At 37.7% G+C, this 144,179-nt stretch overlaps 9 protein-coding genes across 12 annotated transcripts in view; 7 read left to right on the plus strand and 2 right to left on the minus strand.

The window, feature by feature from the left end:
* Positions 1-10,682: 10,682 nt before the first annotated feature.
* Positions 10,683-44,325, plus strand: gse1a (Gse1 coiled-coil protein a). Of its 3 annotated transcripts, none has more exons than XM_057329791.1 (17): positions 10,683-10,885; positions 18,999-19,196; positions 24,863-25,044; positions 26,823-26,986; positions 27,075-27,272; positions 28,589-28,756; positions 30,206-30,528; positions 33,721-34,036; positions 34,129-34,643; positions 35,859-35,971; positions 36,626-36,899; positions 37,478-37,528; positions 37,634-37,735; positions 38,907-39,212; positions 41,943-42,206; positions 42,407-42,510; positions 42,723-44,325. In XM_057329791.1, exons 2-17 carry the CDS (start codon positions 19,001-19,003, stop codon positions 42,858-42,860), a joined length of 3,414 nt encoding a protein of 1,137 aa, XP_057185774.1. In that variant the 5' UTR covers positions 10,683-10,885; positions 18,999-19,000; the 3' UTR covers positions 42,861-44,325. The 3 variants fall into 3 exon arrangements, with proteins under 3 accessions (XP_057185774.1, XP_057185773.1, XP_057185775.1); XM_057329790.1 differs by having other exon boundaries at positions 10,684-10,885; positions 41,940-42,206; positions 42,723-44,315; XM_057329792.1 differs by lacking the exon at positions 37,478-37,528 and having other exon boundaries at positions 10,684-10,885; positions 41,940-42,206; positions 42,723-44,315.
* A 4,384-nt stretch (positions 44,326-48,709) lies between these two features.
* Positions 48,710-55,120, plus strand: sigirr (single immunoglobulin and toll-interleukin 1 receptor (TIR) domain). Its single transcript, XM_057329827.1, has 9 exons — positions 48,710-49,020; positions 50,973-51,177; positions 52,102-52,229; positions 52,839-52,979; positions 53,081-53,224; positions 53,663-53,765; positions 54,191-54,341; positions 54,420-54,597; positions 54,725-55,120. The coding sequence occupies exons 1-9, from the start codon at positions 48,963-48,965 to the stop codon at positions 54,895-54,897; spliced, it is 1,281 nt and encodes a 426-aa protein (XP_057185810.1). The 5' UTR covers positions 48,710-48,962; the 3' UTR covers positions 54,898-55,120.
* A 1,671-nt stretch (positions 55,121-56,791) lies between these two features.
* Positions 56,792-72,469, minus strand: pkp3a (plakophilin 3a). Of its 2 annotated transcripts, none has more exons than XM_057329646.1 (13): positions 72,354-72,469; positions 67,670-67,770; positions 66,157-67,013; positions 63,609-63,732; positions 63,298-63,502; positions 61,610-61,784; positions 60,902-61,019; positions 60,623-60,787; positions 60,331-60,513; positions 59,571-59,724; positions 59,292-59,487; positions 59,109-59,196; positions 56,792-58,124 (listed from the first exon to the last, which is right to left on the minus strand). In XM_057329646.1, exons 2-13 carry the CDS (start codon positions 67,748-67,750, stop codon positions 58,083-58,085), a joined length of 2,388 nt encoding a protein of 795 aa, XP_057185629.1. In that variant the 5' UTR covers positions 67,751-67,770; positions 72,354-72,469; the 3' UTR covers positions 56,792-58,082. The 2 variants fall into 2 exon arrangements, with proteins under 2 accessions (XP_057185629.1, XP_057185628.1); XM_057329645.1 differs by lacking the exon at positions 72,354-72,469 and adding an exon at positions 70,527-70,906.
* Positions 72,470-76,482: 4,013 nt separating this feature from the next.
* hexa (hexosaminidase A (alpha polypeptide)) lies at positions 76,483-87,779 on the plus strand. The gene is made up of 14 exons (XM_057330416.1): positions 76,483-76,845; positions 79,661-79,768; positions 80,072-80,137; positions 80,270-80,316; positions 80,421-80,531; positions 80,627-80,728; positions 81,531-81,663; positions 84,294-84,474; positions 84,551-84,637; positions 84,752-84,824; positions 86,587-86,767; positions 87,128-87,218; positions 87,300-87,407; positions 87,547-87,779. The coding sequence occupies exons 1-14, from the start codon at positions 76,593-76,595 to the stop codon at positions 87,608-87,610; spliced, it is 1,605 nt and encodes a 534-aa protein (XP_057186399.1). The 5' UTR covers positions 76,483-76,592; the 3' UTR covers positions 87,611-87,779.
* Positions 87,780-100,701: 12,922 nt separating this feature from the next.
* nr2e3 (nuclear receptor subfamily 2, group E, member 3) lies at positions 100,702-105,845 on the plus strand. Its single transcript, XM_057329653.1, has 8 exons — positions 100,702-101,196; positions 101,675-101,825; positions 101,917-102,020; positions 102,098-102,370; positions 103,004-103,185; positions 104,197-104,437; positions 104,558-104,663; positions 104,763-105,845. Exons 1-8 carry the CDS (start codon positions 101,115-101,117, stop codon positions 104,893-104,895), a joined length of 1,272 nt encoding a protein of 423 aa, XP_057185636.1. The 5' UTR covers positions 100,702-101,114; the 3' UTR covers positions 104,896-105,845.
* A 718-nt stretch (positions 105,846-106,563) lies between these two features.
* On the plus strand, positions 106,564-110,173 carry stoml1 (stomatin (EPB72)-like 1). Its single transcript, XM_057329654.1, has 7 exons — positions 106,564-106,826; positions 107,392-107,498; positions 107,581-107,730; positions 107,847-108,050; positions 108,313-108,523; positions 108,855-109,049; positions 109,619-110,173. The coding sequence occupies exons 1-7, from the start codon at positions 106,655-106,657 to the stop codon at positions 109,816-109,818; spliced, it is 1,239 nt and encodes a 412-aa protein (XP_057185637.1). The 5' UTR covers positions 106,564-106,654; the 3' UTR covers positions 109,819-110,173.
* Positions 110,174-110,545: 372 nt separating this feature from the next.
* On the plus strand, positions 110,546-113,734 carry LOC130552087 (cholesterol side-chain cleavage enzyme, mitochondrial-like). Its single transcript, XM_057330179.1, has 9 exons — positions 110,546-110,953; positions 111,275-111,430; positions 111,505-111,704; positions 111,988-112,191; positions 112,322-112,482; positions 112,569-112,735; positions 112,811-112,889; positions 112,993-113,184; positions 113,612-113,734. Exons 1-9 carry the CDS (start codon positions 110,682-110,684, stop codon positions 113,732-113,734), a joined length of 1,554 nt encoding a protein of 517 aa, XP_057186162.1. The 5' UTR covers positions 110,546-110,681.
* A 12,715-nt stretch (positions 113,735-126,449) lies between these two features.
* On the plus strand, positions 126,450-129,595 carry LOC130552089 (cholesterol side-chain cleavage enzyme, mitochondrial-like). Its single transcript, XM_057330181.1, has 9 exons — positions 126,450-126,746; positions 127,052-127,207; positions 127,282-127,481; positions 127,828-128,031; positions 128,162-128,322; positions 128,409-128,575; positions 128,651-128,729; positions 128,833-129,024; positions 129,452-129,595. The coding sequence occupies exons 1-9, from the start codon at positions 126,475-126,477 to the stop codon at positions 129,572-129,574; spliced, it is 1,554 nt and encodes a 517-aa protein (XP_057186164.1). The 5' UTR covers positions 126,450-126,474; the 3' UTR covers positions 129,575-129,595.
* A 442-nt stretch (positions 129,596-130,037) lies between these two features.
* ccdc33 (coiled-coil domain containing 33) overlaps positions 130,038-144,179 on the minus strand; it is a 15,203-nt gene continuing 1,061 nt past the window's right edge. Inside the window, exons 2-11 of the mRNA XM_057330180.1 lie at positions 144,135-144,179; positions 143,972-144,035; positions 140,274-140,469; positions 139,428-139,516; positions 136,791-136,922; positions 136,437-136,518; positions 130,944-131,065; positions 130,757-130,846; positions 130,257-130,373; positions 130,038-130,135 (exon numbers count right to left, since the gene is read on the minus strand). The exon at positions 144,135-144,179 is cut by the window's right edge and continues 125 nt beyond it. Of these exons, the coding sequence (XP_057186163.1) occupies positions 130,073-130,135; positions 130,257-130,373; positions 130,757-130,846; positions 130,944-131,065; positions 136,437-136,518; positions 136,791-136,922; positions 139,428-139,516; positions 140,274-140,469; positions 143,972-144,035; positions 144,135-144,179 (1,000 nt within the window). The 3' untranslated portion in view covers positions 130,038-130,072. The remainder of the gene's footprint in view (positions 130,136-130,256; positions 130,374-130,756; positions 130,847-130,943; positions 131,066-136,436; positions 136,519-136,790; positions 136,923-139,427; positions 139,517-140,273; positions 140,470-143,971; positions 144,036-144,134) is intronic.

Genomic DNA, 144,179 nt, shown 5'->3' on the forward strand with positions numbered 1-144,179 from the left:
GCTATTCGGCTAACAAGCTAGGGATCTTCAGGACTGGTGGTGGATAGCACAGAAACCAAATCAAAATAAAGCTCCTTCAACAAAATAGTCAGAAATCCAATTCTGGAACGTATTCCTGTAAATTCAATAGATGCTTTTTGATCTCTGTTGGTTTTTATGTCAGCAATTTGTCAGTTTCTCCATCATATATTTAATGTTTAAGGCCGGCGTCCATGCACTGCCCGTTTCAAAGCCTTTCTACTGAATCGATTTCTCAGCTTTGACTTGATCACAATGAAGTGCTTGGCTAATCTCTGAGACATTCTCTTGAGACATTCTCTCAAGGTTTTTGGGCTTTATAGTTTTTGCAAGGTCATGGACAGTTTAGCTTTGGGTTTTTAACAGATGTAATATATTCCCCTGCTCGGTGGTACTTTGCAGAACTTCCACCATCACCATCAAAATAGGCTTGAGATGGCTTTCTTTTCTTTTGACTTTTTTCAGTAAGTATCTGATATAGTGCCAAAACAAGACCTTCCGCTTGTCTGTCCAGAGGGCATCGCTCTGAGATCAAGACATTGTTCTGACCTTAACTTGTTTATTTGGAGTTAAGGCTTCACTTTGTGCATCCATGCATGTCAAAGTTGACCTCAAAAAAACTTTCAATACTTGTTTCAAACATAAAAACTTGTTTTTCTTGTGACTGTAAAGAATTTCTAAAGTATTTGCTGGTCAGCTTTTGGGCTAAACTATAGCTGCTTATCTACCATCTGACCATTGCAATGGTTACCATTATATTTTTACTTGAGCCAGGTTCGGCATGGCACGTTTACAATTTCTCTCTAGCTAACCAAACGTGCTATTTGAGAGAACTATATGAATGTCCTCCAAAATTCAAATGCTATTTACATGTCAATCCATCTTTAACCTCCTGCGGCAATCACTGACGCATTTGTATTACATTGTTAACAAGCCTAACAGTGGAAAATGAAACCATATCCATACCGGCTGGGCCGTATCGTCACGGAATGGAACGATTATACAGTGGTAGAAAAGCGTCTTTAATGTATTGTGTGCACTTGCATTCGTTTCAATTTTTTACATTATACAATCTGAATAACGGTAAAATACTGTACATTGATGCTAAAGTAGATCGTTGGCCCCTAAAAAATACTATAGTGCCCTAATGTACATACAGTTATAGACTGTTTTAACATAATGTCCAAACTCATGATTTAAAGAACGCTGAGAAAGACTGAATTTAAAGGGGCAATGAATTAAGACCTCAATTTTAACCCAAGCTTTTGTTATATAAGAGGGAATCGTATTCAAGCGAACATACTGTAAGCGTCAGAACTGAAAACACCCTTGTTACTGAAATTACAACTGTTACTGATACGAACGCCAGGTCCTGGAATGCACCTATCATAGATAGGCTGAAACCGCCTCCACAGAAGAATATCAACGACTACTTCTCTAGCCCCGCCCACTGGTTCACGAATGACTTTAGCCACACATAGTACACACTCCCGCATTTGTGATGATTGACAAACTGGTAACCATAGCGACATATTTTTTGGCTAAAGATTTGTTTTGTACGTCAGTTTAAACTAAACTGCTGATATGCATCCATCACACAGCGCTCTTTTGCTGTGTTGCCATGTTTGTTATTAATAAGCTTTTATGCTTTTTGTTTGATCTTAGATCAAAAAGCCTCGGCACTTAGGTCTTAATAAATGGCCTGTTGCAGATTTTAATATTTTTGGTCTTGTGTATAACAATGTATAAACAATTTGCATTTTAAGGTTTGTTTTTGTCTTGTATTTATTTGCCTATTTTTTCTGTGAAGATCTGGCAACCCTGTCACTTTAGCGAAGGGCTCTCGAGAGCGGCTAGCCCGTGTCATATGTGCAAAAGTGAGGACTTGTTTCACTGTTATTTTTATTTAGAGCAAACAAGCAACAAACATACAACATTGTGCAGCGCCTGAACACAATGTTGAACACAGTCGCTTACCTCGGATTCTGATATTAGGAATGCGTGGTTGAAGTTTATTTTTAAGTACGTTCCTGCTCACGTGGGTGAAACATTGAGCATTTTTTCGCGTCATTTCACCGTGGATTCCTTTGTGAACAAGGCGCTGGATTTGCGGAGAGACTAAAATTAAAAAGCAGTGCTGTGCAGTTAATATTGGATCCGACAGGAATGGCGCAGCAGTAAAACATATTTGTACTATGCGTCACTATTGCTTTGTTAGAAATCGCTTGATATGTCCTGATAATGTGTAACCTAACATTACGAGTCTAACCAAATTCACAGAAGGCTCCATCTAAGTTTACTATGCAAACTGCTATCCCTATCCAATCATACCAGTGGGCGTTTACTTCCAAGTCTTCAATGCGGCACGAAAATTAAAACCGAGCGTTTCTCCAGCCGGCCTCAAAACCAGGGTAGAAAATAGCCTATTACTTATTGATTTGGATGTTTTCGAATGTAAAAACCACGCGAACGTCATAAGTAGACCTCAGACAACAGTATGAAATAATAAAAACGGCCAGTTCAGCACACATTTAAAGGGGTCATACGACACGGCTAAAACAAATATTATCATTTGTTTTAGATGTAATGCAATGTGTATACACGATTTAAGGTTCAAAAACACTGTATTTTCCCACATACTGTGCATGTTTGTATCTCCTCTTTGCCCGCCTCTCTGAAAGCTCATCGCTCTGAAAAGCGAGGTGTGCTATGATTGGCCACTTAACTGGTCGAATACTGCAAGCGTGTTACTGAAATGTAACGCCACTTACCATATTTGGAACATCAGGTTACAACGCAAATGATATGGACACTGTGTTATTTGTAAGGTTAAGGCCCAGTGCTGCTCTGTAATAGGATGTGACAGTAAAGGAAGTGTGAGGTTACTTTCACTCATCACACATTTCACGCCTCAACAAACCCATTAAACAGTAAGGCAGCCAAAGAGAGACATAGCAGCTCTGTTCCAAAACCTGAGGTTCCCCTACCTAGACAGCATTTTAGAGCATCGTACGTGTGTTTCCAACATAAAACGTGTTTCATAAGGCTGGTGGCTTAAGTTTAAGCCATCACAGTCTTTCCCAGATACTTAGATAGGTCTACTAGTCCATCCAAACAGCCTTTTTTAGCCCATGTTTGTGTGTTAAGCATTGAATGTGCTTATTAGCATAGCATGTTAGCATAGCAACTTATGCTAACGTTAAAATTTGGGTAAATTGTTCTCATTTTTGTTGCTCAAGTTATTGCCTTTGTAAGCTATTTCAAATCAATTCAATTGTAATGTGCCTTAAAATACAGATGCCTATGTGTAAGAAGTACGCAGCAAGGTTGACTTTAGAACTGATCTAGTATGCACTGTACCTTTCTACAGGGGTCTTCAAACCGGGGTCCGGGGATTTTTTTGCAGAAAGTCCAGAGAAAACTGTTATTAATAAATATGCCTAAATAAATAACAAATAAACTATATAAAATGTTTTTTGTTATATTTTACAGAATTTTCACATGTTTTTGAAATTTGACAAAAAAATGTAATTACATAAATTTTACAGGTTTGGTGTAAAATATCATGACAAACATATAATTTTACTTTACAAAAAATGTAAGTTATTTTTCTGGTGTCCAAGCTGCCGGATTATTACTGTTTTTATGGGCATTTTTACATTAAAATACTAAATGTGGTCAAACTAACAACAAAGTTGTTAATTATTGTTTTAATATATTATTTATATTATTATTTATATATATGTATGTGTACATTATATTACGTATATTACAGTTAATTATTATTTTATTATTTATAGTCCCATTATTAGATCACTACCAGCCTGATTTTGCTTGGTGGCTAATATAATTCATATGAATTTGTACAAAGTGAATGATACAAAACCATATGATTATTAGAAAAATTGAGCAATAACCATCACTAGTGCAAAAGCAGATTGTACTAAAACAGACAAATGAGATGTAATGAATGAAATGATCCACCGCATAAAAAAGTTACAGTTTGCCATGGGATTGTTGTCTGCTGTCAAATAAAAGAAAATTGTATTTCGTGGTTGCTATGCAGTTTGTGATCATGCGTATCCCATGTTCATTTATCCATTTACATTGTATTTAACAATATATGAAAGCCTTCCATTTAGACACTGACCTTGTCTTTAAGAGTTACACATATCTCAGTCTTTAGTGTCACAGAGAGGTTTTTTAACCTCAGGTTATTTAGACAAACTCCTCTTGTGACTTTGTGTGTGTGTGTGTCCATGCATGTTTGTGTGTGCGTGTGTGTTTGTATGTGTATGTGTGTGTACAGACAGCCTCTCTTTATCCAGACAGTTGCCTCGGAGCAGTTTGAGGTTAAAGGCCACTTGCTTGATGGCACAATTTTGACATGTCAGTTGTAAGTCTTCAGTCATCCTTTGTTTTTTTGTGTCGGTGGCCCACAAGACCCCACCATACACATAATACACCCCTATTACTGTTGCTTATAGCTTTATCAAACACACACGTTCGTCCATTTCATCGTTTTCTTCCTGACAACGGTTTAATTCGGACTGTGAAATATTCCTGCAGTTTCACAGCAGCTATTAAATAATACATCGCTTTAAATTATTTAAGATGTAGCACTTTGCTGTAGTTACCTTTAGATGTTCCCAATGGATTACATTTTTGGAGAATATGTACATGCATTACTGGATTTTGAAGTCTGCAGCTTTCACAGTTAAAGGCAGAATATGTGATCCTGTCCAGAAACATTTTTTGTCATACTGGTTGGAAATCTCTTTACATCCTGATAGCAATCAATATGTATAGTGGTCAAATAATATTTTTATAATTATATATCGTCTGTGAAAGGAGTAGAACCAAAAAAATGTAGGGAGAATGGCGGACAATCAGCAACAACCAAACTTTCCTGCGGAACCGACAACAAGTAAATACAAAATGAAAGTCAGTGAAAAAGCAGTGACGGAAAAACATCTGGACCATGAAAGAGGAAAAACTCGAATTAACATCGGTTCAGCTTTTACACGATGGAGAGCTCCAGCAGGCAAAGGGTGTGAAAGACGATACCATGATTGCTTTCTTTCTTTTGGACAGGTATGTACATGCTTCGAGAAGAATTTAATGGATTTAGTTTGTAATTCGTTACGTGGATTTACGAAATACATTCATGTGTTTGGAGGAGGTGTGGCTTTGGACGGCGAATCGCATAGAGGGTGGGATTATAATTTCAGTGCTAGCAGGCTAAAATTAGCACCTTTCCAAATCAACCACCCCACCTTTAAACCACATTGTGTTTTGGACTATTCTGCCAAAATCTATTTATTAATCAGTATCTTTATATTTCTTTGTATAATATAGACAGAATATACCTAAGGTGCAAAAGTTCACATATTTATATTTGTTTAGTATTTGTTTTGGATGTTTTTAAAAGGAGTCATATGGCGCGAATATGTGTCTTTGGTGTGTTATAAGTTGCCCATGCATGTATTAGACACGTAAAATTGCAAAAATGAAAGTGTGGGAACAAAAGATGCATTCTATCTAAAAGCGAATGCTCACCCAGACATGCCTGAAACGCCTCGTGTAACCACACCCCCACAAATCTACGTCAGTTGGTGGTATGATTTGACTTAGAACTCCCAAATGTATACGCAAGTAAGGTGGGCGTACCTGTCAGTACAAATGCTTTGGAACCTGATGTTCCCAATATGGTAAGAGGCGTTATTTCCGTCACACACTTGCAATATTCGACCAATCACTACGCACTGGTTAACTGGCCAATCATAGCACACCTCGCTTTTCAGAGCGATGAGCTTTGTTAAAAATCTGCGCGTTTCAGAGAGGCGGGGCAAAGAGGAGATACAACCATGCACGGTATGTGGAAAATACAGCGTTTTTGAACCTTAAATAGTGTATACACATTGCATTACATCTAAAACAAACGCTAAAATTAATTTTAGCCGTGTCATATGACCCCTTTAACATAACACTAAAAGCTATAGCCTACTTCTTATGTTCTACCAATATAATATAAGCAATAGAATGACGTCACAGCTCTGCTTTTTGAATCAAGATCCATTTGTTTCATTCTTAAAACAAGATACTGTACATCTAGATGATTAGCAAAATGTCATTAGGTGTCTCTGTTTTCAGAAGAATAGAAGAAGAGTTTTTATGCCTTTAAACAATAAAGAATGTGAGTTAATCATAAATAATAAAAAAGTGTGTTGTCTCTGCTTGTGTTTTTGTTTGCATATGTGTACGTGTGTGTGTTTGTGTGCGTGAGAGACTGAGAAATACTGTGTGTGTGTGTGTGTGTGTGTGTGTGTGTGTGTGTCAGATCTTCTCTCAGGGCGCAGCAGATATCCTGCTGTTATCTCTATAACCCCCCCTCATTCACACAGTGAATGGGCTCATGACCGGGTTCCTGACCGCCGTTGCCACAGCGACCGTGTCAGACACATGCTATTTTCTCAATAATTACTCAACAAGGGAGAGGAGGAGATTGGAGGACTGGAAAAGGAGAGGAAAGCCGCTGCTGTTTCACTACGTGCTCCATTTCCCCAGGATTAATGGAACCGTGTGCTGAGGGATCAGCGATGATGCTTAAATGAAGAGATGATTTATTATAGAGAAATGAATGAAGGCAAATTACTTCATACTGCATTATTTTGAAAAGTGGCTTGCGTGTTGATGATTTCTTCCTTTTTGAATGATGTGTGTGTGGAATTTTAAAGGAATAGATCACCCAGAAAAATTAAAATGATGTACTTTAAACTGGCATCCTGACTTGTCAAGCTCCAAACATAAAAAAGCATAAAAGCAATGATTGATTGATTGATTGTTTGTTTGTTTGTTTGTTTATTTATTGATTTATTTGTTTGTTTGATTTTTATATTACTATTTTTTTCAAAATGTATGTAAATAATTTAGATGTTCACAGTAACATTGTACAATACTTACTGCAGTAAGAGAGTTTTATTGTGCTTGTAAACTACTTAGTCAATTTTCAAACAACTAACCTGAATATTACAGTTTTTTTCGTTTGTTTGTTTGTTTGCTTGTTTTAACCTATTGTTGGGTCAAGTATAGACACTTTTTGGGTTATTTCAACCCAACAGCTGGGTTTGTCCCATTTTGACCCATCACTGGGTTGAAAATAACCCAGCCATTTGTAGAAACCAAAGTTGAATGATCCTATTATTAATTTGGAACACATTGTACAATAGCTTTCACAAAAGGTTTCACATGTTATACAGTGTTTTTTTTGTGCACATTTTTGATAAACATACAGATTTGATGCAAGTGTGAATATCCATATCAGTTGACGGATTTACCTATTAGTATTGACATGCAAAACAAATGCATGCATATTAGCAGATGTTGTGGACAGAATGTTCATGTCAACAAGTCTGATCATGTCACGGCTTACAGTGAAGAGAAATGCCGCAGGGCAGCTTAGCTTTGAGCAACAAACGTATTGTGAGGAAAAAAACAATGTGGCCATTGGCAAAATCCCTGTTTAAATGGGGTGCATCCAAAAAACACATTGTCAGAAATGGAGATGATTGTCGAGGGTGCTTTCAAAATCATCCGTATTCTTGACCCCGGTGGTTTGAGCGCACCGATTGGCAATGTGAGCGTTCAGCTGCCACATAAAGAACAGCAGAGGACATTGTCATTAAACTAGATGATCTTGTTAAACTGGATGATTTAAGCGCTGAGGTTATTGTTCGTCTGGATTAATGACATTTTTTAAAGGGACCAGGAACAGCTGTTGAGTGTTAACAGAAATATGTTATTACACCGCAAAAACCTATGGGATGACCATCAGGGACTCACAACACTTACAGTAAAGTGTTGAAAACCTTAAACGACACAGCTGTGATACCAACTGATGTACAAGACTGCTAACACCGGAACATCATCATAGACTTCCACTGAGGGTCTGTTCACATTGATGGACAGATGATACAAAATGTACAATTCCAGTGTTATGGATGCCACAATTTTCACTCAAAACCTAAAAATATAAATTCTCAGAGAATGTATTTATTACCAGTATATTGAATCATCTGTTTATATTTGACTAAACCCATGTTGATATAGTACAGACATCAGAAGAATATCAGTCTATGCACAAGTTTTCTGTTTAAAGAGAGGAAAAATTAATATTTTATGGATGTGACAAGAAATATGTTTTTCAAAGAAGTGTTTAGGAGACAACATACTTCAAATGTGCAAATTAGAAGCAATAATACCAACAAATGGAGAAGGGATAGCTCTTTATAGAACATAAAATAGTTATTTTATTTTAATTTTCATGTGCCCTTTTATAAGGAATATGGACCATTATGGATCTGACAATTCACTTACTATGGAAAACCATGCGTTAAAAACACAAAAAAACTGCTTTAAAAACTTTAAGAGAGACTTCACACGGGTATCCACCAAATATTGACATCTGATCTGTCCATATGGTAAACATTTCTCATTTCCATGGAATTGCCCAAATAGGAAAACCATCAGATTTACACAAAAAAGCCATTGGTTTTTATAATCAAAGATGAAATATCTTTAATATCTTAATTATTTATCCTAGACATCGATGAGATTAAATGGAGAGCAAATGGAAACTTTAGCTTTTTTGGGGGGAGAAAAGCCCCAGTAATCTCAAAATGTGCACAAGCGGACCAGCTTCCATTTCCCAAATGATGCTTATTTAAAAATGTAAAAATGCAAAAAAAGGATTAGGTTTAGAATGAAGGTCAGGGAAACCGTATTATGTCAGTAAAAACAATAGATGTCTATAGCAAGTCTCCACGAGGATAACAAAACAAACATGTGTATACTGTATTTGTGTGTCTCTCTGTGTGTGTGTGTGTGTGTGTGTGTGTGTGTGTGTGTGAGAGAGAGAGAGAGTATGTGTGTGATCTGAGCTTTTTAGTGAGCAGCAAGGTCAAAGCAGTGAGGTGCATAAATGCATTGTGGGATGCTGTGAGATTGCGTTCCCGCTGAGTGGAGATAAATCATGTCAGTTCCACAAGTACACGAACGCACACACACACCTACAGGTCCACACACAGTCGTACAAACACCAGGAGCACGTGTGCTGCCCAACCACCATAGTCTCTCTTTGTCTTCCCCCATTGAATCTGTGTGTGTGTGTGTGTGTGTGTGTGTGTGTGTGCGTGCGTGCGTGCGTGCGTGCGTGCGTGCGTGTGTGTGTGTGTGCGTGTGTGTCTCACAGCTGCAGGTGCCTCTGTAATCAGTTAACTGTCACACATACGCACACACGGAGAACCAAAAACACACGCAGATAAAGTGCAAGTATCATTTATACAGCAGGCATAAACACATCCTCCTCTTTTTGACTATTAGCACTGTGGTCTGTCATTTGATCACTCAATAGACAGACACACAAACATTCGTGCTCACTCAAGGATGCCCTGCAGCTATGTAGTGTGTGTGTGTGTGTGCGTGTGTGTGTGCATGTGTGTGTGTGTGTGCGTGTGTGTGTGCGTGTGTGTGTGTGTGTGTGTGCGTGTATGTGCAGTAAGTGAGAATCAATTGGAGATGGACGCTTAAAGGCTGAAATGGAAGGTTTTAAACTCCTAGTCTCTTCTTTCTGAGAGAGGGAGTGAGAGGGGATGTGGTAAACTCAGATTTACATCATGGTTTTTATGTCTGAACTCCTTCATTTATTTTGCATAAATAACTCTGCATTATTTAGAGTGTGCTTGGTTTATAGAGGTGATCTCATTGTTCAAGAGGCATGAATCTCAAACCTTAGAATATTTTCTTTTTGCTTTAGGTTCAATGCAGATTTATTGTTTAGTAAAAGCATTTTGGTCATATTAGAATTTGGATGAGTTTTCTGTGATAATATTTATAGCGAATGTTGTGGAAATACGTCTTAATAGCTTAGCCTAACAGACACATTATTTATTTCACGTGCTTCATTTACATAAAGTACTTTGGCATCGTATGGTCCAAAAAATCATTCTGGTTGCTTTCCTTGCTTAACGTTGTCTTCTTAACATTAAAATATGATTTCATATCAGTTGAAGTTGCTTAGCTATTGTATTGATTAATCCATGTTTGTTTCATGAATGTCTATATGCATATTTATTCAGTTTTTTGTGTTGTGTATTTCAATTGATTCAGTTCTACAACCTGGACATTTTTGCAAACGCTTTTAAACATTACACACGGTTAATGTCTACAATTGAATTGACATTGTTCTATTGTATCTGGTTTGTTTGGTGGGTGTGGCCAATTTGTTAATCTTATTATATGAACATTGATATCATTTGTTAGGTCATATATTTAGTTATTTATTTTAACATTAAACGTTAACATTGTTATAAGTTACAAATCGGATACATTTATGATAAGTAATAAAATATGGAATGCCTTTTGATCACTAAGTCAGTTTAACGAAAGCTTGACTATAGTGAGTCTACATCATTTTAATTTGATCATTTCAATATTTTCATGTATTTGTATTATTTTTGCTATGTTTTTTTTTAAAGGAAATCTAAATGTGAGAGCCCGTCGATATCACACACACATCTCCATAACGCATCCCTTTAACACACACACACACGCACACAGTCAAATGTTCAGAGTGTGACCTGACCTCCATCCTCTCGGACCTCAGTGTGAGGGAGGTCCGTCACCCTTGACTGTGGCTCTGCCTCCGGGGGCGGATCAGTGGAGCAGGTGCAAGCGCCGCCTTCACTCCCTCGCTCACACTCACTGCGGCGCGCTGCGCGCACTCCACCGCCGCGCCGCCGCCAGAGAGACGCGATGGATTTATTCCTGCACTAGATACATGGGAAATACGCTTTTACTCCGTTTTAAGGTAAGTTCTCATACGTATGTTGCGGTAAAAAGATTTCGACCAAAGCGCGCTCTGTTTGCTTTCATTGCTCGAGCTTTTGTTACGGGGCATCATCGCGTGCCGGGGAAACTGCGCGGTCGTGCGCTTTGTTTTCATTGATAGTCGTTACGGTCCATCCCGTAAAATATTATTCAGCATTTTCTCTGAATACTCTTGATGCGAAGAGGCACGAAGGTCTTTCGTGTCTGCTATTGATTTTTTTTTATCGCACATTTGAACCTAAATGTCATTTTGGACGCATTTGCGAGCTTTTCGCGTTTTATTTGACTCATCAAATACCCCAAATTGTTTTTCTGAGTAAAACCTTTGGTTTTCTGTCTGTGGGAGAGAGATCAGAGAGTCGTGGTTGAGTTATATGACCTTCGGCTTTTCTGTAACCTCAAGGTTAATTTTCCATTTATCTCCCCCTTGCTTCTCGTCTAATTCATTACACTTATAAACATCGATCTGGCTTTGCCTCTGGTTGTGAGTCCAAACACAACAGTATCTTAATGTATAAACATAATGCAAGAAAACAGACTGTCATGCTTTTAATGTTTCATTTATTCGTTGATTTTATTGTTTATTCATAATATTAATATTGATTTGATGTTTATTCATCCTATTAAATGTAATATGTTTGACTGACTGGTCGGTACAGTACAGCCTCCTGTCTGCGTGTTTACACTCAAGTTTCAGTTTCTAAACGCTCCCATTAAATGAATGCATTGTGTAAAACACATTTAAACCCGCAGCCCGTCCGTGTGCACCTGGCAGCACCTGAGTTTGCATTAGTCCCTCTGACTTTCTAGATAACGGAGGTTTTGTTTGGCACTTGCTGGGTGTGAAAATGAGAGTTGTAGTTTGTCTTTGTTGAACAGGATAGACTGGATCTGTAGGATCGAAAAGGAGGAGCTGTTTAATAAGAAGTTACTGTAATTATTGAGTAGGCTACATCCACACAAAGTCAAAGATTAAATCTGTAACACATACAGGTTTTGATCAGGGTACACTGAACAATGCGTGGGGTGTGCGTTGAAGTATGCGTGTGGCTAGTCTTGCAGGGCAGGTATAGTGTTTGATGAGAATTAGTGGCTGTACATTTGGCGTGTTTGCCTATGATCACGGTAAAGGTTCAAGTTCAAGAAGAAAAAACAACTGGTATCTCCACATGACAATATACAAACACTAAAGCGCAGTGCAAATGTAATGGGACAATAAATATGTCGCTCGACCTGTACCAGCGCACACACTGCACTGATAGAATGATTTATGTGAAGAGTGTTAGTGTATCTCGGAAGGAAATTGAGATGAGGGGTGAGTAAGATCTGTCGTTCACCATATGACTCCACTAGACTAGCGACCAGTTTGATATCAATTATCTGTGTTTTTCAGTGGTTTGTTGTTATTTTTAAGCAGCCAAAATGCCCCCTAATGCCTTTTTAAATGTTTTTCAGGAAATGTTGGTTTTGTACATAAACGGGTATATCTACATTAAATGGTGTACTCTTATGCTTTCTATCAGAATATTGCATGTATTTTAATGGTAAAAAATCAATTATTGTAAAATGATTCAGTTATGGAATCGATAAAATGCATGTAATTTATCATCTAAATGTATTGGAAATAGGACTGTCACGATATCCGCTATTCGCGTCAATGTTATCGTGGACAGAAATTGTGTAACGATACCATCACGGTATCTATTTTTAAGGAAACAAGTAATGCTAGAATTCATCTTTAATTTAGTTTGTTTTGTGTTTTCTCCTTTGATTGCCCGACACATCTTTCTTAAGTCAACATTTAAAACGGATGCTGAATTACAATATTAGTAGTTGTAGATTTAACTAGGACGAAAATCATAATCACGATCATTTGGGCCAATACTGAAATCACGGTCATGTAACACGATTACTCACACTTTTGAAACTACATAGAACCAAAAAAAACCCTCGTCTTTTAAACTGAATTCAACTGAAGAAGAAGATGGAATGCAGCGCAATAATCGTTTTACCACCATTATTTTGATTTTGTAATTGTTAAAGGCCAAAATTAACGTTTATGATTAATTTTCGATTAATTGCACAGCCCTATAGATTTAGCATTATATTGATCATAAAACAGTTTAATATCACGTTTTTTGTCAATACCGGTATATAGTAACACCCCTAATTGAAAACATAACAATCTGTGTTTTATTCTGAGACATAGGTCTAGATATGTGTATTAAATAGAGTGGTTTTGTGTTTAAAATATGTTTTTTCATCATCTCTGGTTTCCCGATTGATTAATAAGTTGTTGAGGAAAGATTAATGTAAAATGAACAACCTTGGTCCGTCTGTGTGTTCAGTAGTGTCAAACCCTCAGAGACAGACTGTATTGGGATTAGCTCAGATTTCGGCTTCGATTATAACAGACCTGCTATGTGTATGTATACACACCGGGTGTTTGCACTACTGTGGCCTCTGTTCGGGGTCATCTGTTTGGGTGAAGTGACTGGAGAAGGTTAATACATCATGAAAGGTTAATACATCATGATATTTTAGCCTCTGAAGTGCTAAAACTGATCCCATGTGACCGGCCACAATCTGTTCATTTCCTTTGTGCATAACCAATGGGATAAATGAGCACAAATATACAGTACTACTACAACAAGACGGTAGCATTTAGCTTAACAAAAAGCAGAAAGGGCACCCAAGCCACTGTCATCTTTTATCCTACCCCTGACCACGTGACCTACTCAAATCAGCCGACCGCAGGTTTGCGCAGGCATACGTTCTTCTCATCTTTAAACACATCACCCAGCGTGCTTTTGATGTCTGTCAGCAACTCTGGAGGCCTATGACGTTTCTTTTAGACGGAACGGCTTTTTTCACTTTTTTTGTGAGGCGCACACAGAGCTGTCAGATGAGCTGATAAGAGTGTTTATGTTGTCGGCTTTTACACGGTGACAGGGAACATATGCTACCATATGCCGAGCAAAGAAACGGTGAGTAAACCTACAGTAGATGTGAAGTCCTTCTGTGGAAGATGACAGCATCTAATGCGACAAACATCAAGCTGGGAGCATTGTTGCGTAGTATTATTCCAAGCGCGTTGGTTGACAAGAATTTGGGTTTTGTTTTATTAATGCTTTGGCTATGAAAACTCTCATTTACTGCATCCTTCTGTCATTTTTGGGTGAATTATCACATTAAAGGATGTGTGTTTTGTGCACATGGGACAGCTGGAAGTCTAAATTCATGTAACGACTGAAGCGCTTTGTCTGTAGTTCGGTGAGGTATCGGATAATCTGCTTTGCGGTTATTTGCATATCTAATGTGGTTTTGTGAACGAAGATGTGTGGTAAAAAAATGCTAAAGACCGCGTACGATGCCCTTTGCTTACCTTTTCTTTTTAACACAAGGGTAAGACATGCAATGGGGTTGTGCATCATTTATGCACAAACCTTTGTACCAAAATGACTAACAAGAAATGACGTGTGTGATGTGAGTAACAGTTACCACCAGAACGGATGGCGTGAGAATATGGGTTAGATGTAAAGATTGAACTGGCTTTCATTATCAAGAGCTACAAATGCTGCTGTAAGTGTACAGTGTACATAGATAAGATGGCAATATACGAGTCATCTTGTGTCCTCATGAGTTCACAAATACAGTTGCTGTGTTAAAAGATCATAGTGTGTATTATGCAAGAATGCTTAAAATATCTTGGATGTGAGCTTAAGAGGTCACAAAAGAAGATATTTTGAGAAATGTCATTTTCTGTCCATACAATGGAAGTCAGTGGGGTCCGTAGTTGTTTGGTTACCAACATTCTTCAGAAGATCTTCTTTTGTGTTCTGTTGAAGAAATGGCATGAGGGTGAGTAAATGATGAACTCATTTTCATTATTCGGTGAACTATCCCTTTAAGGGCCAAGGTTGGGGGGTCAGGCATATGCAGTGCGAGGTGACCGCTGAGGCTCCTGACCCCACCGCACATACATCACAAGAGGAACCCCTGGGAATCTTGGTGCACAAGATATTAGTACAGTGTGAGCTGAACACTACGGCCCCCAGGCCCCTCTGCACGCACAGTACTTAACAAGCTTAACACCAGGGTCACCGGCGTGCCTCTATGGACATGTGCCCAGGGGTCTCATGGGATAATGATTCTGAAAGAGTGTCTTGAATTTTATTCAAGGAGCTACTGAGAGCCAGTGTAAAAACTTGAGACGAGGCTTCACGTGAGAGAATTTCCAGAGGTCAAATGCAAGTCAAGCAGTGTTGCTTTAGATGTGCGGCACAAGTATTAGTCAGAGAATGACTAGTGTATGAATTGTTGACTGAGTAAGGGTCGAAGAAGGGTCTTTTTTATAAGCAGCTTGAGATATCAATACTGACAGAGCTGGTTATCTGAAATGCTCTGTGGGGTTTTTCGCCACGTGTTGAGGGAAGTCTGAGTCATCACCTGAGGTGAGGAGAAAAAATGTGGGAAGGTTTTGTTGAAGTTGAGTTTAAGGTGAAGTCTTGACTGCTCGGTCAAAGACGTTCAAACAAGCTCAAAATTTTGAAAATTGCAGATTTATGAAAAAAATTGAATGAAGTTTAGACGTAGAAGTTTAGGGGACTTATTACCGAACCTTGCGGTATGGGTTTGAGGTGAACACTGCAAGCCCTTCCAAGTCACTTGGGAAGACCTGATATCCCAGGAAACTACAAAGCCGAAATCACCCTGCTGTCTTTGAGGTCAACAGTTTGTTGGTGACCGTGTCAGTTTCCACAGACGCCCCCAGAAGAATCAATGCGAAGTTAATCAAGGACACTCAATGCTAATGGAAGTGCTTCTCTTATGGAGAGTAGAGTGGTTTCGACACGTCATTCTGAGATCTTCAACCTTTCGGTCGTTCGCTTCCTGTCAAACTTTCTCCCCGGTTATCAATCCCAACAGTAGTGAAAACCAATTAGCTCATCTCAATGTGAAAGTGTTAGCAGCGTCCTAATCCGCATCCATCTTTAATGTTGTCAGTGAAACACACACACGTACACTGGGGTTAATGAGCAGAAGGCAGGTGTGTGTGAGGTGCTTTATCTAGTCTTAATGAATGCCGTGGGTAGCAGATCCCCACAGTCGGCCATGCATCATGGCATGTCTGTCACCATTATGGACATGTGTGCACGTATGTGTGTGTGTATGAGACTGTTCATTTGTGCCCAACAAAGCACTTTGACACATCATCCATCACCCAGTCTTTTATCCTCGCTGCTTCTCGCATTGAATTTACATGAGGTGGTCATGTCGACAAGGGCTGGGTCAATTTGCATTGGCAGCACTGTCTAATGAACAAGCTTATTAGAGAGCCAGTGGGGAGCAGAGGATTCTGGGACTGTTTTTTGCTGACTCGAACCACAACTAAAGCCTCTGGGAAAAACAGCACGGCATAATTTCGTCTTGGAGAGAGGAGATCATCACGCAGGAAGCTGTAAAAGGGCCGCTTTAAAGATTTGGAAACCAAAGATTTTCGTACCGCATGCGTTTTTGGTTAAATATGTGTGACTGGATTCAAAAGTATTAGGTCAATGAGAAACATGCCGGAATCCTGTTAGATCAGGGCTTACAGTGTTGTTTCTCTGCATTGGTTTGTCAATGTAGGTGTGTCCGTGTGGATGCGCACTGGTGAATATTTTCTTAAGCATTCTATATGTGTATAGAACAGCAATAACAATTATATGGTTGGTATGTCATACTTAAACGTTTTCAGGGCAGTTAAATATTTTAAATGTTCATCTCTTAATCTCTCTAAGATCACTATACAGTAACTGTAAGCACCATAGAGGGATGTCTAAGACGGCATAAACTCAAAATTGAAATCTATTTTTTACGGAATATTGAAGTGTTTTTTAAAAGTGACTTATCTGTGCACGTCATTATTTTTTATTCATGTTTATTTTAGATTTACTGTATGTGCCCTGCCCTCATAATCTTTTATCAAAAATGTGAAGCCCCCTTCGAAATGACTTCTCATCACTTCCTGTCATGAGAAATGGTGAGAGGGCGGAGCTTTCTTCAAGGGAGGGTGACAATGGTGAGTCCTCCACGATTGACTGCAGACTAGCATTCAAATCTGCCTCCATTTTGTTAGCAACACCAACGATCCAATCGGTTCTCGATATGGGAGACCAAGTCCCGCCTACATTTTCTCTCATTTCAGAAGCCGTTTCGCTCGGATATACGTCACGGTACGGAAAAAAACATGACCGTTACCTTCGTTTCATGCCGTCTTTAATAAGTCGATGATAAAACAAAACTGATGGAAGTATAAAATGGCTCACGAAAAATGAAAATCATATACTCGCTCTTATGTAGTTTGTTTGGTTTTGTGGAACGAAAACTGGGATTTTTATGAGAAGTTCCATTCAAATGTCGTATTTTGAAAGGTGTTGCTCCAGGACTGGCGTGCTGTGATGTCACATGTCAATGACGTCATTGGCTCTCGCTTGTCATGTGACTGACTGGATGTAATAGGGGCAAATGAGAATGAAGGCAAAATGGAAGATTTTTAGTGAATCTACTAAATTGTGGTGTTCACACAACACTCCAGACGACTAGTATGGACAACTTATGTTGTCTTCGTTGTTTTTGTAGCTTGCTAGCTGTATATGGTGGTTAGGATGACACGCATGTAAATAACAGAATGCTTATTTGGGTGAAATGTGCCTTTAAGGCATCAAAGAGGAAATAAATGCGATGTCTGTTCCATTACTCAGCGCTCACAGTTACAGATCTCTCTCTGTCCTCTTGTGCATTAGGCAGGGGTCGTTACTTCCTGAATGACTGTTGCAGGTTGGGTAGATACCTGTGGCTTTTCTCATTTCCACATCGACCGGCGACTCTTGTTATTTCTGATTATTATCCAAGAGAAAAAGTGCGAGGGGAAGATAAGAGAGGAACGGGGAGGTGCAGGTGTGGCTTCATAGCAGATTCGTTGGTAGTGTAAATAGTCCAAATAAGGCAGAGAATAAGATATAGGCCGACGTGTTTTTGAGGCAAAGTGTGTGGGAAAAGAGAGATATCTCTCTCAGGAGCACCTGATACGGGGGTTTCTTTGATAAACCGGTTTATCCAAGACTGATGGAGTTTATGTCTCGATGATATAATGTCATAATTTATGCATCCTCATGTCAGGACTCTTTCTTCTGTGGAACACAAGAGAAGATATTTTGAGAAATGTCACAGTGGTTTTGTGTCCATACAATGAAAGTCAACGGGGGGTCAATGTTGTTCAAAATATCTTCTTTTGTGTTCTGCAGAAGGTTAAGTACAGTACAGGTTAAGAGTCAAAATTGTTTGGCCAAATGGACATTTTGGTGACATATGTACTGTACATGCATCTCGTGAGTATTTTATGTGTGCATTATGGTGAACACGTTTCAATGTTTAATCCCTTTTATCTGTTTATCAGCACAACAACAACCATTTAGATGACATGTTCTCCGCCTATAAGTGTTTGGGTGCGTCAGGCTCCATTAAGTTGTAATGAAGTTGTGGCTGAAGGCAGAGGATTTCACTCCCAGCTCAAACTGCACTAAGTTCATTATTAATTGTTTTGTTTGGTTCAGCGGGAGGGCAGGGGTGAAGCAGAGTTTATCATGATAAAGTGAGCTTTTGTTTGTTTCTTGCCGAGTGTGATAGCTGAAGGTGCGAGAGAGCGATACATTAAGGAAGGAAGTGAGAGGTTTTTGTTGCTTTAACTTTTGTTTTGTGCGTTTTCTGGCCAACGGTCATGTTAGAGGAACGAGGCTCTTTATATCAGCAGAAAACACATTGACTATCCCAACCAGTTTGGATTTGCCTATTAAAGAAAGAATGATTACAATTAATATACCGTTTTAATCTGAAACACACTTTTATCTTTAGGTTGGTAAAATCATGTAAGAATTCACTGCCTTCATTTCATTCACTTTAATAGTAGCGGTTGAATGAATTCGGGTCACAGGGTCATTTAGGGTTCTCGATGCCTGGGTTCGAGCTTCAACCCAATGAACCATCAGTTTCCTTTATGAATGACTTAAAATTTGGCATAACAGAGCTACAATTCTGTCTTTCTCTTGCAGGTATGAGCCATGAGCCAAAGTCTCCATCATTAGGAATGATCTCCGCAGCACCATGCACCATGGCCACTGTAAGCCCCCTGACCCCTTCCCCCATCAGCGGGGCGATGGTAGGCAACGGAAGCCCGGCATCCCAGTCGGCACACTCCGGATTCGCTGCCGCTCTCCGCAAACTAGCTAAACAGGCCGAAGATCCAAGAGGTGAGCGTGCCCTTTGTTCGTCTTTACCCATGACCCTTTGCTCTCGTCACTTTATCATCTCATTCCTGTTACCTTGCCCCAAACGCAATACATTGCTGTTGTCGGCACAACAATATCATTGCAACATTATAATTCATGTTATTCTCTCTTGTTCAAAGTATGAATGCTTGTTTGAATTGAAAAACGACAGCCCTGTAGAAAACACTAATATTGGAGAATATGTCTGTGGTCATTGATATATTATGCGTTGTAGCACTATAACCATCAGTTGCAGCTGACGCCGGATGTAAAGCGGGTTGGCCATATGCACGCTTTTTATATGGACAGCCGTGCTTTGCTCGGCGTGTGTGTATGAGTGTGGGTGGCGGTTTCTGTCAACAAATTGTGAATAGATTTGAATAATATTTGCATATGGGTTTGCTGCATTTCAGATGGCTGGCACAACATTTAGCCACCCATCTGTCTGTATAATTGTTATAGTCTGCGCCAAAAACACACACTCGCACGCACGCGGCTTGTTCTGATAATGCGCGTTACATACAAACGTAAGTTCTTAGATCATGTTTTATGTGTTCGTAAGCTGCCGTCTTGCACAATTTAGCACAGATCAACAAAATTTAGGGAGGCTATGTAGGAAATAAAAAGGTCTGTCTTAAATTCTGCTTAAAGGACTATTTCTCCTAAAAAGATAAAATGGATATTTTTTAACCACCCTCACGGATGTCTAAACCTGACTTTCTTCAGTGAAACACAAAAGGAAATTTTGAGAATAGTAGTAGTCGCTGTGCAAAACCTCATAAAATCGGTCTTAAAGGGGCAGTTCACCCAAAAATGAAAATCATTTTATCATTAACTCACCCTCAGGTCATTCCAAAGCTGTTTGACTCGATTTCTTCTGCAGAACACAAAAGAAGATATTTTGAAGAATGTTGGTAACCAAACAAATTGACTTCCATTGTATGAACACAAAAACACATTTCTCAAAATATCTTCTTGTCTTCCAGAGAATAAAGAGTCATATACAGATTTTGAACAACATGAGGGTGAATAAATAATGACTGAAGTTTTATTTTTGGGTGAACTGTCCCCTTCAGGGTGTTTGGAAACCATACCATAGCTTTGGGTGAGGAACAGATTATAACAGAAATCTTGTGGGTTTGTGCATAAATGATGACTAGTGGTCATTTTTGTAACTGTATCTTTAAACAAAGGCTCTGAAGGCTCGTGAACAGCTATGAACAACGGTTTCACCATGTGTGTATTAACATTATTGTATTCTTCTTTCTAAAGCATGCGGCAGAGATAAGCAGGCCGAAAGAAAGTGATATATTGATTGGTTAAGTGCTTGTATGCCAGTAAATTCTATAAGCCTTCAATAAATCTCCTTCTCACTGACGTCTCACATCGTGCATACCGCCCCGTCTTTCTATGACACTTTGTGTTCATAGACTCCGTGACTACAGTAGTTCAATAACTGTCATGGTTGTTCTGTCTCAGATTGCTAAACCTGTTTGTAAATGCCATTTTTTGTTTAAGCTTTGGCGGCCTTGTGTGTGTACAGACGTCTTTGTGAATGTGTTCCCCATTGATGTTTGAAATAGTACATAACTGACATCTCACATACACACGCTCATGCTTTTTCTAATCTCTGTGACACGAGAGTTGTGTCAACAAAGCTTTATTAGCACCACTGTAAACAATTCGAATATTGCACAAGCTTTGAAGGCGCAGATAAAGCATGTATATAAAAAGAAAAAAGTAAAACTATATTTGGCCGTTTTCTGAAGAAACTTTTCTGGGTAAGAGTTGCTGTCACTATGCAGGATGCAAACTAGCTTAAAAGTCGTCACACTCGGCGGCCATATTTGCAAAGCCTCCAGGCAGCAGTCCTGCAAGACCAAGACAGATATATCTAAAATGCCCTGCTAAGGTCACAATAAAACAACATATTTGCCACCAACAATTAAACCAAATATCAATACCATACATTTGATTTCTTAAAGGGGTCATATGACACGGCTAAAACGAATATTATTGTTTGTTTTAGATGTAATGCAATGTGTTTACACGATTTAAGGTTCAAAAACGTACCGTGCATGTTTGTATCTCCTCTTTGCCCCGCCTCTCTGAAACGAGCAGATTTTTAACAAAGCTCATGGCTCTGAAAAGCTAGGTGTGCTATGATTGGCCAGTTAACCAGTGCGTAGTGATTGGTCGAATACTGCAAGCGTGTGACGGAAATGTAACGCCTCTTACCATATTTGGAACATCAGGTTCCAAAGCAATTGTACTGACAGGTACACCCACCTTACTTGCGTATACATTTGGGAGTTCTAAGTCAAATCATACCACCAACTGACGTAGATTTGTGGGGGTGTGGTTACACGAGGTGTTTCAGGCAGGTCTGGGTGAGCATTCGCTTTTAGATAGAATGCATCTTTTGTTCCAACACTTTCATTTTTGCAATTTTATGTGTCTAATACATGCATGGGCAACTTATAACACACCAAAGACACAGAAAAACACGTGATTTCAGATTTTTCAGATTGCTCTAGCTACTGCGAAATGACATACGTATAATACAACTTCATTGTCTTTTGTAAAAGTGTCCCTTGTAGTTGCAACTGAAAAAAGGTACAAAAGCTGTCATTGGGACAGTACCCTTTAAAAAGGTCCTAATATGTACCATTTAGGTATAGATATGTATGCATTACAATAAGTACAAATTTGCACATTTGAGGTAGTAATATGGTACACCATATTGCAAAGTACAGGTGCAAAGGTTTTGTGTTTTTCTCTGATGGTGTTTCACATATTCACATATTTGTAGCTAATTTTGTCACGTTTGGATGTAAACAAGATGATCACTGTTTTCACTCAAAATGGCCGCACACAGTCTCAACGAATCTCATTGGTTGTCGTGTGTCTTGTGACCATGAGAACCAATGAGATTCAACACAGACCAAAAAAACATTATAAATAGAAATCCTGTCCCCACTGGATGAGGCACGACGTGACAAATGCCTTTTTTATAATGGTTTATATTGTCTTTTGTTGCATCGCATCTTACCGCTCATTTGTGGTATAGTGACAAAGTATTGACAAAAGAACAGCATTTTTCTCAGCTTTTTGTTCAACATATTGTATTTTTAAAGAAACTTACATTCAAGAGTTTTTTAAAGCAGAAAACAAAGAAGTGGCTTTGTTCTTTCATTTGATATTGTATGTTCACCATTGACTACCACAGTAGGAAAAATCGCTTCAGGCCATGACACTTGACGTCTTTTTTTGACAAGAAAAAGTTGACAAGAGCGCTTTCTTAGTAAAAAAGCGTTTGTGCGTGAAGGCAGCTCAGCACACGGGATTCATATAGGCAGAGTAACGGAAGTCTATTTGAATTATAAACAGAGACCATCTTTGCAAAAACCAATCACATATTTTAAAACTACAGTACTAATTTCTCACTAGAAATGCAATCGAAAGTTATTAAAAGTGAAAGATAAACTTAAATTCATATAAAAATATGTTCGAAGCAGCGCTTCGGCCGCCATTTTATTTTTTAGAGAAGGATCCTGCTCGACCAATCACCTTCCTCGCATGTTGTTATGGAAACTACAGGTCTCGCTACTCGCTTGTCATTGGTTAGCTGTGAAAAGGAGCTTGACGTATAGGGCGTTTTTTTTCAGAAAAGTTGAACTTTTTTCAACCTAAAAAGACGCCCTGAGCTGCAGAATATGACGCCGGCGCTGGCGTTTAAGAAAACATGGTTTACTCCATAAGATTATAATGTAAAACAGACACTAGCAGCTTCGAAAAAGAAGTCAGGTCTGAACACGGCCTTATAAATGTTTTTGTTCTGTTAAACACAAAAGAAGATATTTGGAAGAATGTAGGAAAGCAAACCGTTCTGGGGCACTTTAGACTACCATTGTCATTTTTCCTACTATGGTAGTCGATGGAGGCCAAGAACTGTTTGGTTACAAGCATTATTCCAGATATCTTTCTCTGTGTTCATCAGAACAAGAACATTTATACAGATTTGAAACAACTCAAGGGTGAGTAATTTTGGGGTGAACTGTCCCTTTAAGAATAAAATCTATGAAAAGTTATTTACGAGGCCCCAGGCCCGTCATTCAGTCTAAGTCGGTGAGATTTGTATTGTCCATTGTCCAAAAGTGTACATCGATCAGTAGAGAAATAGCACTTAACAATCGTCACAATTTGAGCTATCATTCACAACCACAGTAAAAACGGGGTGGTGTAACAAACTAACTTTGGTGACCAAAATAATTTCCAAACATTTTTAGGTACACAGCGTATAGATATACAATGCTTAAAGGATTTCAATCCAGAATGAGTAAACTAGTACAAAAGGCCGAGCATTGAGACTTCTGTAATTCTTATCACCTCTCCAGCAGGCACAATTGCGCTGAGGAGAGCTTGACCTACTTTACTCTTTGTGTTGTGCGTCTTATAGATACTGCTTTTAGCAGCAATGAGATTTTTCTGCGTGTGTGGTTTTGCGTTGTGCTCGATTCAGTCTAAATAGGGAAACAGTCATTTCTCACAAGCTCTGACTGCTTTCAAAACCACAACAAATGCGTTCGGTCATAAAGGTCTGGATTAATGCATAATTCATAACGCTGTCCCTTGTAATCTCGTAAGAAATGTTCTCTCCTCGTACGTCGTATGAAGACACATAAAAGCTTTTGTTTTGTGGTTTTGGAGTGGTGTCTGGAGTATGCCCTGAGGTGAGATGGTCTACGCAGACACGCACGCACACAATCCAGTTGCGTTTGATCACGGTGAAGTGCCGAGTTACCGCAGTAGGGGTTCGAGAGGAATACTGGAGCGTTGTGCGCATGTGGCTTTTCCGCAGGGAGATGGCACTGTTTGTTTTTTATCTTTTTAAACTGGCATCTGATCTGACAGCCCAAAGGGGGCTTTGATAGCGGCTGAGTTTGGCAGTCTGAGACAGGGTGATGTCTGTGCAGTCATCTGACAATTCGTTGGTTTTGTTTGGCACGTACACATACAAATACATCTCCACATCTCATTTGCTAGTTTCACTTGTATGTGTTTGTTATTGATCTTTTTCTGTTGTTATTGTTTGTTTTTCTCGAATCATAAAACGTCTTGACGTGGTTTAGACCTTGGTGCTTAAATGGGATTTGTTCAAGTGTCTTTCTTCTTTATAGTAAATCAAAAATAAAGTGTGAAATGTAAAGGTGAAATCTGCACAAATAGGCAAAATTTAGATTAGAAGTAAAATACTTTACACAGTTATTACCACAGTATTATTGTTATTGTGTTAAAGTGTTATTGTTACTTTATAAAAGTATAAAATACAATTAAATAGAAAATTATATAAAATAGAAACATAATATAAGATAAAAAATGATAGAAAATAAAATGATAAAATAAAACAAAACAAAATAAAATATAGAATTAAATATAAATTAAAATATAAAACATTATAAGATAAAATAAGCAATAAAATATGCAATAAAATAAAAAATTATATTAGATAAAATATAGAATAAAGTATAGAATAAAAGAATAATAAAAAAAAAAAATTAGCTGTTGGGTTTTAATAAATATTAGCTTCAGCGTGAAACCATAACCAAAAAACATAAAGTAACTCCCAACTTATTTTTTTCTTTCAGGTTCCATTAGTAGCGAGTCATCGCATGTTTCCTCCCCCGTGACCAATCACATTTCTCCGGTCGGTACGCCGAAACGGGTTGCCATGGGTACAAGCTTGGGCCCTCCCACTAGTACGCCGCCTGTGGTCACCATCGCTCCGACTAAAACAGTCAACGGCTTCTGGAGGTCTGAAGGCCGTCAGGTATGAAACATTTTATTGAATCAATTTTTAATTGGTTCTCAATGATGTCATCACAACATCAATGGTTCTCGCTTTTTAAAGCTACAACAGATGCATGACAATTTAAATATCACTGGGTTTTGTAAACAAAACGGAGAAAAAGTGCACAAGCACTCTCGGGATGTTGAACCCATGACCTTGCCGTCACTAGCGCCGTGCTCTCTAGTTGAGCTAAATGACGGAGAAAGCTTCATTCACTGCAGAGATGATGTTTGTGGGGTCGGGAAGGCCAGACTGTTGGTTTTCTGCTCAGAAGGAGGGGGGGGCTTGAGGTCCTGATGGGGTCAGGGGGTTTACGTTAGGCTAGATTAGTGCAAGTGGGCCAGTTTGTGGGTGTCCTGCGTGTCCGTTGTTTCAGTGACTCTGAAGCGTGACCGCAAGATCGTGCTAAAGTGTGTGTGCTTATGCAGATGGATGGTGTGTTCGGCTCTTGGTCTCCGTGTAGCTTTGTGAGTTTATTTAACACAGCAGTCATGGGACATCAGGCTAGACAATAGACGCTGATCAAACTACCCTCTCTGTTTACACAAAGAGTCTTCTGTAGCTCTGCCCAGAGAGAGAGAGAGAGAGAGAGAGAGAGAGAAAGAGAGAGAGAACCTCTGTGTAAACTATGTAGTCATCTCGTAACCACAGTGTCTCTTTTCCCAGCTCTTACTTCGACCACACACATTTGCATCCAGTCTTTATTTCCATTAAGATGTTTATAGCTTACAATGCAAACACGCGCAGATCTATCGTACATTTATTCTTTTTTCGGCCCTCATTATATAACGCCTAGGAGGTACATTAAATCATTATGGCTATAGCATATGGGACGTCTGTTCAATATTTATAGAATATTTGCATTGACTGATTCTTACTATGAATTAAGTTTCCGCAAAGGCGAAGGAGTCGGATTACTTTCTCTTTTAAAGTACATATAAATGTACACACGCCGAATAATCAGCCCTCGATTTGCAACCGTTCACTGTTGTGAGCACACATTTGTACAAGAACTTTGCATACAAAATGTAAAACTTGCTTTGAATGTACGAACATTTGCAAAACAATTTACATGCATTAATGGCGCTTGGGATATTTTTCATTATGCAGTTTATTTTGTCATTTGAATTTCTTTTTGCGGACTATAATTTGACTTCATTAACTTCAAATTAAATCGAATTTGAAATTGAAGAAGATGCAGCGATATAACCAAGATGGCTACTGTGCAGAAGCTAAAATATACAATGGGATTTAATCAAATATAATGCATTTTGACTTGTTTGTTTTTTAACTTAACTTGATTTTTATTGAGATTTTTCCATTTTTCCAACATAAAAAAAAACAAGTAGAGTAGAGTAGGGGGGTATACATACTGTTTTTACATGTATAGTTGTACTAAATATATAAACATATATTCACACATAGATCATTCATTGTTTACATCGTAGTATTCAATCCATTTCTCACAGTATTTTAGGAATAAATCCTTTTTTTCCTCTCAAAAGTCAATTTTTCCATATTATATTATTTCTTTAACAATTTTTATCGATTCATTCATCAAGTAAAGGGGTGTCCTGCTTATACCAGTTCCTGGTAATACTCTTTCTGGTCAGTTTCTTGGTAAATTCTTACATTTAATTTGTCTTGTTTTATGCAAATATAGATTTGTTGTTTTTGCTAAATCGTGAACAACAGCAATAATAAAAAAATTGACCGTTCAGTTTCCCACGATGCCCTAACAAATCTGTGTCTGTTAGGCTGAAGCAGGATTGAGAGGGTCAGGTCAAGAGCGTTTGCCCTCAGACCGGCCTCTGCCAGCCCAGGAGAAGACCTCCCTCTCTCTCCCTCCATACCTGGCGGGCACCCATCCTTTCAGCATGACCTCGAGCGCTCTCATGCAAGACCCTCGCCTTCAGACTCAGTCAGTATATCGCCCTCCCTCGCCATGCACCCGTCTTTGCTGTTGTCATCTTCGGTGAGTTTCTCATCCTTTTCTCATTTTCTTTCAGCCTGCCACGCCAGGTTCCTCACATGCTGCTAGCAGGAACTCAGGAGGAGTATCTTCGCGACGGGTTCCGTCCGTACGCCTCGGCAGAAGAGCTGCGTATGCCTGTGCTTCCTCTAGGGCTCGGCCCGGGGGCTGCTGCCGATGCTCTTGCATACTTTCACTCAGGATATTTACCGCATCCCTCTCTCGCCTCATACAGGTGTGGACATATTAGGCTACACACTACTGCGTATCTCTGCATACAGCCGCGGAAGAAATTAAGAGACCATCCTTAACGTTCATTTAATCATTTCGAGATGTATTTTAACAGGTTCCGGTCAAGTGTCTGTTGAATTTCAACAAAATCAAACCTCATTAGTCCAACAGCAACGTGAAAGACTGACAGCATGACAAGACATTTGAAAACTGTGTTATCGCATCAAAAATAACTTTTTCTGAATACATGTAGAGATATGACTGTTGTATCGCTCAAAAGTCAATAGGAACTTGTTTTCTTTGAAGTATTTGAGGTTTGAAAAAATACAGAGCATCTTTTATGTATTTTGAACTGTCTCCAGTTTTCATTTTCTTCAAATGAATGCAAATTGAAAAAAATATATATTTCAAATTTCGTAGAATTATTGTTAGTAGTTCACAAAAACAAAAACAAAAAGTATCATTTTTCCTAAACACCTATTAATACCTATTAATAGTAAATTTAGAAACACTGAAATTAGTTTTGAAATGGTCTCTTAATTGAATTTTTACGGCGGCTGTATGTTCCGTAAAACAATCTCAAAACACAAATAACATTTATTTTGCTAACACAATCTTTTTTTCATCTTTCTGAAGCTAAACTTCTGTTGTTGCCGCTGGTCCTTTAAGACTTTTATATGCAAATGATCATTGTTATGATTGGCTAAACCCTTTACATGTAAAAAACTATTACTGTTATTAAAACTAGATGTTTCTTTTTCTTTTATTATGATTTTAAATCATTACTTTCAAGCTCTTTGACGCGTTTTTGAATGACTTTTGTTTGAAATGTGCTAGAGTTGAATGTTTTTAGAACATTTAAAACAACATTTTGAATGTTTTGCTAACATTCCCATTAAGTAATGAAAACGTTATAGTGTTGATAAAACGCTCTTTTAACGTTACTGCAAGAACATTTTTAATAACTAAGATCAAGACGGCTCTGAGAATGTTCCCTGATCCAAAATTTTGCTTACATTATACTTGCGCTTTTTAATATGCGTTTACGGGATGCGACTTTAATCCATCGTCACAAACCTATATTCCAAACAGCCATTCTCTTGGTTTAATTATACATCTCTCCGTCGTCATTTGTTCCCTCATTCTGAGTAAATAACACACTCAGCACGTCTCTTTGTTGGAGTCAGCGGAGGTGAGACAGCAGTAGCAGAAATAGCTTGTAATGTTCATTTCAGAAGGCCAGAGGTTAATGAAGGAGTGAGTTATTTATAGAGACACTAATGAACTGCTGTTCGCTCTCTGCTTCCTGTGGTTAATCAGGATGGAAGACTACTACAATCTGTCTGCACTCCGCTCGTATTACCACCAGCTTCCAGAAGGTGGAGCCATGCAAGCCCTGCACCCCTCCGCTGTTCACCTGCCCGTCCCGGGAGTGTTTTACCACGGTGACATCGCACATCCGTCGCTCACTGCTCTTCACTCAGAGAGGTAAATACACATTGACATGTATTTCAGTTTGAATGAATCTTAAAGGTCCAGTGGGTCATTTTTTGGAGGATCTACTGTACTGACAGAAATGCAATATAAAGCCACGGGTATACTTGACTTTCCGTCTTTTCCGATTTTGTCATACGCGTCCCATCCGGACTATACTTCTGCCTTACTTATATCTTCAGAGGTGTATAAAGACCTTACATAATGAAGCGTTATGTTTTTATTACCTTAGAATAAGATATTTCTAACTAAATACAGTTCCCCTACATAGAATTCACCATGTTGTTTCTACAGTAGCCCTAAATGGACAAACTGCTCCACAGAGCGCATTTCGTAAATACGTTATCTCCTTCGGCAAAGAGGAGAAAACATGACGACATCTTAGTTCTGTGTCAGCCACCATAGTGCTTCAAAAGGAGTGAGCCGTTAGTTGCGATTCGCAACCTCACCACAAGATGCTGCTAAAATTTTATACACTTGACCTTTTAATGAGTATTAAAGTGATACTTCGCCCAAAAATGAAAATTCTGTCTTCATTTACTCACCTTCGAGTTGTTCCAAGTGTGTATATATTTCTTTGTTCTGATGAACACAGAGAAAGATATTTGGAAGAATGCTTATAACCAAACAGGTCTCAACATCCATTGACTACCATAGTAGGAAAAATTACTTAATCTTTTTTTTTTCTGTTGAAGACAAAAGAAGACATTTTGAAGAATGTAGGACAGCAAACAGTTCTGGGGCACTTTTGACTAGCATTGTTTTTTTGTTTACTATGGTAGTCAATGGGTGTTGAGATCTGTTTGGTTACAAGCATTATTCCAGATATCTTTCTCTGTCTTCATCAGAACAAAGAAATTGATACACATTTGGAACAACTCAAAGGTGAGTAAATGATGACAGAATTTTCATTTTTGGGTGAAGTATCCCTTTAAAGGAGTTTTTGCCCCTATTCACTTTCCATAGTAGGAATAAAAATGACTGTGGAACGTGAATGGGGGCAAATTTGGAATTGAACTACTCCTTTAAATATGTCTTAAATAAGGAATAGTTACAGTTCTTCATACTGATATTCTACAAAAATGCATCAGAAATGCAGGTCTGATATCTGTTTATTTATCTGTTCATGTCTTATTTGTTTTGATTTGATGTTGTTGTTGATGTCTTTGGGTGAAATTTACACTTGGTCTGCATGTGTGGATATCTAAAACACAACAAGAGATGATCAAGCGTAAATACCTCTTACTTAATATATACACCACAATAGTCCCACATAGCTCACACGTGCCACCTTGACTCACTCTCCTCTTCATAGCCCGTACCAAACATCATCAACACTCCCCTGTGTTCCCGCGGCATCTCGCTGAGTGTATTCTTTTTGTTCCTGTCGAGAGTGTTGCATCTCACACCGTTCACGCGTGTGTGTGTTTCGACCCTCCACAGGCTGCAGATGGAAGAAGATCTTCGCCAGCACGAGAGAGAAAAGGACCGAGATAAAGAGAGAACGCGTGAAATCGAACGGGAGCGGCAGTGGGAGCGCGAGGTGCAGAGGGACAAAGAGAGAGAGAGAGAAACGGGGCGGGAGATGGAGATTAAGAAGGAGAGGGCGAGAGAGATGGAGAAACGCCACCTGAGCCACGAGGTGCACGCGAACCAGCACTCGATCTCTCACGTGAACTCTCACTCGCTGGCTCATCCGTTCACGCACCGGCAGCCGGTGAAGGACAGAGCCAAGCTGGACGACAGACTCGCTGCTAATAGACCGGGTATGAAAGCACACTGCGATCTGGAGAACACAATATTAAATACTTAAAGGGAGGATTCACCCCAAAATCACCTTCCAGGCACCTGTAGTTTAACCTGCTGCAGTTATTGAAGTAACCTCTGTTTTCATTGCTCAGGGGTTTGTAATCTCCGAGCAATTAGATTAATCATCTTTCTGTTTAACGTGTTTTGTAATCGTACGGGCAGAAAAAGTCACAAGGTTTGACTGCATAATTGTATAATAGCAGGAATGAGGATGTTCAGGTCTATCTTGTGATATAACTACGTCCTCATACGTAACCAAACCGTTTTTATTTGTCTTAGGATCAATTAAAACACCTTCTGTCTTTATCTTTAGTTTATATACGTTCACAGAGTGTACAGTCCACACCCTTTATCTGTTCAATTACTGAAGAACTTCTCTTCTTATGTAAATTGCGCAATATCCCGCCACACAGTTCACAACTTAACTCACAACTCATACAGTAACATATACACTAAGAAAGTTAAAAAAATGTCTTTCCTAGGTCCTTAGTAATAATACACTGTCGTTCAGAAGTTTAGTCGCTTATTCAGTCTTTTTTCTTTATTATTATGTATTTCCACACCTTAAAATAAAAGTATACTCATCAAAACCATGGAATAACAAAATGACTAACACTTTACAGTAAGGTTCACTGTAAAAAAGTTACTGTTATTTTTTACAGATTTATTTATTTATAAATGTACAATAAAAAAAGGTTTAAAAAACATATTTTTTAAGCATTTTTGGAATACGGTCAAAACCAGTCAAATTACAGAAAAAGACTGCAAATTTACAAGAAAAACAACGGGAAGTGTAATTTTACAGGTAAAAACGTTATTTTTCTGAATATTTCTGGCGCCCAAGAAACGGCAGGATTTTTTTACAGTGTTGTGTTTCTTAACATTAGTTGATGCATTAGTTACTTCTACAGCATCTTTGTTAGTTTCAGCATTTACTAATACATTTTAAAGTCTAAAGCTGTATCTGTTAAGTAAGGGATAATGTACAGGCAGCCGGTTGTTATCGCGAAAGAAGGGCTTCTTTCGCGATAACAACCGGCTGCCTGTACATTATCCCGCTTATTACACGGCTACTTGCCACATGAGAAAAAAACTGGACAAAAATATGAATTTGAAACATTTTATTAGCTTATTAATGTTTTATTTTTAAAGCGTAAACCTTCCGCGAAAAGATATAGTCCCATGCGGCTATTAACTTTCCTAAGAAACTATGTAGTACAACAATTTTTAAGCGCTACATATGAAACACCTTATTAATCAGAATCAGAATCAGAATCAGAAGAGCTTTATTGCCAAGTGTGCTTGCACACACAAGGAATTTTCTTTGGTGTTGGAAGCTTCTAGTACAGACATTCAACACAATGACAATACAATATAATACGATTTACAGTCTAAAAGATTCTAAATTGTGCATATATAAAATAAAGACTATTTTACAGAAAATGGGGGATAATAACATTATTATTATTATATTAATGAGATATTAAGATCTAATTAACCTTATTAATATTAATAATACCTTATTAAGATCTTCTGCTTCATACTTGTCGTAATCTGTCTGCATTTTTTTCTCTGTTAGCCAGTCTTTGAGAAGTTTTATTGCCCATTCCGTATTCCTTTTTGTGTTTGTTTCGTAGCTGTCGTGCTCTATTTTGTCAAGCTCAGTCTCAGTGAGTCTTGTCGTTGTTTTTTCTTCAGAGTTCAGTTTTCGCTTTTTTGTCTTAACTGGGGAGTTATTTGTTTCGTCCAAATCTATCCACTGCTGAAACGTTTTGTTTTTACCATACAAGTTGAAATTAATGCTGAAATCTTCCATTGCAAATCGCGGTTGTCTAGTGTTTTAGTCACAAGATGGTGCCAGACGGTAATCTTTGTTGGAGCGGAGGGATATTAAACATACAAGTAGTACCGGTCATGTGTTTATTAGTTTTGAGCAGTTGTTATTTGAAAAGAACAACCCTTGGAATGTCGTGACTGGCCAATCAGAATCAAGCATTCAAATGAGCCGTGTATTAACATTAGTTAACGCACAATGAACATGAATAACTGTATTGATATTACCTAACAAAGATTAATAAATGTTGAAAACTTTATTGCTTAAAGTTCATGTTAGCATGATAACAAATACAACCTTATTGTAAAATGTTATCCACAAATGTAACTAAGCAAATTACGTTTTAAGAACCAAAACGAAACAAAATAAATTGAAAACTGTTACATTTTAGCATCTTCACTAGGTAGTCAATTTATAAAAATATAAAATACATTATTATTATTGTTATTTTAAGAAGCAGCTTGAAGTCTCACCCTGAGATACTTATTAAACAAATTTGAAGGAGTTTCCATCTAATCATTATTTGGTCAAAGTCTCCCATTATAAAAACATTTTGAAATAAGAAATTGACGAAAAGAAATGTTTGTATAATTTCAGTTTTATCCACATAACCCATTTCACATTTAAATGCATGCTTTCAGATCAAAAGGTTTAAACATTTCAGTAAAGCATCCCTAAACTTTTGGACAGTAGTGTATCTTGTTAAATACAGACGTGGAAAATTTTAAGAATCCATTTCAAAATCAATTTTTCTGATTTTAAAATGTACTATTTATAGGTATGGGTTTATGTACAATTATCATTTTTGTTTCATTCGGTGAACTACTAACAACATTTCTCCCAAATTTCAAAAAGAACTATTGTTTCTATTTGCATTTATTTGCAGAAAATAAAAACTAGAGAAGCAGGTAAAAATAACAGAAAAGATGCTCTGTATTTTTCAAACCTCTAATACTGCAAAGAAAACAAGTTCATATTCACTTTTACAATAGCAGTAATATTTGTACATGTATTTAGGAAAAGTTCAAAAATGATTTTTTATGTGATTTATCACAGTTTTCATGAGTCTTGTCATGCTGTCAGTCTTTCACGTTGCTGATGGATGACTTTATCACTCCTGAGGTTTGATGTTGTTGAAATTCAACAAACACTAGACTGGAACGGCCACAATACATCTAGAAATGAAGTTTAGAGATTTGGAATGGTCTCTTCATTTTTTCCTGGCTGTATTTTCAATATTTTGTGCTTCAGCTATACGTTGTATGCAAGTTCTTGAAAGGATCTACTCATATTTATTTTGCTCATCTGTTTCCAGACAAAACCAAAGAACCTTCGTTGCTCATGGCTCCACCTGGTCCATACGCACCTTCAGGAGGTACAGCCTCAGGCCTTGGATCCTCTTCAGGGCTCCAGTTTGGATCAGGTCCTGGAAAAGCCCATCGGCCCATGATAACTCCCATGATGCTCCAGCGGCCCGATGAGGAGGACAGATGGCTGGCCAGACCGAGAGCTCTGAAGGTGGAGAAGGTGGACAGACAAGGTCAGGTGCCGTCAGAGTTTCATCAGCAAGTTAAGGAGAAGCGTCTGGATCTGGGACGACCCACAGAACCGGCAGAAACGCACAGGGAAAGGTTAGTGTTCACGTTGAATGATTTCTGACACAAAGTTTTGGAAATACTGCCCTCTTCTGGCGCTTTAACAGAACTGTTGTCACCTCATTCAGGTACAGCGCACACCATAATGACATGGGTGTCAGAGACCAATCTCAACCCTTGGGTGCACCGCCTCCGCTAATATCCCCGAAACCTCTGCCTCGAGACCACCGCCCATCCCCTCCCGCTCTCTGGAACCCCGTCTCCCTCATCAACTCCGACCGGCCCCTATCCCACATCCATCCTTTCTCAAGCCACACCAAACCTAAACCTCAAGAAGATGAGTCAAGGCAGCAAAGCGGCCCTGAGAAGACCTCCTCCATGCCGATCAACAGCCTCCTTGATTCTGGTAAATATCTGGCCGAGCTGGAGAAGTCCACCAGAAGCTTTTTGAGCCAGCAGAGGAACTTCTTCTCTCAGTCTGGACTTCGAGACTACGGGCAAACTCAGGGGTCAGGTTCTCATAGGCCGGCTGTTGAAAGATCAGACCCCATGATGGTGTACGACCAGGCTCTGCAGCAACACAGGAGGCTGGTCAGCAAACTAGACCTGGAGGAGAAGAAACGCAGAGAAGCCAGAGAGAAAGGTGTGTAGTGCGTGATATTGTAAAACAGGGACAGTTCACCCTAAATTAACATTCTGTCATCATTTATTCACCCTCACGTTGATCAAAATCTATTTGACTCTTTCGTCTGTGGTACACAAAAAAATAAATTTTGAGAAATGTCTCGGTGGTTTTGTGTCTAATGGAAGTCAATGAGGGTCAACGTCGTTTGGGTACCAACATCCTTCAAAATATTTTCTTTTGTGTTCTTTTGTTGTTTGCCATTGTAAGACCATCTTCACGGGTTCACGGGTTATTTTAGTTTACTAAAATTAAAACTTTGAAAACGTCTCTGTTCATTGAAATCAAATAAAATATTGACCTAAAATTATGGGGGAAAAGTTAACAAAAGGAAAAATTGAAATGTTGCCTCAAAAATAAATTGAAATAAGTTTAAAGCACTAAAATTATAATAATAAACAAAAACTGAAATAAAACTAAAATAGAAATTAATTAATATTATATAGCAACATAAAAAATAAAAAAATAAATTATAAAATGACAAAAGCATATACCAAAATTGCTAAAACTTTAACTAAAATTAACATAAAAACTAAAGATCTAAAAATAAAAGCTAATTAAAAAATAATAATGAAACTAAAATGAAAACTATAATAACTCTCGTCAAAATATGAAGTCGTTATTTTACTACCCATCCTTGATAGCAAATTACATTTTATAAAATCAGCGGCAAATGTTTTGCTCTTAGCCCCGCCCACAGTGAAATCTCATGAGTTTATAATTCTGCACCACACACAGTGACTGTATTTTAAACGTTGAATGTTTTGATTGGCTGTGGTGTTTGGATGGACCCAGAGCCATTGAGAGAGAGAGTCGCGTCAACTCCGTTGACTCCAACAGTTTTTTCACAGCCTATTTTTCACAGGCTCTCAATAGTTCTCGGAAGTTACTAGTAACGCATGGAGCTGCGGCTAAACAGACTGATTGTGACGAACTTTTAACCTATTTACAGTATAGATGCAAGTCATTTAATGAAAAAAAGAAAGAAATAAAGCATTTAAAGAGAAAACATAACTTCCTGGAACTATCTGAAGGCTCCATGAATCACGCGAAAATGTATAGCTTCTGTGTTGTCACAACTCTCTCTCTCTCTCTCTCAACGGCTCTGGATGAATCGATCTGCCTTTTATGCAATATTTTGTTGTTTTGCTTACTATAATCTTTTGCTCATTTCAGGCTATTATTATGAATTGGACGACTCTTATGATGAGAGCGATGAGGAAGAAGTTCGAGCTCACCTGAGAAGAGTTGCTCAGCAACCTCCTCTCAAACCAGATGCGTCTAAAGAGGTAGTGCATTCTCAATGTTAACGTTTACTAACTGCAAAACTTCTTTAAAATAAACAGTTGGTCATTTGACATGTTATTGAGATGTCAGCCCTGTTGTTTTTTTCAGTTTTTTGACCATAATTTGGTCCAATGTGCAATTTTGGTTGCAATGTGGTCCAAACTTGTTGAATATGATCCAGTGTTGTAAATGTCATGTAGAATGCATTTCTAGTGCAAATGACCCAGATAAAAGATGTATTAGACAAAAATATGTTTTAAGAACGTTTTGCTAACATTCTCATTACGTTATAAAAACGTTTTGAATAAAAAAGAAACGTTTGAGAATAACCATGTGAAAATAACATTTTTACACCTGTTTTTAGACATAGATTGCTGATAAAATACTCTTTTAAAACTATTGTAAGAAAGTTTTATAACTTTGAGAGAACATTTAAAGAACGTTTGCCAGAATGTTACCTGTGTTTTTTAGAGGTCTTAAGTATGTATCTCTTTCTATGCTTCATTTACATTCATGCATTTAGCAGACGCTTTTATCCAAAGTTTCTTACACTACCTTCAAACTATTCAAGTATTTTGTGTCCTGGGGGATCAAACCCATAATCGTTGAGTAACAGCAACAGTACAGCTCTAATTTCCCCCTAAATCTTTCTGCAGAAAATGGAGTTTCTGAATATATTCGGCGTGACCACCCTCTCCAAGCGAGATGAGCTTCTGGAGATAAAGAGGAGAAAGAGAAGGAGACTCATGCTGGAGAGAAGCCCGTCACCTCCTGCGGGGCAGAACAAACGAAAGAGCCCCTCTCCTCCCCAACCTCCTCTCACAACACGCTTCACTCCAGAAGAGATGGACAACACCAGTGAACTTGAGGACAAGAAGCATTTCCTCAGTATGTTCAGCTTGAACCACATCAGCGTGGAGGAGAGAAAAGGTACGAGACCAAAACACCCTGAAACCTCACGAATACTCTCACACTACCTGTGTTCAGAAAGATACAAGTTACACTTTGAGCCCTGACTGTCAGAGATGTTGCACTTGAAGTGTGAAACCCACAAAATTGGCTACATACGGGACACAATGTGACAGGAAACAGCTATGCTACACCGCTAGTTGTTGGAAAATAGTTTGTTAGTGGAACAGCCCTAATGAATCTAAACCATTGTTGTATTATAGTAAAAGTGAAAAAAGTATAGTGAAAAAGGCGTTGCTTTTTGGTAGATTGATTACTATTTGTAAAACCATAGATTTACTACAAATATCATAGTTCAACTTCTGTATGGTTACTGTAGTGACCCCATGACACATCTATGTGGTTCAGTATGGTTTTACTACAAATAAAACCAAAAAACTATGGGTAATAAAGATGGTTTCAGCAGCAAGAACATAAACAAACATTTTGGGTCCGATAGACGCCCGCAAATAATCAATAACTGTTGAGTATTTTTTATTTAATTTAATACAATGACTATACAATAACATACTAATATAAATTGTTATAACCAAACACAGACCGGGAGTTAACTTCGGGTCAGGCGCGTGTGTCCGGTGAAACCGTCTATAGTAAGGAAACTGCTGCACTGTTTGCTACTCACTCCCTTTTTTGTCTAAATGTATGAAATGGATGTTCTTGGTATATGTCCTGTAACAGTTTTTTGTTATTTTCAGAAAATGAGAAGATTACAAGCTTGCTGGAAGCCATCAAACAAAAAAACGTAACTCTGGACTCGCTCAGATATGCCTCAGATACTCCTTGTTCTAGCCCGTCAGGTACGCCGTATCATAATTATCGTTCAGCGTCTACTCAAAGCTGTTCACATTCTTGGACCGAGGATTATGCGTTTCTATAGCAACAGTAACAACGGCGAAGTTAGCATGATAACTTTTCTAAGTCCGTGCTTTCGTTTAGTAAACGTTTATTTTGTACACATTAGTCGAAATTTGGCAAAATCAATATAACAAATTATTAAACGCAAACATTACGAAATGACTGCGTAACTACATTTTACTCCTGGAAGCGCAGCCATTTTTTATGGTTCTGCATGTGGTTGCAGCTAGCGGTCATGTGGTGCAAGCCGTCAATCTCAGCAAGCTCCCAGCTTACATCTGTAATTACAAGCTCTACGAGGAATTGAACGCTTTTTACACGTTGAATTCGTGTAATTGTGGTAAATATGGCATGGCGTGAACTTACCTTTAGCCTGCATCTGAAATCGCATATTGTCAGAATAGGAAGTTGCGTTAGATGAATACATTCAGGAGATACTACATCCGTTATGTTTTTATGGTCAGGGGTAAAAAAAAATCCTCAGGTTTTGTTAAACATACAATTTAACCATAAGGAAACCTTTATTAGTACCTTTATATATTTTTTAATTATTACGTTTTTGGATTTGGTGGCTCCTCAGCTTCTGTGGCCTCATGGGATAGAAAAGTGTCCATCTGACACAAATCGAGAATCGCAGTATTTCTCGCGTAATGTTTTTTGGAGACTTTAGGTTTCAGACATACTATTGACACGAATTTGGCGTACTATCTAGCATGGACGTAGGCGATTTTGGACGCAGCGTTAGACAAACACAATCTTACGTAAATTCGTAACTATTTTACTAGGTGGCTGATCCATATGAATCCGAACAATCTCTTTGTACGTTTTAACAAGATTTGCTTTCACAGCAGTGACGTTAGTTTTTTTTTATAATGATCGTATGTTTTGGTACAATTCACATTGTACGAATTCATACAAATAAAAAACGGTTCCGAATCCACGTAAAATCAGATTGGCTGGACACACTCAGATTAGTCACCATCAATAGCAGAATTACACCGTAATGCTCACGTATTTGTTGCTTTTATATTTTATTTTATTGATGAATACAAAACCACTGTAAATCATGTAGTGATGGACTTTGCTGACCATCCACATTCTGTCATCATACAGCTGCCTCACATCAGTCAACTAGTAATGGTCACCCTGAACCCGTAAATAGCTCACCCGACAACCTTCGATTTGAAGACCCTCCACCGCTGGCTCCTCTCAAAGCTCCATGCCAACCCAAGGAGGTGTCTCCCGTCAGAAGGGTCACAAGCCTGCAGGCCAGCGCCCCACCCAAGGATCACCCTCCAGGGCTGAATGGACTAAATGGCAGACCCAGAGTGTGGGAGAGCATAAACCAAGAGGAGTTCGCTCAGCATTTTCATCAGTCTGTACTGCAGTCCACTCAAACAACACAACAGAGACAAAAAGGTTATTTATACATTTATTCCATGGGCTTTTTTCAAATTTGTTAAAAAATGTATTACATTTTTTTAGAATTTATTTTTTGTAGTCTTGACTCAAAAACCCTCATGACAAACCCCCATTTACAACATCATCCATATGTGGTCTAAAATCACAGATTACTTGGATTATATGGGTTTTGGCGCAGAGTTATAGCTTTTTTGTTTTTGTTTTATTTAGTTGTATTTTTAGATTTTTCGTTTTTATCTTCATTTTAGTTCAATTGTTAGCTATTTTACATGCTTTTGTCATTTTATTATTTATTTGTTAATTTCTTATGTCGCAATATAAGATTAATACATTTTTATTTTAGTTTGGTGTATTATCATAAATTTAGTGCCTTAAATTTATTTCAGTTTATTCTGCAAACATTTAGCAACATTTACATTTTTCGTTTACTTTGTTTTCCCCAAACATTTTAGGCCAATATTATATTTGATTATTAAGTTTTCAAAGTTTTCATTTTAGTGTATGGAACCAAATGTCCAAATTAGAGTTATTGTAGTTTTAGTAATGTCAATGTCAATGTCAGCACTAATTAAATTCAACCTAGGTTGACCAATGTGCTGCACAATTTTACACATGATTAAAATACATACACAAAACAGATACAAGCACAAAAATAGTTACAGAAAGCCAGGTCAAAATAATATGTTTTCAGCAGAGACTTAAAGGTGGAAAGTGATGGGTCTGTTCTTACAGAAAAGGGCAATGCATTCCAAAGTCTGGGGGCAGCAACAGTAAAGGCACGATCACCCCTAGATCTTAGCCTAGACTTTGGGATACATAATAAATTCTGGTTGGAAGATCGAAGAGGAACTGTGGGCCTATACTGTATTCAGTTAAAAGGTCAGATAAATAAGAGGGAGCCAGACCATGTAATGCTTTAAAAGTTAGTAACAAAATTTTTAAATCGATTCTATAGTGAACAGGCAACCAGTGTAGAGAGCGTAGAATTGGAGTGATGTGCTTACGTTTATTTGTACGTGTTAGTAGTCTTGCTGCTGAGTTTTGAACTAATTGTAGGCGGGATAGGGCTGAGTGGCCAATCCCGTAATACAAGGAGTTGCAGTAGTCCAATCGAGATGTTATAAAAGCATGGATGACCTTCTCAAATTTTTTACTAGATAAAATAGGCTTGGCTTTAGCCAGTAGTGTAAGATGGAAAAAGCAAGACTTTATCAGCATATTAATCTGTTTATCAAATTTAAGAGCTTCATCAAAAATAAAACCTACATTTTTAACATAGGGTTTTTTACAGAAGGTCCAATCCCCTAGGTTAATATTTGGAGTAGTTGAGTTCGGCAAACCAAACACTATAGTTTAGGTTTTATCCTCATTTAGATTTAAAAAGTTTAAAGATAACCAGGTTTTAACATCAGACAGGCACGACGCAAGTGTATTCAAGTCGATTGAGGTTTGCTTTAGGGATAGATAAATGTGGGTGTCGTCAGCATAACAGTGGAACGACAGACCATATTTCCTAAAGATAGAGCCCAAGGGAAGCAAATATAAGGAGAAGAGGATGGGAGCCAAAATGGATCCCTGGGGAACGCCGCAAGAAAGGGGAGCTACTTCAGAGGCAGAGTCACCTATCTTAACTTTAAAACAACGATTTGTAAAATATGATTTAAACCAGTCTACTCCACGCCCCGTTATCCCTACACAGTGCTCCAACCGTGACAGCAAGATTGTGTGGTCGACAGTGTCAAAGGCAGCTGTCAGGTCAAGTAGCACTAATATAGAGAGATTACCAGAATCACCATTTAATAACACATCAACCTTTAAGAGAGCAGTTTCGGTGGAATGATATTTTCTAAAACCTGATTGAAAAACCTCAAAATTTTTATTAGCATCCAGAAACGTTTGAAGCTGCCGAAAGACTACTTTTTCTAAGATCTTAGAAGTAAAAGACAAATTAGAAATAGGTCTAAAATTTGACATAACAGTGGGATCCAGGTTTGCCCTCTTCAACAGAGGTTTAATGCAAGTTAAAAAAAAGACAGAATATAAGACGTACGATCTTGATGACCGCTATATTTACATCCATTTATCCAAAGAATGCAAAATTGAACACCGCGTCCCCAAAATGTTCTCCTATATTGAAAACCCACCTTCTATTTTTAGTTTTAGTAGTATTTTGAATTACATTTTCTTATTGAATTTGTGATATGTGCTTTTTAATTGATTTATTTGTATTATTTAAATGTTCATGTTGCTATATAAGTTTAATTTATTTTTATCTTAGTTTTGGTGTTAATTACAGTTTTTGAAATAATATTCAGGGCCAATATTTGATTTGATTTCAATTAACAGAAATGTTTTAATAGTTAATAGTGAACAAATTTATGTTCTTTCCTCATATAACAATCTACGTTGCGTTCACTATGTAGTATGTAGTCAATGGACTCGACTGGACTAGACTTTTCATCGGAGGCACATGCCTTGCCTGAAGTTAACTTCTGGTCCGTGTTTGGTTATAATATGATAATTTATTTTAATTTAAGTTTATATTCATTTATATTCATAATTTCTTAAATGATATATTAAATTAACTCAACAGTTATTGATTCTTTGCAGAGGTCTACCGGAAGGTACGTTTAGGCCACATATCATTTGTTCATGTTGTTGCCGCTAAAACCGTCTATACAGATCTTATAGATACTTATAAATACATTGTTGTGTATTTTTCAGCAGGTGCCACTGTAGGAACCGATGAGCAGTTTGATAATGCATCGCATCAACCTCCAGGTCTCCAGAAGGCATTCAACAAACCCCCCCAAACACAGACCAATGGCCACACCCTCAATATACCACCCCATAGAGACTCTCCAGGTGCGAGCCAGGACCTTTCAGATGAAGAGGGCGTCAGTACGGATGAAGACGATGAGGAGGAGACTTTCAGTCCCAGGTGGAAAGGAATTGAAGCGATATTTGAAGCATATGAGGAGTATATAGAAGGTGGGTTTTCAATATAGGAGGACATTTTGGGGATGCGATGTTCAATTTTGCATTCTTTGGATAAATGGATGTAAATATAGCGGTCATCAAGATCGTACATCTTATATTCTGTGTCGTTTTTTTCACTTGCGTCACCTGTATTGGTATTATTATGCAATTACTGTGAATCATGTTTTTTTAATTCTCCCTTTGTCTGTCAGAGAGAAGTTTGGAGCATCAGGTTCTCCAAAGCGAGTGTAGACGTCTTGAGACGCACCATTACAATCTCACGCTGACAGCCGAGCAGCTCTCTCAGAGCATGAGGGTAAGATTATACTATTTTGTGCAGTTATTCGGTTATAACCTCATTGAGGTCACAGTCGTGGTTTATCGCAAATAAACCACGGCCGTTTAAGCGATCCGGACTATTGGAAAAGAGAACCTGAACATCAGGTTATAAACTGCAAAAAACAGAAAATTGTTCAGTCACTACGGTACGATCTAGAGAAATGCATATTTTTATTTTCTCATTTTTAGGATCTGTTGGCGCAGAAGCACAATCTGGCATTAAAGCGAGATCGTATGCAGGCCGAACTGGAGCACTTGAAGAAATGCCTGGCACTGCCCCTGTTTCATTGGCACAGGGGATATTACAAGAGACCCTCACCCAGGTGACCTCCCTCGACCTTATGTTGTACCACTGAAACTAATGGACGGCGAGGATGAGGAGGGAGAGGACAAAGCTATCGCTCAGTGTCTGGTGCCAATGTCTGATGCCTCACTGTGAAATTCAGCACTGGAAACTCACCCACCAGATACAGGATCTGAACAAAACAGGCATCTGAAGAATATAAATATCTATTACTTGACCCAATCTGATATTTTAAAGATCATTGCCAAGAAGGTGCAGAAAACCAGTCCCAGGCTAGAGATGGAGACCTAATGGCATTATTCCCCGTGTAAAAGATCTTGAGACAATTAAAACTGACTTTGGATCTTTCGTGCCCTAAGAAGGGGATGAGTGGCTAAAATATTTTAATATTTATACAGTTTCTTAAAGAAATGTGATTGTGTAAAATACGAATATGTCAAAATCACATTTTATATGTTTTTATTTTTAATGATTGATTATAAAAGGCCTGTCATTTGGAATATATAAATATTTCGATTTTTTTTGTGGAGGGAAGATGTGTTGGTGGGGTACTGCTGGTCAGAATGTTGAAAATATCTGGAGGAATATTTGGGTGTATTACGTTGGGAATATTGGTTTAGTTTATTAACCCTTGTAGCACTCTTTAAACAATGTTCCCAGTCTTTTTATATTCACTTTGGCATTAATCAAAACTCAAGTCTTTCACTGTCGAATACACATATAGGCACTATAATAAATATGGGTAACACAATACTATTATTACATAACCGATGTGTTAAATATTTATGTAATAATGCTTGTTACACACTTTTTTTAATGAAAATTATTATCATTGAAATGTCTTGTCATTTGGCCAAGATTATATATCGTCAGCCTAGCTGCCATAGAAACAGGTTATGCATTTGTATACTTGGATATTAGTGCCACAAAACATTCTCCAGCAGCACCTACTGTAAAAAAAGCCCAAACAAACTTATTTATAATGAAATTAAACTGCACTTCACCGGGTGATAAACACTTGTTTCGATATTTACGAATTTCCCAAATTTGTAACTTAAGGACATGAAGGTCTGTAGTTAGTATTGCAACTTTATAATGGTTAAAAAAGAATGAAGTATGGAAATTTATCTATTTGTAGGAAATTAAAAGGAATGGCCATAAATGGTTGTGGCAAACAAAAACAAGTAAAAAAAATAAAAACTGTGAATTGTTTTTAGTTGTAATTTTTAGCGGAATGAAATGTAAGTTAATATATTGTTTGTTGAAAGTAGAAATGCTTATTTATATTGGTATTACTGCTAAAAAGTCTTGTTTGAAAAGGTTTTATTTCTTGCCATATTTTGTCTACAAAATAAAATTCTGTTCGAGAAAGTAAAAGATGTGATTTAGCTACAACTGTAACACAATCTTTCAGTTGGTTCTTGAGCCTATTTGAATAAAAAAAGAAAGAAAATGTACATTTTAAAGCTCCGTCTCCTTGAATGATTCAGATAAAAAAGGATCCGCCAGATCCCATTTCAGAAGTTTAACACACCTGGTTTTTGTTTTTATCGGTTTACGTATTTATTTTATGTTTTGGTTAAAATATTATAAAGACTATTGTTCGTAAAAAAGTCAAAAGTACCTTTAACATTTTGGAACCAAAATAGAAGTTACTAAAAATGTTCATAGACCCTCTGGATATTCGTTTCTTTTAATGTTTTTTCTCTAAATTATTGAAATTATTTAGACAAAATTATAGAGATCATACAGAATGTGTGTCCAAATATAAATGTCTTAACAAAACTATTTTTTTCACATTTATTTTGATCAAATAGAGAAGGAAACTTGGTTAAAAGTGTGTGCAGACCAAGATATCAAGATGGATATTTTCAAGTTGTTTAACAAGAAACCATAAATATGTAAAAAAAAATCATTTTGCATTTTTGTTTCCTTTCAGCTAATAAACAACCAGTGTTTTCACTGTTTGGCCCTCCTGCTTCACGCTCATAATATTTCTACTCCACGTTGCACCTGCAACATTTTTTTAATCACAAAACTTCTTTATCACCTGTCCTCAATTCACACGTCTTCGCTTCATCTGGTTCTGCAGGTCTTTCAGGTCCTTTGTGATGTTGTGGGAAACAACGCCTTGAAGCGCTTTCATTAACCACCCATAGGTTGACATTTGCATTTACTCGCTTCTTCCTGTCTCATCCAGGATCGATGAAAAAAAGTCTTGCTCTTCTTTGTGCACTCTTAACATCACCCTAATAACAGCTGTTGTGCACAGTGCTTGAAATGGTAAGGTCCAGTAAACACACATGATCCTTAAATCCTTAAATGCACTGTACATTAAGTTATTTTTCATAAAAGCATCTTCCAAATGCATATGCAAATGAAGGTGGGTGATTTTTTTTGCAGCATCAGTTGTTCTGGTAAAAATGTAGGTTAGTTACATGGTCATTTTTTCTTCTTTTTTGGACCTTACTCGCAACGTGCAGATTTCATGCTGTCATTTAAGAAAAAGGGGGCCGTCCTGCGTGACATGCAGTATAGCTGTATGAACATCCCTTTTTAAAAAGTACAAAAATTACATTTAGTCTCTCAATTAATTAAGCTTAAAGAATGATGTAGAAGAATCACACATCTTTGTAATCCTTTAAGCAGCACAGTTGTCACTCCTTAAAGTGATAGTTCACTCAAAGATAAAAAAATTCTGTCATCTTTTATTCACCCTCTTGTTATTTCAAACCTGTTTGGCTTTCTTTCTTCCGCAGAACACAAAAGAAGAAATTTTGAAGAAAGTTGGTAACCGAAGAGCACTGGCACCCATTCACTCTTCTATTGTATGGACACAAAACCAATGCAAGTGAATGGGGGCCAGTTAACAACATTCTTGCAAATATCTTTTGTATTCTGTGGAAGAAAGTCATACAGGTTTGAAATGACAAGAGTTGGTGAGTAAATGATCACAGAATTTGTATTTGTGGGTGAACCATCACTTTAACAGCTAGAGGGCGGGCATGCCCTGAAAAAAGCCCATTCCCAAAGTGTCCAATCTCGGATTGGACATCTCGGACTGCCCGAGGGGAGAGTTTATTAACAGCAATCCATGCGTTCCTCCGTCATTTTCACTGTAATTAATGTTGCTGTCTTGAATATCCATGTTCTTGTTTCTCCAAACCAAATTTCATGATCAGCTCTCCAAAACTTGTCGTGGGCTAATTTTTCGGTCCAACTCCGAATTTCACCGTCACTAAAACCTCCAATATCTGTGTTAAGCTAAACATCACATGCTTCAACATCAAGATCACATGCTGACAGTAAGGCGGATGCACTGACTTGACTGTCTGCTAACAAATCTACTTTTCAACGTATGTCCCATTAAATAGTCGGAGGAGGAAAACCCAGCCAGTGCACAGGAGAATCCTTCGCCAGGTTGTCCATCACACTGTCTATATGTTCCCAGACTCCAACGAAACACATCTGGGTCAGAAGGTTAAATGCAAAGGGTTAAGTCCCTCTACATTGACCCCTTCAAAATAGTTAAGGAGCTCAACCCTGTCACCTTTGAGTTTAAGCTTCCAACTCACTACCGTATTCACCCAGTTGTCCATGTTTCTCACTTAAAACCTTACCATGCCCCTTTTCCTCCTTCCACAGAGCCTGGCAAAGAAGAGGAACTCCCCTGCCACAAGTCGAGGAGGAGGAAGGCATCTTCAAGGTCCGTGAGATCCTGAATTCACAATGTCGGGGTGGAAAGCTTGAATAACTAATGGACTGGGAAGGCTATGGTCCTGAGGAACAATCTTGGGTCCCACAAGATGATATTGTGGATCCTGCTCTACTCTCCGAGTTCCACAACTCTCATCCTGACCAACCTTCCGTGTGTCACGGAGGTCATCCACCTCTGTGTCGGGGTCCTAGGCCCCCAGGAATACTGTCGGTCACTGTCACTTTAGAACTGTAATGGCGGCTCCGTTGACGTACGATGCAACGGCCAAATGCGGGGTCAGAGGTGTAAAGTGTACCTGAAAACCATACTTAATATAAAAGTACAGATACCTTGCAGTGAAAATTACTCCATTACAAGTTACAAGTCACGAATTCCAAAACGACTTGAAAAAAAGTCTTCGAGTATCTGATTTTAACAGTAATTACAGGCGGGTGTCCGATTTCTCTTAGCCGTTGTTGATGTTCAAATCACCAAAACAAACACGCCCCTACCCCCATCTTTCGCTTTCGTCAGCGCTCGGCTCGGCTAATGTCCATCCTGTGCACTGTGCACCTTACTGCTGATTGGCTACAAGGTTGTTTTGGTACTCGGTCCGACTCCGTTGTCTAAAGCGTAATTCAGAAATCGGTTACCCCGCCTTTAAGTATTTTCCTCATACTGAATGTAGCAGCACTAGTCCTCAACACTTAAGAGACATGTCAGTGAAAACCAAGAAACCTGATTCTTGAGGAGAGCAATCGCATCATCGCATCAAACTGAACACCTCGAAATTGCAACAAATCAAGGTCCACTCCATAGCCTACGTCTATTACAAACACCCAAGTCTCAGTTAAGTTCAAGCGCTCATATGGAAACCAATATCCTTCAAAATGGTCTCTTCAGTAAAACGGATAAATAAAATAATGTTAAGTTAAAGGGGTCATATGGCGCGAAGACGTGTTTTTCTGTATCTTTTGTGTGTTATAAGTTGCCCATGCATGTATTAGACACGTAAAATTGCACAAATTAAAGTGTGAGAACAAAGGATGCATTCTATCTAAAAGCGAATGCTCGCCCAGACCTGCCTGAAACGCCTTGTGTAACCACACCCCCACAAATCTACGTCAGTTCGTGGTATGAGTTGACTAAGACCTCCCAAATGTATACGCAAGTAAGGTGGGCGTACCTGTCAGTACAATTGCTTTGGAACCTGATGTTCCAAATATGGTAAGAGGCGTTACATTTCTCACACGCTTGCAGTATTCGACCAATCACTACGCACTGGTTAACTGGCCAATCATAGCACACCTCGCTTTTCAGAGCCATGAGCTTTGTAAAAAATCTGCGCGTTTCAGAGAGGCGGGGCAAAGAGATACAAACATGCACGGTATGTGGAAAATACAGCGTTTTTGAACCTTAAATCGTGTAAACACATTGCATTACATTCTAAAACAAACGATAATATTCATTTTAGCCGTGTCATATGACCTCTTTAAACTACAAAAGTCGAATCCTTTTTGCACTGGACATGCAGATACTTAAGTAAAGTAAATAATTACATTTACTCCAATACTTTACACCACTGTGCGCGGTCTGGGCCCAGATAGAACAGGTGCGTGATCTGGAACACATCTGCTGTGTAAAAACATATGATAAAGGAAGTTTGAAATACATTCTAAGTCATAAACGTCTTACAGAAATCTGACAGGACAGGAAACATATCGCAAATGAGGAAACATATCGCAAATGAGCAAACGATTAAAAACGTATGTCTTGCAGATGTAAATGCAGACATCAGATAGGCCTTTGTGCTATTACGGGGTATGGTGCGTTCAAGACACCAGTTCGGACTTGGGATATTTTCCAACACAAACATAAGTAACGTCTAGATCTAGTAACAATAAAAGCATTTATAGCCTACCATTAAAACATTACAACTATTTGTTAACATATCCTAATATATATCCTAAATCCGAGGTGAGAATAGTATTTATATGGTAACAAACAATTGAAAAACAAGATCCGTACACGAGTCGCACGGACCGTATTTCAACGTACGTTTCCGCGTCACGCGCTGTAAAAGCGTTGCGTTTGACGACGCGTCAAGTCGTTTAACTTAAACTGCGTCTCACAATCCCTGCGCTCCGCTCCATTTCACGCGCATTTCGTGTGAGCTCTCTCACCCCTGACTGTTTAATATAAAGCTCAGGTGAGCAGCACCTGCATCACGTGACCCTGTATTCCCAATGCAAGTTATTCCAGGCGACAGTCTGTTTCACCGGCGCGCACCTTCCGTGTTTCAATGTACCCGCTGAGCGCGAACTGCTGGGAAAACCGACAGCCTCTGTTTCATGTTTAAAGTGCATTTGCTAACTTCACGAGAAAGGCTGTCATACCTTTTGATGAGAGGATTCACCAAAGGGCTGCGATGTGGCGGAGTCTTGCGATTCTGTATCTGACATGCATAACCCCAACCAAATCTCTTGGTAAGACTGCTTTATAATTCTATCTATCTATCTATCTATCTATCTATCTATCTATCTATCTATCTATCTATCTATCTATCTATCTATCTATCTATCTATCTATCTATCTATCTATCTATCTATCTATCTATCTATCTATCTATCTATCTATCTATCTATCTATCTATCTATCTATCTCAGCATTTCATGCACTCGAGCTGGACTCCACAGGTTTGTGCAAAATCTGATTTGATCTGTTATGTACAAAAAGTATTTTGAAAAAATATTGTCTGTTTGCATGTTTGAATAGAAACGACAAATTTTCAGTGTCGACTTAATATATAAAACTCAGTATGTATAACATTCGTTACAGTGTATGTTGTCTGAATGAAATGGTTGTACTGTAACTTCCTCCAGCACTCTTGCCTCCCTAAGAGAAATCGCTCTATTCTCTTCCTCACTATTGTAAGTCACTTTGGATAAAAGGGTATTCTGAATGCCTAAATGTAATGCCCAGCCTTAACTTTGCATAGCTTTCACACTTAGAGCTAAAATACAGGTGTTGCTTGTCAGGTTGGTTTTGTTTGGTGTAGCATGCCTATGTTTGTCCAGCAGAATGAAAAAAACAAAAGTCAGCCTCTGGTGGGAACTTTGTACCTGGAAACGGCTTTAACACAGCTGCTTCTGTTTAATGATTGAATGAGGATATTGGCTGCTGAACAATAAACGTACTTTACCATTACACACACACCCACAGAGAGAGAGAGAGAGAGAACTTGTGACAAATGCCATAGTTACTATGTACAGTAACAACAGTATGAAGGTGTTTATGCGTATGCTAAGGTTTAGCGTAACACTCCTCTCTATAGTGTAAATGTCAAATGTCTTTATTAGCGTAAAGCTTTCTTTCTCCTAACCTTTTGTCATGATTCTCAAATCACTCTTCCGGTTCAGTAAACGCATTACATTCTTTTTGTTTGTGTGTGTTGTGTGTTTTACAACAGTGGAAGGACTAAGAGAGTAAAGTGAGGACATTTTTGCCTGTCCTCACCTCCCTATTCAAATGTCTGTGTGAGGGTTAAAACTTGGTTTTAGGCTAAAAATGGCCATAAAATGAGCAATCCACGGCTGTAGTGTTCTTTCTCACACAATAACCCTCGTGTCATTGTTTTCCCAATTCTCTTTTGCTGCAGTCCTGCACGCCTGACCTCAGATTGGTCATGTTTACATTTATGAGGCATTTTTATTCGACGCTTTTTTTAGAGGTGGAGAAAAATGCATTCATTTCACAGAATTGTTGAACAGTGACAACCAAGGGCATGACTTTGATGCAGGACTAGCTTTTTGGTGGCCGGTAGCAGATTGGAGAAGTGCTACAAAATCCTGTTTGAAAAGTCATTCTTTTAGAAATTTGGCACAGCATCGCACATCGCGTTAAAATGTTTCGCATGAATATATTTTGGGAAAGGGCGATCGGACTACAGGATCCAGCTACAGGAAGGAATTACAGGTTTCTTTACCTGCTTTGAATAGATGCAAATTTAAATTGATCACATGTTAAAATTCATGTCCAAGCTGGATAGCTTGCGTAGCCTGAATTCTGACCCGTGGCCTAAAACCCGGTCAACATTTTTTTATAACTGCATTTCAATATTATACCATATATGTGTAAGCAAACAAAGAACATTGTATCCAGACACGTGGAATATGCAGCGCCGTTCAGCTGTGCGTCAGAATGTTTCTTTCGTCTCTTCTGAGATTAGATACCCTTCCAAGTCTCAAGCAAGGTTACGCTAATAAAGAAGTCATTGTTTTTAACATTGAGTGCCACGTTGAAAACCTGTACAGGTGTACTCGTTTCATACTTTTCTACTCTAATCTCGCTTATGAATTGTGCCTTTATGAAAAATCGCCCAAAAAACGTTGGTCATGTAAAAATGCTAAAACTGAATCTTTATCCACTGTATCCAAAGATCCGCTGTGTAACAGCGCTCCAGAGTTCAAGCATGATCAGAATCAAACTGTGATGGGAACGCTCGGTTCCAGCGTGATCCTCACCTGCACAGCCTTCATGGGGTTCAATAACACAAATTCAGACTGTAAAGACCCCCTGGACTGGATGAAAGACGGCACACCTCTTACCAACTACACCGTCTACCCTCAAGAAATAGAAGGCTGGTGGGTATATGCATTGCAATATTCTGAATACATGCACCTTAAAGTTTTGGTTATTGCAATTTTATCATAATGCAACACTTGATTACAAATCAAAGAAATGCAGTACAGTTTATAACTAATCCTAGTTTACGGTATACTTTAAAGTAAGGGTGAAACAATATACCCGTATTGAGAATAACTGATATTAAAAACCATGATTATTGAAAATTATTGTTTTTCTAAGATATTATTTATTTATTTATAGATATTATTTATCATGATAATATTGTGCGTTATTTTGATAATAACGGTGTAGTAAAAATATTGCCCTCCTGCGTATGTCATTCATTGGCATTTTTTATTTAATTTTATGTTAAAATGTCCCAGCTATAGGTAATACCTTTAAACAATAAGGCAAAAAAGAAAAAAAATACAACTTGCAATACACACAATTCATTTGTCGTGCACAGGAAATTTGCATACTGTGTATACATACTGTATTGTACAAATAGTAATAGTATTTTATTCTGAACATAGCTATTTATTTTGTTTTTATGAAATATTTGTTTGATGTGTTATATCAAATGGTTGCCACATTATAGGTTAAAGATGCCTGATAGCATTTTTTTTCTATAGATACAATGATAGTGTTATGGTAAATGCTTTTGGCCATGATAATGGCATAGTTAAAATCTGATACTGTAACAGCCCTATGCCACAAAACCCAGAATAAAAGATTTTATTAGAATGTATTATATATATTAACACATCACCGTATTTTTATTAAACAGTAGTTTAAATAGTACTGTTCTGTATTGTCATGTCCGACAATTCATGACTTGGACAAAGCAACATTTGTCCAATTTATAGTAATAGTTAATGGACCAGTGTGCGTTTGATCAGAAATCATGTGCAGATGAACAAATGTCGATCTACATCTTACAGGTACACAGATGAGGGTCATATCATTGACAGCAGTAAACTAACAGTGACATTGAAAGATAAAGCCGATTTTGGCGTCTACTCCTGTGTGGTGCGAAACAGCACAGCACAATTCAACATTCAAGAATACAGTAAGAGACAAACACTTTGATGCATTCATTTGAACACTTATCATGCTGGAATAGGTCCATAAGGAAACTGCACAGTTTTTGTACATTTTCAGTGTGAATTGTAAATTTTAATATGGTGAAAGATGTTAAAAATATGATAGGGGATAATGGAGGTAGAGCTGTACAGATTCTGTGGAATTCTGTTGAGTTTGTTCCCACGCATGCCTATGATTTACACTTATGAGATGTCTATAGACCTCTTTGGATGATGTAAACAGCACTGGTTCAACGCTGATTCAGAGGAACTTCCTGTTTCAGTTAAACAAACATTTGAGCAAAATACTACTAATAAATAAAATTATTTATTAAATTACACACTTTTTTGTGTGTTTAAATTTTGCAAAATGGTCTATAAAAAAGTTACATTTTTATCCCTGTATTCCATAATCCAGATATATCACAAATGTTAAACCAAATATTATATTATTACAGTTGTCAAATAATTTCAAAGCATTCAGTGCAGTTTTTTCCCATGACACACAACATAAATGATTAGACAGTTATGAACATAGAGCACACAATAACACAATCAAGGTTATTAATCAATGTTTGTCCAATGTTTACTCAAAGAAACCCCAAGTCATACAGGGGCTGTGGTGGCAACGGTGGTGTTGTTGATAGTTCTCACTCTCTCAGCGGTGGTCTATTCCAAATGCAGACTCAACTTCAAACTCTGGTATAAGAACATATACGGGGATTATGAGCTCAATGGTTAGTTCACATTTTATTAAACAAAAGCATAACGCCAACTTTCTCATGCATCATTTTTTATAATTCAGTGTTTTGAGCTTTTGTTCTTTCCTGTTTCTCAGATGGCAAAATGTACGATGCCTACGTCTCGTATATCAACGATGACAATGACCGGAAGTTTGTCAACTTTATTCTGAAACCACACTTGGAGAACAAGTACGGCCACAAGCTTCTGCTCAACGACACAAACATCCTTCCTGGAGCCGGTAAATCATCCAACCATAGACAAATCTTAAAGGGACAGTTCACCCAAAAAGGAAAGTCATCATTTACTCACCCTCTTGTCATTTTAAACCTGTATGACTTTGTTTGCTCTGCAGAACACAAACGAAGATATTTTAAAGAAAGTTAGTAACCGATTCACTTCTATTGTATGGACACAAAACCACAAAACCAAGTCAATGGGGGCCGGTTAACAACATTCTTCAGAATATCTTGTTTTGTGTTCTGCGGATGAAAGAAAAGAAAGTCATACAGGTTTGAAATGACATGAGGGCGATTAAACGATGACAGAATTTTCATTTTTGGGTGAACTATCACTTTAATAATCAAAGGATTAAAATAGAATATATTCATCGCTACATAACTGTGATGGCTGATATGCAAATCAGCAGTCACAAATTTTTCAAATGTCTCGTCCGCAGAGCCGTCCGCAGAACTACTTATGAACATCAGTCGCTGTCGACGATTAATCGTGGTGATGTCCCAGTCGTACCTGGAGCAGGAGTGGTGTACTACGAACTTTAGGTCAAATCTACCACATAAACTTTAAAAATTATGTGAAAAATGTTTAAATAAAACAGTGCAATTTTGTAACATTACAGTTTTTTTAACACTATACATGAAAACCTTTAAAAAGAATAACAGTAACTCTTTTTAATGTTAAAGTGAGAGTCCACCCAAAAATCTTTTGTTACTCTGCTGAACATTAAAGAAGATATTTTGAAGAATGTTGGCAATCGAACAACATTGACCCCCATTGACTTCCACTGTATGAACACAAAACCACTGAGACATTTCTCAAAATATCTTCTCAATTCGTCTTTTACGTTGTGTTTCACCGACGAACGAGTCACATACAGGCGTTGAACTACATGAGAGTGAATAAAAGATGACAGAATTTATATTTTTGGGTGAACAATACCTTTAAATGCTGTAATGTATCGTTTCAGACAGGGTCTCTGGCATTTGATGGAGCTGTCAGGAAAGCCCATTTTCATCATTTTTCAGTCCCAACAGCAGCAAATGAGCCAAGCCATCATTCAGCAGCTGAAACACCACCAGTCTCGCATCACGACTCTCACCTGGGGAGCACACTCTATAGTGAGAACCTCACGGTGCTCTGTACACTCTTACACGAGCACCCGAGTACACTTCATCTATCTCTCGTTCTTCTTATAGACCCGTTCTTCAGGCTTCTGGAAGGCTCTCGCTTTAGCAATGCCACGTAAGGTGACGTTTCACCGCGAATCTGCGGGCGATCCGCAAACTTTAATGCAAGGCGATGAGGATCCCATGCTCACGCAGCAGCCTGATTACCTGGATTGCACACCGGACCCAGATCCAGCAGGAGACCTGGGTAACAATAAACCTCATTTCAAATGTGCAACCAAACGAGTTTATCTTTATTAACTGTCATGACAAGAATGATAGACAGCATACTTTACATTTTATTTCAACGTAGTCTATACATGTTTATCTCACAGGTCTGCGTTTGCCTATCTACAAGACACTGTCCACCAAAGCTCCAGTGCTCCCCGCGGGTCCAGAAGCGATTACTGAACCCCGGGCTCCTGATATAGATGTGTCTGACCTTGGCTCTAGAAACTATGCCGCCCGCACAGACTTTTACTGCCTGGTCTCAGAGGACGATATATAAGACACTCCTTCGATGTTGTCTCTGGTCACTTTTTGTCGGTAATTTTGTTGTCAGTATGTTTTCATGTGTTTAACCAGCAATCTGCTCTATATCACCGTGTGATTTTTTTACATTTAGAATATGCACATTTCTTTGTTTTTATGCAAAATGTTTAACAGCATTTCTCGTGCAGTCATTGCCATTTCTGTTCTGTATACATTTTAATAAAATTGTAATGACTGTGGTTTGTGTAAGGTTTAATTTGATCATATTTGCAATGAACCGTAAATAAAAATTCAACATAAATAAAATGTAATTATACTATAAACATCGACAGCTTAATTAAATCTATGTCCCTACATTTAGCGACTTTTCGGACTCCTTTTTTTAAGTGCATACAAACAACAACAAAAAGTAAAGAATATCTTTTAGTATTTATTCAGCTGTATTAAAACAGCATGTAAGGAAAGAGAATAGGATGAAAGCTAATCAGACGTAAAATGTCGAGGCTAGACAGAGTGTAAATACAAGCCTATTTGTTTAATATTATTATTAATATTTGTTTACTATGTATTTTGTTTTATTTTGTTTATTTTTGTTATGCTGGTATTTGGATGTTATTAAGATTTTTCTTGTTGTTTATTTGGTATTTTGTATCTTCTTGTTAAGCAATAAAAAAAGAATAATAAAAAGAAAAAAAAAGAATGCAAATACAACGCGTCACAAATATGATAATTACGTCAGCGGACGATGCCCAGTCTATTTCACAATAAAAGCTACGCATTGTAAATTTTGTCTTTATCACAATCACTGTTTTAAACATAAATATATGTTTATTATTTAATTGATTAATGATTTATTTACTTACCTTTGCGTGTGTTGGAGTCAAATAATGTCAATCTGACCCTCACGAAAATAACATTGTTTTTTGGGGTAAAAGTGTAGTAACCATGTTTTTTTTTTGTATATTCGTTACTATTGGCAAAATCATATAGTAACCATGTTTTTCTTAATTATTTGAACTGTTTGTCGTGAATCGGCATAAGATAAGAAGAACGTGTTGAACACTGTTTTTTACAGATGGTTAAAGAATTGGAGCTTTAAAATGGTTGCACAGAATTCTGACCAACTCTACCAGCAGAGGGCAGCATAGTAAAAGATGAATAAATGGGACTTTTAAAATAATATTAAAACGCCCACAACGTATAATCTTTCATTTAGTACATATGGCATCAAAAATAAGACAAAATGGGATTTATCAGAAAATATACTGTTACAAGTGACAATCGTACAAGTACCTGCTTGGAGGGGAACAAGAGCCTTATTTAAGGTAAAGGCAGAAGATAAATGACACTGCTGACCCTTATTCCCAGAAACTGCCATCAGTCAACACTATGGAGGGAACAATCTGTCACCTAGCTGTGGGTGTGACGTATAGAAAGTGGATGTTATGTAGGCTACTATAATTTACTCTGAGGTACATAGGCTACTGTAGTTACTCGAGTCGTCGCCCGGAGCGACATGAAGGTCGTCAGAACGTATAGAATTTTGGATATACAGCAACAAAAAAAAAACCGTTGTCATCAATCCATATTATTACACACAGAAGTGTGATTTAGCAGATGTCTTAGCATTTGTGGTGGCTCTTAAGAAAGTGGTTCGGAGTAGGGTGTGGCAGCTGATTGTTCATGCGAAAACAGAAAGTGTGTAAATAGGGTGGGCCAACGAACAAAGCGCAGGAGAAAAGTGCGGTAAAAGGAACCAATTTACTAGCTTTACTCAAACACAGACTGGTTTGAAATGAACAAGTGTGGTAATCTGTTTTACAAAGCAGTATAAGGAAGGTTTTCACATGGTGTACTGTCCCTTTAAGAGATCGCAGGCTTGGATGTTGTCTCAACAAAATCCGACAACATATATTTATTTGCTTTTTATTGTTTTTTGTTTATATGAACATAGGCCTATACCTATGACACTTACACATTTCATTGTACAATGCATTTGTTATAAAAAACAAGATGTTTGAGAATGGAAATGATCAAAGTATTTAGAGGAAACATTCCAGGCATTCTTAAAGGTCAGAAGACCTCTCAGCCGGTTTAATTTCTGATCCAGTAAAGGCATGTCACAGCTATGTAAAGATTACAAATCATTCATAACCGTCTGAGAACATTATGCCGCATACACACCTGATTAAATATAAGCTAAAAACATACCAACCCACACCTTACATTCAACATTTAATAACCATAATAAAAAGATCATACAAAAAAATAACACTACTAATATGGGTTAAGTTGCTTACTGTCAAATTAATGCACATATTGCACCAAACGCTATCTATAAACAAAAGACATTCTAATTCTCTCAAAGATATAGATCTCTCATAAGAAAATATAAAGGTGCACATTGTTTCTGCCAAGTATAAACACTTCTGTTTTGCACTTTTGTGAACTGCATTAAAAAATCCATATAAATGTGTCAAATTATATCTCACTACACCAATGTATTTTCTATCAGACAATGTTTCTATAAAGACAACTCTGTGGAATACGGATGGCACCCCGTGACCCTGTTAGACTATGGGTTTAATGCAATCACACAACATATACATTCAAACATTCGTTCTCATACAATTCATTTTAAAACTATCATTATTTGCACATGAAATAATGCTATATCATTTTGCTTACGAAGCTTATTTGTACATGCAAAGCACCAGAACTATAGCAAACCCAGATTATAAACATCTAGCACATTTGTTATGACTAACAGCACCAATCTGTCCATCATTGTGTAAAACCAGTAGAATTTCTGTTTACGATTTTCCTGTTTAATGTCTTTCCTACCAATATAAAAAAGCACAGTAGCAAAATGAGTGATCTTATCATGACTAGTCTGTGTTCCTGTAAATCTACGAGAGACCGACAGTAAAAACACAACAGTAGGATATACAAAGCAAATCCCTGAGGATTTTTGGAAAAATCGCTATCAAGTAGAACAGCAAACAAGTAAGGTGTGTTCGGGCAATAAAGTCTTGTACATATTTTCATTTTTCACAACTTTTGTTTTCATGTTGAGCTGGTCTTTCAATCCTCCCAGGACCATTTTCTGTAGCCGAACTGCTGTTATCCATTGTTTTTAATAAAATGTCTTCAAAATTCAAAAGGATGATAGATGTATTAGCCACACAGCTGGAGATTGTTTTACATGGGCATTTCTACAAAGTCTTGTTTCTGAAACCCTTTCTGTAAAACAAAGCAAAAAAAAGCAAATCATTATTTATTTTCACACAGGTTTCCCTTTCAGAAAATCTGATTACAAATGCCTTTTTATACACTACTTTTGCAGGTAAAAAATGTTGCAACTCTGTCATTTTTGGACTGCTTTTAGCTTTAAATCCGGCACACATTCGTTGTAACATCAACTACTCAATGCAATCACAATATTTATTTCCATTTACAGTTGTATTAAGATAGCATATTTTCCGCGAATCAGGAGGAAATACTGTATTTTTAACAAAAAAATGGCACACTTCAGCTTTCAAAGTAATACTTGATATCAGATAGCACACTGGCTTAAATCCCAGCTCTACACTAGCACGGTTCTTCACCTTCGGCATGCTGTGGTGTGTCGGGACATGCTCACGAGGAAATCACCTGAATGCTACATCTCTATGTGGGGCTAAACTTCTGCTTCTCATTTTAACACACCTAAATACAGTATATTCCTCATCTGTTGGTATATTGTGTGTTTTGGAAACTATCCCATATACGACTATATACAGTACATCAGGGGGTTATTTTTCTGTTTATTGTAGAAATGTTTGCTGTGTATACGTATGTGTGTGTGAAAGTGGAAAATGGCTGGAGGGAAGGGCGGATGACAGTAATTCATTTCAAAGATGACACACCGGGCCTTCTGGTTCGCAATACGTAAAAACAGCAATAATAATACGCACACACGTTCTAAAAAGGAGGTCGTTCTCGTTGGATGAAAATATGTTTACTTTAAAAAAGGAAAAGCTATAGGCGCTACACTACTCGCATTTAAAAGGTGCTATTCATTTCTTTAGGAGTAAAATACTTGAACCAATAGGCACATTATAAATGCAAGGCAATTTACAGATATCCATATTGCTCATTGTTAGTTCATGTTAGCTAATGCGCTTACTAATGTTAACAAATACAATGTAAAGTGTTCCTTTTCTTAAATATGTATTCAAAACTTACACTTTTGAAATCTTTGTGTAGTTTCTTGTACTGGAACATGTTGTTCAGTACCGTCGCCGCAGCTTTGGCAGCTTTTAGTTTGCCAGGACTGGACAAATATAGGAAAAAAATGCGTCATTGGTGTAAAGATAATATAATTGCATGTTAATATTTCTGGTCTAGTCGGATGACTCTTAGTTTTACCTGCCATCATTATTGCTCCTGATGCCAACCAAGTTACTTAAGCCATTGAAGTAGGCGATATCTCTTGCTGCCAAACTGCTGCTGGTCACTAGGTTGTTGAGAGCACCGCACATGTTCACCACCACGTCGCTTGATGGGTTCTTCTGGCGTCCGTCGGAGGGCAGCTTGGGAATCAAGTGCTGGACTACTTTGGTGGCTGAAACAGCGAGAAATTGAGTCATGAGATGCTTGCACGCCACAGATGTGGGACTGACTCCGGGCGACGGAAGGGAAGCTTACCCATATCGTCTTTGTTTTTAGCGTGGCGGGAGAGGTTCCTGAGGAAGCCGGTGAGAGAGCGGAGTTCCGCGTCGTTTTCAGTCTTCAACAGATCAATGACGGTGGGCAACATCCTGTGCTGATCTAACGCGATGCGACTCAAGATGGACGCCCACTAAGAGAAAGAAAGGCGTGAAAATGAGATTTATTTTTAATCAGACGGTTTATAAAAAAAACAATTTATTCAAAAATAACTAGAAAAAATAAGTATGACTAGAACTGAAATAAAATAAATTCAACTTATGTAGCAATATGAAACGTAAATAAATAAATAAATAATAAAATTACAAATGCACGTAGTACGAAAGTTAAAAATAACGTAAAATTAACATAATAAAAATATTAAAATACAAGAAAACAAGAAAAATATTATAGCTCAACTGGATGGTTGCTAAGTTGTTGCTAGGCATTATTCTGGGCAGTTACTATGCTTTTTATGATACCTAGAGTGTTGCTAAGGTGTTCTGAGTGGTTGCTAGGGCACTGCTAAGCAGTTGCCAAGGTATTCTGGATGGTTGCAAGGCCATTGATGGCCCAAGTTCTGGCTTGGTTGTTGCTATGGTATTATCCTTGAGGCTTATTAGACATTTACAGAGTGGTTGCTAGGGTGTAACTTAGTGGCAAGTTGGCAGTTCCAAGAGGGTATGGAGTTGTAGGTAGTTGCTAAGCTGTTTCTAGTGTACTTTAAGCCAGTACCACTAAGAGGAAATGAACATCTCACCCTCTTGTCTCCAGCAGTGATGTTCTGGAGGGCTCCGGCTGCCGCTTCTCGTGTCGTGCTGTTGATCTCACAGCGCTTCAGCACCTGGTTATACAATTCCACGATCTGAGGGTGCCACAGCCACTCCATACCTTTCGGAAACTTTGACACTTCTGCAAATGTGGTAAGGTCCTGATTTTGCCTCTGAAAACAAGAAGAAATGTCGTTTGAACTACAAATCCCAGAATGCAATGAGTTTAGGAAAAGCAGGACATTTTAAACTAGTTCAAAAATTTTAAAAGTGGCTCCTCACATCTTTGGCCTTCTTGCTCTGAGGGGTGAAACAGCCGATAGGTTCGCCCTTTGAAGAACCTGAAGAACGAGTGGGACCCTCCAATCGTGCTTGTGTTGTCGGGGGAATCTCATTGTACAGCTGAAAGGACAGATTCCTCAAAACACACACAGCATTCTCCACACCCTGAAAGAAGAAAGTTCCCGTGAATTGCCATTTAAACACACGCATGGTGTGACATTAAAACAGCGTTTGCGGTTCGGCTGATAAGCAGCCTGTAATAATATGTCACGCAATTACCTTCTCCTCTACTTTAGTGTCCAGTGTGCACTTCTGAACATATTCAACCAGAGCTTCCACCAGGCCATTGGTTTCCCTCATTTGCTGTCTGGTTCTCTCACTCACTGAGCTCAAGTTCCTGTTCAAAGAGATACAAATGATAAATATACAAGCATGAATTGTGCAAAAAAACCCTGTTTTTTCTTTTTCGCATAAAGAAAATGAAGCCAAAATAAGATTTTATGCATTGTGCACAGTTTTCTCATGATTTTCATTTTAGGCAAATTTATACTCTGAATTTGCGTCATTAAATACTCGTCTAGACTTCTACACCCTTTTTTATTTCTATGAACTTTAATGGATTCTCACGGGTACTGCAATAAAATAAAATGGGAACTCTGTACCTTAAGGATCTATGTTTTAACATTAAAATGCTCCATTTAGTGAAATTATGTAACATGAAATAACAACGAACAGGTTTTATCAGTGCCTGTTATTTATAAATAGACTTTTTTTTTGTTCACTGTTGACGCACATTTACAATAATGCACATTTGGGGGATACCCACGTTATTTTCTTATTAATACAATAAAACCTCACACATACTTTAGACTCGGCCAAAATATTTCCATTGGGAATTCTTAATATGTAATAAAGTTAATGTAGGAAAAAGAACACATACGGAGGAACTCAAAAAATGTGTCTGTGTGTGTGCACGTGTGCGTTTACCTGAGGCATCCAGTGGTGTTGAAGAAGATGTCTGTCTCTGAGGGGCTCAGTTCAACAAAGTCCTGTTCTCTGCTGCCCGAGAGGGGAATTAGTATCTTCTCTGTCAATTCAGGAAGAGCTTCCCGCGCCAATTTCTCTTTCAGGTTATCCTTAGACGAGAGATTCCATAGGATACCTACAGGGAACGAGAGAGGAGGGAGATAAAGGGAACGGGGAAGAGAAGAGGGCATGGGAAAGTAGCATGGGAAATAGATAAAAATTTGAATAAAGATAAGAACGAGAAAACAACAGCCCAGAGAATTGGTGGGAAAAAGAAATCAGAATACAGAAATTACTATACACACAGAAATGATTTCCCGTGGACACTTTAATCAATTATTTTCGTAATAAAGTAAATTGATCTATTCTCTGAAAACAAATCATAACATTCTATGCAATTCTGCTTCTCAAGTAAAATTTAAAAAAAAATTTGCTACAAAGTTTGTAAATGGAATTTCACAATCGGACCTCCTCAATTTTTATGAGAACCCTTGTGTCATCTTTAAAACTTTCGCGATTCTCACAGGTGAGATGTTTATTGGAGTTTGTGCATATCCAGACATGCAGCGAGCTGTTCGGACTGAGTTCAACCTGACTCGCAGCCCCCCACCAAAAAAGTCCTATCATTCTTCTGCACAAGTCGAGACAACGTTGAGTAATAATTAATGTTGTCTGATGCAATTCTAAGAGAACGGCCAACGCCCTTTATAGAGCCTTTTAGACACTTACATCTAAAACACATTCATATGCAATTTCCTGGCATTTAAAAAGCAACCGATTCAAAAGACACATCATTTAGGCCAAATTCTTCAGCAAGGCCAATCCCAGAATGCACTGTTAAAAACTGATTCAAATTATTCCAAGATGGAGGACTGTGTGAAAGGTTGACTGAACACAAACATATGATTTGATACTACATACGCAAGTTAATCATATTTTTACACTTTATTGTATTAGATGATTCAAAAATACAAACAATTAGTAGATTGTTGGTTTTTGACGTGCTGTGTATTCTACTTTTAGCATATGAAGTAATATTAGCTTAGCAACATGCTAACGTCAATATGAGAATCGATCCTCTCCCCTGTAAAACGCTCTTTGTATGAACCTTATCTGAACGCTTTATTACGTTGTTTTCACCTCAAGTTAATCATTCATCTTTTACTACATGTATGCATAAAAATGGAACGTTATTTCAAGGACCAAGAAATCACATTTACTTCAAGGATAGATGTAAATTATATTGAGTTCAATTATGAGGGCATTTGGTTAAATAACATTGAGAAGCAAAAAGCTATTCATTTAAAAGAATTAAAGGGATCCTTTTCATAGGGATAGTCACCCAAAAATAAATCTCTCATCGTTTATTCACCCTGTTGTCATTCAAAACACGCATATGACTTTTTCTTCTGTGCAACACAAAAGAAGATATTTTGAGAAAATGTCTCAGTGGTTTTGTGTCCATACAATGGAAGTCAATAGGAGTCAGTGTTGGTCGGTACCAATATTTCTCAAAATATCTTTTGTGTTCTGCAAAGTAAACCAAGTCATTCAGTTTTGAAATGACATGAAGGTGAATAAATTATGAGAGAATTTCCTTTAAGAGAAACACAAAAAGGTAAACAAGGTAACGTTACCACGATGCTCACCTGTGATGTTCTTGCGCAGCTCATCATCTGGCTCTTGGAGAGCCTCTACAAGTTTGGGAATGCCACCAGATTCAATGAGAGCCCCTTTGTTTTCCATGTTCTCATAGATGAGGTTCCTGGTGGCACCGGTGGCGTAGCGCTGCACCTCCTCATTGCCGCAGTTAAACAGCTGCACTAGACGAGGAATTCCCTTCATCTGGTACACCTACCGTAGAAAGCGTTCATATGCTTCAGTGTCATCCACTTGAAAAGCACGTTTTCTAATAAAGCCGGTGAATATTTCTTTAGATAAAAACACATGAATTACATACAGCTTTCTTTGAGTCTTTGCTATGGTAACACTCGTGCTGGATGTAGGCAGCTCCCAGCATCTGAAGTTCAGGATCGGCCTGATCAAGATAGTTTATGGCAGTAGGCATGTCCAGGCTGTCGAGTCTAAACAGGAAAGATTTGTTTTTTATTAGAAATGACAAAACGCAAATGTTTAATACATGTTTCTTAGTGCTGTATAAATGATAGTGTTTGTGTACGATAATAACTTGATATTCTGAAGTTCAGTTCAGTTGTGAACCTCTTACATAACAAGTTCAGACTTCACCTAATAGTTCTTCAAAAGTCAACATATTGACTTTAAAGCAGTTTTGCGGACATTCCTCCCTGTGCATGTTTGTGCTGCTGTGGTGCTATGAAGGGTGTTTCTTTCCCAGGGTGTGTGTAGTGCGAGGTGGCTGGACTGGTTTAGGTGTGCCTGCAGAACAGACTACCTCTTCACTTTTTACACACAGGGCTGGGCAACATCAAACACACTCTATTGCACGCAAATATATTACCAGCAAGAGGGAAAGATAAGCTAAATGTGGGTGTACCGACAGGCTGTTAAAACTAAGAATGAATAATTTCATGGTTCAAAGGTCGACTCCTTCTGCAGATAATCACTGTTATCCATATCTGCACGCTCAGAAACACGTTAAGTGTTAAGCTAACAGGCTACTCTCACCAAAATACCAAACATGCTAATCTGCTAACAGTAATAAGCAGGGTTTATTTTGAAAAACATGGTGCCCCTTAGGAAAATTAATCATGGTTTATTTGTGGTCCTTATGGGTTTACTACACGTAAAACACAAAAAATATGATAACAATAGAAGAGTTTGGCTCCAAAATGAGATAACTCCGATTAAAAAAAAATTCAAAAATCATGTTTTTTTATTGTGCATTCCAATTAATATCAATCAAACTGCAGTTGGTTTGTTTAGATTTAAGCCACAATAATTCAAAAAATACAGCTCACTAATACAATAAAACACAATAAAAACATGAAAACATAATAAAAAACATGATTTTTGAAAAAAATTTTAAACGGAGTTATCTCATTTTGGAACCAAGCTCTTCATAGTTAAAGCATGGCTTATTTTCATAAGGGATAAGGGATTTTCATACACAACAAGGCTTATTGGTTCCGAGTGACCTGTTTTACACCAGTGCTGCGAACATACTACTTTTGATTTAATTTAAGTGATAATTCCCACAAGAAAATACAAATTCTGTCATCATTTACTCACCCTTTTGTCATTTCAAACCTGTATGACTTTCTTCCGCAGAACACAAAAGAAGATATTATAAAGAAAGTTGTTTACAGGCCCCCATTCACTTGCATTGGTTTTGTGTCCATACAACAGAAGTGAATAGGGGTCAGCACTGGCCAGCAGTCGGTAAACAACTTCCTTCAAAATATCTTTTTTTCTTATCTGCCTTTATGAGGGTGAGTAAATGATGACAGAATTATTCATTTGTGGGTGAACTATTACTGTAAGACACGATTTCCAGATTTAGTTATAATGTATTGATAATAAATTAGTACAGTATATCAGGGCTGGGCAGTATGAACAAAGTCTAATCACAGTATGAGCAATTTTATATGACAAATAATGGTAGTATTGTGATATATTAATATTTTATATATTTATAATATGATGTATTTATAAATTATATAAATATATATTATGTATTTGGGTAGTTGACAAATAAGCTGCACATACAGTATGTGCTATGGTGTGACAGCAAAAATTTAGGGAAAAAAAACGAACAATCAAGATAAATCTCCTATGCTATTTTATATAATACATATAAATATTAATAATATAAAATAATATATTATTAACAGTTTGTTTCCAAAATCTTTGCTGTCTCAACATGGGCACATTTATTTGTTAACTAACCATTTATATAATATATAAATACCTACAGTATATAATATACATTTTTATGTATTTATGTTTTAAAAAACCATGTGGTACTGGATCCTACAACATTTTGGTAGCACTTTATTTTACAGTCCTGTTTCCCATGAACATACTGTGTACTTATTACAGTAAATATAATAACTAGGTACTAACCCTGAACCTAAACGTATACCATGTAGTTACCTACTACCCAGTTATACTACCCAGTTCTTTCTTAGGTAAGTACACTGTATGTACACTTTAGGTACACGTACTGTAAAATAAAGTGCAACCAACAGATAACTTCACATTATGTACTTATGCTTATTTGAGCTGCAAACAAAACACATAAAACAGACAAAAATCGTTTCAAAACAGACTTGAATGATTCAAAAGATAATAAGTTTGAAAATGTTTGCTTGGTGTCTGTAAAGAAACAAAAAAGAAAACAGAAGAAAACAAGATTTTCTTCATGTGTTATAAGTCGTGTGGCCCTCGTGTCGCACTGTATTTTTATATAACTCTGCATTTTTCCATCGCTCTTACAGTACATGTAATTAACATAAAACTGTATTAGCGGGAACCGCCATACCACCCAGCCCAAGGATGCACTTGTGAGTCAGCGCATGCGCTCTTACCCGCTAAGGTGTCCCATTCCGTCGACCATATCCATGCCATCGTACACGTCCATGCCCCTCCCAACACTGTGCATACTCCTCACAGAGCCAGCACGTGACAGTCTTCCTTGCGACATGGCCAGGTTGGTCTGGGAACCGCTGAACTGTCCAGCGCTGCTTCCATACATGCTTCCGGTAGAAGAGACGGCAGCCCCGCGCACCTGTTGACGATTGTTGATTCGGCTGATGGTGCGGAAGGCGGGGCCTTTGAAAGACTGCTGGCGAACGTAGACCTCCTGTTCCACGGTGCCGCCTCCCCCGCTACTCGAGAGTGTCCTGCTGAGGGACCCCTTCATGGCCGGTAACGTCATGGAACTGACCTGCTGCTGTCCACCTTCGTATCCGTTCGCTCTAGTGGTGGAGTACATGGAATGACGTGGGTAGGTGCTGGCGACGTAGCCGTTGCTCATGCTGTGGACGGAAGCCTGACGCGCAAAGCCGGCGTCGCGTTCGGAACCGCTCCCGTCGCTGTCGTCCTGTGCCATCATGGCAGAATAAGGCTGGCGGGGCATGCTTGCCAAGCGCATGGAGTGCACCGAGGCGCTCTCAGGGTCTGTCGCCATGCGGCCGAAGGAACGAGTTATTGTGCTGACCTGCTGCTGTTGAATCGGGCCACCCTGGAAACCACCTCCGTGGAAACTGCCACCCTGGAAACCACCTCCCTGGTAACCGCCGCCGATGTGCTCTTCTTGGTAGTAGGCCCCTCCCCCACCACCACCACCATGTCGAGCCGAACAGCTCATTTTAGTTTTGGGGGCAAAATCGACGGCGGAACGAGACGAGTAACCGCCACTGGAGTACTGCGATGGACGTTGGGACTAGAGGAAAAGAGCAAGTTGGTGGGAAATTAATAAAGAAACCTCTAATCTCATGAAACTTTCAACAGTGTCACTCCACAAGAAAGTTACTCTTGAATTTGTCATTTGTATACTGACTTTTCACAGGGGGTTGATGGGTAGAGCTGACTTGTGAAATATCACACTTAACAAGCACAATCTTCATTATTTATTTCTATCACACTACTTGGACTAGACAGTCAGCCATACATTCACGGCAAAATAATTTATTAAAGATAAAGTGTGTCAGTTTTTTCTATGTTGAAATACTTTTACATATTCCAACGTAATATGCACAGACAACAAACTATAAATAAGCCAATCGTAGTTTGTTTCCCCCAAAAGTGTTCACACTGAAGCGCTATTAAAACATGCTTTGTTTGTTTGAGAATTCCATTCACACCAACACAGCAATACTGATTCAACCAATGGCGTCAATAAGGGGTCGGGCCCTTCGTTTTCCCGCTCAATGATAGTTAGAGGAAGTGTTTAGTACGCCTCAGTGTTGCATACGCTACTCATCATCATAATTTTCATAAAGTTAAACCAACCATTTATCTAATAGACTTGTTAATATATAAAATGGTAGAAGTAATCTTAAAATAATAAAGCAGAAAAACAGAAAGAAAGAATTTTACCATCATTGGTCTTCCAGCAGAATAGGCATATGATTTTGAACTAAAAGTTGGGGTAAAGTTTTGTGTCTGATATTTTGTCATTGTTGAATAATTCCCAGACTCTAGAAAAAGAAGAAAAAAAACACATTAGGAATTTATACAAATATAAAATGCATGTAAATGACATGGATGACCTTTAAACAGATCACTGACGCTGCAATAGAATCATTTCTTCAAATGAACTTTCAGTTAGTTTCTGTCCCAACTACAATGTATTTTAATTTAGAATATGAAACTCGGTTGAACTGTTGAATTTACTCCCAGAGACTAAAATAAAAATGATCTTTTATTATTTATTATCATTTTTTATTAAAAATATTTCTTTTTTGAAAAAAGACTTTTCATTAACAATTCTAGCCCTCAGGTCTTTTGTTTTTATCTTTTCAAAAACAAAATTCACATAACACACAACAACATTTCAGTAACAACGGAAACATAAACGCTGTGCAGAATTTACACCCGTTTCACAAAATAAATAAATAAATAAAAGCTTAGTATTATAAACAAACATTTATGTTTATTATTTCACAAAACAATATAAAAAAATCCCATAAACATGCATGTTTGTTGTTCGACAAAACAACTCAACCAAAACGATAAACCTCTTTCTGTCATTCTTTTGTCAGGTTTATAATACCTTTGTAGGTTTGTATGTAAACTAACCAATACAGCTAAATGGAAAAAGCAACAGTCAGCGTAAGTTGCTAGCGGTGGGAAACGGGCAAGAAAAGTTCAGGTGATAAGCGAATGATTTAGTGCCCTGTGAAGTCGTCAGGTAAGTAACAGTTTAGTCAGTATGCTCGGCATGTGTCCTCGATGACATCGCAAGTATGTGGCAACCCGAAGAGGTACTGCAGTTACTGCAATGCAAGTTTTCTACAGTTTAACAAAGGCTTAGCTGCAAAGAGCGGGTAATGTTAACATCCACTGACTTCTTTAGTCAGACACATGTTCGCGTCCGTGCCGTGGGCAAGCACATACACATGTGTGAGTGTGAATCAGGGTGTGGCGTGAGCTTTCATAAGTGTAGAGTCAACAGACAACAGCCAGTGAAAGCACAGAACCGGTTTGATGGCTGCATTTGATGCCACTCCCAAACGCCCTACCCAAAAAATAAAAAAACACGCACACTTCAAGCCCTGCCTCGCCCTGCTCTGTCATACTGTTTAAGATTAGTGGATTTCAGCTTATAAGAAACTAGTCTTAAAAACGCTGGTTATTGTGAGAATTGAACGTTTTTCGTTTAGGACATTCGACGCAAAAACAGACTGTACGCCCTATGTTCTCACACCTGTAACTTATGCCTGGTATGTCTGATTTAGTTTTCAGAAGTAACACGTCTCTGGGATGCCTTTAGGCCAGTAACATGAAGACGCAGGGTTGTTCTGACTTGCCAAAACACAGGTAGAGCTCATAAACAAGGGGTCCGGTTAAACTCGACCATATGCACAACGATTCACCCTGAATTGTGAATTCAACTGATCAGATCAAAAACAAATCCCTAAAAATCTTCAGTAGCTACTTTCAATGGAAAGTACACATAAATGAATAATACAATTCTGGCACACGTGTTTATTATATTTAGACAGATTTGAGGTGCAGCCTACAGTTGGGAAATACAACAAATAGTGCTTAGAAACCTAAACTAGTCTATTAAACAAGGTAGAAATGAATGCGCTAGTTTCTAGTTGATATTGACAGCGAAGTGATTGACACCCTCATACATTCCTTTTGTGAAATGCTAAGCACTTTTTCCTCTGGGGTGTGTCACATCTTTCACTCTCTGTAGATGCTCAGCAACAATAGAGATCACACAAATTACAATTATTCAAACAAACCGCAACAAGTACGCATGTATTTTTATGTCTTTATATTTTGCCAGTACCAATTCTTCATCTTTTTTTTTAATATAATGTGTTGCAAATCTCAGTTCTAATCGATACAAATCAATGACAAATTCAAAATCTATAGAGATTTCATGCATAATGATTCACTTTGTTGAAACCACAATGCATAATGTTCAAGAAAAAGTGTCAAATCTACATACTACAAATACCAACCCCGCTTCTTATTCTCAGTTATAACAAAGGTAGCTTTTTGAAATCTTTTGTTAACATAAATTACATATGACACACTATCAGTCACAAGTTTAGACACAAAACTTTTAATGAAACCTAATTGAAACTACTTTTTATTATATAATTATGATAAATAGTCCTATTTAATGCAATGTATGTGTTATGAGTTACTTTCATGAAAAATCCACTTTCAAAAACAGTCTTGAGCAGTTTCAATGATCCATTACAGTGTTTTAAAAGTAACAGGTATGTATTTAAACATAAGCTTTTAAAGCAGAATAGTTTGACTCTGAACTTTTGACAACTGGTGTCTGTAAATTATAATCGTATATTCAGTTACAGAAGTCATGTGACCACAAGATTTTGCTGCAGGCTGTTTTGACTTGAATTTGCAAAAACATTCACGTACAAGTTAAGTGTAAACAACATGCAACAGCCTGCCAGTGTGAATGCACTAATAATGCATTTGTTTTCATTTGCTTTAATATTTAATCAAGTCATTCGGACGTAAATCGCAAAACTTTCCCAAAAGTTTAATAAGGATGAAAGTCAGCCCAGATCATGTTACACATGAAACCACAGCGCAAAAGAAAAAAAACGATTAGCTGATATGGGAGACATTGAATAGCTCGACAGATGAGTCATCATTTAAAGGCTTAAGTGTTATTGTAGCTTCATTACAATAATCGAACAGGCCTTTGAAAAAGGAACAGAAAGGTTCAAAGAGCGCCGTGACACACCTGAAGCTGCGTATTGTGAAGTAGAGCCGTTCTGCCGCGGAAGCGTGGATTTCTCCGCCAGTCTCATGGACACCTGCTGGTGGACGCGCTTAAATCTGGCCTCGTCCTTTGCGTGAGTCCCGCCGTGCGCGAGCTCGTTCTCGGACGGTACCGCGTAAGTACTGACGGTCATATTGGGCTGCAGCGCCGAATGAAAGACGTTTTCGGAGGTCATACTCGCACTCATGATGGGACGAGTCACACTAAGAAAACAAAGTTAACAGTCCCAGCAAAACGCGAAAGAAACGCTAGATCCCAGCGATGTGATACAATAATCGCGTATCGAGTTACTCAGTGCTGTTGGAGCTTGTAAGGCGGTGCAGTATTGCACTGACGATCGCTCTGATCTGAGCGTCTTTTTTCGCAGGTGGGTGTTTCAGTGGGCGGAGTGTGCGGATGAGTCATAGGTTACCTGATCCAGGTAAAATTCATGAAAGATCGAAAGGAAGCTTTTGTACTGTGTTTCTACAGTATGGGCGACTCTTAAGCATGTTCAGGTCGTATAGTATAATCACCCCAAAGTATAACTGGGATCCATTCCGTAGAGATTCAAAGGTTGAACAGTGCACCGATGGTCCGATTGTCCGAGTCCGAGTGAAGGTGCGCGCTGACACGCACATCATGTGACGTATGCGTCCGTTTACAGCGGTTGTTGTTCCGTCGCTTAGCAACGCGAGAAGCCGAAAGCTGTGGCATGTCACCGCGTGTCTTGTGTAGTTTTGTCAATTTAAAACTGCCTAAAAGCTTTCCATTTTGCAGTACGATAACACTATGTAAAATATATATTTACTTTTAACACAACTTACAACTTGCACAACATAATTATGGTAGGCTACACTGTAAAAAAAAAACGTAAAACAACGGATTACCAGTACATTTTCCTTTATTTTACTGACATTTCCGTTAATGCTAAAATGTAATTTAATGCAGTGCAAAATGTAAAATGCAGGTTAAACAACTGTAAAAATGAATACGGAAAATTCCTTCATATAAATACAGTATATTGTGCCCTATTTTAACGGAGTGTATATATTTGTGTCTGTGCTTGTTTATACATATATTTTGTTTACTGTGTAAAGATGTTTTTTAACTGTTGTGTATTTTTATATAGATACTGTAGCTTGTTCAGTCATCGATCTATTTTTGCCATAGTTACATTTTTAACTTAGCCTAGCCTATATCAAATGATATGATGTGCTGCACGCTTCGATCTTAAATGGCTTAAATTCATAAAAATCATTGCTGGTATATTTATTATTATTAAATTAAAATGATCCACTTTTTTAAATTAGACTCATTAAATTCTACTTAATATAATACAACATTTAGGCCCGGTTTCACAGACAAGGCTTAAGGCGAGTCCTAGACTAAAATGAATGTGTGACCTGTCTTAACTGAATATAACTTGCCCAGAAATATCTTAAAATACATCAGTGCCATTGTTTTGTCTTAAGATGCAGACCAGTAATATATTATTCTAAGGCATTTTTATAAAAGCGACATAAATATCTTAATTCAACTAAGGTATAGTCCTGGCTTAAGCTAAGCCGTGTCTGTGAAACCGGGCCTACGTCATTTCAAGGTTGAATTATGTTTATGCAACGTCAAATCGAAAGATGCCAAAGTTATTTTGCATTAAGATAAGATCTTTTTCTAAGCATCAGCAACATCACACAATCTCCCACAGAGGTCATGTCATGACTAATATCTTCATCGCTTCTCATATGACAAAGATTACAAAATATTTGTAGCTACACAAATTAAAGGTTTTCTTTAGCTATTACTCACCTCTTATTAGCAGGGTTTGGCGAATATTTCCAGTGCAGAAAAATATTTTCTCTATTTGCGTTCAATTTAAAGCGCTGTGCTCCTGTAATTTGCTTGGTTAAATCTGACAGATGTCAAAGAGACGGATGAAGTTATAGTATTTTCAGTGACAACGCCCCTATCTCATTAAATCTCGACTGTATACAGTATGTACTGTATGTACGCACTCACGTTTACCTTTCTGGTTACCAAACCTCAAGTATTAAGGGAGGGGTTTGTGTGATTACAGTATGTATCAGACAGAAACAGACTTTGTCTCAGACAGAGAGAGAATTAAAATGGGTGAGTCTGAAGATGTAGGTGTGATGATGAAGGGTCATTTGAGGGAGTGAATATACTAAACCACAGGTGTCTCCCAAGTATTCAATACCACAGAAAATGCTCTCGGAGATAATCACAAATTAAGCATGTTTGACTTTTTAATACCAATAGATTTATGAAACCAACTCAACATATAAACTTGGGTTAGGTTTTTAGAATACCTAACCTAAAACAAGAACTTCCTAATGAAATTCCTCTTAGCCAAACTAGAGATATCTTGTCTATTTAGTGTGCTGTATCCAGCCGTTCAAGGTCAGGTTAGGATCAATTTTACAGTAAAGTAAACTCAAAACAATGGAATAACACAAATTTAACTGGGAATTATGTTTAAAGAATATTTCATTAAAATGTGTATATTTATTTTCTTCAATGTAGGCACCTTTTGCCTTGAATTAGAAAAAAAGTTATCTTTTTATAAGACAGTTTCTTGAGGTCTCACCCTGAGATACGTTTTAAACATTATTCCCATCTTTGCTGCGTTCTTCTTGGCTGCTTTTTTATCATTCTGTTAAGTAATTTATAATGTATTTTTTATTAATTATAATAATAATGTACTTTTCAAATAAAAAATATTATTGCTATTATGCAAATAAACTTTTGCCTATGGAACCAATTTCAATCATATAAGTATAAGAATACACCTTCAGATTAAAAGATTTTTAAGATTATGAGAAGCTTTTCAGTCGAGTGACCCTAAACTGTTGAGAGGGACATAGATAAAAAGTTTGGAGTTTGGCTTGGAATGTTCACAATTCTAAACTCTGTCAAACTGTTCAAAGTTAAACATATACTTAACCTTGGGAACTCACCCCAGCAAGTCATCCTAGCAGTAACAACCAGCCAGAACCCCCTAGCAACCTCTTAACAACCCCGTACCAATCATCTTCAACACCCCAGCAACTGCCCACTGTATAGGAGTGCTGTAGAAACTACCCAGGACATCCTAACCACTACCTTAAAACTCTTAGCAATCCCCAAATAACGTCCCGGCCACCACCTACCAATGCTTAGTCCACCACCCTGAATGCCTATAGCAACCAGCCAGAATAGCCTTCTAAAATCACTTTAACAACCACTTGGCAAAACTAGCATTTCTTCTAACTTCACATCTCTCTCAAACTGCTCATGTTGGTTAATTTGAACATACAACATATATTTTTTATTTAAATCATTCAACGGCCACACTTTTAATTGTCTTTTGTCACAATACTTTCAAGTGTTGAGTTACACTGGGTGGCATCCACTTACAAAATTACTCAGATGTTCAAGTGCTTGGCCGAATTTTAGTCTAAAACATGAGTCACTGTAAAGGCAACACACACAAATAAATGCACATTGTATATGGAGATTTCCTGAGGCCAGGGCAGATGGCAATTGGTCGCCCTTCCCTTTTTCAACTTTGTATAGTCTTATTCCACCTTAAACACGGTTCTGTCATGTCATGTCTGATTCGTCAATCTTATGCATACTAAACTCTTTTCATGAGAATATGAATACTTCAGATGTCATCTCAGCTGGAGTTCCCTCACCATCACATACACAAAAAGCACGAAGTTCAATTTCATGGAGCTTTAGTTTGACCACTTTTTCACCTGCCACATTATACTGTATTACATTTTAAAGTATTCAGCATACTTAATGGGCATTAGCATTAAATACAGATTAGTCTTCAAGAATTGTTTTTCTTTGTGAAATTAAAGTTATTTTTTGAATCCTCTAACGACAAACTTTAGCGTGAAAGTCCAAAACGCAAAGCTGCAGAGATATACATTTTAAGAACCATGTGATTTATTAAGATTTCACTGCTCTCTCATTTGTCACTTTGGATAAAAGTGTCTGCTAAATGAATAAATTTAAATAAATTAAGTTTGTTATATAACAATAATTATTAATAAACACCTACTTTATGGTGTTTTTCCGAAGAATTAAAGCGTAATTATTTTTCAATAACTCACCCTTAAAAAAAGTGTTCCAAGTTTGTTTGGTTGGGGTTAAACCAGTTTTGATTGCTGTTTCTGCAAGTTTTAGGGGGTGTGGTTTTCCAACAATTAAAATGCAAATAAAACACAACAAATACAATAAAAGAAGCTCAAAAAATTCCACAAAACTCCACTAAATGTTAAAGCAGAATAATCACTTATTTCTTTGAAATTCTTTTTATAAAAAAATGATTTTTGTACATTTTAAAATGTTAGCATTTCTGTCCTTGGATGTGACGATAATTGACATGGGACATGGTAACACAGTGATGAAATCTCATCGTATGACATCATTGAATGAATCATATTCTATTAACGCCATGTGCCACTATACAGTGAGGTATTTGGCAGAGCACATTGTGACATTTCCGACTGATGACATTCGTGGAACAGGGATTGTGACATCACTGGTCTTGGCAAGAACAGACAAGGAGAGTTTTCCAGCATGGGTAGGGGGTGCTTGTTTTTGTTTTTACAAAAAAAGGTCTAAATAATACCATGGCAACACCATGACAGCTTCAACCAGTTACACAGCATACCGTCTTTCATTATAACATTATCATCACAATTACTCTAATAGGATTACATTAATTGAAGATTTGAGGTTTATGACTGTTTGTGGGTTGTTATTTTGTTTACTGTAATTGTTAATTGGGTACAGTTTGTAACATTGAGGTCCCAATGGTCATAGTTTTATCTGGGCCCGGTTGCATAAAGCACCTTAAGTTTATCCCTTAGGTATGACACTTAAGGGGTGATTTTCCTTTACCAAAGACAATAGGAGAATAACTTAAGTAAAATTTGAGGTATACTTAAGGACACACTTAAGGGAAAATTACACTTAAGGTGCTTTATGCAACCGGGCCCTGGCCCTTAAATGTTCCTCTCCCAACTGTGTTGTTTAGGAATTAGGGTGGTTTGGTTCCTAATGATTATCTTGCATTGTATTGCCACATTCCCTTGTATAATCTGTCCTCTGCTTGGTACAGTACACAAAATATACGTAGTAGAGTCTAAATGGAGGAGTTAGGATGAACAATTTATATAGATATTATGACACAGTGTGTGTACTTGTGCAGAAAAAATAACACTTTCAATTACATGCAAAATATATAATATAATAATATGATATAGTTGTTAGATTACTAAGCATTTTTTTACTTTGTCATTTTACTCTCTTGACCTCGTCTATTTAAGTTGGCCAGATAGGCTTTCATGTTCATTCAAAGTTTTGTAATAGTCCAGAGGTTGTTTGGAACTAATATAAGAATATTTACTTTCTTCCATGCAACAATGGTGTTCTGACAGACTGCAGGTAGAAAACTGTGAATTAGAAAAATGTGAAAGGAGTCGAAACTTTTCACATTTATGTTAATTATGTCAAATAAATTCTCCTCTCAGGTTAATTAGTTAAGTAATCTCATTACAACGTCGAAATAAATAAATGAGCCAATAAGCTTAGCCTATTTTATTAACTTTCCCTGCCGTGCGGTCGTTTTACTATGCACTCACGCCCTCTACAGGCATTAGCGCACACAGCAAATATGTTAATTAACAACAACATATAAACAGCATGTGTTTTGTTTTGAGTTATTTGTATTTTAGATAAATATATCTCTTTGGTAATAAAGCAGTATACTTTCTGAACTGAGTGACTTCTGCGTGGCACATCATTTGCATTAATAAAGGAACTCATCCCGGAAGCATCGGTCATGACACACCACGTGACTACAACTGAGCCAATGAACATCGCAGCAGCTAATACGTCAGGTCAGCTGACCAAACGGACAATAAGCTGTCATATGACATTTGATTTTACCGCTTCAGCGTTTTTCTGCCGTAAAAGCTTGTCTTTGTAAACAGTCCGACGCCACTAAAGCACGAATAACTTCGCTGTAACATGTCACACACGCGCACATCCCTGCAGCTTTGTTTTCTATTAGTTTATCTCAGTTATACTGCACAGCGGGTGAATGGCGTTTGGCCATTACCTCAACAGACTGAAGAATCTGCAGAGACGTACACGCTGAGTCCACAGTTATTCTCTTTTACGTATGGAAATGATTCAGCTGTGCAGGCTGGATGCTCTGTCCTGGATGCTGCCTTTAAAAGATACTTCTCCATCATATTCCCTGACTTTACAGATGCTTCAGGTAACGTTAGGCGAGCGATTGATTGATTGAGTGAGTGAGTGAATGAATGGATGCCTGGAAGGTACTTCCGTGTTGTACAGCAGCTTAAATGTTTGTGTACTTTGTGTACTAAATAACCTTTTCAACGCAAGTTCCCTTTTCATAGTAAGAGTAATATAATTCTTATTTTTTTCGACTGTTACCTAAATTGTATATCTAACTGTTGTTTACTTAGACGTATAATTCATAATGATATACAAACCCGATTCCAAAAAAGTTGGGACACTGTACAAATTGTGAATAAAAACAGAATGCAATGATGTGGAAGTTTCAAATTTCAATATTTTATTCAGAATACAACATAGATGACATATCAAATGTTTAAACTGAGAGAATGTATCATTTTAAGGGAAAAATAAGTTGATTTTAAATTTCATGGCATCAACACATCTCAAAAAAGTTGGGACAAGGCCATGTTTACCACTGTGTGGCATCCCCTCTTCTTTTTATAACAGTCTGCAAACGTCTGGGGACTGAGGAGACAAGTTGCTCAAGTTTAGGAATAGGAATGTTGTCCCATTCTTGTCTAATACAGGCTTCTAGTTGCTCGACTGTCTTAGGTCTTCTTTGTCGCATCTTCCTCTTTATGATGCGCCAAGTGTTTTCTATGGGTGAAAGATCTGGACTGCAGGCTGGCCATTTCAGTACCCGGATCCTTCTTCTACGCAGCCATGATGTTGTAAATGATGCAGTATGTGGTCTGGCATTGTCACGTTGGAAAATGCAAGGTCTTCCCTGAAAGAGACGACGTCTGGATGGGAGCATATGTTGTTCTAGAACTTGGATATACCTTTCAGCATTGATGGTGCCTTTCCAGATGTGTAAGCTGCCCATGCCACACGCACTCATGCAACCCCATACCATCAGAGATGCAGGCTTCTGAACTGAGCGCTGATAACAACTTGGGTTGTCCTTGTCCTCTTTAGTCCGGATGACATGGCGTCCCAGTTTTCCAAAAAGAACTTCAAATTTTGATTCGTCTGACCACAGAACAGTTTTCCACTTTGCCACAGTCCATTTTAAATGAGCCTTGCCCCAGAGAAAACGCCTGCGCTTCTGGATCATGTTTAGATATGGCTTCTTTTTTGACCTATAGAGTTTTAGCCGGCAACGGCGAATGGCACGGTGGATTGTGTTCACCGACAATGTTTTCTGGAAGTATTCCTGAGCCCATGTTGTGATTTCCATTACAGTAGCATTCCTGTATGTGATGCAGTGCCGTCTAAGGGCCCGAACATCACGGGCATCCAGTATGGTTTTCCGGCCTTGACCCTTACGCACAGAGATTGTTCCAGATTCTCTGAATCTTTGGATGATATTATGCACTGTAGATGATGATAACTTCAAACTCTTTGCAATTTTTCTCTGAGAAACTCCTTTCTGATATTGCTCCACTATTTTTCGCCGCAGCATTGGGGGAATTGGTGATCCTCTGCCCATCTTGACTTCTGAGAGACACTGCCACTCTGAGAGGCTCTTTTTATACCCAATCATGTTGCCAATTGACCTAATAAGTTGCAAATTGGTCCTCCAGCTGTTCCTTATATGTACATTTAACTTTTCCGGCCTCTTATTGCTACCTGTCCCAACTTTTTTGGAATGTGTAGCTCTCATGAAATCCAAAATGAGCCAATATTTGGCATGACATTTCAAAATGTCTCACTTTCAACATTTGATATGTTATCTATATTCTATTGTGAATAAAATATAAGTTTATGAGATTCGTAAATTATTGCATTCCTTTTTTATTCACAATTTGTACAGTGTCCCAACTTTTTTGGAATCGGGTTTGTAGAACATCGGGTTAATAAACATAACCACATAATTTATTTATATATTTTTGAATTCTTCTTCTTATACTATAATTTATATGATATGGAACATTGGGTTAATAAACATAACCACATAATTTATTTATATATTTTTTCATTCTTTTTATACATATAATTTATAATGATATGGAACATTGGGTTAATAAACATAACCACATATTCTTTTTTGAATTCTTCTTATACGTATAATTCATAACGATATAGAACATTGGTTTAATAAACATAACCACATATTTATTTATATATTTTTGAATTCTTCTTCTTATACGTATAATTTATAACGATATGGAACATTGGGTTAATAAACATAACCACTTTTTTTTTTGAATTCTTATACGTATAATTTATAACGGTATAGAACATTGGGTTAATAAACATAACCACATCATTCATTTATATATTTTTTAATTCTTCTTCTTATACGTATAATTTATAATGATATGGAACATTGGGTTAATAAACATAACCACTTTTTTTTTTTGAATTCTTCTTATACGTATAATTTATAACGGTATAGAACATTGGGTTAATAAACATAACCACATAATTTATTTATATATTTTTTAATTCTTGTTCTTCTTGTTATTGTTATCGTTATTCTATTTTGTGGCAGGTTAAATGCAGTATTTATTTTATTTAAACGTCATCCTTTTTGGTTTTTGGGCAGATCCATAAAAGAAGTAACAATAAATATATTCCATCAATTATTGTAAAGTTCGGATGATGAAATTAAATAAATGAAATCTTTTGTTTTTGATAATATGAAATAGTAAAAAACGTACATTCACATGAATTTCTATTTGTCAATAGAAAAAGTGTGGCCTTGTGCGAAAACAAGTTAAGCATGTTTGTAAGTTTGAATAGCATGTGTTGATTTGTATGATCAAGTTTCACATTAACAGTACAGAATAATACTGAGAAGTGATATTGTTTATTTTAAACAGCACCAGGACCTCATCACGTGTGGTCACAGCTCAAAGGTTTTGGGGTTTCTGTAAGTGTCAAAAGCAGTGGATGTGACGGCTACCCTGATGAAGACTCGGATGAGAGCTGTGAGTATTTCCTTTTCAATGTAATGTTGGGGAGCACTGTACATCCTACTGACCCTTCACCTTTCCATTACTTTAGTCATGTCGGAAAAAACTAACCCAGTTTGTATATTAGCCATCCTAAATAGTGTTTCAGCGTCTCAAATTGTAGTATGTTGTAATGAGCATCTTTACCCGGATGGACATACTTCTCTAGTGCATTATTCGCAGGCGAATTGGGATGCAAGCATAGGAAGCTATAATAGAACTTCCACTGCATTTTCCTGAGGCGTTTTATAAAATTGTAGTCATGCTTTGTTCTTGCAGATAAGCTGAGTGTGTCTGAGGGCCAAGCTCTGCTGAGATCGGTGTCAGTATGGGGTGCTTTAAGAGGTGTGACAACCTTGTTTTCACCATTATTGAGTCTTATTCATTAACGAGCACAGAACATATGTGTGAAAAATAAACCCCAAAGGCACTAACCAAATATTTGTTATTTTTATAACCTTGAAATCTGAACGTCAGGTCTGGAGTCATTGAGTCAGCTGGTGTACCAGGATGATTATAGCTCTGTAAGCATTGTGTGTTATTTTCTCCATAATGTTATAAATTACATCTACACCTGCAGTGCAGCGAACGATAACAAGTAAATCTGTACATTTTGCTCTATTTTCAGTACTTTATCAATAAAACCCAGATTGTGGACTTCCCACGCTTTGCATACAGAGGTCTTTTGCTGGACACTTCAAGGCATTATTTACCTCTGCATGCTATTCTGAAGACCCTGGTGAGTATTTACTGTTCATGTAAGGGGCACTTACAAAATAAAAACATGTAATGATAAATAATAATAAAATGTGCCCTTGTGTTTTTTGTCGTCAGGATGCCATGTCCTACAGTAAATTCAATGTTTTTCACTGGCACATTGTGGACGACCCTTCTTTCCCGTATCAGAGCCGCAGCTTTCCCGATCTCAGCAATAAGGTTTGTAAAACCACCAAAACCACCACCCACATTAAAGTCCTGGTCCAGATTTATGCTCCACAGCTTTATCATCTCATTCATGTTGTGTAGCATTTTCACTCTCAGCCTGTAGACTTAAAGGGGTCATATGGCGCGAATATGTGTATTTCTGTGTTTTTGGTGTGTTATAAGTTGCCCTTGCATGTATTAGACACGTAAAATTGCCAAAATTAAAGTGTGGGAACAAAAGATGCATTCTATCTAAAAGCGAATGCTCACGCAGACCTGCCTGAAACGCCTCGTGTAACCACAACCCCACAAATCTACGTCAGTTCGTGGTATGATTTGACTAAGACCGCCCAAATGTATACACAAGTAAGGTGGGTGTACCTGTCAGTACAATTGCTTTGGAACCTGATGTTCCAAATATGGTAAGAGGCGTTACATTTCCGTCACACGCTTGCAGTATTCGACCAATCACTATGCACTGGTTAACTGGCCAATCATAGCACACCTCGCTTTTCAGAGTGATGAACTTTGTAAAAAATCTGCGCGTTTAAGAGAGGCGGAGCAAAGAGGAGATACAAACATGCACGGTATGTGGAAAATACAGCGTTTTTGAACCTTAAATCGTGTAAACACATTGCATTACATCTAAAACAAACGATAATATTCGTCTCAGCCGTGTCATATGACCCCTTTAAATTCTCACTGGAAACTTCTTTCTTTTTTAAGACACAACGTACAAATCATATAAATATAACATATAACTATTTGTGTACTATAATTGTCATTTTTAGAACGTTGTTTTCTTTGGTTCTAGGGAGCTTTTCATCCATTTACACACATCTACACCCAAACAGATATAAGGAGGGTGATTGAACATTCCAGAATGAGGGGCATTAGAGTCGTACCTGAGTTTGACTCACCTGGACACACTCAGTCGTGGGGAAAAGGTTTGTGCTTCCCACTTTATATGTTTCTCACGAACATGAAGATAATGTGAATTACAGTGAGGGAAATAAGTATTTGATCCCCTGCTGATTTTGTAAGTTTGCCTACTTACAAACAAATGAAGGGTCTATAATTTTTATGGTGGGTTTATTTTAACTGATAGACACAGAATATTAAAAAAAATCAGGGGAAAAAATTTTTTTTTAAGGTTATAAATTGATTTGCATTTCAGTCAGTGAAATAAGTATTTGATCCCCAAGCAAAACATAACTTTGTACTTTGTGGAGAAACCCTTGTTGGCAAGCACAGAGGTCAGACATTTCTGATAGTTGGTCACCAGGTTTGCACATGTGTCCGGATACATTTAGTCCACTCCTCTGTCAATCTTTAAGGTTTCTTGGCTGTCGCTCAGCAAATTGGAGTTTTAGCCTCCTTCACAGAGGTTCTATAGGACTAGGGTCTAGAGACTGGCTAGGACATTTAATGTGCTTCTCCTTAAGCCACTATTTGGTTGTCTTGGCAATATGTTTTGCGTCTTTGTCATGTTAAAGGCTCATCCATGACCCATTTTCAGTGACCTAGTTAAGGGGAGGAGGTTCTCGTCCAAGATTTTACGGTACATGGGCCCGTCCCTCAGCCCCTCAATGCGGTGAAGTCATCCTGTATACCTGTAGCAGAGAAAAAGCCCTAAAGCAGAATGTTTCCAACACTGTGCTTCTCTGTAGACATGATGTTCTTGGGCTCATAGTCAGCATTTCTCTCCCTCCAAACACAGGAGTCCATTTTGGTCTCACAGCAGTGCCAGCACTTTCGCCAAAGCCTTTTCTGAATCATTTTTATGTTCATTGTCAAACTTAAGACGAGCCAGGCGGGCCTTCTTGGGCAGGAGGACCTTGCGGGTGCTTCAGGATTTCAGTCTACTGTGGCATAGCGTGTTACCAATGTGTTACCAATGTTTTGCTTGCTAACTGTGTTCCCAACTGTCTTGAAATCATTAACAGGCTTCTTCCGTGTAGTTCTGGGCTGATCTTTAACATTTCTCATGATCATCTTTACCCCATTGGGGAAATATTGCAGGGAGCTCCAGAACAAGGGCATTTGATAGTTATTTTGTATATCTTCTATTTCCAAATAATCGCACCAACAGTTGTCTCCTTCTCACCAAGCTTCTGTCTGTAGCCTATGCAAGGTTTGTGCAGGTCTCCAATCTTGTCGCTGACATCCTTTAAAACCTATTTGGTCTGGACCATGGTGTTGGAGAGGTTGAACTGGAAGATACAGATTCTGTTGGCAGGCATCTTTTATATACATAACAAGCTGATTTAGGAGTACTTTCTTAAAGTGACAGGACTAATCTGTGGTCCATATAGGCACATAACCAATCTGTGGAGCCAGAATTCTTGCTAGTTGGTAGGGGATCAAATACTTATTTCACTGACTGAAATGCAAATCAATTTATAACCTTTATATAACATTTTTTTCCCCTGATTTTTTTTAATATTCTGTGTCTATCAGTTAAAATAAACCCACCATAAAAATTATAGACCCTTCATTTGTTTGTAAGTAGGCAAACTTACAAAATCAGCAGGGGATCAAATACTTATTTCCCTCACTGTATGTAATGTGAATGAAGCATTCATTCAAATCCTTTTATGTAACAACCTGCCCTCATATGCAAAAGAGCAAATGTATCCGTGTCCACTTTAAAGATCTTCAAGTTAACGAAATGTTTCATTGTCAAAACAGTTGAAACACAATATACACATGTGGTATTGTCTGTAAACTTATGGCTTGTACTGTATATGATCATTACCTACTGTTTAATGCAAGACAATTCCCAGTTGAAACTACAGTAGAATTTTGTTATACTCTTACTAAGACGTATGTTTGGCGGTATTTGCTGTTTTAAATTTCTGATAATAATACTAATAATTCCCAATAATTAATTATATTAATACATTTATTACAAATATTTTTCTTTTTCATTTCCTCCCACGCTTTACGCTTTTGTTTTTAGTTGTAAATATATGCTTTAGATTTAATTTTTATATTTTGTGTTTTATATTTGAGTTTAATCTTCTATTATAATATTTTGCATAGAAAATGTTACATATCTTATCAAATATTAAAACAAAAGAGTTTTTTTTTAAATGTTACCTACATTATCTATGACTGTTCTATACATTTTAAACATGGTAAAATATTATGTTCTTTATTTATGGAGTTTTTATTGGTATTATGGTTGTAATGCTCTAAAAAAAGCCTTAAAAAAGGCTGATATGGCATTAAAAAAATATTTATTTATTTAGTATTATAGTTATAGAGTTGGCTAATTTTATTCCACTGCAAGTTGTATACATATTGTATATACGTAACTGCGGGTGTGACAAATAAAAACCTTGAAACATTTGAGTCTTAAAAATATTTAGACTTTTCATGATAAGAATTTGTGATTTTATAATATGCAAGGTTTTAGTTGATCTTACATTGTGTATGTGATGAGAAAACTTTCTTGTAGTTCATATGGTCATGGGTTTGATTCCAAAGAAATGTGGACACTCACAAAAAGTATAGTTTTATAATGTACATTCACTATTGTACATTTCTCATCTTCCTTGTGTCTGATTCTCAGGACAGCCAGATCTTTTGACACCTTGTTACAAGGGAGATGTGCCGTCTGGGTCATTTGGACCGGTCAATCCAACGCTAGACTCCACCTATAAATTCATGGGACGCCTCTTCAAAGAGGTGAAGTCCGTCTTTCCCGACTCTTATGTTCATATAGGAGGAGATGAGGTCAGTTTTAGCTGCTGGTAAGTGTTTTCAACATCATGGTATGTGGGACTGTATTAGCAAAAAATATTTAATATGGTTTGCTTTGTTTGACAGGATGTCTAATCCCAATGTGGGAGCGTTTATGAAGACGATGGGCTTTGGGAAGGATTATACTAAACTGGAATCATTCTATATGGAGAAGTATGTAAAACTGTGACGGTACTGTAAATTTGAGACACATGACACAAATTGATGAGAAGAGGAACGTTCACGAACACGACAGTTTTAACATGTCTATCGTTTTTCTTTCTTAAGTATAATGAACATGACCGCCACTCTCAACAAAACCTCCATTGTGTGGCAGGACGTATTCGACTACCATGAGAGAGTGAGTACAGATCCACTAGATTCATTCAAAGCCCTGTACGGTCAAAACGTGTGATCTAACCAGAATGAGGTACCTGTCTTTTAGCCCAGATCTAAGTATGTGGTGGAGGTTTGGAAACAGGGCTGTTACCTGTGCGAGATGCGTCGGGTGACTAAGGCAGGGTTGAAGGTTATACTGGCCGCCCCTTTCTACCTTGACCTACCGATACCTACTCACAGCTGGGCTCGATACTACAGCGTACGACCTCTAGCCTTTACGGGTCAGAACGTGTGTGCGAACAGCCAACAAATAACAAATGAGTGAAGAGATTGATGTGCTGTGCGTTGCTGTGGGTTGCTCTCTATCGCCATCTCAGTTTGAAACGTGAAATTGCAGGTTACTTTACCGACTAATCTTGATGTGTGTTAAAATCAGATTTACATTTTATTTTAAGATTACCGTTATGAATCAAGGTAAGGAGACCGTTTTGAGAGTTTTGAATGTACTTGCTCAATAGTTGATTTTTGTTCATTTTTAAGCAATAACGTTACAAATTGCAGCTTTATCCAAGCTATCCAGTTATCTCTGATTTTCTTTTTTTCTGTGTGAAAGTTTGTCAAATTTTGCTTTATTTTCAAAAGTACGGTACAATACAGTACAATACAGACAAATGCAAATGTGTTTCTGTATCTTTTCTTTGCAAGCAAATCCAAAGGTTCAAAAAAAGAACAACAAAAGTGATGCGAGCAGCTACATCCATTTTGGCGCCTTGTCGCCTTCATAGCGGTAACCCAGCAACATGAGTACGTGGCCGCCGCTTGATGACGCAAGCGCACCGCGGTTCGTATGCAAAAATTACAATGTGAACACAGACCAGCGGGGGAGGGAGGAGGGGGGAGAAATCGAACTAGATGTGAAAGCAGCCTTTCTCTTAAATGAATGGCACGCAATATTACTGTCACTTAGGCCCAATCCCAATTCTATTTTCTACCCCTTCGCCTACCCATTGCCCCTTCCCCTTGTCCCTTGAAACAAAGTGGCAAGGGGAAGGGTTACAAACTACTACTACACTGGTATACGTCATCATACGTCGTTGCTAGCTCCTAACGTTACGTAAGAGGACATGCGCCGATGCACCGGGTATATCACATAAAAATATATTTTCTAATATCGTGCAATCAGTGCTGTCCGCTAGCAAACTTTAGCGATTTTTTTTGCAAACGTTAAAAGAACATCACCGTAAATACAAACACAAGATTGAATGTAACATACATCAAATGAAAAATTGTCATAAAAATCCTTATTAATGGCAAAAATTACTTACATTAATGGGTCTGCTTGCTCGATTGAGAAGCCATGTTGGAAATTTCTCTTAGCCCTTCGTTTGAAGTGAGGTCCCGAAAAATCTTTGTTTGAAGGGCTATCTGGCCCTTCCCCTTACCACTCCAACCAAAAGAGAATTGAGACACCCTTACCCCTTTACGTGAAAGCGCCAAATGTTTATATATGTTTATGGTCATAGCTGTGACTTAGTGTTAAATATGTGGTCAACGGGTTGTGGTGCTCACGTGGGCAGTGCAAGTTCGAGTCTGGCTGATATAAATCCCGATCGCATTTTTGCCCCCTACTACTATCATTTTTTTGTTCAATGATTGGTCAAAAAATGGAAAATGCATAACTGCAGAGGATATTAAAAGAATTGATTATTGATATGTAAATAAATACACATTCTATTTGTGTACACTGTAAAGGCATGTGAGACTGTGACTGTTTTCGGGCGCAGATTCCACAGGACACGATTCTGGAAATCTGGAAGGGCTCAACTGTACAATATCAAGCTGAAATGAGCCGGATGACCAAGGCCGGGCACCGGGTTCTGCTCTCTGCTCCGTGGTACATCAACCACATCAGCTACGGCCAGGACTGGCGTTACTCATACGCCATACAGCCCCAGAATTTCACCGGTGTGTGGAGCAGCATGTTTGGCTGGTGACGGGGGCCATTAAAAAAAGCAAATTTCTATGTATCTTATTTCTAGATACTGTTGAGTGTATATTATTCTTATTAATAGATGTGATTAGATATCATGGGCTGAGTTACCTCCAATGAATTTAGTGCTAAAAATAATCTCGGAAAGACTTTATATTAAACGTATGAACCATTTAGAAACCATTATTTTAGTCGTTTTGTTTATTCTCGAAAGCAGAGCCTATCAAAAAAGAGCTTTTATTGGCTCTTCTGTTGTTTGTAGTGGTTTGCTGGTGTGTGTTGTGGGTTTGTCTGGTGTGCTAGCTTAAAGATGTGACTTTATTTTCATGGTTTAGGCACAGAAGAGCAGAAGAAGTTAGTGATTGGTGGAGAGGTTGCCATGTGGGGCGAATATGTTGATGCCACCAATCTGACCCCTCGACTGTGGTACGAGAAAGCAATCAAGGTCAGAATCATTTATTTATGATGCAAATGCACATGCTTAGGCATATTTGTGTTTGTGTGAAGGCCGAGAGCCTGCGCTGCAGCTGAGAGATTGTGGAGCAATGAAGAAAGAACACTAAATGCAGATTTGGCCTTCCCTCGCCTGGAAGATTTTCGCTGCAAACTTTTAAGGTAATACAATGTTTCATAAGCATTCTTTACTAACCTCTTGTCTGTTTTGTACATTTTGTACTCTAAATTCAATTCAATTATAATTCAATTATATTGCAATGTTTAATGAGGAGAATGACTTCTTGTTTGTGTTTGGCAGGCGGGGTATTCAGGCCGAGCCTCTGTTTGTTGGCTATTGTAGACATGAGTACAATGGTCTGTAAGTACAGAAAGGTGCCAGTGGACATGAAGGGATCATTTTATGCACTGTGATACTGCTTTTGAATTTGCACAGTATTTTAATATTTTATTTTGATAAATATATGTTTAAGATGATGTAAAAAAAAAATCTCTAAGAAATGTACATTTTATGAATAAAGATCTATGCAAGAACGTTTCAATTGTTTTCTGTCTAATGTTAACTGCAAGTTGAAACCTTAAGGCACACCTAAACGTGTATGAATGTAATTGGATCAGGTAACATAGAAAATAAATATTGAATAATAAATGTAAAAAGTAAAATAACATTTACATAATACTTCGTTCTAATGTAATGACAGTCGACTGTTAAAGTGTATTCAGATTTTTTTGTCCTTTTAGGGGCTGTGCATGTAAGGTTATTACCTAAAACTATTAGGCCATTAATAAATGTTGAAGTGTTCCAGCATCAGGTTAACAGGTGATGTAAAGTAGCTACACATTTAATGAAATCTGCACTACAACATCAATCCTGTCTCAACAGCTACACGGCAGCAGATCCTATTAACTGTGCTGGGCTTTACACTGCGTTCCAAATTATTATGCAAATTGGATTTAAGTGTCGTAAACATTTAATTTTATATTGTTCAATTAAACTTATGGATGGTATTGTGTCTCAGTGCTCTTTGGATCACTGAAATCAATCTCAGACACCTGTGATAAGTAGTTTGCCAGGTGAGCCCAATTAAAGGAAAACTACTTAAGAAGGACGTTCCACATTATTAAGCAGGCCACAGGTTTCAAGCAATATGGGAAAGAAAAAGGATCTGTCTGCTGCCGAAAAGCGTCAAATAGTGCAATGTCTTGGACAAGGTATGAAAACATTAGATATTTCACGAAAACTTAAGCGAGATCATCGTACTGTGAAGACATTTGTGGCTGATTCAGAGCACAGAAGGGTTCGTGCAGATAAAGGCAGAATGAGGAAGGAGTCTTCCAGACAAATTCATCGGATTAAGAGAGCAGCTGCAAAAATGCCATTGCAAAGCAGCAAACAGGTATTTGAAGCTGCTGGTGCCTCGGGAGTCCCGAAAACCTCAAGGTGTAGGATCCTCCAGATGCTTGCAGTTGTGCATAAACCTACTATTCGGCCACCCCTAACCAATGCTCACAAGCAGAAATGGTTGCAGTGGGCCCACACATACATGAAGACTAATTTTCAAACAGTCTTGTTTACTGATGAGTGCCGTGCAACCCTGGATGGTCCAGATGGATGGAGTAGTGGATGGTTGGTGGATGGCCACCATGTCCCAACAACGCTGCGACGTCAGCAAGGAGGTGGCGGAGTCATGTTTTGGGCTGGAATCATTGGGAGACAGCTGGTGGGCCCCTTTAGGGTCCCTGAAGGTGTGAAAATGAACTCTGCAAGGTATGTAGAGTTTCTGACTGAGCACTTTCTTCCATGGTACAAAAAGAAGAACCATGCCTTCCGTAGCAAAATCATCTTCATGCATGACAATGCACCATCTCATGCTGCAAAGAATACCTCTGTGTCATTGGCTGCTATGGGCATAAAAGGAGAGAAATTCATGGTGTGGCCACCATCCTCCCCTGACCTCAACCCTATTGAGAACCTTTGGAGCATCCTCAAGCGAAAGATCTGTGATGGTGGGAGGCAGTTAGCATCAAAACAGCAGCTCTGGGAGGCTATTCTGACATCCTGCAAAGAAATTCAATCAGAAACTATCCAAAAACTCACAAGTTCAATGGATGCAAGAATTGTGAAGGTGATATCAAAGAAGGGGTCCTATGTTAACATGTAACTTGCCCTGTTAGGATGTTTTTGATTGAAATAGCTTTTGATTTCAGTAAATATGACCTCCTAATGCTGCAAATTCAACAAATGACCATTTTCAGTTTTTTACAACCTATGAAATGTTTTCAAACTCTGTTGTGCATAATAATTTGGAACAGTGCATTTTGAGTTTTTCATTTTTTAAATAAATACTGTTGTCAGTGGGAGGTTTGTTCAATAAAATTCCAAATGTACCCTAACTGTTGATTACTTGAAAATTATACTGACTGTCATTTGCATCGACAAATTAGGAAAACCAGAGAAAGATATCATTTGCATAATAATTTGGAACCCAGTGTATACATGACCTTAAACTAATAGCTGCTATATATACTAAATTGACTGTGAGTGCAAATGACAATGTGAATGTATTTATATTGAAAAAACTTTGTTCAAATTAGGCATAAACAAATGCTTTGAACTGAGACTCTTTTGCTAACTTTTTAGTTTTCATTTCAAATAAAAACACATTCACACTGCCACACCTACAGGCAATTTCAAATGCAACTTGTTGGCACAATTGATTAATTTAATTAAATGTTATATAGTGTTTTTCACATTGTTGCAAAGCATCTTTACATATAGGGTAAATTCCAGCATAAAACAAATTTAAGAATGTATAAAATGCAAAAATACTAAAAAAAAGGAGAGATCAGAGTTGAAGATGAGAGTAAGATGAATTTATTTTAGTTTTTGTTTATTATTTTTGTTTTATTGCCCTACATTTATTTCATTTTATTTCAATTGTACATTTAGTTTAAGTTTCCAATCATTTGTATACCAATATTTCAAAAATGTCAAAGTTTATTAAACTAAAATAACCTCGGAAGAGATTTTTACCACCACAAAAAGCTCTTTTGTCTAGTTGTTTACCAAAAGATTTCACATTATATTAGGGCTGTCGCGACAAACCGACGATAAATATCACGTGATTTATGCACATCTTTTGAGTGAAGTACGGGAAAATGCTGCTGCATCCGAAAGCCAGAGGGCGCTCTCGTGCGGAAACTCCAAATACGCACTGCAGAAGAAGACCATAACACGTTCTAGAATCTAGGAAATGCCTATGGACGTCTTTTTATCACTGTTACTCAAGCCTCATCAGGTATTTTTATGATAATAAAGTATATTTATAATGATCATGTTCGTGGTATCGCTAATAATGATAGATAGATAGCCCTACAGATATTCAGTTATTTGAATGAACAGCTTCACAATCACTTCCTGTTGATTCAGCAACAATTGGCAGTTGTATGAAATAATAAAGCCTCTCTATGCTTCGCTCAGCACTAACATGCTCTTTCAACCTAAGTCCCCCTAATGTTTAAATTACTTGCCAAAATGAGCTTACATGCCTTTGATATTTACTTAGACAATTGATTTTCTCATTGACGGGATTATGCTGCCGATAGCAGATGGCTGGGATTGGCTAATCCCAGAAGGCAACGGTGCTGCCCCATTTCCACCTGTCCTCTTCTGTTCCCCCACACTTCCACCCAAAATTTCATCCTAATTCAACTAGTCCACGGCCCAGTGGACTGACCTCTACATAACCTTTGCTTTGGTTATAAATATTAAATGTGGGATATTGATAATCCAGAACAATTTGTAATTTTTTAACATACAGAAAAATTAGGATATTTTCTTACATTTGAAACACTTCATTTTATATTATATTTATGTCTGTTGTTGCACATATTATGAAATATAATCTTAAACATTTTAAAAGTTACTAATATTATATGAATTAAAAGAATATCCACTCTGTTTCACTATGCAACCTGTAGCATTTCCCGCCAAATTGTGATAATTTAGGCTACTTGGCCAGCGACTCGCATTTTCTCTAACGGTCGATCCGGAAATCTAGTTAATGATCGCATTTAGTTAATAAACGCTTAAATAAGCATGTCGATTTGTGCCAATTTTTCCACAGTAGCCCATTCGCTTGAGTTTAACAGCACCGCATGGAACATATGGCGACTTGTGTCCATTTATGTGTTTAATCCGAACACAAAGATTAATCACGATGAGTCATAGATTTATAAATCTTTGGCTTCCTTCCACTAGACAGAGGCATTAGAGTTTGTCTACTGAATGTGATAAATGGCCCTAATTAGATTGCAAGGCTCATTGGTTATTCATTTGATGATTAGATTTTATTATTGGCAACTGTATGAAATAATCCATATTGTTGGAAGGAGGACAGTTAAATTGTTTCAGTCAAGAGAGTGTTAGATTTCATAGCTATATGACAGTTATGTGTAAATAAGCATTCAAGAATGCTGTTTAACCAGATGTGTATTCATGAAATAATGGTTATTACGTATAATACAAAGTTATATACATATTATATGAACTTTAAATTGATAAGGTAAATTTAAATTGGAGTTACACAATTTGTCATGCCATGATAAAAACTTTTAAAGCAGCAACATGCAATAGACTGTGCTCTTTTGTTATACACAATAACCTTTATTATTTATAAAATTTCAATTTCATTTCAAAAGCATCAAATTTAGACAGCAGAAGAAAAAATATTTTTAATGAATTGAATTAATAAATAGTCATTAATAAATAGTTAAATGTAAATATTTAATAATTAAATGACGTACATTGATCATTTATTATTTCAATAATTAACTGTTTAAATAATTACACTTGTCTTGGCACTTTCATTCTACTTTTATTAATTAAATCACTTGTTTTAATATTTTAATAATTAACAATTAAAATAACCTCTCGGGCAGAGTCCGGTCTCTATACTGTGTTGGATTATAGTTACCACTCTAAATTGTTTGTGACTGCAAATAAAGTTTGTTTCATACTTTACTACAATGGAAATGACAAAATCTCGAATTGATAATCTTCATTGTTTACAGTACACAGTTTGTTTGTGTTGAAGTCACATCTGTATCCTAGAGTGATAATACCCTCTCTGTCTAATTTACTTGCAGTGATCTGTGTTTAGTTTGTCAAGACTAACACTTAACCAACTCTCAAGTTGCCATGAAGCCATTCTGAAACCTATGTACTGTATACATGCAACACAATATATATTTGTTTACAGCGTTATCAACTGCAAAATACTAGCAAAGCCACAGAAAAACCTTTCCAAAAAATAAATAAATCACTTTTTCTCAAATGCAGTTAAACTGGTCAGGATGCCACAAATTTAAGATCTCACACAAATACTGTGTGGATAACTACAGATTATACTGTATAATGTGCTGCTGTCATTGGTAGTCATAAGACTATAATGAAATCATAAAACAATAATGGTAACGTAACGTTTTAGAGGCTAAATTCATTTACAACCTCGTTTCTGCAGGCACATGTTCTTACACACTGTAAAAGTTACAGTAGCGTCACTCTTTGACAACAGCTGACATTCAAAGAGATTATACACAAAGCGCCTTATGTGATGCACAGAGATGTGAACTTATGTCAATATGCCCTCAAGGTCATTTCCTTCACCTGACTTCACCCGCCTATAATACACAATTACACGCACACCTTATTTTCCAGTGCTTTACTTTCCCCATAATATACTGTAAAAAAATCCTGTGAAAGAGCTGAAATTTTCCGGCAGAAATATACCGTGAAATAACAGTTTTATAACGTAAAATTACATTGTTTTCATGTTTTCTTGTAAATGAAAAGTTTTTTTACATTTACCTATCATATATTTTCAGCATTCCATAATATTCCAGTATAAGTGACAGGGAGTTAATATGGAAAATAGACGGATACATAGCATAAATGTTAATGAGTAGACATTATACATTTGCATTTTTTTACAATCACGCTATATATTTCCTCATCAGTTTAGGTATATATTATGTTGTTTTACTTTTGCACTGTATATTTAATTAAATATTTTAAATTTTAGAAAAATTGCTGTATAACTTAATTTCCATTGCATTTATTTAGCCATGATTGTGTTTAATTACTTTTGTGGCACCATGGATTTTGGTAGCAATTTGTATTGATTTTTGTAAAATCTACTATGGGTTTTGAGCCATAAAGTACCTTTAAGTACCTTAATATAACCTTTAAATGAATAAGGTACAGTAGTAGTTTTTTTCTTTGTTTATCATCATGGTGGCAATGTACATTTTAGCTAAACTTTTCTTTCTTTGAAAATATGACACGTATTGACAGATTTGATGGCTTGTCGCTGATGCCTTCAGGTCGTGATGGCTGTGTTTAAGTGCTGCTGGATCTCCTCAGCAGTCTGATCCTCATCATCAGGCTCAGGATAGGAGTGATCTGACAGTCATCCGCCCTACAGCGCTGATTCTGCTGATGGCAGCAGCGTTTCGACCCGCGCAGCATCTGTTTACTGTCAGAGATCTAGGTCACGTAGTGCACGGGGTGGAATGGTGTGTGTGCCACACCCACAATCTTACACGATAGATAGATAGATAGATAGACAGACAGACAGACAGACAGACAGACAGACGATAGACAGGTGATAGACAGACAGACGATAGATAGATAGATAGATAGATAGATAGATAGATAGATAGATAGATAGATAGATAGATAGATAGATAGATAGATAGATAGATAGATAGATAGATAGATAGATAGATAGATAGATAGATAGAGACGGAGGGACGAACGATAGATAGATAAATACTGTAGATAGGTAGATAGACAGACAGACAGATAGACAGACAGACAGACAGACAGACAGATACTGTAGACAGACAGACAGACAGACAAACAGACAGACAGGCAGACAGACAGACAGACAGACAGACAGACAGACAGATAGATAGACAGATAGACAGATAGATAGATAGATAGATAGATATAGACAGACAGACAGACAGACAGACGATAGATAGATAGATAGATAGATAGATAGATAGATAGATAGATAGATAGATAGATAGATAGATAGATAGATAGAGATAGATAGGAGATCTATAACTCTCCAGGTAGTCTTAACAAAAGTGTAATAATCTGCAGTAACAGGCACTCAAAAGCAATGTTAATTAGCAAGACTTGTAATGTTGTCTTGCGTGCAGGCTGACTTACATCAACAGCTTTCCCCTGACGTACGAAAGAGCCTAATCTCTCACTTTCACGGTCCTGGCGTGGGCTCACCAACACAGACTTTAGCACATGATTATGTAACACCTGTCAAGTTACACTGTCAGCACTGCACAGATCAGACTCTAAATGCATTAAATGTGTCCCATGATGCTACACTACACCCGTAAAAACAAATTGCAGTGGATGCATGTCTTGTTACTTCATGTAATGTGAATTTCATTGTTCAAAGTGACGAGATTTTATTGATGTCACCTCCATGTAGTTTAAATTTGTGGGTTTGAATAAAATCTAGCTTGAATGCACTGTAAGTCACTTTGGATAATAAAGCAAATGTGCCAAATATGCAAAAAACAAGCTGTCTAGTAACTAGCCTTGATCTGGATTGATCCAGTGTTGAACTCGAAGGTTTTTCAGTCATAAGTGTTTAATATTCCTGCTATTTTTAAAATCTGTTTGTTTTATGGTAATCTCTGCTCTGCTCATCTCAGCAAGACTTGTCTTAAAAAGCCACTAGGAACATTATACGTGATTGCCACCTGCTAGTTACATAAATGCTGTTAATGCCTGCTGTGACAGGCATGGGTTTGAGCTGGTGAGAAGCACACGCTTAGGTGTGTCATCGACAGGAATGTGTCATGAGCTGAGCTTTTGTTTTGGATACTCGGTCACATGTTTTGACACTCATGTTCCATTCTTCAACACAACGCAAACATAAAAGCAAAGTGACAAAAATAAAGTCAGTCAAGTGAACGTTCTGAATCAGCAGTTTAAATGTAAAGAATTCAGTTCTGTTGTGTTACATGAACAAACATTTGTTTAGCAAACAATTTACTGTAAATTCACTGCTGTGAATGCATTTCATGAATTTACCTAAAGCTACAATCTGTAACTTTTGTCTCTCTATCACCATCTCTGTTTGAAACATAAAATAGCAGCTGACTTTATGTACTCATCTTTACGTGACAAAAATAAGCTAAACTTATAAATCATTATTATAATCACCTTTGTGAATCATGGTATGGTAATGAGATTTTTTACTTGCTCAATAGCTGATTTTTGTTAAATTTTTTACCAAAAAGCAGTAGATTTAATTATTAAAATGTATGATTTATTATAACTATTTTAATAAAAATCATGAAAGCACTCGTAGCTGAGATATATTGTGAATATAGTCACTCTGTTGCATATCAACAAACAGCTTTTTCATCACAGCCTCATACTTTTTGTTTTTGTTTTAGACAAAATACTAAAACAAAAAAATCTTAATATATTAATTTTTTTTAAAAATAAGAACCTTATAACAACCTTTGTACAACCCTGAATCGCCATCCATATTCATGCTAATAAAATCTACACACATTCATCAAAGAGTTGCTTGAGGGTAAATCAACGAGAAAAAGGCCATTATTAGCAAATGAGCCATTCCCAATATTATTATCCACATATAAATACTTAATTTATACTCAAATTAGGTGGACTTTTTTATTTGATTAGTGAGGCAATAAAAAAGGGATGGAACACAAAGTAGTTTCAAGTTGTTTTAATAGTAAAATATTATAAAATATAAAAGTAAATATTCATATTCTAACATTAGTAACAATATCAAAGTTATTCCATAACCTTTTAAAAGATTTCTCTACAAAAAACTGCTGCATGCAATGCACATGTGATTATTCAGAGGGTAGTAGATTTTCAGGGAGAAACTCATGTTTCAACTATCATACAAATATTTTATTGTGAGCTATTACCAAAGTCCCTGAAAGTGGGTAGTCCTCCTACTTGGCGGCCATATTTGCGATGCCTCTGGTTATTTATTTCAGCCATACAAGACCAAGTCCTACTTGAATGGGGAAGGCCGACATCTTTAAAGGTGGGGTAACATGCTATTTCATGCATTCTGACTTCTTTACACTGTTAAACTAGCTGGCTTCTCAAATTTAACATGGTCAACTCAGACCACCGTAAGACGTAGTATTTCTGTGCTCGATTCACTCCGCCAGGGGTCGCTCAGGTTTCGGATAGTTTTTTTTCGAACATGGATTCCCGTTTCGTAACAAGGGTTCTTAGTCCCTTATTGGACAATTCTCCCAGAAAAGCACGCCCACGCATCATCCACTGAGCGAAAGAGCACGCCCACTTGCGATTGTGAGAGAAAAAGCACGCCCACGAGTCAACAAGCCAGCAAAAGAAAGAGCATGCTCATCAATGCCGCTTCACTCGGCTGACAGATGTTTAGCTGTGTTTGTTTGTTCACTGCATTTGGGTGATGAATGCTACATAAACGGTGGATATAACGCTGGATTTGGAGATCGTTTGAAACTGATAGATGGAGCGGTCCCAGCGTTAAAAGATGCCGGACATGAACCGCACGCGTTTAGTCAAACTAAGTCATATGTCTGTGTTTTGTTGGCAATCGGCGTATACGTGCATAATGTAAACAACACTAACTTATAGTGAATCAATGCGATGATATATTGTGTGCTCGTGCTGTAGTCCCGCCCCCCCCGCACGCCTCCAGGCGCTCGTGTTTTTCCAGAAATAATCGTACAGCTGTATCGGTCTTTCATATATGTGATCAAACTAAATACTCTTCAAAGATACGACGTATGCAATACTACTGTACAGGTACTAAAGATTAATATGAGATTGGAAGAAATGGTGTGTGTTACCTCATCTTTAAAATCACTTGCTAAGGTCACAGTAAAGCAAAATATTTCAACCTGAGCAATTAGACAGGTAGGCCTGCTTTGGATATTGTTTCCATTTTGTTTCAGGGCCTTCGTATGACAGATCTAAATCCAGAGTCCAGAGTTCAAACGGCTCCGTCTGCTCCCCAAGGCCCCCAACCTAATTTACAGGGGGCCGTAATCTTTTTACACACTAGTTTAGGTCAACAGAGAGGTCTCTGTCAGCAGCATTAAGACACCAGTCTAATGCCAACTGAGCATTAAGGAGGATTCTTGGTTCACAGAGATCATCTCTTCATCAGACTACACGCTGTCTACTGGTTATTCATATCTAGACTTTAAAACCAACCAATCAGAGAATCAACAAAGTCAATGTGAGACCTCTTACACACGTTGTGGCTTTCGGCACAGTCCGGTGCTTTCAGACAAAACAAATCTTTTGTCAATTAAAAGGTCACTTCATTGTGGCTTCGTGTTTATGAGCAATCTGACCACCTGTTGTGCTCGTGACTCCAATTAAAGACCCTCTGGCGCAGCCGAGAGACCAGTGAGATAGCATGTGCTGCCGTCCGGCTTTTGTGTGTGACCTCACACTGCTTAAGATCTTAATAAGATAGATACACAAATCAAAAGAAAAAAGCAAATCACTGACTTCAGCCCTCTAATTACCAGTAAATCACGCAGGCAGAGCCGCATCCAGAGAGCAGCCACCATATGGCACTGTGCCGAGTCGGGGTCGAGCCGCAGCCTCACAAGCAGCTAATTGTTGTCTTTCCCAGCTCCCCCTCTTTTAACTTGAGGTCTTTGTTTTCTTGAGAGAACGCGTTTTATGGTAGGATAAGCCACTTAGTTGATTTGAAATGGCTGCTGTTGGTGGTGGGGTATACTCCTGGAGAGTGTACACTGTTATTTGCTATTTAACTCATAACTGATGTGTTGACATGACATCATCGTCACATTTTCTGCATTTTCTACAGATGCATGCTGTCTTTAAATGATATATTTTATGATTTATTATGACTTATTATTGTACAATTACATGGGGATTAGTTATTGTACTCTACAAGTGGTTAACATTTTAAACACTGCAGTGAAGAAGAAATAAACAAAGTTCTATAGAAATTAATAAAGTAGGGCTGTCAAACAATTAATCGCGATTAATTGTATCCAGAATAAACGTTTGTTTTTACATAATTTATGTCTGTGTATAGTGTATATTAATTTTTAAACACATACAGATACATGTATGCATGAAGGTTATTTTAGTTTACTAAAATTAAATGTTTGAAAACATCTGATTTCTACTGTTCATTGAAATCAGATAAAATATTGACCTAAAAGTTATAGGAAAAAAAATAACTAAAAGAATAATTGAAATGTTTGGCTCAAAAATAAAATGAAATAAGTTCAAAGCACTAAAATTATGATAATAAACAAAAACTGAATTAAACTAAAATAAAAATTAATTAATCTTATATTGCAACATAAGTGAAAGTGACCTATTAGTCAGATATGGTGACCCATACCCGAAATGTGACCTCTGCATTTAACCCATCCAGAGAGTAGTGAACACACGCACAGCAAGTAGTGAACACACGTACACCCGGAGCAGTGGGCAGCTATCACTGCAGCGCCCGGGGAGCAAGTAGGGGTTGGTGCCTTGCTCAAGGGCACCTCAGTCGTTACCCGCCGGCCCTGGGAATCGAACCGGCAACCTTCTGGTCACGAGTCCGACTCTCTAACCATGTTCTAGATGTTTATTCGTCTGAATCTTGATTGATTGTAGAAAGAAAGACAAAAATCATAAAAAACTAATAATGAATAAACATTGCAGTGTAGCGTAAAGATAACATATTATTAATAAAAGTATTATTAAATTCTAATCATTATTAATTATTTAATAATACATTTTTTAACATTTAGTATTTTAAAAAATACACATATTGACAGTATATTTCATAGTTTGTGTAATGAAATTTATTTTTCACATATTAAGCCACTTAATACTTTACAGAATATAATAATATAGTTTTTCTCCAGTATGCAGTTTTATGACCTATGATGAGAGACTTTATATTTGTATATTTATATGCTTAGTTTAAGAATTAAAACAGCTAACACTGTTTTTAAATATTTTCAAAAATTATGTTTTTTATTGTGCATTCTGAATAATATCAATCAAACTGCAGTTGGGTTGTTTTGATTGAGTAATAATAACTACAAAAAAGAATAATACAGCTAACTAACACAATAAAACACAACCAAAACATATAAATATAATAAAAAAACATGCTTTTTGAAAATGTAAAAACACTGAGTTATCGTTTTTTGCAAATAGCCTAAACTCTTCAATTGTACTTAGAACTGAACTTAAAAAAGTCTTTAAAAAGCACACACACACGCACGCACGCACGCACACACACACACACACACACACACACACACACACACACACACACACACACACACACACACAACACTAAAACACTTTCCCTGTACATGCACATAAATCATCAACGAAAATATGACATGTACAATATAAAACAATCATGAAAACATTCATGTTGCTTGTCAACAACAGTGAAGTGATTTTAGTGTGCTTACAGTATAAGTAAACATGCCACAGTCAATCACTGTTGGACACAATATTGGACATCATTTTTTGAGTAATGACAAGTAGATTTGGGGAACTGGAGCCAATGCAGATTAGCATTGCCTCATTTTACTGGTGGGCAGTTGAGGATTAAATAATGATGAAATCATAAAACTTTAGGGAGGAATCTCCGAGCAGATGTTCTCTACAGACTCTGACTCTAGGACTATGACTCATTTTTTTGTGATTTAGCTTATATAGGTGTTTAAGCTTATATAGTTTAAAAATTTGAAATGAGTAATAGTTTATTTAAAAGTAAAATATCTGAAAGACTACAAAGATTTTCTTATTATTTCTTATTAAGTGATAAGAATACTCCTATTTTGTGTTAATCAAAATATTTTACTATCAAATAAATGATAACATTAACAACATTAAGGGTAGTTCTCACCCCCCAAAAAACTTACCCTCATTTGATTCAAAACCTCTACATGACTTTTTCTATGAAACACAAAAGAAGATATTTTAAGAAATGTCTCAGTGGTTTTGCGTTCATACAATGGAAGTCAATGGAGTTCAGTGTTGTTTGGTTCCCAACATTCTTTCAAATATCTTCTGTGTTCTGCAGAAGAAAGAAAGCCACATGCTTAGAATGACCCCTCCCCTCCACAATTCACAAGCGAGGAATCTCTTTTGCATCCCTGTTAAATCATAACAAAAACACACGTGTCGACCCATGAAAACAATATTTATTCCCAAATCTCCACATTCACAGAAATCAATAGGAAAATTAGCCATGTGCCATAAGTGATGCCAAAAGACCTTGAAAACAACATATGAGAGAGAGAGAGACATGCAGCGAGATATGACTCAACCCAATTCTTTTTTTGTTTGTTCTTTTCTCACTTGTTGTGGATGGAGCTAATACTGAGTGTGACTGATTGATCCACCCCTAGATGGACAGTAAAGATTAAGAGGGATGACAAATAGGCACTTGCTTACACAGCGCTTGCTGCTAATCCCCTTGTCTTCCTTTAGGGAGCCCGCGTGAGACTTTAGAGTCACTCACTGTCCGGCACACCATGAGGAGGTGACAGTCCCCACTTTAAAAAACCAACAGACGAGAAGTTCAGAGACAGGACAGTGAGATAAAGAAGCCAAACCAGAGGTCATCATCAGGACCGACTTGTTCACTGAAGGATCTTTGAAGAAACTAAGTCTAAACGGTGGACGATTCATCTCATTGTGAGCTCAAGGATTCTTGTAGGAACAGATTATTTGGCCTCAAAAGCCAGGGTGCATGCACTTTAGGAACTTTGGCAGTATAACAAATGGATGATCTGATGTCTGAGATGTCCATGGTACAGTTTGCCTCTTCCGAGTCTTCGAGGAACTCAGATGACAGTCAGGAGGGTATGTTAATGTTATTTATTCAATTACGTTTCAAAATAGGGCACAATACACTATTTTATAAATGAAAATCCGTGTTTTAGATTTTGCACTGCATTGCTTTGCGTTTTAATAATGTGTGATAATGTAAAACACAATATTTTTGTCCAAAACATTTTTTTCGTTTGTTTTCTTTTCTTTTTTTTAACATTGTATAGTGGACATGCAACATGTGTTAAAAACTACTGCAAATTGCGATTGTGGGTTTATTTATTTATTTGTGGATTTATTTGTTAAGCGTGTTGAATGAAAAGAATTCAAACATTGTGCAGAGCTTTCCAAAAGTGTTAATGGTATTATCGATTTCGGTTTTACAATTTAACCAAATTTCATGAAACATATTTTTATGCAATATCATGACACTTTAGCTCCTTTTTGGTCAAAATGTACAAAATCTCAGATTGTGAACTGGAATAGCAAGTTGTTTTCTGTGCTTTTCCAGGTAAAAGTCCTGCTCCGGGCAAAGTGTTAAACTCAGGTCTCCTCTGTAAAGTATGTTCAGACACCAGCAGTGGAAAACACTATGGCATATACGCTTGTAACGGCTGCAGTGGCTTTTTCAAGCGCAGCGTGAGACGCAGACTCATCTACAGGTGAGAAAACGACTCGCATATTTAGAAGCAGAGAAGTTATAAATAAAAGCAGTTTTGTTAACGTTTTCATTTTGAATATTGACATTTTCAGATGTCAGGCTGGTACAGGCATGTGTCCTGTGGATAAAGCCCATCGCAATCAGTGCCAGGCCTGTCGCTTGAAGAAATGCCTTCAGGCTGGCATGAACAAGGATGGTGAGTAAACATCATCTTCTCCTTTATCAGCTTGTTTTATTTCCGATCATTTTTCAACCTCTCCGTCCATCTCGCAGCTGTTCAGAATGAACGTCAGCCCCGCAGTACCTCTCAGGTCAGGTTAGACGCTCTGGATGTCGACAGAGATAAAGAGCACCTGGCCACCACTTTTGAGCCCACGTCATCCTCCACCTGCTCCATCATCAACCGCCCAATGCTGGGCTCCTCCATCTGCTCCATCATCAGCTCCACAGATACCAGTCGACACCCCAGCAGTCCCAAGAATGGCCATCGCTTCATGGCCAGCCTCATGACGGCTGAGACCTGCGCTAAACTGGAGCCAGAAGACGGTGAGGAGCGAACTAATCCTGTGATGATCTTAAACCAGACAAAATGTTTATCTTTGTTCAACAAAGCTGTTGAGGAGTCTGGTGTAGATGGACAACAGATTATTATATAGAGCTACATTCTGCATGTTTCAACCCATATGGGCAAACCCAAGCTTTGGTTTAAATTAACCTAGAAAATACATATATTTGACCCAGTAATGGGTTGAAACAACCCAGCGTTTTTTAGAGCGTATAATATGTCACATTTTACTAGGGATGCAACAATATCAAAGTCTCACTGTACGATAACACCTCGGTATAAAGTCCACGGTACAATATTTATTGCAATATTTAAAAAGACAAATGATGACTTGAAAACGTGCAATAAGCATGCTGTTTTCTTTATCCTCTAATCATAACTGTTGCTTAGAGGTATGAGTTATAATATTATAAAATAAAATAATTGCACCTGATGGACCTAGCCAAAGGTAACATCTATTATTTTTTCCTAACATTCTCTATGTTAGGCCTGGAAGACCTATCGTTTCACACAGTCATGTGACCACCATAATATTGAGACAATTTTATTGCGATAACACCATATCGATAATATTGTTACATCCCTACATTTTACAATATTAAATCTTTTTGCAGTGGATGAAAATATTGACGTGACTAGTAATGAACCTGAGAGGAGTTCTCCAGAGTACGGCAGTGCACTTTATCCCACACGGGGCCCAGAGAGTGTGTACGAGACCTCGGCCCGCCTGCTCTTCATGTCTGTAAAATGGGCCAAGAACCTGCCCGTGTTTTCCCACCTGCCTTTCAGAGACCAGGTAAGAGTCAACTGTAAAGTTATTTCACAAAATATTTCAACAAAACTGAAAAATGAAGACGATAAAAGTATATTATACAAACGCTGCAGTTTTCTATCTTTACAGTCACTTAGTACATTTAGATTTTGTCAATTAGTTAATATAATCAATGTGATTATTATAATATGAAAAATAAATAATCAAATAATAATAACAACAACAACAGCAATAACATAAATAAACATGAATAATATAAAAATATATTATTATTATTATTAATTGTTAGTAAATTTAGTTCATAGAAATATTATCAATAATAAATAAACAATATACTCATATTATTATTATTAATTGTTAGTAAATGTAGTTAATTTAAATATTAGCAATAATAAATAAACAATAATATTATTGTTAGTGTTATTATTATTATTATTAATTGTTAGTAAATTTAGTAAATTTAAATATTAGCAATAATAAATAAACAATAATATTATGGTTAGTGCTATTATTAATATTAATTGTTAGTAAATTTAGTTCATTTAAATATTAGCAATAATAAATAAACAATATACTAATATTATTATTATTCATTGTTAGTAAATTTAGTTCATTTAAATATTAGCAATAATAAATAAACAATAATATTATTGTTAGTGTTATTATTATTATTATTAATTGTTAGTAAATTTAGTTAATTTAAATATTAGCAACAATAAATAAACAATAATATTATTGTTAGTGTTATTATTATTATTATTAATTGTTAGTAAATTTAGTTAATTTAAGTATTAGCATTAATAAATAAACAATAATATTATTGTTAGTGTTATTATTATCATTATTAATTGTTAGTAAATTTAGTAAATTTATATATTAGCCATAATAAATAAACAATCTATTATTATTATTATTATTATTATTATTATTAGATACCATAAAATATTACTCTGGCTCACTACTCTGACTAGTAATCTGGTTTACTAGTCTATTGCCATCCAGCAGATTTAAGTCCCCTCTCTTTCTTTTTCTAAGGTGATTCTGCTGGAAGAAGCGTGGAGCGAGCTCTTCCTTCTGTGTGCGATTCAGTGGTCTCTACCCTTGGACAACTGCCCCCTGCTGTCCTTCCCTGATCTCTCGCCCCCGGGACAGGGCAAGGGCAGCCCCTCCGCCTCAGATGTGAGGGTCCTACAAGAAGTGTTCAGCCGATTCAAACCCCTTCAAGTGGATCCAACCGAGTTTGCTTGCTTGAAAGCCATCGTTCTGTTTAAACCAGGTGCGTTTACCCTCTTGTACCACAAGGGGGCATACATGAACGCCATAAACTAAATGCAATGAATTGATAGGGGAATCTGATTATTTCTAAATGAATCATCTTTGTTTTTTTGTGTGACAGAAACACGAGGGCTGAAAGACCCAGAACAGGTGGAGAACCTACAAGATCAGTCACAGGTGCTGTTAGCTCAGCATATACACACACTGTATCCCAGTCAAGTTGCCAGGTGAGGGAAAACACGTAAACACAAACACAAGAAATTAAAATCTAGGTCGTTTTTAAAAGAGGACATAATACTAACTATTTATTGAATCTCTTTCCGCAGGTTTGGCAGACTGTTGCTTCTCCTTCCATCTTTACATTTTGTGAGCTCAGAGAGAATCGAGCAGCTTTTCTTTCAGAGGACCATCGGGAACACACCGATGGAGAAACTCCTGTGTGATATGTTCAAAAACTGACAGACTGTTGCACGAGGTGTAAAATCCTGTGGACTTTAGGTGCTTTGCTTCCATTCCGTATAGTTAATATGCCAATGAATCTGCCTAAATGCTAAAAAAGCTCGAATGTATATAATTGATTTGCATAGTTTGCTTATTTTATGCCTCTCAACGGTATGTCTTATGTCTCTTTTTATTTGTGTTAGTTTTCTACGCCCAATGTTGCTCACAAGTCTATGCATTTCAATTAAGTGGAATTCTAGATATTTCTTTCAGCCCTTTTCTCTACATCATGTTGAGAATACAAATCGCCTTCCAGAGTCATTGTAATGCAATATTTTTTTTAGCAATATGTTTGATGAAGTTTGAAAGCAATTGTACACAGATACCCTTTCTAAAAGGGGACACTTTTGATAAAAGTTGAAAGATATGCCTCTTATTTGTAGGACATATAAATAAAAATGTATAATTACATTATCCTGTATTTATTTTTATATAAACACATTGTATTGTTTAAAATGGCATTATTTAGAGGTCTACGTACAGTGGGGGAATAATAATAATATTTGACCTCCTGCTGATTTTGTAAATTTGCCCACTTTCAAAGAAATGAAGAGTCTGTCATTTTTATGGTAGGTTTATTTTAACTGATAGAGACAGATATCAACCAGAAAATCCGGAAAAACATTGTGTAAAACACACAAATTGTAAAGTTCAAGTTGCCGAGCGACAGCCAAAAAACCTTAAAGATTTAGAGAGGAAATGGACCAAAATGTCTCCTGTAACTTGTGCAAACCTGGTTGCAAGGGTTTCTCCACCAAGTACAAAGTTATGTTTTGCTTTGCTCGGGGATCATTTCACTCAGTGAAATGAAAATCAATTTATAACCTTTATATAATATGTTTTAACTGTTTTGTTTCGGTTGATATTCTGTTTTTATATCAGTTAAAATAAACCTACCATAAAAATGATAGACTCTTCATTTCTTTGTAAGAGGGAAAACTTACAAAATCAGCAGAGGATCAAATAATTATTTCCCCCACTGTAACATAATACATTATATACTACTATAGTACAATAACACAATTAATATAATTTTGCATTTTGTACCCACATTTAAAGAAATTGATCACCCAAATATAAAAATAGTTTTCATAATTCGATTCACCCTCATGCCGTTCCAGATGTTTACATTTTTATATACATATAAAGGTCCCGAAAGTTCAAATCTCTTATTTCTCACATGTCTAGACAGGCGAGTAACCAGGTGAGTCAGCGTCGCCATATTTTAATGTAGTGCACAGATGCTCATTTTTTTGGTTTTAGTTCAGCTAAATGAGATCAAAAATATTATTGTTTTCTCACAAACACGTATTGTTTTACTTCAGAAAACATTTAATCACCTACTGGAGTCATTTAATGATGCTTTTCTGATGGAGGTGTGTGGTTTTGGAGCATTGACATTGTGACCTTTACAGTTTGATTTAAAAACAAAGTTTGCATTAAACAAACAAAAAAGTCATATACATCTGTGATGGCACCAGAATACGTAAATTACGAATGTCATTTTTGGTTGGCCTTGCTCATTTGAATCTTGACACGAGTCACGTTACTTCCGCTACTCTAGAGGGCGCAAAAGCGCATGCCTTGCCCACACGTGACGCAACTCTAGATGCTTCAAAACGCGGAAGTGATGTTTGTTTTGATCCTCCTGCTACGGATGTATTACAAAGTGCTTTGACTCAGTTTGATATGTAATCATAATAATATCGTAGTGAAAATGTCCAGGAAGTCATCAGATTATGAGTATCAGTTATTGTCACAGAAAGACGGATGCAGTAAAACACTGGGTCTGTTTTCATCATCACATGATGCTTTAACTTACAGTCAGTGTCATCAGAGAGGACATTCATTTGATTATGTGCCCAAAGTCACTCAAAATGACTTCACAGGTAAGTCACTGAACATTGCAAATGAAGAGTTTGGTTCCAAAATGAGAACTTTATTTTTTTTGTTTCAAAAATCATGTATTTTATTAAGTTATCATGTTTTTTATTGTGTTTTATTGTTTTAGTTAGCTTATTTTTTTGTAATTATGGCTAACTGCAGTTTGATTGATAGTAATTGGAATGCACAACAATTTTTTTTTAAAATAAATAATGATTTAAATAAATCTCATTTTGGAACCAAACTCTTATCAAGTATATGAAATATATTGGATATAGATTTTCTTTATTTTGTCAATATAATAACTTATATAATGTATATTATAGTACTGTATGTATTGTATAGTAGGATCTGTGAAAGTTATGGTGTAGTAAGGGAAGTGTGCTTATATTATTTATAGTATACTGTATATATTTTAGTAATGTACTTTAACATATAGTCACACTCACAGAGAGTGCCATAAAATAAAAAACCTAGACTATTATTGTGTTTCACGTGTTCTTTTTACATTTTGTCTTCTCTTTGTTTTGATTACATCAAAGAAATAGAAATATCTTGTTTCTTTTCCAGATAAATCTCAAGGATTTCTGTCCTGGATTTGCAACTTGATTGTAACGTTCCTTGTTTTCCTGGTCACCTTAATAAGCTTCCCTATTTCTGGATGGTTTGTTTTAAAGGTCAGTTTCATGCACACGATCGGAGAACTTTCGATCTTATATGACGTTTTCGGACAGTTTAAATGCAGAATATTATTTCCAGGTTGTACCAAACTATGAGAGGATCGTTGTTTTTCGTCTGGGTCGGATCCGTCCACCTAAAGGTCCAGGGGTGGTTCTGGTTCTGCCCTTGATTGATCAGTGGCAGAGAGTCGACCTGCGGACAAGAGCCTTTAATATTCCACCCTGCAAGGTACAATCCATACGAGACACATGCATAACACTCTTATCTTGAAATTTATATGAAGACATCTCCAGATTAGCAATCTAGATTCACAACATTGAAATTCCCGATCTTTTTACCAACAGGTGACCACTAAAGATGGTGGACTGGTGTCGGTTGGAGCAGATATTCAGTTCCGGATATGGAGTCCAGTGATGTCAGTGGTGGCCGTGCAGGATCTGAACGCGTCCACGCGACTCACAGCACAGAATGCCATGATGCAAAGCCTCAGCAAAAAGACACTGAGAGAGATACAGACAGAGAGAATCAAACTCGGAGAGCATCTCGGGGTGAGATGCTCAAATGCCCATTCATTTTAATTGCATGAATATAGTATTGTTTCACTTAATAAGAAAAAGTGGGTTTAAAATGACAATGACGTGAGGGTAAATTATGCTAGAATTTTCATTTTAGGACTAAACTCTAAAACCCTAAGTATTTCACTCTGTAAGGTTTTCAAGAGTCATTTGCACAAGTTTAAACTAGTCATTTATAAGTGACACTGCAACACCGTTGAAGTAAGATTTTTTTTTAAATGCTTGTGTGATGCAGATGGACATGAACGAGATGACAAAGCCGTGGGGGCTGGAGGTGGACCGCGTGGAGCTCATGCTAGAGGGGGTGCTCCGGGACCCAGACGGGGGTCAGTCGGGGACATTAATCATGCCCCCATCAGTCCCTGGGTTAGAAGGTCTGACCGGGCCAATCCAGCAGCTCGCCATGCATTTCCTGAGCCAGACGGCTGCATCTCACACTAGTAAAGGTGATATTTACAATCCTCCACTGTATTATAAACATATTTTAGACATCTTAAAATAAGAATAGTTCATACTTTCATTTTAAGGCTGTAAGGATTGTATTTATTTATAGTGTAAAACAAGAAAAGTAAGTTTATAAAGACTTTGTCTGAAGCCTTAAAGGTGTTTTGAAGTTATGTCTGGGCAGTTCAAAGCAGTTTGAATATAGTATTGTGTATGTATAGAGATATTTGTCTTCTGTGGTTGACGAGGTGTTGTGATTTAAATGAGGAAGGATTTTGAAAACACATATGTACAGTAATATAAAGTCCCGTTTTGTGTGTGTGTTTTTTTTAGATGTGGTGGATTTTGCGGACGAGCTGAATTCGGGCCCAGTCGCAGCTGTGAGATGCAGCAGTGTTGATGGGCTGTTGGATCGGGTCAGATCAGTGCTGTCTGAAGAGCTGGTCCATCAGGTCAGAGCCTGTTATCACTTTCACATCTCCACTGACTCTGGACAAACCAACAACTACTATGTGGATCTGACACAAGGTAGGACTTAAAGGGACAGTTCAACAAAAAATGGAAATTCTGTCATCATTTACTCACCCTTGTGTAATTTCATACCTGTAGACATGACTTTGTTCTGATGAACACAGAGAAAGATATTTGGAAGAATGTTAGCAATTTGACTTCTGGGACATTGACTACCATAGAAGGAAAAAATACTTGGTAGTCAAAGGTGCCCCAGAACTGTTTGTTTTCCTAAATTCTTCGAAATATCTCATTTTGTGTTTAACAGAAGAACAAAACGACAATATTTTATTTCTTCTATGGTAGTGGATGATGTCCCAGAACTGAAAATAATTGCTAACATTCTTCCAAATATCTTTTTTTATTCAATTTTTTGTTCATTTAAACTGATATTTTTATTGATCGAAAAGTTCAGCACCAACAGACCACTGAGAAAAGAGAATATTTCTTGACCACCTTCATTTTTTATAAACGAGTATTACATAGACTCATTGTCCCAATAGGGAATGAAGCATTTCTAGACTGTATTGTGTGCTACAGTGAAATCTCCTGAATGCTGTCTCAGCGTTTTCTGTCTCTGTGTTGAGGTCTTGGAGCGTGTGGTGATGGTGTCCTGCCGAGAGAGCCGGATGTTTCCCTGTGTGTGAGTGAGAAGGATCTGCTGGCCATGTTCCAGGGTGACCTGAGGCCGTTCGCCGCTTACAGCAGCGGCCGACTGAAAGTACAGGGAGATCTGAACACAGCCATGAAGTTAGAAACACTCATCAGACTCCTCAAGACCACATGAAGATGGTTTATTGCAATCAAAGGAAAATATATAATGTATATCACAACGGTTATTAGACGGTTATTAGACGTTTCATTTCCTGGTTGTTTCAGCGTGTTCACGTGTGTTTATGATTTTGTGTTGTGTGAGCAAAGTGTTTAAATGAACATATTTGCATATGTAAAAATGTTTTTAGATTGTTTGAAATCTATTTATTGCAGATTTATGAGGTTTTTTTTTGTCAAATAAAATATATTCGTTTTACATCTAAGATTATGTTTTACTAGCTGTTGAAGTCTATATCCTTGAGGTTAGTGTTTTGGTTTGGGCAGTAGCCTTGTTGCACAAGGTTGTTTCTCTCGGGAGTTGACCTCTGACCTCGCCTGCCCTTGGACCCTACACACAGCTGTTTGTAGAGAAAACTCTACTACAAGGTGAATTCACCACATGTTCTGTCCATTTGTAGTGTAGTTGTATCATTGATATATGTATTTTGAGTGAGCACATGCAGCACTGTGCTACCTAATATGTTTAAATATATTTATAATACATTTTGATATGTATATATTTTTCAAGTAGATTTTATTTATTACTAGATTTTATTTATAATCCGTAGATCACAATGTACTATATTAATATAAAGGATTTTTTATAGCTTTTTATAGTGTATATATGATTTGTCTCTTCCCGAATTGATTTTTGCATATTTTATGGTGTGCCAAATGAAAATTGAGTGGAGAAGAATTAGGGTGGTCCCAGCATATGCCCTTTGTGCACTCCTGCATCATTTTTGACATGAGTAGGAGGCCTTATAAAAACCGAAACAAGCTTTCCATTAGACGGAGAGAGAGAGAGCAGATAGAGGTAGTGAGTGAGTGTGTGTGATGGCGAGGTGGAGTCTGAGTGGCCGTTCGGTTCAGTTTCTGTCCACACTGAAGGAACTGCCACAGGCGAGAAGCAATCACACAGGAAGTGTACCTGCTGTTAAAGAATCACTGTATCCCAGGGACAACTCAACAGTTCGGCCTTTCAATGAGATACCTGGGCTATGGAAGAACAGTCTGGCAAATCTCTATACGTTCTGGAGAATGGATGGATTCAGGAATATTCATCGGATTATGGTGCACAATTTCAATACGTTCGGTCCTATTTACAGGTAAAATATCATTGCATATATATGTGCATGTGTTATAGAGGTTTAGGGATTTGTAAACCCTGATATTAATGCTAAGAAAAAATTCTACAGTAAATTAAATGTTTTTACTAAATGATTAGTTATAAAATATTTCCTTGGCTAAAAATAACTCTCAGTGAGTGCATACATATGATAATAATCACCAATCTACATGGACCCTGCATCTTCAGTGTAGCTACTTAATATTCATTAATTACTCTAGAAATTATACAATGATACAAAAAATAATGTTTTTCTAGGCCCAATGAGTTAACCACGGACATTCTTTATCAATCTGAACAGGGAAAAAATTGGACACTATGAAAGTGTGAACATCATCAGACCTGAAGATGCTGCTATCTTGTTCAAAGCCGAGGGTCATTATCCCAAAAGACTCAGGGTGGAAGCCTGGACCTCCTACAGGGACTACAGGAACCGCAAATACGGTGTACTTCTCAAGTAAGCAACTTCTGTCCATAAATGCTTTTCTGTTTACTGAAATGCTCTTTAACACATTGATCTGTTCCTCACAGAGATGGCGAGGACTGGAAACATAATAGGATCATTCTAAACCGGGAAGTCATTTCACCAAAAGTTCAGGGCAACTTTGTGCCTCTGCTGGATGAAGTCGGTCAGGATTTTGTGGCTCGTGTTTATAAGAAGATTGAGAGGAGTGGAAAAAATGAATGGACCACAGATCTATCTCACGAGCTCTTCAAATATGCGCTTGAATGTAAGCTTTTAGACTTTTACTGTTTTTACAGTAAATTATTGTATATATAATGTCATAATGAACAGATTATTTCAACATTTTTTTACTTCTATATAATCCAAGTGACCTTTACGCTACGAATATTTTAACAATGGCTTATAACATGAATTTAAATGTTCTTTTAAACACAAACAAAGGGCATTTTTATTTCATTGACTTGTGTATTTTAAGAATTTAGTTTAATTTAAGTATTAATTTGATAAATGTAAGTTGAACATCATCCATTTCTGTCTGTTTCTGTCAGCTGTGAGTGTTGTGTTGTACGGCGAGCGCTTGGGTCTACTGTTGGACTACATTGATCCAGATGCCCAGCACTTCATTGACTGTATCACCCTCATGTTCAAGACCACCTCCCCAATGCTATACCTTCCCCCGGCTCTGCTCCGTTGCCTGGGGGCCAAAATCTGGAAGGACCACATAGATGCTTGGGACGGAATCTTTAACCAGGGTATAACAGCATTAGATTTGTACAGAATTCCCACACCATTTATTTTAACAGAGAAATACAGTATCTGTGAAGTGCCCATTATTGGAATACGCAGTGATTGACCGTATCTCTGATTTCTTTGATAAAACAGCGGACATATGCATCCAGAATATCTACAGGCAGCTGAGGAAAGCTCCTGAAGCCGATGGGAAGTACCCGGGCGTGCTGGCCAGCCTTCTAATGCTAGACAAGTTGTCCATCGAGGACATCAAAGCAAGCATCACAGAGCTGATGGCTGGAGGGGTGGATACTGTATGCTAAATCATCAATCACCAATATTTTCATAACAACTGTAAGCTGATATTTGGGAGTAATTCTAAGACCTGTGTGTGTTTCAGACATCTATTACACTGCTGTGGACGCTCTATGAGTTGGCTCGTCACCCAGACCTGCAGGAGGAGATCCGAGCGGAGATCTTGGCTGCTCTTGTGGCCTCTAAGGGAGACATGGTGCAGATGCTCAAGATGGTTCCTTTGCTTAAAGGAGCCCTGAAGGAAACTCTGAGGTAATTAATCACTTTATTTAATATTTTAATAGTTTAATTGTTGAAAAATATCATTTACACAACTTTTTTTTTAAGGTTACATCCTGTTGCAGTAAGCTTACAAAGATACATCACTGAGGATATTGTCATTCAGAATTACCACATCCCAGCTGGGGTGAGTTTGAGCCCATCACTGATGACTACACTGATACTTTACATTTTATATTTTACATTGTTTTTTATTTTTGGGCTGTTTGCATGTGTTCTGTCCCAATCAGACATTAGTACAGCTGGGTCTCTACGCTATGGGTCGTGATCATCGGGTTTTCACACATCCGGATCAGTACCGGCCCTCTCGCTGGCTCAGAAGTGAAAACTGCTACTTTATGAGTCTGGGATTTGGGTTTGGCCCACGCCAGTGCCTCGGTCGCAGGATCGCTGAAACAGAGATGCAGCTTTTCCTCATTCATGTATGTTTATTTTGATCTCTTTGAAATCATCAATTCACAATGTATTGGTGTTATTAAACCTAGATTATCTACCTATTTTTTTACCTAAAGTTTTGATCATTTCGAAGTTTTGAAAATTGATAGGCTGATAGATGATATGGTAGGGAACAGCCTATGACATCACCATTTTATAGGAATTTCCATTGAATGCATTGAGAAAAGAAACCTGCTCCAGTCTCTCATGGTGTCCCCCAAGGTTCAGTTCTCTGCCCTTTTCTTTTTCTGATTTGTTGCCTCTTTGGCAGATCATTTTGAAGCATCTTGTGTCTTAAGTTTATTGCTTTACCAGTGATACCAAATATGTATCTGTTTCAGCACAATTTTTCCATACCAGTATCCTATTAGTCACTAGATTTGATCTTCTTTGCTCTCTTTTGTATGTGTGCAGATGCTGGAGAACTTTAGGTTTGAGAAGCAGAGACAGGTAGAGGTGAGGATCACGTTTGAGTTGATCATTATCCCTGAGAAGCCCATCATGCTAACAGTCAAACCACTGCACAGAAACACATAGCACAACTGCAAACAGGACATGACATCACTGGAACGCTGACCTTTGGGGACAGCAAACAGTCTAACTCTGAGATACACTATTAGTAAAAATTTGGACTGAATTTATTTATTTTATTATGATACTGTCCATTTGATCTCAAGACCTGTAATCAAAATTCCTTTTGGAGACCAATTTATTTCTGAAACCAAAATCTGTACTTGGAATGGACACTTAAGGAAAATGAGTTAAAAATACTAAATACAGCAATACCATTATTGTAAATCTGAAAACCATTATAAAAATGAGCAGTGGAGTCCAATATTTTGATTAGTACAGTATATTACTGTATGTGTCCTTTTCTAACTTAGTAAATTAAGTTTTTTAATAAAGGTGGGTAAAAAATTCCTGAAATTAAGATAGCATCGATGTATAAATACATGAGATATTTATTCATAGAAAAATACACATATTTTCTATAAAAATAGCTTTTGAATAGTCATTCAGTCAAGAGGTTTGTGGTCACTTCAGAGGGTCCAGCTGTCCATGTCGAACCCGCCCCAACACAGAATCAGTCACACTTTTCTATTAGACCATTACAAAAGAATTACCTTTACTCTAGATTATGCAATTATTGTATTGTATTCTATGTAATGTATTTATGAACTGTGTCAAACATGTACAAAAATATGCTTACATTACTCACCACAGGCAGGTCATGAAGAATCATAGTTGATGTTCTAGCAAATCCATGTTCATATTCACTTAGTCTAGTCAACATGTCTTGTTTCTCTTTACCCCATCGTCTAGAGTTCTCTTTCAGCTGAAACAAACATACACAAATAAACAAACACGACCACAGGATAAGCATATTCTTACCATTGGTTCTACAAACAAACAGATGCTTTTGAGGTTGCGCTGAATATATTTTAAGTGACGTTCATGCTACAGCATGGTATGGTGCTACTATTTTCTGGAATGCTTGATTCTGATTGGTCAGTAACAGCACTCAGTAGTAAGATATTTCTTAAACGTGACAGTATATTGACTGCTCATCAAAGCTGTGCTCGTGTCCTGTCTGTCTGTGGTTTCTATAAATAAAGCTAATAAAATCAATTAAGCTTGAATATTTCTTGTCAGTGTGTTATATACAATATTTTACACTAAGATAATATGTCTGTCTTCTGACACCATTAAAGAGCAAACCTGTTGTTCCAGTGTCTGGATTCGACCCTCAGCTCTCGCCAGCTGTGTTAATAACTCCAGTTTCTCACTGTCTGAGAAAGACTGATGGGACTGAGACAAAAACACGTGAATTAAAACCATTAGTTAGTACTGTTCAGTCAGAATGACTGTTTCAAGTACACAGTTTAGAGTCATGAATGATGTTTACCTGTACAGGCTGTTGAATGATGACTGGAAAGGGTCGAGTACGCAGTCTGTTCAGTTCTTCTCTAAGTCGAGAGTTTTCTGTTGCAAGCACAGTCTCAATCTCTCTCATCTTGTGCTCTTCATCTGTACAAACACAGCACATCTACATTACTGTTCCTGCGTTACTACGGTATATTAACTATGTGGTATAGGCCGGATTCAAACCTGTATATCCCACATGAGCGCCAGTAAGCTAACCACTGTCATGACTGTAAGATCATGTCTCTCACAATTAACGAGATATTAACTTAAATGAATTCAATACAATTTCAGTCGCTTACAACAAATGTGCTATAAGTATACGTAATATATTAATTTATTTAAATTAAGAACTAGAACTTCCCATAAATATACTTTATTTACTTAATAATTACACTTAATTATACAGGATCTAAACTGACCACTTAATTTTAAAAGAAGCATACTAAGTACTTCAGGATTCTTGATTTTATTTGTCCTGCACACAGTTTTGCCTAATATGTTTAAATATATGTATTATTGTTGGAAAAAATTGTTTATTGCTTGCTTTAGCGGTTTCTTGAGCTTTTAGGGGATTCATAGGAACACAATGTGTAATGTAAAAGGTCAACAGATATATCTGTATGAGTAAAAATCATTAATATTGATGAAGCCTTTTGAGAAAATGAGTGTTACAGATTCCAGTATTATCTTACCTAGTGAAACGAGTCTTTAAACCAGGGGTCTTTAACTACTTTTCTTTGAGGGCCAGATTCCAAAAGTCTAAAGAGGATGCGGAACAGTTTTTTTACCATATCCTCATTTCTTCTGTTATTTTGTATTTCTGTTATTTATTGCGTTTTGTTCCTTTTATACAGTTTTTGTTGCTGTTACTTATAGGTCATATATTAAAACATGCACACAAATATTGCATCCAGTATTTGTGCCTTTTCACAATGTTAAATTAAAAGGGATATTGTTTTTTTAATTGTATTTTATATTCTTTAATGCGTTACTTTAAAAATTGCTGCTAATTTACTCACCCTCGGTCCCCCAGTACATCCAAGATGTGGTTGGCATTGTTTTTTCAAGAAGATATTTATGAAGATATTTGGTTGAATTAATGAAAGTTAAATCAATAAAAGTTAAAAACGCTTATACATTCAGCACAGAAGTAATCCCTGCCCCCTGTGACATTAAATTAGCGTCTTATAAAGTGAATCTATTTGTCTGTGCAAGAAACTGAACGCTATTAACACATCGTCGGGTGAATTACAATCGCTTTCATGTGCCCCACGCACCAAGAAGGCCAGATTCTTTGTAGTGCTGGAGGGAGATGAACAGCTGTTTTTTGTAAATTTCCATTTAAATCATACATAATGAATGCAGCAATAAAAACAACACAGTTTTTCCCTTATCTGAGACAACAGTTCACGTGGTGTACCCTACCTATCGTGTGCACAAACCGTCTGCCTGTGGCTGTGGATTGCTGATTGTAACGTTGTAAATAACATAAAGTTTCTTGGACAGACCGATGAAATCGCTTTATAAGACGTCAATCGTTATGAGATGCGGGAATTACTGTCATATTGAATGTAGCAGCGTTTTGGACTTTTAATGACGTGGCGTCTCTGGACGTGCATTTCTTAAAGCACACCGTTCTTAAAGTCTCTCCACTTATTTGAAATGTTAAGGCGGGCCAGGTAAAGGTGATTGACGGGCCGCCAGTTGACTAGCCCTGCTTTAAACCAATCAAAACCTGATGTAAGTCCTGTGTATAAAATATCTGCTCGGATGAGTGCCCTCTGAGCAACCAGGCTGAACTTTTTCTCGTCTGTGTTGCTCCTTGCAAGAATAAGAGGAGGCCATATAAGAACCGAAACCAGTGTGGAAATGTGAAATTGAGGATCATTTTTGTCATGATTTTGCCCTCTCTTGTCATGCTTTTTGAGCCTTGAGGCAGAATCATGACAGACCCACGTGTTTAATGTGGAGAGAGGCATTTTGGCCCTTATGGTTTGCCATACACTCTCTCCGGTCTCGTCTCTGTTCCCGCCCTCTCGTCTCCTCATTATTGCTCGTTTATTGTTTCATGCCCCACAGATGTCCCCCTCTTGATTTGATCCCTTTATAATGCCCTTGTGTTTTCTGTCCTGTGCTGGTTCATTTTGATTCGTGTGGTGTAGTTCCTGTGTCTTGTTCAGTGTACTCTAGTTTAGTTATTTGTAATTTAATTCAAGTGTTGTCTTAGTCTTTCCTAGTGTAGTTAGTCCGTGTTCCTGTTTATACGTCATTTTTTATACCCTTGTTCCTTGATTATTATACCCCCTCGTGGGTTTTGTTTTGTTTTGTTTTACATTAAAAGTCTTGTGTTAACCCCTTACCCGCTGTCTGCGCCTGGGTCCTCTGTCCTTGCTCCCCCGTTTGCTGACACATTTTAAGATCAGCTGATTCTCTTACTCTCCCCTATCTGAACAAAAACTATTCATGTGAAACCACATTGCATTTGGTATTTAGGAGGAACGCAGCAACATTGCATGTGATGGCTCTTTGTGTTTTGCTCCATTGTATGTTCTGGCCATTTGCTCATGACTCATTAAAGGTTTGAGTCAGGAGTGAATGCCAGTCCTAAGGTGCGAACTCTTCTTTATTCCTATGATAATGAAATGGTCTGAGTGAGACAGTTATGTTGATTTGATAAAGCTTGCTACTTTGCCTCCATGAATTGAAAAGTTTTCACCTACGTGCTTTTGTTCTCCATTTAAGGGGACTGCCCCCTAAAATGGCTATACATTCAATGTACCTTCTAATGTAACAGTTATGTTGATTGGATTAAGGGTTGGTGAAACTCCACTATTTGGATTGTTTAAAGTTGCCACCTAAAGGCGGATTTTTACTTCTGCGTCAGACTTATGCCGTAGCCTCTACGCCAGTGGTCACCAACCCTGCCCCTGGAGATCGACCGTCCTGAAGATTTCAGCTCTGACCCCAATCAAACACACCTGAATTGTCTAATCAATGTGTCCAGGTTTGCTTGATAATTACAGACAGGTGTGCTGAAGCAGGGTTGGAGCTGCAGTCTGCAGGTCGGTCGATCTCCAGGAGCAGGGTTGGTGACCACTGCTCTACGCTGTAGGCAACGCGCCGGTTTTTGTTTATACTTGTGCGTCGTTGTCCGTGTCGACAGGCAATGGCCACTAGGCGTCAGTGTCCACAGGCGTGTTCCTTGTGTAAACAAGACAAGAGCTGAAGAAGAAGCGGTTTGTTGTGTACGCTGCTTGAGAAGCATTTTTGATTCAATACAGAATTGTTCAATACAGAAAAACACATAATTTATTTAGATAATTCATTCAGAAATGCATATGAGTAAACCCGACACTATCACAGAGTTTTTTGACCTGAAGGGAGGGGGTTCAAGCAGACCAATCACAGCGCTTGCGGTCAGCGTCGCATTTGACGCGCTGTTACGTCTCTGTGTAGGCTACGGCGTAGGTCTGACGCAGAAGTAAAAATCACGCTAGACTGTTTTTGTTCTCTATTTGAGGGGACTGTCCCCTAAAATGACTATAAATTCAATGTATCTTCTAATGTAAGTCTGAATCTTTTCATCCGACTTTGATTTGGTGAGTTTCACTCTATTCAAAGAACCCCTATAGACCAGTACACATGTGGTTATCCTCTGCTCTGCCAGGGAAGTGTTAAAAACACCTGCAGGGTTCTGTTAACAAAGTTTTGGTCATCCTCTGTTTCGTCAGAGAAGAATTTAGGTTTAGCCCCTGCATTTAGGCAGAGAAGAAATTTGGGCTATCTTCTGTATGTCAGGAAAGAAGTTTTGGTTTACCTGTTTAGACAAAAAAACATTTGGTTTATCCTCTGTTTATCAGAGAAGACTAGGAACATGCATTTGAGCAAATAGGTTATCCTCTGCCTTGCCAGAGAAGAATTGGAGCTATCCTCTATCCTTGCAGGGAAGGTTAACAACAGTGGATATTTGTGTGGTAGAAGGAATCTGGAAAAAGTCAGAATGGTTAAAACTTCTCAACTGAGAAAGGTGGACTATCTGCCCCTTTATGGTCAGACAATGAGTTTAGCTCAACACTGAATAAACAAATGGACTTAATTGTGACAGATGCAGTCAGACAGAATCTAACACAGAAATTTGGAATTTATCCAGGAGGACGTGGTCTCTTGAAGAGTGCAAGAAGGTGCTTGGTGCATGTATCAGAAAGAGAAATTACAGTCTGTCTTTAGCTGTAGAGCACACTCAAGCGTATTGATCAATCAGAGAAGCAAAATCAAAAATTGCATGCTCGTGTGACCTCTCTTAATGAAAAGTTAACGAGATATACAATCTGTTAGACAGGAACACAATGTTTGTGTTAGCTACAGAACCGATTTGAGGGACAAAGCTAATGTTAATGCGGTTGAGATGTGTGGAGCAAGGAAAAACACTCAAAGTGAACATGTTCAAACTGCACTTTCTTCAATGTCAGTACAAGAAGATCTAGGTCTACAGACAATAGAAAGACTTGCTGAGAGTTTGCCATCAGCACATGCTAATTTGAGTTTAGAACAGCATTGTCCAGAAAAATGCGGCTCTGTGACATGTCTTTAGCCAAACTCATGCAGTTTATGTCACAGATTTAGTCAGAATCAGAGTTCAGTAGCGTTGAGACTGCTGTTAGGAGTTCTGAGCTCCAGCATGCAAATAAAGCTGGTTTAACACTAGAACTACCAAGGCAGTCATTTTGACCGTTTTTAAAATTTGCAATGCAACAACTTTGTTGAAATAAAACCCATATAACTACAGTACCCTGACTTTTCTTAAATATATGTATATTTTATTCTAACATTGTTGCTGTATTAAAATTACAAAACACAAAAGAGTTCTGAGTATTTCTACCTCGAACTGCCATGGCGGTCAAATTGACCATATGCATTACAGACACTGTATCATATCAGCGCTCTTTCTTGCCATTAAAGATTTTCGCCACTGTTGCCTAGCAACTTATTATCTGGCGTTTTTTTATGTTATTGCTAAGCTAAAACGTAGCTTACCCTCAAAATGTCAGCAAAAAAATACAGCTTTCTAAATCAGTTTGTTTTCCCACAGGTTAGTCAGGCCGGATTATCCAATGGGCATTATGGGCACCGGCCCAGGGGCCCATGCGCGCTTGGGGTCCAAGAAGGGGGAGAAAATGTAACATAACCATGTTTTCGCTATATTAATTCTGCAGGTGCCTTCTGGCCCCACACACGCAAGTGCGCACACAAAACAGTGTTTCTAACGTACGCAAGTCTGTCTCTTGATTAGTAACTTTTACAAGCTCTTTAGCAGCTTTTGTTCAGGAGAAGCACAAAGCGAAATATCCAGCGACCTTCCGATAAAGCTTTCATTCAGTGGGAAAAGTCCCAGTGCTGTCCCGCGAGCGCAATGTCTCCTTTTCCCCGCGCAGGGATCTCAGTGAGCGGCAGGAAGAAGCAGCACATTCCACAGGTGACTCCTGAATGAAATGAGTACAAAACAGCGTTTCCAACAACCTGTCACTGTTATCGACTGTTTGAATGTATAAAATGAACACATTTCGTCTGTAAATATGCAATGGTTACCTAGACAGAGGCTGTTGAAAGAATATAGCCAAAATCGCCGCTTTTAATGGTGATTTGTTAAATGTCGCGCTAAGTCACTAAACTGAAAATATGTAAATGAAAACGGCTTTATTGTTGTAAATATAATCCATAGGTAGAATACCCTCACGGTGTCTTTAAAATCTCAAAAGGTAAGAGTTTTTTACATGTATTTGGTGGTGTTTCTTCGCCAATTAATGAATTTTGATATAAGTTGATCAGGTCTAACTGCCTTAGCCTACTTTACCGATTTTTAGCCTTCGTTATTAGAAAATCCAGAGTGCTTTGCAAAATGTTTACTTACACGACTCGTGTAAGTATACCTATAATATTCGTTAATCCAGTTTAACACACACGCTTACACAAGAACGTGAGTCGCGAGGTGCTTACACAAATAAAGTTTAACCAAAGGACAAATTACTCTTATAGTATAATCAATGACAAAGTCTGCCCTTTTATTCTTAGAAAAATTAAAATGTTTATAAGAAAATATTACTTAAGAATATTCTTAAGAACGTCCTATAATTTATCTTTATTAATAAAGTTCTTATATTTTCTCTTAAGAACAGTTTTGTGAATCCGGCGTGTTTGTGTTGAATTATGGAAGACCTGATAGAACTGAATTAATAGGTAGAGGTGAGGCAGTGTGTGCTTGCAAATGCCAGTGAGTTACATTATGCAGGGAAATGTCTTGATATTGTTGTGGTGTAAATCTTGTATGATGGAGGATGTGTACAGGTGTTGATATTGTCCTTCAGGTTGTGATCATAGTTTGTAACTTGGCAATGTAATCCTGTATAAGATAGAGGTGTTGTCTACACGTAGTACCCTGTAGGCTATTTCAAAACTTTATTGTGCGTAGTGCGTATGGGGGGGGTCTACAAGACACTTGTGCCCAGGGGCCCCTGAATTCTTAATCCGGGCCTGAGTTAGTGAATATTCTTTGTAACTGTTTTTGATCTTGCTAATTTTGTCATATGTCCATCATGTCTACGAAGGTATTTACTATGCAATTACATGCATTTTGTTAATATTTATTACTTATTATATTCTAAAATTTGTTTTTATTTTACATCATTTTATCTACTTGGAAAATCTGTAATTAGCAGTCACCCAATAAGTTTTGTGGTTGACTATGAAATAATACATTTTTTCATTCGTAAGAATTTCAATTTCGTGTCCTGATATTTATTATTAACTATCCTAACAAAACACATCCATTTATTCATACATTTTGATTCCAGTGGTGGGTGCGATTCGTGTGATCCAATTTTAGCTCCTGAGCATTGTAAAATCCAAAAGTCAAAATATATTGAAAAAGGATAGATGTTATCATTTCTAAAATTCACAACATGTTTTTATATAAAAAAATATTCTGCATCAATCCATATTTGTTGCGGTTTAGACTTTCACCGCAGTGAAAATGTTGTTTTTGAAAGAACTTTGCTCGGAACTTTGCCGGTGTCCTAAAACAGAACACCAGACACACAGCGAGGCACACACCTTCGGGTGCGGTCTCGTAGTTTTTGCTAAATTATAAACAAAAATGAAACACATAAATTAATTATTTTATTTTAAACGATCGTATTATGTATGCCCATCGGAGTTTGCTTAGCACTTTGGGATGTGGTTGAGGATTTTGACGTTTTTTAGCAATCGTATTATAATATATGACAACAGACATTCATTCTAAAATCTCAATAGAAGCTTTGAATGTAAATATTGCATGGAAAAAATGACATTCAGTACAGTCTAGTATGAGCGGTCAAAATGACCGCTTTCGCCATTCTCGTAGTGATAGATTTCCGGGAGTTCTAGTGTTAAGAGAAGGAGTGTTGACAATACTGAGGGACATTGTTGGACCAAAGCTTGATTGGTCTAGAATCACTAGCTGTGTGCAAAGACAGGATGAAACTGTGGGTGAATACACACACAGAAAGGTTTTGTCAGTCAGCTGCAGCATATACTGGGATAGCCAATAATCCTGAGGATGTGTTAGATGTAAGGGACCACTAGTCCGTGCATGGTTTGATGGCCTTTCATCTGAATACAAAAATGCTCTGCCTTTTTCTAGACCTTACATGGTCTAATGCAACCCTGCGAAGCAATTTAGACAGATTAGCTACATGGGAAAGAGACTCTGATGTCCAGACAAAAGTGAAAGTTGCAGCCGCATCGCTAGCTAAATCTAGTACTGAAAATAGACAAAAGCATAAATGTCCTAGAAAGGATAGCAAATGTCACTTTTGTGGGAAGTTTGGGCATTTTATATTCAACGTTTCTTAGCTCCTATAGCCATCTTATAATCTTAAAGCAGCCCCTCCCCTCTCCACCTAATTTATGGGGCAACTTGCTGAGAGTCTAAGGTGGTGTTTATATTAGCCCGTTGTCGTACAAAAACGGTGTTTTAAAACGAAAACGATTCTCGTTTATACTGCCGTTTCCACATGCATTTTAGAAAAAAACTGCGTTTACACAACGTCACATGACCATCCAGACATGCTGGGCATGCGCACATAAATGTAAACAGTTGTATGGGCATACATAAGTTGGTTGTTGATGACAGTTGGTTACTAGTCACAGACCGACCAGTACAAAATGAACACGATGGCGAGGAAAAGCAAGGACGTCTTCGTGTAGATAACGTTAGATGGGGTAATCCATGTTATTAGGCCTGTTTGATTTCATTCAGTGCCACGCAGACCGATCGATGGATGACATCGCAGTACTGAGTGAGCTATTTAAAAGCGTACGGCTCTCGATTCTCTCTCGCGTTGCTGTAATGTCACCATGTCGATTCGTGTACGCAGCGCAGCTTGAAGTTAAACAAAACTGTTGTTTTTACACGGTCCTTGCGAGGCTGATCATTGTCGCCGTCAGGTAGCGTAATGGCTCCTATGACAGAGACTTAACGAATCAGGAAAGCAAACGCAATGATACAGACGACCCAATCAGTAAGCCAATGTGGGCAACCACGCTTGACATTAAGCATTGTCATGTGGTTGTCCTTCGGACAAGTACTTTTGTCAGTCCGAGTACAAGACAAGACCGAGACCAAAGACAGTTGAGACCGAGACAAGACCAAGACCATCACACAATGGTCTTGAGACAGGACTCGAGACCAAGACCGGTCTCGAGTACTACAACACTAGGCGTAGCACATTAAAAAATGTGCAAGTGCAGTTCATCACATGAATAGGCAGGTAACTGACAAATGACATTAATGTTACACACAGATGGATAAATTAAGGCCATATCATTTTTTTGTTTAGCTAAATTTGTTTTAATATTTCTAACTACTGTATTTTTCATTTTTTTCTTTACAATAGTTGTATATTTGTCCACATAAATTACTGTAGTATATTACAGTATTTACTATAGTAAACTGCAGTAAAATTACTAGACACTACAGTGTTTTTGAACTTTACTATAGTATACTATGTGTTTACTCTAGTTTATCAATTTACTACAAGGGCACTACAATATTCCATAGCAAATACTATAGTACACAACAATATTTTTTCGTCTGAGTGTTCAGTTTAAGGGGACTTTTATTTTGACGACTTGTCGGAAAGACGCCCGAGTTAATATGTTTTTGACGATAGCTTCACTCAAACAGTACAATGCTGGTGAAATAAACTCTTAGCAACTCTGGAGATGAAGTTCATGTGTTCATATCCTCATAGAGTGCAGACGCAGACAAATCCTAGACCAACACTTGTGTAGTATGTTAAATTGTGCACCTCATTCCCTCAGACACAGCCAGATGACATAATTAAATAACAGGATTCCGTGTCTGCGAACGATGCGCTATTGATTAATGTCACAAATTATGGATTACCTCAGGGATCGGTTTTAGGACCCTTGCTATTCTCCATGTACATGCTGCCCCTTGGCAACCTTATTAGAAAACATGGAATTAGCTTCCACTGTTATGCAGATGATACTCAGCTATATATCTCATCAAGACCAGATGATTCCTTCCAGCTATCCAAATTGGCAGAGTGCATTGAAGATATAAAACATTGGATGACTTGTAATTTCCTTCTTTTAAATTCTAATAAAACAGAAATATTACTTATCGGACCAAAGACACATAAACAGAATATTTTGGATTATAACCTGCAAATTGAAGGCTGCAGTGTTACTCCAACAAATACTGTAAAAGACCTAGGCGTTATATTAGACAGCAACCTGTCATTTAGAAATCACATCTCAAATGTCACAAAAACAGCTTTCTTCCACAAAATATTCTATGTGTTGCTGACGCAGAGAAGCTTATTCATGCATTTGTGACCTCAAGACTTGACTACTGTAATGCACTGCTTAGTGGTTGTCCTGCATCATCAATAAACAAACTACAGTTAGTTCAGAATGCAGCTGCCAGAGTTCTAACCAGGTCCAGAAAATACCATCACATAACCCCAATGTTATCAACCCTTCACTGGTTACCCATTAAGTATCGTATTGCCAAGCCAAGCATTCACTTAATGCATAATATGCTAAATAAACCACCGGGAGACTACATTTATTAAATATTATTTACTAGAATGATCTTGCTTGTTCTATAAACACCAGGCACTGTGCTGTGTTTTCCCTTTTATGTTTTTCTTATTTTCTCCTGTAAAGCTGCTTTGGAACAATGCACATTGTGAAAAGCGCTATATAAATAAAATTTAATTGAATAGTACAATTTACATCTCACATGTAAAGTGGTTCCAGTATTATCAGGGACAGATTAGGACACACAGACCAGTGAGGAGCCCAGGGAAGAACCGAAGTGCAACAGGCCTCGGGGGCCAACCCTCTGGTGAAGACTTTCCCCTTTCAGTAGTTTATCCCCACCTCACTTGGTCCTTAGGTGTCAAACTATCATAAATTAGGGTTAGAAAAAAAGGACGTTAAAAGGGTGTACTTTGAATAGAATATTGCTCGTTTGTGTTACAGGTACAATTGCAGGACAGTGAAAATTCATTTCTGCCTCCTCATCATCTGGTGTGAAGTAATTGCTTCAGACATCCCTAGAAATCAGGTTGTGGACAAAATAAGTAATTTGCCTGTAACTATCTACGTTACACGGTTAGAAGAAAGGGCATTGTGTTAACCAACACATGTCAAAGAATGGACTGTGAAGGTTTACATTCATGCTATGTGGGAGTTATGTTGATTGTGGAAATGTAAAATTGAGTATCATTTTAAGATCAGCTGATTCTCTTACTCTCCCCTATCTGAACAAAAACTATTCTTGTGAAATCACATTGCATTTGGTATTTAGGAGGAACACAGCAACATTGCATTTGATGGCTCTTTGTGTTTTGCTCCATTGTATGGTCTGGGGGCCATTTGCTCATGATTCAGTCAAAGGTTTGAGTAAGGAGTGAATGCCAGGTCTAAGGTGTGAACCCTTCCTATTCCTATGATAATAGTCTGAGTGAGACAGTTATGTTGATTGGATTAAGTTTGCTACATAGCCTCCATGCATTGTTTAAAGTTGTCACATAAGTGCTTTTGTTCTCCATTTGAAGGGACTGCCCCCTAAAATGGCTATAAATTCAATGTATCTTCTAATGTAAGTCAGACTTGATGACTGCAGCGCCCGAGCAGCATGCTCTGATTTGAAGACTCATCTGCAATACAGACTACTGCTCAAGTAAATCCAAGTCTCCTGATCTTCGCTGGAAAAAAGTTCACGATACCAGCTTTCCATTAGACAGAGAGCAGATAGAGGTAGTGAGTGAGTGTGTGTGATGGCGAGGTGGAGTCTGAGTGGCCGTTCGGTTCAGTTTCTGTCCACACTGAAGGAACTGCCACAGGCGAGAAGCAATCACACAGGAAGTGTACCTGCTGTTAAAGAATCACTGTATCCCAGGGACAACTCAACAGTTCGGCCGTTCAATGAGATACCTGGGCTATGGAAGAACAGTCTGGCAAATCTCTATACGTTCTGGAGAATGGATGGATTCAGGAATATTCATCGGATTATGGTGCACAATTTCAATACGTTCGGTCCTATTTACAGGTAAAATATCATTGCATATATATATATGTGCATGTGTTATAAGTTTAGGGAATTTTAAACCCTGATATTAATTCTAAGAAAAAATTCTACAGTAAATTAAATGTTTTTACTATATGATTAGTTATAAAATATTTCCTTGGCTAAAAATAACTCTCAGTGAGTGCATGCATATGATAATAATCACCAATCTACATGGACCCTGCATCTTCAGTGTAGTTGAATTATTCAAAAAATTATACAATGATGCAAGACATAATGGTTTTCTAGACCCAATGAGTTAACCACGGACATTCTTTATCAAACAGGGAAAAAATTGGAAACCATGAAAGTGTGAACATCATCAGACCTGAAGATGCTGCTATCTTGTTCAAAGCCGAGGGTCATTATCCCAAAAGACTCAGGGTGGAAGCCTGGACCTCCTACAGGGACTACAGGAACCGCAAATACGGTGTACTTCTCAAGTAAGCAACTTCTGTCCATAAATGCTTTTCTGTTTACTGAAATGCTCTTTAACACATTGATCTGTTCCTCACAGAGATGGCGAGGACTGGAAACATAATAGGATCATTCTAAACCGGGAAGTCATTTCACCAAAAGTTCAGGGCAACTTTGTGCCTCTGCTGGATGAAGTCGGTCAGGATTTTGTGGCTCGTGTTTATAAGAAGATTGAGAGGAGTGGAAAAAATGAATGGACCACAGATCTATCTCACGAGCTCTTCAAATATGCGCTTGAATGTAAGCTTTTAGACTTTTACTGTTTTTAAATTATTGTAAATATAATGACACTGACATTTACATTACTACAGCGGCATTATATATGACATCCTCTTTTGTTATTGATGTATTTTATATTATCACAATGAACAGATTATTTAAATATTTTATATACTTCTATATAATCCAATTGACTTTAACGCTATGAATATTTTAACAATGCCTTTTAAACACAAACAAAGGGCATTTTTATTTCATTGACTTATGTTCACAAATTCATAAGTGTATTTTAAGAATTTCGTTTAATTTAAGTATTAATTTGATAAATGTAAATCGAACATCATCCATTTCTGTCTGTTTCTGTCAGCTGTGAGTGTTGTGTTGTACGGCGAGCGCATGGGTCTACTGTTGGACTACATTGATCCAGACGCCCAGCACTTCATTGACTGTATCACCCTCATGTTCAAGACCACCTCCCCAATGCTATACCTTCCCCCGGCTCTGCTCCGTTGCCTGGGGGCCAAAATCTGGAAGGACCACATAGATGCTTGGGACGGAATCTTTAACCAGGGTATAACAGCATTAGATTTGTACAGAATTCCCACACCATTTATTTTAACAGAGAAATACAGTATCTGTGAAGTGCCCATTATTGGAATACGCAGTGATTGACCGTATCTCTGATTTCTTTGATAAAACAGCGGACATATGCATCCAGAATATCTACAGGCAGCTGAGGAAAGCTCCTGAAGCCGATGGGAAGTACCCGGGCGTGCTGGCCAGCCTTCTAATGCTAGACAAGTTGTCCATCGAGGACATCAAAGCAAGCATCACAGAGCTGATGGCTGGAGGGGTGGATACTGTATGCTAAATCATCAATCACCAATATTTTCATAACAACTGTAAGCTGATATTTGGGAGTAATTCTAAGACCTGTGTGTGTTTCAGACATCTATTACACTGCTGTGGACGCTCTATGAGTTGGCTCGTCACCCAGACCTGCAGGAGGAGATCCGAGCGGAGATCTTGGCTGCTCGTGTGGCCTCTAAGGGAGACATGGTGCAGATGCTCAAGATGGTTCCTTTGCTTAAAGGAGCCCTGAAGGAAACTCTGAGGTAATTAATCACTTTATTTAATATTTTAATAGTTTAATTGTTGAAAAAGATCATTTACACAACTTTTTTTTTAAGGTTACATCCTGTTGCAGTAAGCCTACAAAGATACATCACTGAGGATATTGTCATTCAGAATTACCACATCCCAGCTGGGGTGAGTTTGAGCCCATCACTGATGACTACACTGATACTTTACATTTTATATTTTACATTGTTTTTTATTTTTGGGCTGTTTGCATGTGTTCTGTCCCAATCAGACATTAGTACAGCTGGGTCTCTACGCTATGGGTCGTGATCATCGGGTTTTCACACATCCGGATCAGTACCGGCCCTCTCGCTGGCTCAGAAGTGAAAACCGCTACTTTAGGAGTCTGGGATTTGGGTTTGGCCCACGCCAGTGCCTCGGTCGCAGGATCGCTGAAACAGAGATGCAGCTTTTCCTCATTCATGTATGTTTATTTTGATCTCTTTGAAACCATCAATTCACAATGTATTGGTGTTATTAAACCTAGATTATCTACCTAATTTTTTACCTAAAGTTTTGATCATTTCGAAGTTTTGAAAATTGATAGGCTGATAGATGATATGGTAGGGAACAGCCTATGACATCACCATTTTATAGGAATTTCCATTGAATGCATTGAGAAAAGAAACCTGCTCCAGTCTCTCATGGTGTCCCCCAAGGTTCAGTTCTCTGCCCTTTTCTTTTTCTGATTTGTTGCCTCTTTGGCAGATCATTTTGAAGCATCTTGTGTCTTAAGTTTATTGCTTTACCAGTGATACCAAATATGTATCTGTTTCAGCACAATGTTTCCATACCAGTATCCGATTAGTCACTAGATTTGATCTTCTTTGCTCTCTTTTGTATGTGTGCAGATGCTGGAGAACTTTAGGTTTGAGAAGCAGAGACAGGTAGAGGTGAGGAACACGTTTGAGTTGATCATTATCCCTGAGAAGCCCATCATGCTAACAGTCAAACCACTGCACAGAAACACATAGCACAACTGCAAACAGGACATGACATCACTGGAACGCTGACCTTTGGGGACAGCAAACAGTCTAACTCTGAGATACACGATCAGTAAAAATTTGGACTGAATTTATTAATTTTATTATGATACTGTCCATTTGATCTCAAGACCTGTAATCAAAATTCCTTTTGGAGACCAATTTATTTCTGAAACCAAAATCTGTACTTGGAATGGACACTTAAGGAAAATGAGTTAAAAATACTAAATACAGCAATACCATTATTGTAAATCTGAAAACCATTATAAAAATGAGCAGGGGAGTCCAATATTTTGATTAGTACAGTATATTACTGTATGTGTCCTTTTCTAACTTAGTAAATTAAGTTTTTTAATAAAGGTGGGTAAAAAATTCCTGAAATTAAGATAGCATCGATGTATAAATACATGAGATATTTATTCATAGAAAAATACACATATTTTCTATAAAAATAGCTTTTGAATAGTCATTCAGTCAAGAGGTTTGTGGTCACTTCAGAGGGTCCAGCTGTCCATGTCGAACCCGCCCCAACACAGAATCAGTCACACTTTTCTATTAGACCATTACAAAAGAATTACCTTTACTCTAGATTATGCAATTATTGTATTGTATTCTATGTAATGTATTTATGAACTGTGTCAAACATGTACAAAAATATGCTTACATTACTCACCACAGGCAGGTCATGAAGAATCATAGTTGATGTTCTAGCAAATCCATGTTCATATTCACTTAGTCTAGTCAACATGTCTTGTTTCTCTTTACCCCATCGTCTAGAGTTCTCTTTCAGCTGAAACAAACATACACAAATAAACAAACACGACCACAGGATAAGCATATTCTTACCATTGGTTCTACAAACAAACAGATGCTTTTGAGGTTGCGCTGAATATATTTTAAGTGACGTTCATGCTACAGCATGGTATGGTGCTACTATTTTCTGGAATGCTTGATTCTGATTGGTCAGTAACAGCACTCAGTAGTAAGATATTTCTTAAACGTGACAGTATATTGACTGCTCATCAAAGCTGTGCTCGTGTCCTGTCTGTCTGTGGTTTCTATAAATAAAGCTAATAAAATCAATTAAGCTTGAATATTTCTTGTCAGTGTGTTATATACAATATTTTACACTAAGATAATATGTCTGTCTTCTGACACCATTAAAGAGCAAACCTGTTGTTCCAGTGTCTGGATTCGACCCTCAGCTCTCGCCAGCTGTGTTAATAACTCCAGTTTCTCACTGTCTGAGAAAGACTGATGGGACTGAGACAAAAACACGTGAATTAAAACCATTAGTTAGTACTGTTCAGTCAGAATGACTGTTTCAAGTACACAGTTTAGAGTCATGAATGATGTTTACCTGTACAGGCTGTTGAATGATGACTGGAAAGGGTCGAGTATGCAGTCTGTTCAGTTCTTCTCTAAGTCGAGAGTTTTCTGTTGCAAGCACAGTCTCAATCTCTCTCATCTTGTGCTCTTCATCTGTACAAACACAGCACATCTACATTACTGTTCCTGCGTTACTACGGTATATTAACTATGTGGTATAGGCCGGATTCAAACCTGTATATCCCACATGAGCGCCAGTAAGCTAACCACTGTCATGACTGTAAGATCATGTCTCTCACAATTAAAGAGAGAAGCAGTTTAGCAGCAGAAGTCAACAGAAGCGCGTAAGTGTATTGATTCTTGTCTTATTGAGTTTAACACAGTGTCTTTGCTAGGAAACGTTGCTTTGTTTACTACCGCTGTGTCACGTGTTGAAGTCGCGTTTGTTCTCGTGTAGTCTTGTGCTGGTTTCGCTTGTTTATTGTGGGATGTTGTGAGGCGTGTCCTGCTGAATGCAATTGCATGATTCAGATGGGTATTTAAGTGTGATTTACCACCGTGGCAGCGGTCACGGCAGCCTCAATCGTGTGCAGCCCTCATCGCGTGTCATCAAGTCTGAAGAGTGTATAGACCATCGACTCTACCTGCTTGACTCCACTGAGCATGGACACCGACAAGGCACTTGAGTACTGCACTTCAGTATTAACTTTTTGCACTTCTATTTATTCTTCTTTTTATTTGTCTTGTACATTCCGTATTCTCTGCTTTTGACTATGTTTTTTCAAATCCCTACAACTCGTAAATCACCGGTATCATGTAGAAGGCAACGCAATGCTAATAATCTGCGCACTCTTTCAGTATCCACAACTACCTCAATTACGTTTCCCATTGGTTTATGGAACTGTCAATCTGCTGTAAACAAAGCAGATTTCATCACAGCTATTGCGAAACATTCTGTTCTTTCTCTTTTAGCACTTACTGAAACCTGGATCAACCCAGAGGACAGTGCCACACTGGCTGCCCTCTCTAATAACTACACTTTCACCCACAGCCCACGCATATCAGGGAGGGATGGAGGAACCGGTCTACTTATCCCTAACGACTGGAAATTCAAACAGCTGGCACCCTCATGTGATAACATCTCCTTTGAGTCACATGCGGTTACTGTCATCCACCTGATTAAACTCATGTTGTAGTTATCTATCGTCCCCCAGGTCAGCTTGGACATTTCTTGGAGGAGTTGGATGCACTTCTGTCATCCTTCCCTGAGGAACTAGGTACTGGTGGTACTTGGAGACTTCAACATCCACCTTGACAAACCACAGGCTGCCAACTTCAACAACCTGACTGCGTCGTTTGACCACAAGCGAGTTCCCACTTCCGCAACCCATAAGTCTGGTAATCAACTAGATCTTGGTTCTACACACGCTACTGCTCCACTCATCACTCTCAGGTCACCCCGCTGCTCACGTCTGATCATTTCCTCATCACTCTTGATCTCGACCTAACTTCTCCAGACACTACAAATGCTTCCCTACTGGTCACATTCCGGTGCAACCTATGAACACTCTCTCCCTCCTGCTTATCCTCTGCGGTCTCCGCCACGCTCCCTCCCTCTGAACAGCTCTCTCTGTTGAATACTAACAGTGCCACCCACACTCTTTGCTCCACACTAACTTTCTGCTTAGACAGCTTATGCCCTCTTACTTCTAGGCCAGCCCGTGCATCCCCTTCTGCCCCCTGGCTATCTGATGTTCTTCGTGAGCATCGCGCCACGCTCAGGTCTGCTGAGAGAAAGTGGCGCAAATCTAAAGAACCCACTGACCTCTGTCTCTATGAGTCTCTCCTCTCTTCTTTCTCTGCTGATGTCTCCTCTGTGAAAACTCAGTACTACCACGCTAAAATCAACAACTCGCCTGACTCTCGTACTCTCTTTAAAACCTTCCCTGCTCTTCTTTACCCGCCTGCCCCCTCACCTCCATCGGACTTAACAGCTGATGACTTTGAGTCTTTCTTCGTAAAGAAAACGACCACCATCAGCAGTCAGTTCTCTGCGCCGCCACGTCTTGAACATGCCCAAACCCCCGACACATGCTCGCTCCCCTCTTTCTCTCTCTTATCTGAAGATGACGTTTCCAAGGTCAGTTCTTCCAACCACCCGACTACCTGGCCGCTAGATCCCATCCCCACCCATCTCCTCCAGGCCATGTCTCCATCAGTTGTTCCTGCTCTGACCCATGTTATCAACTCGTCTCTCACCACTGGTACATTTCCCACAGTCTTCAAAGAGGCAGGTATTACAACGCTGCTGAAGAAACCCACTCTTAATCCTGCACTGTTAGATAATTACAGACCGGTATCTCTCCTTCCCTTCATTGCCAAAACTCTTGAAAGGGTGATATGTAACAAGCTCTCATCCTTTCTCACGCAGAACAACCTCCTGGACAGCAACCAGTCTGGTTTCAAGAGCAGTCATTCCACCGAGACTGCACTGCTCTCGGTCATTGAAGCCCTGAGACTGGCAAGAGCAGCCTCTAACTCGTCTGTAATCATCCTAATGGATCTATCTGCTGCCTTTGACACCGTTAACCACCACATCCTGATGAGGGGTGCCTCAGGGCTCACTGCTTGGACCGTTGCTCTTTTCTGTATACTGTACATGACATCCCTAGGTTCTATCATTCAGAAACATGGCTTTTCCTATCACTGCTATGCGGATGATACACAACTCCACCTGTCTTTTCAGCCTGACGATCCGACTGTTTCTGCACGCATCTCAGCATGCCTGAGTGACATTTCACTCTGGATGAAGGACCACCACCTGCAGCTGAACCTTCCAAAAACAGAACTGCTTGTAATCCCGGCCGACCCAAAGATTCATCACAACCTCTCCATTCAACAAGGCTCATCGACCATTACACCTTCCAGAATGGCCAGAAACCTGGGTAATCGATGATCAGCTTAACTTAACGGATCATGTTGCCAGCACCACCCGATTCATCCTCTACAACATTAGGAAGTCCTAGTCCAGGCTCTTGTCCTGTCTAGACTGGACTATTGCAATGCGCTACTGGTTGGACTTCCAGCCTGCACAATCAAACCTCTACAGATGATCCAGAATGCAGCGGCAAGAGTGGTCTTCAATGAACTGAAGAGAGCACACATCACTCCTCTCTTCATTAAGTTACATTGGCTCCCTATAGTTGCTCGCATCAAATTCAAAGCTCTGCTCTTTGCCTACAAGACCACCACTGGTTCGGCACCCCCATATCTTCACTTGCTAATACAAACGTATGTACCCGCCAGATACGCTCTGCAAACGAACAACGTCTTGTAGTGCCATCCTAAAAAGGGAAAAAATCATTCTCACGTCCTTCTCTGGACCTGTTTCACATTTGTGGAATGATCTGCCCGCTGCTACAAGATCAGCAGATTCTGTGGCCATCTTTAAGAATCGGCTGAATACACATCTCTGCCATCAGCACCTGACCGATAAGTTCTGACTTCTATCTCTTTTCTACTCTTTCTATCCTTTAAAAAAAAACTTATATATATATAAGTTTTAAGGCTATATATATATATATAAGGCTATATGAGACCGGTTTTACTGCACTTATGCTTTTTTGTTGTCCTTATGTTGTGCCAATTGCTTCCGTTGTTTACCTCATTTGTAAGTCACTTTGGATAAAAGCTAAATGTAAATGTAAATGTATAGAGATATTAACTTAAATGAATTCAATACAATTTCAGTCGCTTACAACAAATGTGCTATTAGTATACTTAATATTTTTAAATTAAGAACAAGAACTTCCCAGAAATATACTTTATTTACTTAATAATTACACTTAATTACACAGGATCTAAACTGACTATTAAATTATAAAAGAAGTATACTAAGAATACTTGATTTGATTTGTCATGCACACTGTTATATAGGTATACAATTTATATCAAATGCAAATCTGGTCAACTCTGTAGACTGTGCAAACTATTAAAGATATAAAACTAAATTAAAGACTATAAAGGAAAAGTATAAAATAGATCTCTAAGTATCAATAAAACTAAAATATACAAACAAAATATTATATAAGGCTATGGTATACACAAGAATAAAACATAAAGGGGAGGTTTCCCAGACAGGCCTTAAGACTAGGCCCAGACTAACTTAAATGTTAGAGGTGTCTTGATCGACAACAACATACAATGACATATCTTAAAATATCAGTGCGATTGTTTTGTCTTAAGATGCACACCAGTGAGGTTTTTTGTAAAGTATGATTTTAAAAACGACCAATTTAACTAAGGCCTAGTCCTGGTTAAAGATAATCCCTGTCCGCGAACTGCCCCAAAATGTGGAATATTCTAAAGTACTCACAACAAGAAAAGAAAAAAAATCACAAACAGATGGCTTATAGCTGTTTATTATTTTGAATAACTACTCTCAGAGTATACTTCAAAGTTTACTTTCATAAACTAGACAAAGTATTACATACTCTTTTATTTCTTTTTTTGTTTTTTTATTTAGCCTAGTTGTGCAAGCACTGTCGAGCTTGTAGAAATGCAGCAGTAGTGCCAGAGGAGAACTGGTTCCCCGGCTGGGCCTGGGTTCTCCCGAGGTACTTTTTCTCCACTGGAGTTTTGGGTTCCTCGCCACTGTTTACACTGGCTGCACTCGTTTTGCTTGCTGGGGGGCTGCTGACACCAGCTTTAGAATTTTGTACTTGTTAATATTATTCTTAAATGTAACATTTTGCATGAATTATTATTACCCCATTGAGAAATTTTAATTGTCTGCATAATATATTACCTGTGTTTCTCTTCTTTTATCTTCTCGATCGCTCTTCTGTGTGTGTGTTTGGTGTGCGTTATTTTGTGTGTCAGTACGTGTATGATATTTAATGTATTGCTTATAGTTAACATGTTTTCACGTACAGCTGCTTTGTATCAATGAAAATTGTAAAAAGAGCTATATAAATAAAAGTTGAGTTGAGATTAAACAAGTATTATAAACTATCAGTATAACAACTTTCACTTGTAGTTGTAGTTGTTGTGTATTCAGTTTACTGTTACACTTATGGGGCTTAAGCCTAGTCCTAGACTAATTTAAATGTTAGAGGTGTCTTGATCGAAAACAACTTAACTTAAAATATATCAGTGCAATTGTTTTGTCTCAAAATGCAGGCCAGTAATGTTTTTTTGTAAAGTATGTTTTTTATCCTAATATCCTAATTTAACTAAAGCCTGGTCCTGATTTAAGATAATCCGGGAAACATGCCCCCAAGTACACTTAAAAGTATAGTTTTATAAACTAAAAGGTGAGTCCAATTTAGTCAGAAGATACTTGTACACTTAAAAGTATACCACTAGTACATAGGTAAGGTTTAAGTTTTTAATTCTTTATTTACTAAATATACTAATATCTAAGTAAACCTAATAAAAGTAACCTTAAGTATACATATTTTCAAGCGGTGTGCAGTGAACTGTAAGCATGTGTGATTTCATTCGGCCTGTGAAAGAGACCCACCTTTACGTTTCTTCTTGTCTGGATTCTCTTGATTTCTCTCCCTTAACTTTGCATCCAATATTTTCTCCATCTTCTCAATGACCTGCTCAGTGAATTAACACAACACACACATTAACTGGACATACTTAATTTACTCATTCATGAGACAAAAACCCTAAATGATCCTCAGTACATATACCAATTCATTCAATTATAGTTATAACATAAGGTGATAAACCTTTTATTAAAGAATTATAACATCAAGACCAAAACATACTGTGCAGGTTGTGATCCAAACTTTATTTGGGGTTGTGTTTAAAAATGAGACCAAATGATACATGACATTAAAATTGCAGTAGATTAGCAACTAGATACCTTGTCCTGTTGGTGAACTGTCTCCTGCAGTGCAGTTATCTTGCTGCTACGGGCCTGATATTTCTTTAACACGGCCTGTTGCTGCTGATGGGCCCTTTGCAACTGGATAAACTCTTTCTCAGCGTCGTTCTTCTGGAATAAACAAAGTAAAGAACTCAAAAGTCCATACACATTTGTTAAAGGTACAGTGCGGGATGTTTTGTATGATCTATTAACAGAAATGCAATATAACATACAAAACTGTGTCTTTAGATGTGTATAAAAACCTTACGTAATGAAAAGTTATGTTTTTATTACCTTAGAATAAACCAGTTGTATTTACATAGGGAGCGGGCCTATCTACATCGAATTTGTTATGTTGCGCAGCCATGTTTTGTACAGTAAGCTCTAACGGACAAACAGCTCTACAGAGCGCGTTTCCTATATGTTGGTCTTCGTGTGTGTTTTTAGACGCAGCTAAAGTGTGTGTGTTTCTAGACGCATCACTGAGTTGAAGACGCACAAAGTAGTAAGTCTAGTACGGAGAGGAGGAGGAGTAGTCGTCGTCTAGCTGAAGCAATTGATTGTTCTGTCTTAGAAGTTTTGATAAAATGGAGGACCATGCGTATTGTGCACAAGAGCCGACAGAGCGTGAATCTCCGTCGTCAAAGAAGTGCAAACGTGATGCTGCCAGATGAATTAGAGACAAACGGCGGCAGAAATCCAGGATAAACATCGCTGTATCTATTACCAGATGGAAGGCACTGTTGAAAGACAAATGTTTTCAAGGCGACGCCGAAGTTGCCTGTTTTCTGCTAGACTGGTAAGATAATTCAACATTTTCAATGTTTCCACTTTTTCAATGTTTACCAAACAACTGTTTTGTTGAAACGGTAATGTTAGCATTTTATACAAATGGCCATATAACCTCCTAATATTAATGTTTTTCCGTCCCTGCGGTACGTACTCCGGTTGTTCCTGACTTTACAAAGGGGGAGACAAACTTCTACTAACTTACACCTAACTGCCTATGTCGCTGTCAGATCAAACGCTTTGAACAGCGTTGCTATTTATGATTAGCTAACTTTAGTTACTTCACTACTCTCAGCGTGTACTAGATAGCACGCAAGAAATATATCTAATTATAGAATTGTAACAGTAACTTTCACAATAGAATACATGTTAAATGATTAATTACGTTAATATATTGCCTTACCTGCTTGTATCACTACTATCCGCTGTCTCAATAGACGACATGTTTTTTTACTGTTGCGGCCTCCGTCGTAATTCGAAAGGGAGGGGTGGGCAAATGACTCAGAGATTCGTTGCAAAACTATAATACAAAGCTAGTGGCCGCTGATTTTCAAGAACTGCGCCTTTAAAGCAGCAATGTGGAGATTTTAGTGCATCTAGTGGTGAGGTTGCAAATTGCAACCAATGGCTAACTTCAGCCGTGAAATCAATGAAATATACTGAAGAAACTCAAATATTTCTATTAGAAATCACCAAAAAATAAGTGTATATTAAAATTTGCTAATTAAATACTTTTTAATTTATTTAATAAACTTAAATAATATATGTAGAGAAATGAACTGTTGGATTTTTAATCACTTTTAATATGTGATTTTAAAAGATTTTATTAAGTTAATATAGCTGTTTATTTCTGTGATATTTACTGAGCCTACATAATGAATTTTTAGAGTGCAATAGATACTGGGAAAAACTACACACAGCACCTTTTAACTTATTTGCCAGGACTGTTTCTGAATCTCTTGCTCATCTGGTAAGGCATAACATATCACGAACATGTGGACTGTTTTTTTAATTATTTTTACATTCATTTTTTAAATTTCCCTCATCTGCATGAAAAGAATAGAATAGAATAGGAGACATAAGAGTGCTGTGCTGAACTGAACATAGACAAATACAATATGAATGCATTTACAATGCACATAAGACATTTTTGTGGAGACCCAAATGAAACATTTACAGCGTGTAAATAAACCCGTCTACCATATGCTTTAAAGTCCCCGTGAACAGGAAGTTGCGATCGTTTTTACTTCCGTATTCTGACACATTTCCGAGTGAAAAGGAATTTCAAAGGAGAAAATTAGTGGCTTGGCTTGCGTTTTTCCCTGCAAATTGATTGGATGTGTAAAAACAGCAGTTGCATTTTGAAATTAAACTGGCAGCAGACTGACAGTTGAAGGGGAGGCGTTAACGGATGCTCCACCCAAGCTGTCTAGTTTACGTCAGTCATTTCAGGGCGGAAGTGCATTTTCACATTTTAACTGAAGATTATGAGGGTACATGGATTTTAAAAAGAGAATGACCCACATTGATAAACTATTTACAATAAACGCTGCAATGTTTCATGAAAAAGTAAGAATGGTCATTTTTAATTTCACTGGGACTTTAAGTGTAAACTCTGTGTTAAGATGCCTGCTTTCCCTGTGCATTTTCATCAATCGGAAACAAACTCAATGACCGGATTCAATCAATGATCTTGAGAGGAAAGCATTAATGCATTTGATAAATCATTTCCTTACTGCCAGCAAACATCACTCGTGTGCCAGTCAATGGAGCCCCTGAGCTTTCAAGAGGAAGTCTGCTGCTTCGATACTAAAGGATTTTCATGCAAGTCTGAGGGAAACACACCTTGATCAACTCATTCTGAAGCTGTTGGATTCTGTCTTTTTGGGAAGTGGCCAGGCTGCTTTCACTGGTCAGCTTGAACTTCAGAGAAGCTACAACAGAAGACACTGATACAGTAAGAGCTAACTGTATATTACCAGCAAACAATTAGGTTAACAGAAAATAGATGTGTTACTAAATAAATAATTAACGATACACTGTAAATACAGCACATAATATAAAGGGATAGTTCCAATCTTGAACAATAAAGTATTTTGAATAGCAAAGGAAAGCTTTTACGTTCAGCATTTACGTTCAATGAATGATGGATTCTAAACTTAGCCGAAAGTGTGAAACTGAAGGCTTTCATAGGACTGCGAAAACATCAACAGTTTGACCGTGACACCGGAGGTATTTTGGGAGAAAACATTCCAGGCGTTATCTAAACACGAAGCATTTCCCGTAGGGAGGAAATTAAAGCCTGCGTTTGCTTTGAAGGCCTTTTGCATGCGTGTGCGTGTGTGAGGGACGCACACTGTCCTTCAGCAGATAAGACAGCGAGTGCTTATCAGATTCCTTTAGTTAAATGAGACGTTTTATCAATCCTCAGCACAGCTACGAGGATATAAAACCTGGGAGGATTAGCAACTTCATTCTGAAATGTGAAAGTCTAAAAATAACTTTCTACACTACGTCATTGCATGTACAACTTCTATCTACAAGACAGTAACAATTATTTTGTTTGAGTTTAAGAACTGCACCATTACCCGTGGTTGGTTCTCAGGTAGCTAATGTTAACCAAAGTGCACAATGAGGACCAAAGCCTTATCTCAGCATGCTTAAACAAGATTACAGTATGAGGAATTATACCGATCCGGTCAGCAATCTCAGCCCTGGTCATGACGTCAACATCAGTGTCATCCAGCAGGGTGCGACCCAGATCCTGATGCAGGGAGAGGTCACGTCTCAGCTGACTGTTCTCAGACTCCAGACTGCTCACCTGAGAACGCAGGACGATGATGTCATCTGCCATCCTGTGCATAGCTGTACGGTAGTTCTCCAGCTCCTGATGGGGAAATACAGACAGTTATAAACATTTTGGCTTCAGTTGTGTTTTTTGAATATGAAACTTAACTTTATTTACATAATATTTTTCAAGTATTATTATTCCATTTGTTTACTCTACTTACAAATTAGAAAATTCAAGGAATAGTTCACCTCCAAAGTCATATTTCTGTCATCATTTACTCACTCTGTTGTCGTTTTAAACCGGTGTGATTATCTTTCTTCTGCAAATCACAAAAGAAGATATTTTGAAAAATGTTAGTAACCAAAAACCGTGTGTCCCTATTGACTTCTGTGTTATGGACACTAAACCAATGCACGTCAATGGGGACCAACGGTTTTTAAAAATATTCTTCTAAATATCTTCTCTGCGGAAGAAAGAAAGTTGGATACAGGTTTAAAACTGACAAAAGGGCATGTAAATAATGACAGCATTTTCATTTTGAAGGAGAACTATCCCTTTAAAAGCATAAATTATTGATATAAAAGATAAAACAATAGCGCTACAAGTAAAATGAAGTGATGTCGAATAGATGTCACTGTACATTTCTATTGAAACATGGTATAACCACGGTACCTTCTGATAGAAACTTAGATAAATCTGTATTTTTTTAACATATTTCACCTTTAACACTTTAGTGTATTAAGAATCTAGTAATGTGCTGAAGTATTAAAAGGTGAAGTAAAACACATTCATGAAATGTAGTGCAGACATGATAATACGCTGTTTAATGTAGGGCAGGAAAATCTTTCCAGTAAAAGAATGAAAATTAAAATGCCTCACTACTTTCTACATGTGCCTTTTTGTAAATGCATTAATAAAATAAACGAAATAAAATGGAATCACTTGATAGCAAAGATAATTGATTTAATGTTAAATCAACAGTGAGAATAACACACTAAGCATTGATTCAACATTAAATCAATTATCGTTACTATCCAAGTTATTACATTTTTATTTTTTATGTCGATTATATCGTTAAATATTTTTTATTTTAATATCAACTATCTATCAAGAAGACACGTCATGTATCATGTCTTTCATTCAAACGCCTCTAATAACACTATTTATTACAACACAACAAAAGAAATTCTCCAGCAGCTCTCCAGTAGTAAAAACATGCTGCCACTAGGGGGCAACAAAGCCCTGTTCATGTTTACTCGGTGTGTCTGCATGGCGCCAAAAACAGTATTAAATCTAAAAGCAGTCTGTTTTCATGCAACATTTGAAATTAACATTGATTTTTCTAAAAATCAAAATGAACATTGGTTTTTAATGTTATGCCTAAATGCTTTTAAAGGGGAAGAGAATGTGTTTGTGTTTAGACAACAGCTTGACTCACTGCAGTACAATATAATCGACCCGAGACCGTAACCGCAGGCGGATACTGAGACCTGAGTGAGATCTGAGTACACAAAGAATGCAAGAATTACTATGAGATCTACCAGGTCAAAGGTGTTTCAATTCCCAGAATCCTTTGCAAAACTATTGGATGTGGATCAAAAAACAGAGACAGGCAGACAGTAGCAGCTATAAATAAACCGGACAGAGCTGGAATCATATCACCGGAGCTAGATTTAAAAAATCTCCAATGTTTTGTTCTATAGGATTGAACAATAAGACCTGTGGCATCAACCTTATGCTAAACAGAGAACCGCCCATGGCCATTATGGGATGTGTCACACTTTCAGGCATCCTTTTGTGCTCTTATGTTAACTGCACGTCACGTGACACGTGAGCGAGGCTTCTTTCATGTGTATCATTTAGGGTCACCGTACGTAGAAAGGGGGTGTGATCTGAGCTGGGAGTGGGCGTCGGCCGTGCAGAAATGGGAGGGGTTGAATGAGAGTCAGATTAGACGATTCCAATCTGGGCCAGTGTGAGTGTGTCTCCCTCGGGTCCTCTGAAAGAAATTGAGCTCTTAATTGAAAGGGCACACATGCAAGGTAAGAATGATGATCAGTGATGAGATGGGACCCCGCGAAGGGGTGGAGATGAGGAGGGGGTCGTCTGAACCCAATGAAAGAGTGAATGGTCCCCGCGGATGGCAGAAAAACGGGGGTGCCTGAGAAGTGGCTCCAAACAATCACATTATAAAAACATGGGTCTCTCTCTCTCTCTCTCTCTCTCTCTCTCTCTCTCTCTCTGTGATGATGAAAGAAGAAAAGCTGATACTGTCTTTTAATTCCTTTCAATAAAAAGCCCTTGTGGCCCATCTCAAGGTGACATGTATGTGTCTACAGTTGTCAATTGTATTCAAAAATAATTGTAACCAGAAATAATCCAACAAGACATCAAACATAAATATTGTTAAAATTCACAATACATTAAAAAAAACAGAGAGAGAGAGAGCATTCGTGTTCTTTCTGCTTTGTCTGTATGTTCGCCTAGATTGTGCCATTATGGGCATCCGCTTTGTTATACAGTATTCTACTATTATTGATTTCAGATTTATCGTCAGACAGCCTCTTCCTGTATGGGAGATTCAAGCTGGTATAAACTTTAATGTGGTTGTCATAGATCGGTCGGCTCACTTCGCATCAGACCCGGCCCTTTAATCACTACCCGTCAGCCAGACTCCCAACGCGACATGAGACAGGGGGGCGTGACAGACACTAAAAAAGCTGCTGCTGACCCAAACCTTCCGTACACCTCCTGACCTTCACAAACACTAGCTACATTTCAGTAATCCTTTTATTCCCTCTGGAAAGTTTATTCCATAAACATTTTATTTTCAAACAATATAATCAAAATAACAATTTGTTGAATTTTATTGTATGTTAATTTTATGAAATAAACAATTTGTTGAATGGGTCGTGTAACTTTGTCATATTTAGGTTAAGCCAACTAACGGTTCTTCTACTGGTAACCCAAAACAATACTGGCTAGACATACTTTTAACTTGCTAGCTAATGTAATTTACTTATTTATTTAGCTTGTTTTGAGAAAAAAAAACATTGCGGGTGTGTACCAAAAGTTACATTTGTCCCACAAAAGAACGCATGCGCAGTAACCAGTGTTGGGTGTAACTAGTTACTAAGTAATTAATTACTGTAATTTAATTTCTTTTCCCTTGAAAATGTAAAGTAAGGGATTACTATATGTTTTCCTGTAATTTAATTACAGTTACTTCTGATTTAATTGACTAAATATACAATAGTGGGATTGACATCGAAATTCAAAGTCTAACTTTGAATCAGTTAATACGAATACTTTATGTAGTTTTATATTATTTGAATGAATTAAAAGAGCCGTTTCATGTCTATCCTTGATTCACTTAACGAATCAAGGTTGATATAGGATAGACGTAGAAGGTAATGAGTAATATGTAAGTAATTCAATCCTTTTTTGAGAGAGTAATTTGCACAGTAATCTAATTACACTATTGAATATGCAATAAGTAACTAGTAATTAATTACTTTTTCAGAGTAACTTACCCAACAATGGCAGTAATGTTTGTTCATGTTGTTGCTTTGAAACCGTCTATAATTGTAATACTCACTTTAGTTTGATGTTCAGCGACGACTTCTGCCTGTGGATCATCTTTTATAACAGGTACAGGGGGACTGAAAAGAAATAATGGACACAAATGAGCAGAGAAAAACTGTGATAACATTATTACTACAACTGAAATTTGTAGAAACCCTTAATGTGTTCATCTTTACCTGTTGTGTGGTGAACGTGGATCAAAAGTTTGGTTGAGCTCGGGG

This window comes from Triplophysa rosa, linkage group LG3, assembly GCF_024868665.1.
Source record: "Triplophysa rosa linkage group LG3, Trosa_1v2, whole genome shotgun sequence".
Lineage (NCBI taxonomy): Eukaryota > Metazoa > Chordata > Actinopteri > Cypriniformes > Nemacheilidae > Triplophysa > Triplophysa rosa.

Bases quoted from the DNA above. Each gene is read 5' to 3' on its own strand.
- gse1a (XM_057329790.1), top strand. From the start codon at position 19,001: ATGAGCCATGAGCCAAAGTCTCCATCATTAGGAATGATCTCCGCAGCA. The intron at 25,045-26,822 runs GTATGAAACATT...TGTGTCTGTTAG, and splicing joins GGAGGTCTGAAGGCCGTCAG to GCTGAAGCAGGATTGAGAGG. The intron at 42,511-42,722 runs GTAAGATTATAC...TCTCATTTTTAG, and splicing joins AGCTCTCTCAGAGCATGAGG to GATCTGTTGGCGCAGAAGCA.
- sigirr (XM_057329827.1), top strand. From the start codon at position 48,963: ATGTGGCGGAGTCTTGCGATTCTGTATCTGACATGCATAACCCCAACC. The intron at 53,225-53,662 runs GTAAATCATCCA...TCTCGTCCGCAG, and splicing joins AAACATCCTTCCTGGAGCCG to AGCCGTCCGCAGAACTACTT. The intron at 54,342-54,419 runs GTGAGAACCTCA...TTCTTCTTATAG, and splicing joins CCTGGGGAGCACACTCTATA to ACCCGTTCTTCAGGCTTCTG.
- pkp3a (XM_057329645.1), bottom strand. From the start codon at position 70,752: ATGAGTGCGAGTATGACCTCCGAAAACGTCTTTCATTCGGCGCTGCAG. The intron at 60,514-60,622 runs GTGAGGAGCCAC...TCTTGTTTTCAG, and splicing joins AGAGCAAGAAGGCCAAAGAT to AGGCAAAATCAGGACCTTAC. The intron at 59,197-59,291 runs GTAAAACTAAGA...ATATTTGTCCAG, and splicing joins AGGAGCAATAATGATGGCAG to TCCTGGCAAACTAAAAGCTG.
- hexa (XM_057330416.1), top strand. From the start codon at position 76,593: ATGTCACACACGCGCACATCCCTGCAGCTTTGTTTTCTATTAGTTTAT. The intron at 80,138-80,269 runs GTGTGACAACCT...TCTGAACGTCAG, and splicing joins AGTATGGGGTGCTTTAAGAG to GTCTGGAGTCATTGAGTCAG. The intron at 80,532-80,626 runs GTGAGTATTTAC...TTTTGTCGTCAG, and splicing joins ATGCTATTCTGAAGACCCTG to GATGCCATGTCCTACAGTAA.
- nr2e3 (XM_057329653.1), top strand. From the start codon at position 101,115: ATGGATGATCTGATGTCTGAGATGTCCATGGTACAGTTTGCCTCTTCC. The intron at 101,826-101,916 runs GTGAGAAAACGA...TGACATTTTCAG, and splicing joins AGACGCAGACTCATCTACAG to ATGTCAGGCTGGTACAGGCA. The intron at 104,664-104,762 runs GTGAGGGAAAAC...CTCTTTCCGCAG, and splicing joins TATCCCAGTCAAGTTGCCAG to GTTTGGCAGACTGTTGCTTC.
- stoml1 (XM_057329654.1), top strand. From the start codon at position 106,655: ATGTCCAGGAAGTCATCAGATTATGAGTATCAGTTATTGTCACAGAAA. The intron at 108,051-108,312 runs GTGAGATGCTCA...TGTGTGATGCAG, and splicing joins AACTCGGAGAGCATCTCGGG to ATGGACATGAACGAGATGAC. The intron at 108,524-108,854 runs GTGATATTTACA...TGTTTTTTTTAG, and splicing joins TGCATCTCACACTAGTAAAG to ATGTGGTGGATTTTGCGGAC.
- LOC130552087 (XM_057330179.1), top strand. From the start codon at position 110,682: ATGGCGAGGTGGAGTCTGAGTGGCCGTTCGGTTCAGTTTCTGTCCACA. The intron at 111,705-111,987 runs GTAAGCTTTTAG...TGTTTCTGTCAG, and splicing joins CTTCAAATATGCGCTTGAAT to CTGTGAGTGTTGTGTTGTAC. The intron at 112,736-112,810 runs GTAATTAATCAC...TTTTTTTTTAAG, and splicing joins GCCCTGAAGGAAACTCTGAG to GTTACATCCTGTTGCAGTAA.
- LOC130552089 (XM_057330181.1), top strand. From the start codon at position 126,475: ATGGCGAGGTGGAGTCTGAGTGGCCGTTCGGTTCAGTTTCTGTCCACA. The intron at 126,747-127,051 runs GTAAAATATCAT...TTTATCAAACAG, and splicing joins ACGTTCGGTCCTATTTACAG to GGAAAAAATTGGAAACCATG. The intron at 127,482-127,827 runs GTAAGCTTTTAG...TGTTTCTGTCAG, and splicing joins CTTCAAATATGCGCTTGAAT to CTGTGAGTGTTGTGTTGTAC.